This window comes from Schistocerca serialis, chromosome 3 (assembly GCF_023864345.2).
Source record: "Schistocerca serialis cubense isolate TAMUIC-IGC-003099 chromosome 3, iqSchSeri2.2, whole genome shotgun sequence".
Classification (NCBI taxonomy): Eukaryota; Metazoa; Arthropoda; class Insecta; order Orthoptera; family Acrididae; genus Schistocerca; species Schistocerca serialis.
In genome coordinates, this window is record NC_064640.1 from 1,057,337,558 (window position 1) to 1,057,481,736 (window position 144,179).

Genomic DNA, 144,179 nt, shown 5'->3' on the forward strand with positions numbered 1-144,179 from the left:
GATCAAAAAATATTGCTACTGTTTGGCGTTTCCGGAGAAAATTGTTCATGATATAAGTGGAGAGAGAAACAAGATGGTCAACTGCAGAAAGATGCTTTCGGAAACCGCATTGGGCAGGTGTTAAAAGACTGTGAGACTCCAGCCATCAAGCTAAGCGGCAATTCACCATACGCTCCAAAACCTTACATACACTACTCGTGAGAGAAATGGGGCGATAGCTGGCTGGGAGATGTTTGTCCTTTCCAGGTTTCGGAACAGGAACGACGATAGCTTCCCGCCATCGTCTGGGAAAAGTACTGTCGGTCCAAATTCGATTATAAATGACGCAGACTGTGGGTTGATAAATGCAGCAACATTTGGATGTGGATACCATCCGGTCCTGGGGCGCAGGAGCGAGAAGAAGAGAGTGCATGTTGGAATTCCCGCATGGAGAAAACAGTATTATAGCTTTCGCGATTTTGAGAGAAGAAAGCAAGAGGCTGCACTTCCGCTGCACGTTTCTTCGGGAGGAACGCTGGCGGGTAATTTGAAGAGCTCGAAATCTCAGCAAAGTGTTTACCCAAGGAGTTAGAAATTGCGACGGGGTCAACTAACGTATCACGTCCGACAGTGAGCCCAGAGACCGAGGAGAAACTAGGCGCGCCAGATAACCGTCGAATTCGACTCCAAACTTCCGAGGAGGGAGTGAAGTTGTTAAATGAGCTAGTAAAGAATTTCCAGCTTGCCTTCTTGCTATCGCGGATGATGCGACGGCATCGCGCACGGAACTGCTTACAGCGGATACAGTTGGCCAAAGTAGGACGGTGGGGGAAAATGCGAAGAGCACGTCGCCGCTCACGTATTGCATCAAGGCATGCCTCGTTCCACGAAGGAACTGGGGGGCGCCGGGGCAATGCGGAGTTGCGTGGTATTGAACGTTCCGCAGCTGTAAGAATAACGTCGATAATATGTGTGACCTCATCGTCGACGCTAGGAAAGTGACGGTCATCGAATGTCGCTAGAGACGAAAAAAAGTGTCCAATCGGCTTGGGCAAACTTCCAGCGTCGCAGGCGCATATATGGCAGTTGAGGCTGCAGTATAAGGTCACATCGATAGTGATCACTCGAGTGTGTATCATCAAGGGCGAACCATTCGAAGCGCTGAGCTAGCGGAACAGTACCGACAGAAAGGTCCAAATGAGATAAATTTGTCTTGGAGGCAGACAAAAATGTAGGGACCCCAGTGTTGAGGCAAACTAGATCCGCTTGATGGAAGACGTCTAGCAATAGTGAGCCACGTGGACAAGGATGTGGAGATTCCCAAAGCGGGTGGTGGGCATTGAAGTCCCCAACCAGCAAATAGGGAGGTGGAAGCTGACCAAGAAGATGAAGGAGATCAGCTCGTGCCATTGGTGTGGACGATGGAATGTATACAGTACAAAGAGAAAAGGTATATTCAGAAAGGGAAAGACGAACAGCGACATCTTGGAAGGAGGTGGTTAAGGGGATTGGGTGATAATGGAGAGTATCATGGAGAAGAATCATGAGTCCACCATGGGCTGGAGTGCCTTCAACAGAGGGGAGATCAAATGGGACAGACTGAAAATGTGGTAGAACAAAGCGGTCATGGGGACGCAGCTTTGTTTCATGAAGACAGAAGATGACCGGCGTGTAGGATCGTAAGAGGGTCGACAATTCATCCCGCTTGGCTCGAATGCCGCGGATATTCCAGTGGATAATGGACATAGGGTAAACAGAAAACGGAGGAATGTGACGAAGGTTACCGTCAACTCAACGACTGCTCAGAGCTTCTGACCGACAGCATGGAATAGCATTCAGCCGATGGCAGAAGATCCTGATCCATAGGTTGTTCAGGAGCAGCTCCTGCCACCAGCAATCGGCCGGTTGATCGGGTGCCAGCAGTGCGCCTCGGCGACACAGAAGACAGCCGAGGGCGATTACCACCAGGTGGTGCTGTAGATGGGACCTGCCTTGGCTGAGAAGGAGATGAACTGGGTTTCTTATTACCCTACTTGGAAATATGATGTTTAGATGAAGTAGGAACCGATGGTTGTGGAGTTGGGGTACATAAAAAATCGTCACGAGTATGCTCTTTTTTCGAAGTCTTGGGGTCTGAGTTGTGGGCTCGAGATTTAGCAGAACACGATGAAGGCTGAGCCATAGAGTGGGCAGGCGAAAGTGGTGAGGTTGAACGGGCGATCTTTGCGCTGGCCGTTCTGACGACGGTGGTACTAAAGGCGAGGTCGCAAGTCGGCGTGGCCGCCTCCTTTGTTGGCCGAGGAGAAGCAAGAACAGTGCTGTATTTTCCTGTCTGAGGCATGGCGGGCTGTCGACTGGCGAATAATTTTCGAGCAGCAAAGGTCGACATCTTTTCCTTCACTATTCTTTCCTGGATGAGCTTTTCGTCTTTAAAAATTGAGCAATCTCGAGAGGAAGCAGCGTGGTCACCCATAGAGTTGATGCAGCGAGGGGATGGAGGTGGACAAGCGCCCTCATGGGCATCCTTGCCACACCCAACACATTTGGCCGTATTGCAACAGGACTGGCTGGTGTGATTGAACTGCAGACACCGATAGCAACGCGTAGGGTTTGGATCGTAAGGGCGAACAGAAATTATCTCATAGCCTGCTTTGATTTTCGATGGGAGATGAACTTTGTCAAATGTCAAGAAGACAGTACTGGTTGGAATGATGTTCGTGTCAACCCTTTTCATAACTCTATGAACAGCCGTTACGCCCTGGTCAGAAAGGTAGTGCTGAATTTCTTCGTCAGTCAATCCATCAAGGGATAAAGTGCGGTGCGCTTCAACCCGGACAGGGAAGGTGTGGAGCAGTGAAGTACGCATCAATTTTTGTGCCTGGAGGGCACTGACTGTTTCTAACAACAAGGTGCCATTCTGTAATCTGGAACAAGACTTTACAGGACCTGCAATTGCGTCGACACCTTTCTGAATAATGAAAGGGTTGACCGTGGAGAAGTCGTGACCTTCGTCAGACCGAGAAACAACAAGGAACTGTGGCAACGATGGAAGAACTGTCTGTGGCTGAGACTCAGTGAACTTACGGTTGTGGGCGGACATAGTGGAAGGTGAGGAAACCATTGCGGAAGAATCCTCCATGATTACCGGCGTCTCCGATGGTGCGCTCCTCTCCTGTAGGGGCCCTCTCTGCGGGCACTCCCACCTTAGGTGATTGTTCACACCTCAGGTCACACCTCCTGACAAACGGACGGAGGGACCAATCGGCACTTTCGGAAGGTATCAGCTCGGGTAATCACACTTCCCTGGGCTTGGCCGTTACCAGGGGTACGTACGTGTCCTACCTGTCTATCCAGGGTGGGGAGTTACGCGTTACCTTGTCACCGGCTACGCATGGAAATGCGTGGGTCGGCCTTCAGACATGCACAGGGAGGGAAAAAGAGAAAGGGAAAGGAAAGAAGAGGGGTGTCAAACGCCACAGCGGAGAAAAGGGCAAAGAGAAGAGGTAAGGAAAGGAGGTAAGGAAAAGAGAAGGACAGAAGGACGAAGACTTGCAAGCGGAGAAAGCAAAGAATTTGTTACTGTTTTGAGCGTCCGTCTCCGGACGTAGGCACAAACCATACTCCCAGAGGGAGAGAAAGGGAAGGAAAGAGGCAGAGGAGGGGGGGGGGAGCGAAGATGGGGGATGGGGAAGGATGCGGAAAGGGGAGGTATGCAGCCCGGAAAGGAAGGAAGGCCACATTAGCTCGGGGTCCCGTGCTCGCTACGCACGTATCCACAAAAGAGTTGTGGACCCCCTGGGGAGGGGGGGGGGAGAGGAAGGTGTAGAAGTGTTATAAGAACTAGTGAATGAAATCCAGCCAGCTCTTTTGCTACCCCGAAGACCGTGATAACACTTTGCGTGCATCTGTTCATAATGAACGCAGTTTGCCAGCTTAGGGTGGTGGTTAAAAATGCGGAGAGCATGTCTACATGCATGAATTGCATCGCAGCATGCCTCAGTCCACCAAGGGACTGGGACATGAAGTGGTATAGAATAAGTGTGAGGTATGGAACGTTCTACAGCTGGGGAAATCTTGTTCTTCATAGGTCGCCAGGGAGGAGTAAAGCTGCCTGTCAGCCTTAGGAAGCTGCCATTTAGGGGTGCACACTGATGAGGTAGGAGTCAGCAAATGGATAGCACATGGGAAATGGTCACTCGAGTAGGTGTCAGAAAGACCGGAGCACTCAAGGTGATGGGCAAGATGGGCAGTGCAGAAAGATAGGTCCAAATAGGAATAGGTGTGTGAGGAGTCTGAGAGGAAAGTGGGTGCTCCGGCGTTAAGGCAGAAGAGGTTAAATTGGTCAAGAAGGTCAGCCAATAGGGCTCCTCTCTGACAGGTCCTGGGAGAACCCCAAAGGGGATGATGCACATTAAAGTCACCGAGTAGCAAAAATGGGGGAGGTAGCTGTCCAGTAAGCTGAAGGATGTCTGCCCTGGTGACAGCGGATGATGAAGGGACAAGTGTGGTACAGAGGGAAAAAGTCAGGTGGGGAAGGAAAATGTGAAATGCAACAGCTTGAAGATTGGTAGTCAGGGAGATGGGTTGACTATGAATGTCATCCTGTATGAGCTGCATAATACCTCCATCAGACGGAAAGACAACCTCAGAGGGAATCAGAAAGAAATGTGAAAGCTCATAGAGGTTGTGAGGGAGCAATTTCGTTTCCTGAAGGCTGATTACAAGAGGATGCTGTAATATTAATAGCAGCCATAAATCCTCTTTGTGGGACTGAATGTTGCAAACATTCCATTGGAGGACAGTCATGATGAGGAAAAGATGTAGGGGCATCACCTCGGCAGCTGCCGAGTAACAGCTGGGAAAGAGGCGCTACTACAGGGCACAGAAGCAGGAGGGTCCTGTTGCATGGGGTCCACAGAAGCATTGGCTTACTTGTGTGGTTGGTCTGTGGAGTCCAATGCTAAAAAATGGTTGTTGGTGCATCCTGGCGACACGGAGGCTCGCTGAGCTAAGGTATCACATGCTGACACCATCAAAGACGATATCCAAGGTGGCAAAGGAGAATACCGTTTGCCTTTGGTGGACTTCTTCAAGCCTTTCCAGTTAGATGAAGACTCGCATTGTGTTTGGCTGGAGAGACAGAGGAAGTCTTCAGGAGAGTACACTTTCTGTCCTTTCTGGCCTACCAGTTGTGTAGCTGGTGGTTTTGCCCCTTGTGGCTAGAGTTTCACGGCTTGTTGCACAGCTGGACAGGGAGATGGTGATATTACCTTGACACTGGGCGATTTCACAACCTCAGACTTGAATTGGAGGTCACATGTCTGCGTGACCACGTCTTTCATGGAGCGAGGTGTAACAAGAACAGAACTATATGTGCCACACAGGAGAATGCAGGGTTTGCGTTTAGCCAGTAACTGGATAAGGCACCTTTTCCTCTACCCAGATCTCTTGAACAGCATACTCATCAAGATACACTGGACACTCCCAAGAGGCGGCGGTGTGGCCGTCATTGTAGTTGATACAGCAGGGAGGAGGAGATGGACAATGGCCCTCGTGTGCATCTCTACCACAGGTGACACATTTGGCTGAGTGTCAACAAGACATTCTAGAGTGGTTGAAACAATGACACTGGTAGCAGCACATTGGGTTCAGAACACATGGCCGGACGGTGATAATTTCTTAGCCTGCTTTGAGTTTGGATGGAAGCACCACTCTATCAAAGGTGAGAAAGAGAGTGTGGGTGGGCACTAAGGACAATGTATCTTTTTCATTACACGATGGACAGCATTGGCACCCTGATCAGAGAGATAAGATTGGATTTTGGCTTCAGTTAGACTGTCGAGCAGCCCAGTGTAAATTACACCACGGGAAGAATTCAAAGTTCTATGGGCCTCGACACAAACAGGGTAACCGTGGAGAAGTGAGGCAGCAAGCAGCTGTTGTGCTTGGGAATCAGCAGTGATCTCCAAAATCAAAGTGCCATTCCATAAAAGAGAGCAGGATTTCAGAGGGCCAGCAATTGCATCTACACCTTTCTGAATAATAAAGAGATTTATCATGGTGAAGGACTAACAGTCTTCAGTGTTGTCCCAGGGCTGGGAATCACATGTTACCCAGTCACCTGTTACATGTAAGGAAGGAAGGAAGGAAGGAAGGAAGGAAGGAAGGAAGGAAGGAAGGAAGGTGGTCAAATTTCTGCCAAGCCTCAGTATAGGAAACAATCCAACAACTTATACTCTTATCTCCTTTTCTTTCTTGTAAGCTGGGGAATTGGGTGGGTGTGCAGACTGGTGGTCATGACAACATGCACAGCTGGTGGAACACAGGCTCCCCTTATTAGGTGGGTGTCCTCAGTCACCACTTAGAGGATGTGCTGTACATCAAGAACATGTGTGCCGAGAACACAAGCATGCAAAGGACTTCAAGGGTGGGGAATGTACGGCTTCATATCACCTATCTTATTTTATTATGATGATCTTTTGTCCCTATGTATATGGGGGTTGGCAAAACATTTTTCCATTTGTAGGAGTCAGTCAGTGATGGTAATTTCATGAAAGATGTCACTGCAATCAATAGTCTCCCTTTTTGGTTGGTATCCCAGTTCGTGTATCTTATCCATGACACACACACTGCTTTTTGTGATAATTCTCAACAAGCTGCCCTTTTCAGTTTTTCATTAGCCTCTGTCATTTCTGTCCAATAAGGGTCCCTTATTACAAAGCAATATTCCAGTAGAGAATGGACAAGTGTTGTGTAGGCAGTGTTTTTAGTCAACCTGTTGCATCTTCTCAGTGTTTGGCCAGTGAAACACAGCCTGCTTCACCTTCCCACAAAATTTCATGTCTAACAGTTACAATTTAATTTTGTTAGTAATTGTAATCCCTAAGTACCTTTTCTGAACTTTTTGTTGTTTTCATCCTGCACATCAACACATTGATTGAATAACAAGTTATCAGAATATACAGTTTGACTGTGAAAACTTTGTAACCTGCTTTGATCTCTGATGGAAGCACCACTCTACCCAAGGTGAGAAAATGAGTGCATGTGGGCACTAAAGAGACATCTACTTTTCTCGTCACCCAATGGACTGCAATGACACCCTTATCAGAGAGGTGCATTTGGATTTCTGCCTCAGTCAGTCCATTGAGCAACCAAGTGTAAATAACCACATGGGAGGAATTCCGTGTTCAATGGGCCTCGACACGAATAGGATAGCCATTGAGCAAAGCAGCAAGCAGTTCATGTGCTCGAGTATCAGAAGTAGTTTCCAAAAGCAAAATGCCACTGCATAAATGAGAGCAGGATTTCACAGGACTGGCAACTGCATTAACACCTTTCTGAATAACAAACATATTTAACGTAGCGAAGGACTGACCACCTTCAGTACACGAATCCACGAGGAACCATAGTGCATCTGGGAGGGTCTTTGAATCATTAGCCTCCTTTCATTTATGTTTCATATCCGTTGACTGTGAAGATGATTGGCTCACTGTCAGAAAATCCCCTGTGATTGCCAGCATCTCTGATGGTGCACTCTTCCTAATGGGAGCCCCTTGGGAAGGGGTTCATACCTCAGGTCACACCTCCCAAACACCGCACAGAGGGACGAATCAGCAATTTGGGAAGGTAGCAGCTCAGGCAGTCACCCCTTCCCCGGCCTGGCCTGTTCCAGGGTTACGTGCGGACCCTACCTGTCGACCTGGGGCTGTGAATTACGCGTTACCCCATCACCTGTTATGCATCAGATGCATGGGCCAGCCTTCAGGAGCACACAGGGAAGAAAAAGAAGATGAAGAAGATGAAGAAGAAGAAGAAGAAGAAGATCCTCAAATGCCGAAGTGAGGGACGGATAGGAGGTGGTCAACAAAGAAAAACAAAAGAACAAAAAACAGTGCAGAATATTCTTATTATGACTGCTGAAAATGCAGAATACATTTCTAAAACAGCCCAGACATGTCACCCAAGAGACAGAAATAAGAACTGCTAGAGGATAGATATGATACATGGAAGGTAAAAGATGCTGCAAAAGCTGGGGCCCTGTCGCAGCCAAGCACAAACCCACCAAAGAGTGGCCAGCCACCTGGGATGGATAAATGTAAAATGCAGTCAACAGCTAATGCGTCAATTGCTAAAATGGTTGATAACTCAGATGGAAAACATACATTGGAATTGAAGTGATTAAAAGAAAGGGGATTCGGTCCTAAAATGGCGAACTGTCAATGGTTGATGACAATGACAGAATGTGGTGAGGGTTCTCCAATTAACAAAAGGTGATGGCTAAAACAACAGTGCCCTACATGGAACGTAGATAAAATCATCTCTGAGAAAGGGCCAAGAGGAGGCCTGCCAAGCCACTGGGAGAGGTTTTTCCCCCTGGACCTTTTTGCCCCAAAGGGAAGATGAGAGGTGGTGCCAAAGTGATACCACCTTCTGACAGATGGCAACATGGAGATCATCAGTTTGGAAGAACTAGTGGGCCAAAGTAGGAGGACTGCAGCCTCGGCAGCAGCATCAGCAGCCTCGTTTCCGGTCAGACAACGTGACCGAGGACCCACTAATTGTCACAGTGGCTCCCTCGAGACTGAGGAACTGGAACCTTTCTTGGACCTGTTGTGCTAAAGGCTGAACTGTATACAACACACACAAGCTCGGAAGGGCACAGAGAGAACCTGAACAGATGACACAATTGAAAAGCCTGTGTCACCGGATGTACAGCTTGACCTGATACATTGCAAAGAGCTGTGCTGTAAATACTAAGCAGTGCTTTGGAAGCCAATACCAAACATCTTCAGTGACAATGATGAAGGCACACCTGAACCACAGTCAGTCTGAGAGCCATTGTGTACACAAATTTATCTTCACTAAGTTCCCAGTGATGTTCAAGAAACTTACATCAATAGATAGAATTTGGGTCAGGTTCTTTAGGAAGCCAATGAAGTCCAAGGTGAACATGGGCTGCCATACAAAGTGAAGGTAGTGAATGGTTCACACCAATCAGGAAAGTGGAGGATAGCATGAACTTAAGCTGTCAGAGCAATAGCCAAAAGTGAACTGCGGGAGGTAACAGAAGAGAGACACTCCCCAAACTGGCAGTCAAACGAGTCATTGAAGGAGGCATAGGAAGAGTGGCCGAGCACAGCAAACAAATAGCGTGTGTAGCTGCTGACTGGAAGATCATGCCAGTATGACCGCAGTAGTTTGGCAGCTTCTGCATAGGTACTTTCAACCAGGATAGTTTAAAATGTGCCAGCGACTAAACGGATTCCATGATGGTGGATTGTATTTCGATGGTGGAAGGTCACAAGTCTGCATGGACATTTCATCTGTGGTGCGAGGCATTGCAAGAATGGTACTGTAAGTGCCAGATGGTAAATCACAGGGCTTTTGACTAGCCAACAGCCTCTGAGCAACATGGTAAGGTATTTTTTCCTTCACGTGGATTTCCTGGACATTCTGCTCATCAAGAGGCACAGGACATTCTTGTGATGAGGTGTCATGGTCTCCATTACAATTTATACAATGGGGAGGAAGAGGTGGGCATTCATCCCCATGAGCATCCCTACTACAAGTAACACATTTTACAGTGTTTTTACAGGACATTAGAGTGTTATTTTAATATTGACACTAGTAGCAAAGCATCACATTTGAAATGTATGGTCAGACTGTAATAACTTCATAACCTGCTTTGATCTTTGATGGAAGCACAACTTGATAAAAAGTGTATAGGAGTAAGATGGCATTAACCATTTACGTTACCCAATGCACTGCAGTGATGACCTGATCAGAGAGGTCTGTATGGATTTCTCCCTCGGTCAGACCATAACGCATCCAAGTGTAAATAACAAAACAAAAAGAATTTTGTGTTTGATGGTCCTCAACATGAACAGTATAACTATGGTGGGGAGAAGCTTTATGTAGTTGTTGGGCTTTAAAATAATTATTGGTTTCAAAAAACAAAATCTCATTACGTAGACAAAATCAAGATTTCACTGGGTCAGCAATTACATCAACACCTTTCTGAATAATGAATGGATTAACTGTAGCAAAAGAATAACCATATTCGGTACATGATATCATGAGATACGAAATTGCAACTCTGAGTGCCTGATTCTTCAGCCTCATACCATTAATGTTTCATTGAATGAGACTGAGATGAAGGTAAGTGGCCCACTGTGAAGAAATTGCCAATGACTGCCAGGGTCTCTGATGGCAAGCTACTTCCAACCAAGCACAATAAGCCTGATGGTTCTGTGCCTGATGTCCACTTTCATGGAAGTTGCAACTAATTAATCTCGTCATTCAGATCTATTTAGAAGAAAGTCTCCTTGATTGACAAATTTTCTCATAAATTCTGACCACAGGCTGGAGGGTAGTATAGGTAAATTGAGATAAGTGAGTATAAGACTCAAATTTAGTCAGAAATGACTCAAATTTAGTCAGAAATGACTCAGTCTGTGCATCCAGTCTTAAAAACATTTTAAATGAGCTGTCAGCAAGAGGCAGCTAAGACTCTTAGGAATTTTGATAGTTACCTTAGGCTCTGATTTTACCTACTTGTGTTCCTACTTCCTTCACACATTATTAAACTGCCCTTAATATTTTCTGAGCCCAGACTCTCACCATTTTATTTTCCATTCACCAAACAGTGCAAAACATCTGTGGGAAAACAAATGTGATTGTAATATTGTTGAAATCAACAAGGCGGGATGGAATATTTTTAAATAAACCATGTAAAGCTCTTACACATTAGTACAACCCATCTAGGTCAGCATGCACTAAATGTAAGCCCCATATCCTGAAGTCCATTAACGCAGGATCCTCTGGATTACCCTAGACTTTGAGCTTGCTCTTTAACTCTCTTGGGAATGCCATTAGGGCCATCCACAGACACCTAACAACTCGTCTTTTCACTTTTACCTTAGACTAGCATTCACCTGCCTCAAATCCAACATTATTTTACTGCACTTTTTTTTCCAAAATACTGATGTGAGGCAGCTGCTCTGAATCTGGCCCAACACTAATCCAAAAATGTACAAATAGATCAAACTCAGTCACTACCATCTCACAGGCAGCAACAGTATCCTACAGTTGTTTGGTTAAAAATGGCTAAGTTTGAACACAATACTGTAATTTACTTTTGACTTAAAGCTGCATTTTGGAGGCAATGTTACTGTCTGGGAACACAATTGGTAAGAGATAAACAAGGTTCCAATGTTCCAAGAAGACAGGTGGTTCACAGCAGCTAGACACAAATGTATCTCTGCCTCCATCACAGCACCCTCTGCACATAATGTAGCATCGTCGGCCATTGGCCAAACGTTTCTGCAGTAGGTGCTCAATGTGATTGCCTCAGGGTAGAATAGTTACTAGAACACACCACAACTGTATGATACACTCCCTGCCTGCACAACAGCAATGAAAGACCTAAGTCGAAACGAAGCCCTTGGAGTAGACAACATTCCATTAGAACTACTGACAGCCTTGGGAGAGTGAGTCCTGACAAAACTCTACCATCTGGTGAGCAAAATGTATAGGACAGGTGAAATACCCTCAGACTTCAAGAACAATATAATAATACCAATCCCAAAGAAAGCAGGTGTTGACAGATGTGAAAATTACCGAACTATCAGTTTAATAAGTCATGGTAGCAAAATACTAACGCGAATTTCCTTGCCATTGCCAGTCTACATTTTATATCCTCTCTACTTCGACCATCATCAGTTATTTTACTCCCTAAATAGCAAAACTCCTTTACTACTTTAAGTGTCTCATTTCCTAATCTAATACCCTCAGCATCACCCGATTTAATTTGACTACATTCCATTATCCTCGTTTTCCTCTTGTTGATGTTCACCTTATATCTTCCTTTCAAGACACTGTCCATTCTGTTCAACTGCTCTTCCAAGTCCTTTGCTGTCTCTGACAGAATTACAATGTCATCGGCGAACCTCAAAGTTTTTACTTCTTCTCCATGAATTTTAATACCTACTCCGAATTTTTCTTTTGTTTCCTTTATTGCTTGCTCAATATACAGATTGAATAACATCGGGGAGAGGCTACAACCCTGTCTCACTCCTTTCTCAACCACTGCTTCCCTTTCATGCCCCTCGACTCTTATAACTGCCATCTGGTTTCTGTACAAATTGTAAATAGCCTTTCCCTCCCTGTATTTTACCCCTGCCACCTTCAGAATTTGAAAGAGAGTATTCCAGTTAACATTGTCAAAAGCTTTCTCTAAGTCTACAAATGCTAGAAAGGTAGGTTTGCCTTTTCTTAATCTTTCTTCTAAGATAAGTCGTAAGGTTAGTATTGCCTCACATGTTCCAACATTTCTATGGAATCCAAACAGATCTTCCCCGAGGTCCACTTCTACCAGTTTTTCCATTCGTCTGTGAAGAATTTGCGTTAGTATTTTGCAGCTGTGACTTATTAAACTGATAGTTCGGTAATTTTCACATCTGTCAACACCTGCTTTCTTTGGGATTGGAATTATTATATTCTTCTTGAAGTCTGAGGGTATTTCGCCTGTCTCGGACATCTTGCTCACCAGATGGTAGAGTTTTGTCATGACTGGCTCTCCCAAGGCCATCAGTAGTTCTAATATAATGTTGCCTACTCGCGGGGCCTTGTTTTGACTCAGGTCTTTCAGTGCTCTGTCAAACTCTTCACGCAGTATCATACCTCCCATTTCATCTTCATCTACATCCTCTTCCATTTCCATAATATTGTCCTCAAGTACATCGCCCTTGTATAAACCCCCTATATACTCCTTCCACCTTTCTGCCTTCCCTTCTTTGCTTAGAACTGGGTTGCCATCTGAGCTATTGATATTCGTACAAGTGGTTCTCTTATCTCCAAAGGTCTCTTTAATCTTCCTGTAGGCAGTATCTATCTTACCCCTAGTGAGACAAGCCTCTACATCCTTACATTTGTCCTCTAGCCATCCCTGCTTACCCATTTTGCACTTCCTCTCGATCTCATTTTTGAGACGTTTGTATTCCTTTTTGCCTGCTTCATTTACTGTATTTTTATATTTTCTCCTTTCATCAATTAATTTCAATATTTCTTCTGTTACCCAAGGATTTCTATTAGCCCTCGTCTTTTTACCTACTTGATCCTCTGCTGCCTTCACTACTTCATCCCTCAGAGCTACCCATTCTTCTTCCACTGTACTTCTTTTCCCCATTCCTGTCAATTGTTCCCTCATGCTCTCCCTGAAATTCTGTACAATCTCTGGTTCTTTCAGTTTATCCAGGTCCCATCTCCTTAAATTCCCACCTTTTTTAAGCTTCTTCAGTTTTAATACACAGTTCATAACCAATAAATTGTGGTCAGAGTCCACATCTGCCCCCTGGATGTCTTACAATTTAAAACCTGGTTCCCAAATCTCTGTCTTACCATTATATAATCTATCTGATACCTTTTAGTATCTCCAGGATTCTTCCAGGTATACAACTTTCTTTTATGATGTATGGTAGTGAAACATGGATGATAAATAGTTTGGACAAGAAGAGAATAGAAGCTTTCGAAATGTGGTGCTACAGAAGAATGCTGAAGATTAGATGGGTAGTTCACATAACTAATGAGGCGGTATTGAATAGAATTGGTTGTATTACGTACAAGGAACATTAGTGTCATACAGTACCATTCTGCAGTGTACGATATGATGCAAATATGATATTCAGTTAAGAAGAGCATGCCGCTATTACGAGGCAGCATGATTATTACGAGCCAAAGCACTTGTTTATGTATCCTGAAAATAATGTATGTTGTCGAAATAACTAAATACACAAGGTCCTATGTTGTGACACCCCCTTGTATTGAATGCGTGTACGTAGCAAATTCTCGCAAGTGTAGCATATATTGTCGGTCATTCACCGTGTTCCATAGAGCCCACAAAGGAAATATGGGTTATCGGAAACTTCCGATTCCACCCGTCTACTTTGGCCAATGACGTCACCAACATGGCGGAAACGACCATTCACAACAACTCCCATATCGCGACTATGACGTCATTACGTTAACATGTCAACAAACACAAAAATAGATCGCAAAACCATCAAACACATATTCCTTAAAAATATAGTGAAACTAACTGGACAAGCGGGGGAGGACAAACTAAAAATAAACACACGCCACTAAACCAAACGACAAAAACGATACAGTAAAATGACAACAACCTTCCCAAAATCAACTAAAAACAATATCCACTGGAATCGAACACTTCCCTTGAGTTATATAGGTCAACAGAAACTACCGAGACCAAATCATATAACCCAAAACTAAAACCACGTCCACAATCGTTACTACCTCAAAAAACACAACAAAACAATGAAAATAGAATCGAACACTTCTCTTGACCTATATAGGTCAACAACAACTACCGATATCAGACTATAAATCTCAAAACTTTAGCCACCACCACACTTAACACTATCATAATGACACCTAGAAAATCAAAATAGGATCGAACACTTCCCTTGACCTGTTATTCTTACGGCATCTCCACATATAGCCATCACTGGTCCGAGATGCTGGAACATTAGTAAGCCTCATTTCTTCACGACTTCATCCAAAAATCCGAATAGTTGAAGAAATTTTGTTAGAGACAACGCACTGTCCCCCATCATCACCGACAACCGAAAACTGTTGACGTTGTCAGTCATATGCATACCTACCAAAGCCATAAACAAAGCAACTTACCAAAATTCACACACGACGAACAGAAAGAAACCAAAATCGTTAACTCACTGAAAAATTTTCCGCTGAAAGCACAGTCACTACCGACACCACATACATGCAATACTACCACGCAACTGAACCCCATACGCCACATAACACGCTACCCATAAACACACCAACAGAGAGAACCACCGACTGCAACAATACGCCCCCTATAAACACGACAAACATGCAAACTAAACCAAAAGCATCACCTAACACACAACACATAAACACACCACCAGAGAGCACCATCGATCCCATGAAAACGACACCTACAAACACGCCGCTCTCACAAACTAAATTCCGCGCCGTCGTGACGTCACACACCACAACAGCTTTACGTCACGGGTCAAAGCCGAAGGGTGGAATCGGACGCTTCCGTGGACCCACTTCGTTAACGAAAGCTAACCGATACACAGCTGGCAATCTTTCTACTCGGCCTACCAATTCCAGAGGTCGTCCAACAAGTAACGAGTTACTGAACCGCCATGGAAACATGAATAATTCGATTTCTGTAAGAGATATCGCAAGAAAAGTATACAACACGTAACTGTTACGTCGTAGGGAGGTTTACCTTTCTATGGAAGTCTAAACAGCAACCCGGCTGGATAAATTAGAAGTGAGGAACCCGGAATTGTGCAGATTAGAAGTTTCGAACCGCACTCGCTGAATACAACCTGCTAAGTGCTAACTGAGGCGCCGCGAACCCGTGATTCGGGGATGTGACGTCACAAGAGCTGTCTAGCTAATACGGCCGCAGCTCGCCGACTTTTCAAAGCGCCCTACATGCGTATCAGCCGGCCGAGCGACAAATTGGATGCGTTTGGCGTTTAGACGGACCGAGGGATGAATTTTCTTGTCGGGATGTCGTGCGAGTAGGAGTATTCTCTGGAAAAGTGCAAAACATCCCCACCAACACCTGAGGTTTTGTGGACCTCCTACCACGCCGTGCGTCAGCGCCGGCACGGAGACCTGCCTCTGAACTAACAGAGCGCTCCATTGATTCGGGCTGAAACACGCCTCCTCTCTCTAGGACAGGTGCAGGACCCACCCGAGGCAGGCGATGAGTCGCACGGAGGTGAAGGTGTGGATGTTTTACCAAATAGACGCGCCTCCACTGACGGAACAGTTTCTGTCAACCTGCAGATTATGGGGCCCCTTATCATACAAGATATTTCCAGTCAGCGTTTGGTATAGGAAAGTCTTATGACACCTAGTATATATGTTAACAGCTCGTGTCTAAAACTACATTTGAAAACATTTCTTACATCTTTTTCATAATTTCTTGTAAGACAAAGGAAACGTTAACCTTATTTTATGAAGCAATTTTCGCACCAAACTGAAGAAAGATACTGATTGAATTCTAAATATTTTAAGAAAAGTGAGTTGGTTATGTTTAGAGCCGTTCTGGCCAAAGAGCGCTCCGAGCGCCACGGCAGATGGCGCTGAGGGGCGAGCGGTGGGGAACAGGAAATGCAAAGCGAGTCAGCAGCCGGACGCCGCTAGAGAGAGCCAGTCGCCTTGTCGCCGACTCTGCTAAATTACATTTACGTTCTGAATTAGGAACACCACTGCGTTTACGCACTTGAAAGAAAGGTGGACAAGTCACATCATTCAGTGCTAAATGGGAATTGCTCTTTGAAGGCCATGCAAACTGCTTATACACCATCGCACTATTATGTGCTGCGAAAAACGTTCATTGGAACGTCGTTACACCACCAGGCACAAAGACGACTTGATTAGGCAAAGAAGAGTTAAAAGAAAAATAGGGCAGTGACAAAATCTTTTATGGTCGACGTCACCAGTTATTTGATTTCATCAAGTCTTTTAATGCAAGGGGAGAATGATTTACATATATGGCCGACTAAATTGATGCTATAAAACAAAAGTTAATCCTGTGGAAAAATCAGCTTCTAGTTCATGACATGGAACATTTATCAAAGCTCAAGGCAGTCATTTCTGGACCAGACATGATTACCTTCGTTTCAGTAATTGAAAACTTTCGTCACCAGTTCTCAAAGAAATATCAAGACTTTGCACGTCGAAGACTGGTTTCGATTTATTTGTCAGACCGTTCATGGTTGTGGCTGCTGATGTACCTCCTCATTATCTCCCACTTGAGCTGATACGACCTCTCAGTCGACTACAGGAATTTACAAGAATCTTATACAATATTACCCCAAGAGCCATATCCTCGACTGCACAGACAATTCGGTAAAGTTAGTTCAACGTTTCGTTCAACGCAAATGTGCGAACGGTATTTATTCTGTTGTAAAACTGAGGAAGTCTCCTCAACATTCAGGTTTAGCAGATTTTAATCTCTGTGACACCACATGTTTGTATCACGAACCGCAGTTCCATCTGTATCACATACTAGCTTAGCGCCTGATACTTTTCACGCGTAGTCTGTATCGTCTGCAAAGTTTTTTTTTTGTTTTCCTTTAATCAAATTTTTATTTTGTTCACAAATTGCAACACCTTCTAAACTTTTCACGCTAACTGAGGCCATGGATGCATGGTCTTTTCCGAATGTAATTCTGACCAAAAAGCAATTCCGGTAGCTGTAGTTCAAGGATTCTGTTAATCATGCCGTTAGCGTTCTTGTGATGATATTTCCATTGAAACACATATTTCTTTATAGCTAACCTAGAAGTGAAATAGTCGTACCAATTTAGTAGGCAAAGTTTCAAAATTTTTTTAATGGAACGAAATATTTTCCCAACAATTTTACGCCATAAAGGATTGAATTTCTGTAAAGAGTAAACACATATTTTTTTTATTTCTAACAGAGAAGCCAAGTACTAATTTCCAAAGATTTAGCATTGAAAACGTTTCCATAATGAAACAATTTTATAAAACTTTTCATCCCCTATTTCACTCCCTTAAGGCATCCATTTTCATAGATTTAGCTTTAAAATGCGTTAGTTGTTCTTTAATAATGAATATTGTGCCACCTACGACTGTTTTTAAATAGTGATAATGAATTATTTCCAGAAAACGCTTACTCACTATTTTCCCCACTTAGTGGTTGAATTTCCAAAATTTCTGAAACGTGTATTTTTTTACTTCTAACTCAGAAACCAAATACCAGTTTTAGTAGTTCTAGCTTCAGAACTGCCTTCATTGCGGCATGTTTTGAAAAAGCCTTCCGTCCCCTATTTCACACCTTTATTGTCTTCAATTTCGAAGAATCCCTACTTAAACGATATCTACAGAATAAGATTCACACCCTCTCCAAATTTCAAGTTTCTATCCATAGCGGTTTCGGCTGGGCGATGATGAGTCAGTGATTCAGTCTGGCCCTCAACCTTCCTGGCAGATTAAAACTGTGTCGGACCAAGATTAGATCTCAGGACCTTTGCTTTCGCGGCAAGTGCTCTACCAACTGAGCTACCCAAGCACGACACACGACCCCTCCCCACAGCCTTAATCCCGCATGTACCTCGTCTCCTACATTCCAAACTTCACAGAAGCTCTCCTGCGAACCTTGCAGAACTTGTGGGGCACTTGCCCGCGAAAGGCAAAGGCACCGAATTCGAGTCTCGGTCCGGCACACAGTTTTAATCTCCCAGGAAGTTTCATAGCAGCACACCGCTGCAGAGTGAAAATCTCAGTTTGGCCCTACTTACCCCCCTTAGGGGTTGGTTTTCCAAAAACAGTGAAACACGTTTTTTCTTTCATTTCCAAAAAAGACGCCACGTACCAGTTTTCATAGATTTACCTTCAAAAATGCTTTCACAATGAAATATTTGCATAAAACACTTCACCGCCTATTTCACCCAACCTGCCGCCCTTGCAGAACGAGTGGTGAAGTGGAAGAGTCTACATTAGTGGTAAAAGGCAGTTACTTGGTTGTGTTCATACTTAAGCGCAGCGTAAAAGTGCAAACGATGCCTTTAGTGCGCCGTCTGACCCAATATGTGGTTGTTTTAAATTGTCAGTGACCCCTCCCATCCCCCCCCCCCCCCTCCTCCAATCCAATTCCACATTCGCCACAGGATCGAACTCCCTTATGTATAAGAGCTGGAAACGTCTGATTGCTTTACAAATCAGTTAATATGTTAAGCTAGTTGTTCACCCATCTCAATGTATATGACGTCATACGTCATATCACTTGAACTATGCGTCGTACAACGATATGCTGTTGCAGGTCCGTGTAGTGGTATATATGTGGATACTGTCTGCAAAATAAGTTGCGAATTGAGTCAGTAGTAAATAAATAATTAATTAACATGTCGTAACTGATCATGGCTCAAAATACTAACACGAATTTTTACAGAAGAATGAAAAACCTGGTAGAAGACCACCTCAGGAAAGATCAGTTTCGATTTCGGAGATATGTAGGTACACATGAGGCAATACTGACCCTATGACGTATTTTAGAATATAGTCCAATGAAAGACAAACCTACGTTTATAGCAACTATATACTTAGGGAGAGCTTTTGACAATGTCGACTGGAATATTCTCTTCGAAATTCTGAAATGGTTGGTTCAAATGGCTCTAAGCACTATGGGACTTAACATCTGAGGTCATCAATCCCCTAGACCTAGAACTAATTAAACCTAACTAGCCTAAGGACATCACACACATCCATGCCGAAGGGAGGATTCGAAACTGCGACGGCTGCAGCAGCGCGGTTCCGGACTGAAGCGCCTAGAACCGCTCTGCCACAGCGGCCGGCGGAAATTCTGAAAGTAGCAGGGATAAAATACAGTCAGTGGAGGGCTATTGATAACTTGTATAGAAACCAGACTGCAGTTTTAATAGTTGAGGGGCATGAAAGGGAAGAGGGGTTGAGAAGGGACTGAGACAAGATTGTAGCCTTTTGTATGTTCACACTTTTAGCAGGATATCTGAGAGGACGGCCGTTTACTATCGTGACAAAAAACAGAAGCACCTACAGCCGTCCATATGATTTTAATTTCTTTTGTACCGCATCAAAGACAGCCTGAAGATGACGCAATGAAGCGTTGAAACTGGTAGCGACAAAATAAATTAAAATCATAAGAACGACTGTAGATGTTTTTATATTTTGTCGCGAAGATAGTAGTCTGTCCCCTACGTTACTCAATCTGTACATTGAGCAAGCAGTAAATGAAACCAAAGAAAAATTTGGAGAAGGAGTTAAAAAGTCCAGGGAGAAGAGATAAAAACTTTAAGGCTTCCCGATGACATTGTAATTCTGTCAGAGACAGCAAATGGTTGGAAGATCAGTTGAACGGAATGGATAGCGTCTTGAAAGGAAGATATAAGATGAACATTAACGAAAATAAAAAAAGGATAATGGAAGTTAGATGAGTGGAAAATGGAAATGCCGTGTGGCTAGGGCCTCCCGTCGGGTAGACCGTTCGCCTGGTGGAAGTCTTTCGAGATGACGCCACTTTGTCGACTTACCTGTCGATGGGGATGAAATGATGATGAGGGCGACACAACACCCAGTCCTTGAGCGGAGCAAATCTCCGACCCAGCCGGGAATCGAACCCGGGCCGTTAGGTATGACATTCCGTCGCGCTAACCACTCAGCTACCACGGGCGGCCATTTAGCTGAATTAAAGGATGTGATACTGATGGAATTAGATTAGGAAAACGAGACTGAAAGTAGTGGATCAGTTTTGTTATCTAGACAGGAAAATACCTGATTATGGTCGAAGTAGAGAAGATATAAAACGTATACTGGCAATGGCAAAAAAACGTTAGTGAAGCAGAGAAATTTGCTAACATCGAATATAGACTTAAGTGTTAGGAAGTGTTTCCTGAAGTTATTTGTCTGGAGTGTAGCAAAGTATGGAAGTGAAACATGGATTATAAACAGTTTAAACAAGAAGAGAACAAAAGCTTTTGAAATGTGGTGCTACGGAAGGATGCTGACGATTAGATGGGTAGATCACGTAGCTAAAGAGGAGGTACCGAACAGAATTGGGGAGAAAAGAAATTTGTGGCATAATTTGACTAAAAGAAGGGATCGATTGATAGGACACTTTCTGGGACATCAAGTGATCACCAATTTAGTATTGGAAGGTAACTGTGGAGGCTAAAAATCGTAAAGGGAGACCAACAGATGAATACACTAAGCAGATTCAGAAAGATGTAGGTTGCAGTAGTTATTCGGACATGAAGAATCTCGCATTGGGGAGAGTAGCACGGAGAGCTGCATCAAACCAGTCTTTGGACAGAAGACTGCAACAATAAAAAACCGGATCCTAAAGCTTTAATACATGAGAAACTTTTTTTCTACTTTATGAAGGGCCATAGGGAGAATAAGTTTCACGTACGTTTGAAATTATGAGTTTGTTGGAAGTCTCAAAGTGCTCTCATTGTCAAACACAAGATGAATATAGTTTAGATAATTTCGGAGGCTCAAGACGTATACACATTTTCCAACTCTCGTTCTTGAGAAATTATGCTGAACCTTTAAGATTATACCCACAGTACATGTCGACAGCATTTTGAATTTTAGAAATCGGTTAATAATTACGTAAAATACCGAAAATGACATGACTGTAAAATAACCTGTAACTGATACCGGGTGTCCTGGGGACTATTTTCGGCTTTTACTGATGACTTAATCAGGAAATTTTTGATAAGCGGTCAATAGCCCTTTAGTGTCTGATTGTGACACTGATTTAAGTACACGCATAGAAACACGAGGGGAACAGAGCAACTTAGTACAGAGTTGACATAACCAGAACTATCTTACCTCAATTGGTGTAACAGCAGCCGTTCATTCCTTCCGTGTCGAACTTTTATGTCGTGTTGGAGCATCAAAGCATATCCACAGTACCAAGGCGGAAGGAGCAGCATACGGAAAAGAAGGCCACGGTCTTAACACAGACTCTCCTATCGTCTAGTGAAGTGCTGTGTAAAGCCGTAATATTATCATTCCATCCACTATGCCATCGAATTGATGGCCACTGTCCAGGCTAATAAGATTTTATGTCAGGCGAATGTCCGAGGATACTTTAATAACATAGTCCCAAATTCGAAATTCTGCTTTCATAACATTCCATTGAATGCTTGGTGGCCATACAGAGCTGACGGATAGCATACTACATGGGTTTCAAAAGGAGAGAGGAGCGATGGCATTCTACGCCACGTCTCGCCATTGTAAGTCTGGTCTGAAAAATCGCATAAAACTGACAATAAATTCCAGTAGCAGGACCCCGATTTAACGTCTTACAACAAAAGTTTGATTTTCAGCATTTCACATAGTTATAGACTGTGTTTAAATTGCTGTCGTAATGATCTCAGTAAGAGGTGTGACCTTACGTAACAGGTTTGGCACAACTGAAGAATTAAACTAAGGCAGCGTAACTCAAAGCATGCGAATCACCAGGCTACCCTCATTCAGTGTTTCAGAATCAGAGCGCTTTGCGAATTCCAACACAGTTTTCTCATAATTTCGAACTACTCCGATACTTTTTTCTCGCCGAAAATTCCCTCTAAGTACAGAAAGGGAAAAAAGGTGTCTCAGTTACTACGTTTTCGCTATTGGGGGAGTAACATGCATGACGTTCTAATTTATTATTTCTTTACTAATAACTGTATTCACAACCCGTTTTTCAGACACAATACAAGTATGCGACTGAACGTGCCTGCAAACTGGAATCATAGTACAAGGTAGTTTAGCAGATATCTCGTCATAAAATATTAGATGCGAGGAAAACTAGAATTCAATAAAATGGAGTGCATATTACCCAGATTATAGTGATGCATTGTTACATAACAAAAGCTCGATTATCAATTCGAAGTTCACAGCCTCCCTAAGCATACAAATCATATTCATGAAATAATTACTTTAACTTAAAACTATCAACTTACGAAGCGTGCAATGATTACCCATTCAAACAGTTCTGAACTTTCCTGTAAATAAGTAACACACCTCTGCGATTTCTAGCTATAAATACACGGTAACACAGCCCAGGCTTTTCTTATTAATCCGCTTCCCATGTGGTGTAATAACCAAACTGGCTTTCTCCTATGAGTTGAAACGTAACTTCTTCACAAATCATGTACCTTTAATCACTGTCCTCATAGGCTCAGCATGGGGAGTTCTTATCCCCTCCTAGAATGGAATGTAGACTTTTTATCATTTTTAGTATTCTCATGTATTTCTAGAAAAGATTGTCACTGATTCTAGCGTTGCTGAATCCAAGAGGAAGTACTCTGGCTGTAGCAAATCACCGGATCGTTTGGTTGTCACTATGTTAAATGGAAATTATTTTGTTTTTCGTGCCGTAGATTTATTTTGCAATCTTGGGGCACGTGAAACTCTACGGAACATTGCCAAAATTAAACACTCGATATTATCCCTGTCGTTTCCTTGTACAGCCGTAACGAATTACAGCAGTACAAATAGGGTTGCCACGCCATTCGATATATAGGGACCGTCACCGTCATGGACCTTCTTGTCCCGACATCCAGACAGGACCTAATTCTGTCCCAGTTTTGCAAAATGCTGTTACCAGCTTGCCTTAAGTTCTGGAGTAACGCCATCTGTTGGCGCAACATGTAAACGCAGCCTCAATTAGTAAATGTCAACACGTTAATTTTGGCAAGATCGTCTCACACATGTTGCTGCATGTTACGTGTCCTGTATCGACAGTGCAAGCACCTTCTATATGCAGCGCCACTGTTCGAGAAAATACCGTATATTTCCAGTGGTACGTGGCTGGAACTATTTAAGCAGAGCCACGCGAAAGAATAGGGCAGTTCTCGTATGAATAGCAATCTGATAAGACGGTTCTTTCTAAACGTAATACGAACAACGAGTGAGAGTTAGTAATGTTTGAAGTAATTACTGCGTGAAGTGAACAATAATGTGTACTTCTATGACTAAAATGCCTTAGGATGGAAATAGAAAGGGCCACTTTTCGCATGATTACACAAAAGAGCGGTCTTTTGTCAACAAAGGACGTACGGATCAGGAAGCGTTGTGCGTGATATGTAGCTGTTTCGTTTCAGTAACTCGTGGAGCTAAGGCAGATGTGAGGCATCACATTTCTACCAAGAATCATACAAATAGTTTCGACATCAAGGTATATTTCTACAGTCATGATTAAAGTGCTACGGTCGCAGGTTCGAATCCTGCCTCAGGCGTGGGTGTGTGTGATGTCCTTAGGTTAGTTAGGTTTAAGTAGTTCTAAGTTCTAGGGGACTTATGACCTAAGCTGTTGAGTCCCATAGTGCTCAGAGCCATTTGAACCATTTTTTTTATTAAAGAAGATACCCCAGAAGAATTTCTCGTTGCTGCTGCAGAACTAACAACAGCTTATAACGTTGTCAAGCATCAATCCTTCAGCACTCTCAACTGTACCGCAAAACTGATTTCCGCAGTGTATCTTGACTCCAAAATCGACGCATAAACAAAACAAAAGAAAGGTTCAAATGGCTCTGAGCACTATGGGACTTAACTTCTGAGGTCATCAGTCCCCTAGAACTTAGAACTACTTAAACCTAACTAACCTAAGGACATCACACACACCCATATCCGAGGCAGGATTCGAACCTGCGACCGTAGCGCTCACGCGGGTCCAGACTGTAGCGCCTAGAACCGCTCGGCCATCCCGGCCGGCAGCAGTCTACGGACAGGACCAAAGCTACAGCGTTTGTTGAAATCCTCGCACCGCACTCTGTGTCCGAATGCATGAAACAACTGAAATAAGTTTCATTCTACGACACAGGCACTGACGCATTGAACCGCAACGCTGAAAAGATGTTTTTTTCCTTTTCCTTTAGTTGTTCAATACTTTACTGAAACTAGTGGTTTGATTCGCTGAATATGAAACATCGGAGACAAATGCAAAGTTTTATTCTGACCTTTAAAGACAAACGCAAATTACATTAGACAAATTAATCCCTTTTTGTGGAAACAGTATCAATACCAACTTCGGAGCGTTTCATTAATCTGATGATTGACATCATCGTGTAAGCAGAACTCTTTCTACTTCTCTGTCCTTATCATGTATAATGAAAAAATATGAAATATTTCCATGACGATTATTTCCGTCAGTTAAGTCTGCAGCAACACTTGATATACACTGAAGCGCGAAAGAAACTGGCATAGGCATGCGTATTCAGATACAGAGATATATAAACAGGCAGAATACTGCGCTGCGGTCGGCAATACCTATGTAAGGCAAGTGTCTGGCGCAATTGTTAGACCGGTTACTGCTGCTACAATGGCAGATTATCAAGATTTAAGTGAGTTTGAAGGTGGTGTTATAGTCGGTGCACGAGCGATGGGACTCAGCATCTCCAAGGTAGCGATGAAGTGGAGATTTTCCCGTACGCCAATTTCACGAAGGTTTTATATATATATATATATATATATATATATATATATATATATATATATATATATATAACCTTATTTACAAATGAATAAAACTATGAACAAGAATTTGTAATTATGAAACAAATTCGATGTCTGCATCTTCTTCTTCCTGTTTCGTTTTATAAAGAGTGTCCGACGTCATTTTCTGGTACATTTCGTGTGTTGGCTCAAAAGTTATACATTTTCCGTTGTTTCCTGGTCGTTCTTTAATGCATTCAGAGGCAAGAAATGCTCCATTCAGTGTACTGGTTTGGAGTCTGTTCCTAATTTTGGTTTTCATGAGATTTACCTGAAGCTGAACATGAAACTTCAATAACTTGACAAGTATGAAATCATATTTTTAACTAGTTATTAGCTTCATTGCTTTACATACCTTAGAAAAAACTCTTTCGCAGTCTGCATTTGAATGAGGTAAACTTAAAATTGAGAGAGCGAAAACGCTCAATTCCTTAAAATCTTCAGATTCGTTATTTAATATATTCCACATTTTATCCGGTGATTGTTCCTTTTGTAGTGGGTCTGGGAGACAAGCCAAAACCAGAGGGAGACGCCTCCACTAGTCATCTGTAGTATGTGCTAAATCGAGGTCTGAGGGAGGAATTATACGTGGCAACAGTTCCATTAAAGGCATGAGTGAAGGTGTTGTATCTCGGAAACTTTGTGACAGGGCATTTGTAGGTTTGAGTGCCGCTAGTTTGGACAGCACTTTATCTTCCATATCATACCGTAATTTGATCTAGCACCAAGCTGTCTGTAATATTTGAGAATTAATAGCTCTCATTAGGTATGCCACACATAAACACACAAATGTATAGAAAACAATAAAACACAAATTACATATGATTTCAGGCAAACGAGGTGTACTCACCACAAGAAAGTTCCTGCATCGATGATAAAAGTCCTTGATAAGATGTGGGTGATTCTTTATCTCTGGTGAGCCAACGTTCTTCACAATTTTCACACCCAAATACAGTTGTGAATCTTCCAGATGATGATCTGCATTTTTTGGGTCAACATCACTGAGATTTTTTCCCACGACATAAGTGCGTTTCATGAAATACAGAAGTATTTCTGTATAGAGAGCTCTAATCTTGTCATGAAGGTCAACAATTACTACTGCTCTAGACTGGAAATACTCGCTGAAAGTAGTAAATTTTGGTAGAATCCACTCTAAGAACATATAATACATTTTTGCAAAGGAGTCATGTAAACAGTTAAAAACTTGTTCAGCACTTAGAACTCGCTCAGAAAGCCATTTTTGGTTAAAAAAACAACATTAGAGCATACCAGTTTTCCAGCACTGTCCTATCAACCGCTATCATTGACAGCCAACGTGTCTGTGAAAGATGTAGTAATTTGTGTGGTTCCATGTTTAAAAATACCTGGAATAAAACATAATGTTTAGCCTATTTCCACACGATCGGACGTAAAATAAAGTCTATGAGATATAAAATGCTACAATACCTGAAATTCTTGAACTCTGCCTGCCTCTTCTCACTGAGTTTGAAAAACCATAAATATTCCTCGCGATTTCCTCACAAGCTCATGGAAGGTTCTTGCACGCCTCGCTTGCGCATATATTCACCGAATGACAAACACACTTCATTACAAAAATTCCCGGGCAGCTGTCTCGGAATCTGTTTGCTACAGAATTACCAACTCCCATCATAGTATTGCAAACATCTGCTCCAAAGCCAATAATATTGACAAATGGAATGTTATGCTGTTGAAACGTTTTTACTGCACTATTGTAGAGATTTTCTGCAGTAGAAGCTTTCTCAACATTTAAGTCTCCATCTTCATAAACTTTATATAGCTCCCAAAACTTACTTTCAATACAACCTGTAAAAGGAGAAGTGATACAAAGTGGTAACTTAACAGGAAAATTTATTTTAGAATTAATTTGGTTATTATTTCAAAACTAGCTCTTATTATTACTCACCTGAATCTTTGTCATAAAAGCGGATCGCCACGCACGAATTTTTCACAGTTTCGATATCGGTGGACTCGTCCGTCATTATGCTAAATTTGGCGTGTTGTAGTTTTTTCGCCAACACTTCTTTGTGTGACGTCCCAATAACATTAGAAACAATGGCACGTGCTTTGTGCCGTTTAAGAGCCATTGCCCTTGCAAAATCCGTGTCTGGAAAAATCTTTCTTAACAAACCGGATAAATGGTCAGCAGCTAAAAATGCCACATTATGTTCTGCTAAGAATGCTGATAATTTGATTTCAGCTTTAGCAACCTTCCTCTTAACAGGTTTTGCGTTTGTGACAAATTGAGCAACTGAAGGCTGTCGCACGGTAGCAGACTGCACCATGTTTAGGTGCTTCTTACTTCTGGAATGGTTTTTAATATTCTGGATTTGGGAAACCATGCTGGTATTGCAATATCTGCATCGCGCCCTGGGCGGATCACTATCGCGCACCAGCCAATTACGTAAACCTGACATATCATCACGAAATTTTTGTTGTCGATGGACAGGCCGTTCTGTCTTCGAGATTTCACCTCTTTTTAGACGATTTTTCTCCCGCGTGCACGAAAGTTTCGTGCTTTTGTTTTCATATTCACTGTCACTTCCCATTTCTCAACTCACAGTAACACACAATAACCCGAAACACAAAAAGAAACTACACAGTACATGAATTCAGCTAAACGTACTCGTAATGACTATACGCGAAATAATCATTGTTAAGAGTGTCGTTTGTTGAAGACGAAATAATACCCTCTGATGAAATGTCTTTCGTTTGTACTTAACAATTCCACAGTATTGTAGGGTAATTAGGTCTACTGTTAATTGCTTTCCAATAATATTCGATTTAAGTTCCATTTAGTGCTTTGAGATTCGTTGGCCGCTCTATTTCTGAAACTTAACAATTCGAACTAAGTGAAATATGTCATGCAATTCAAAATGATTCGTTATTGTTAGCTTATTTAATTTATTTTCCAGGGCCAGGCTTTGAACTAAGCCTCATTCTCGACTTTAATCGTTTTGTCATATCGGTAGTTTGGCGCTCTTTCTCCTGCCTGAAGTTTGTTGATTGTCAGAGACTGCATGGATTCTAACAGTTTCTAATCATTTTTAAAATATAACAGATAACTTGATTATTTTCCAAACAAATGTATATAATGTATATTTGGTAAAAAATTTGGACCCGTCTCCATAGCCACACGACTTGGTGTGGTGGCACGAGCCACGAGCCCGCAACTACTAAGGTTCGAGTTCCCCCGTGGGCATGTACGAGTATGTTTCTGTGATGTCTGTAGACCAAGTTAGGATAGGATAGGGTAGAGTAAGTCGTCTGTAACGACTCCAGTTATCGATCGGATTAAACGCTAAAAAACAACAATTTGGCAAAATTCTCGTATGTTCGTGTACGATATTCACTTTTGCCTCGTACATCATACAAATGACGAAGTTCTCGTATGCGTACGAGAATTCTCGTACATATCACAAATCTGTGTCTGCATCTTAACATGTCTTCTTGACGGGAAGTAGCAACCTGTCTTTTCCTGCATTGTTGGTATTCCTACTTGGAATTTCCCATTGTTTGTTCTTAAATAAATCTTTTTTTTGGTAAACGAGTAGTTTTTATTCAGACATTTTCCACTGTTTTGAAATACTGCATTATTGTAGAAAAAGAGAAAAGTGATCAGCGCTATTTTAATAATACTGCCGACAGAAACGACCAACAAACACATGGCATAAGAAATGGTACAGCATTGCTGAGACAGTACTGTCCCTGTTTCCATGTGTCTTGGCTTAATGTAAACGTGTTTGCGTACAGTGTAGAAGACTTACCCCCACTTGGTCTATATGGTAGCTTCTCCCTGTCGTCACCCGACATCAATACTATTGGAGAATGGTACCGATCCTAGAGTCCCATCCACGAACGATGGCGGTTCGCGCAGGTCAAGGACGGGGATTGCATTGTTGCCGGTTACAAGTGGCAGTTGCCGTACTCGCATACACGTGCTTTGCATCAGATGAAAGCGTGTATCCTGCAAATTATATCTCTCGCTTGCTAGTGCAGAGTTAGTCGCCTACTACCACCATCAACCATGACAACTCGAAACAAATGGAATAAAAATTCGTTATATAACTCGCTACGATCGCATATGATCTCGCATTGCGTACAACATTCATAGCACAGCGCTCAGAACACTGCTGAAGACTCATTGGCTGCCGGAGAACGCGCGACGTAGGTGCACAGAACGAGCCTAAAGTCGAAAGCCACCGATCGTGACTACATCTATAGTCTGGAAATACTTTTGTGAAGTGACACAAGAACGAAAAACAATACTTCATTTTCTTTAGAATAATTGAAGATCTGCCTGCGATTTCTACGAAATAATAATAGAGGAACGATATTATGGCAACAGCAATAAATCAAAAACTTAACAACAATTTGTTCATAGTATACAATAAGAATAGAAAGTAGCTGATCTGCTATCTGTGTCTACATAATATACCATTATCCGCTTGTAGCCCTTGAAAAAGGACAAACCAACACGCAAAGTACGAGCTCTTCAACTTCAGTTTTCATCCTTTAGCGCTGGCTGTTTATAATGCCCAAATAGTGGTATGATCCTCGATAATAACATGATTTTTGAGCTAAGTTTCATAAAATTAGAATCAATAGGATAATACTAGCAATTTTTCGTATTATTCAACCACTTAACACTTGTCGAGAAAATCAGTGAACAATGGTCGGAATAAGTTTTCTTTTATTGCCTATTCATTATTTGGATTCTATTTATCTAGAAACTGAGGAATTCAACTTTTTTCTACATTTATTACTACTTAACTCGGTTACCTCAAAATTTGAGTGGTCAGGTGGCCGTGGCATTGACGTTGTAACAAGCCGACATAACGGAAAACCAGTTGTTTCAACGATGACCACCATCCCCAGTAGGGATGCGCGACAATAGTATCTTCTGTTAACATCTGCTCATCCGTAAATTAAGAGAAACGTTATTCGTTGTCTCTTAGCCCTTCTATGCACTCTTGCAACTCACTGCTGTGGCAAACAATTAAGCATTATTTTTGAACTGCAAAAAGAGGAGATTTCGAAAAGGTTCTTCGACAAACATCTTATCTTTACAAATTAAAACTAATTTATGCTCAAATGGTGATGTCATTAACACTACCCTCTCATCATGTGGCGCTTTAGATAAAACTGAAAATGTATTGTTATTAGAACCAACTGCTATCCCACATTCAGCTTGGTCTACTGATAGCGACCGTGAAATAGTGACAAATCCAGACCCAGGCACTTGACCTAATACGTTAACATCCTCTATGATAAATGAAACTGTACAGAAAAATTGTAAATTTTTATTATCTTTAATACGAGAAGGGAAGAAAATTTTCAATTACTTTTACGTAACAGCTTTACCCAATGGAGAAAAAAGGAATCGAAAATGGACTGTGTATTCGAAATGTACCAAAAACGTTCTTTGTTTCTGTTGTAAAAATTTTCGATCTCCTACAAACAATCTGTCAAGTGACAGACTCTGTGACTGGGTTCATTTAGGAGATCGGCTTACAGGCCATGAACAATCATTTGCCCACATACACTCTGCAAAAAGATGTATACAGTGTGAGACAGTGGAAACAAAAAAGTTGTAGTTATCGAAGTGAATTACTAGAAAGAGAGAAGGAACGTTGGTTTTCGGCTCTAAACACAATTATACGCGCCATCAGGTATCTGGCTGAGCGTAATATGGCCTTCAAAGGAGCCAGCTACAAGCTCTATCAATATAATAATGGCTATTTTCTTGGTTTAATCGAAATGATTGCAGAATTTGACCGTTTTGCAGAAAAATTTAATCGCGGTAAAAAGCTTAAGAAATTCCTGACCGTTCTTGTGTGCAAAAGCATTCAACATTAACTCTTAAATTTCCTTGCACTCAAATTACAAAACAACACTGTTAATTTTCTAGAAGAAAGTAAATATTTTTCAGTCATCCCTCGTTGTACTCCTAATACAAACAACAATGAATAAATGACATTGATTGTCAAGAACATACAATGACTGTAGACTTTATGGATGTCTATTCAACAACAGGAGAAAGTTTGCCTAAAACCCGTTTATCGAAAGTAGACCAATTAGGTCTCAATATTCGCGGCTGCGGAGGCCAAAGTTACGAAAATGGTACAAATATAGACGGTAATTGAAGTGGTGTTCAAACCAGAATCCCGATGTAATCCAAGAGCATTTTATTTGACATGTGCTAGCTGGAATATTAATCTTGTTTTATCAGATGCGGCAAAACCTACAACAAAAGCAGTCACATTTTTTCGTGTAATTCAAAGACTATACTTTGTTTTCGGTGCATCCTCCCAGAGAGCGGAAATCATATTGAACAGAGTACCAAAATTAACAGTGAAGAAGCTTTCAGAACCTCGATGGGAAAGCTGGGTGGAGAGTGTCGAAACTATGACGTACCAATCAAGAGAAGTCACAGATGCCCTTCTTGGGGTGAGCAATAGCATTGATGAATTGAAAACAAAAAGCGAAGAACACTTACTTGCTGTGAACGAATTAGATAACTTCTAGTTTATTGACGGTGTTGTCATACGGTATGAGCTTCTCTTTGCCCTTAAAGCAGCAAGTAAGGCCCTTCAGGCAGAAAACATGGACGTAAAATTGGCAAACAAATCGCTCGAAAGTTAAATAAATTTTAAGTGAGAAATTCCTTGAGGAAGGTTTTTTTAACTACGAAAGTGATAGCTGAAACTTTACAGATCGGGTAAAATTTGAACAAAAGAGAACTGGCACGAAAAGAAACCAATTTGATTGTAAAAGTGACGATGTACTTCGCAGGGCACAGCTTCCAGAGGAGAAGACGAAACTGATTTTTTCTACCCTGTCGTCGACACAGTATTAATAAGTTTGAAACAAAAGTTTGGGCAACTGGCTAAGTATTCCGAAATATTCAGTTATTTTCACCAAATAGTTTAAGACACTTATAGGATGAAAAACTGAAAACGCTATGAAATAAACGTGTCAGAGAGCTAAGTATAAAAGGTAAATGGTGAATAAACAAAAGACATTGTTGCGTCAGAACTTTTGACAGAAATCAAAGTGTTCAGAGAAAAAGTGAACAAGAATATGAGAACTTCAGTGCTAATATTGAAATACTTAAATGAAATTGGAAACCCATAACCCAACAATTATTGCTAACCATGCCAGTGACTGTCGCTTCCACTGGGAGAAGCTTTTCACATTCGAAGCTGATCAAGAATTACGAGGGGCGTCCTGAAAGTAATGCAAAAACATTTTTCTCCGAAAGCAGGTGGGTTTTATTTAGGATTTCAGTACACCATATTATACCCCACACTTCTGGCTGCAAGAGGCTGATTTAACTGTAGGATCTTGGAAAAACATTTCCTATTGTGCTTATTAAACGGGACACTTTTTGCCTTGCTTCGTGAAACTTTATTAGGACTGTAAGCCCACTTTCGAGTACAGAACCGTTTCCGAAGATGAAAACCATGTGCAGGTAAATGCATGTCAACTTCTTAATCTATAAAATCTCGTCTTAAACTATAAATGTCTATTTTGACGTTTGTATTTGCATCGAACAACTTTATGATATTTAATAGGACAGTGTTTATTCCAGCTATGAATAAGCGAACTGGTGTAGATCTGTGTGCAGAGGAATGAATATTTCTGTGATTATTTATTTATGAAAGATGGTACAAAGGTTCCCCCTCTAGTTGCAACATTTTCTAAAATCGGTGAATAACTGATGTAAGTCGACTGCTGGAAACAAGTGAATTCCAAGCGAACGGACCTCGAACGAACGTTGTGAAGATTGGCGAAGCGTCGCACCTGATCTCGTACACCGCCCGTACAATTGTTGGCCAGATGGTACTCCTGCATTCCTTGTTGAGTATGTTGTAACTGAGACATGCGGTAAAATTTTAGATACATAATAAAAATGTAGTAAATCATTACTGGAATCACTGGATAAGATACCTGCTATAAAATAACGACATGAGTAAAAGTCTGTTTGTTCTTCTGCACTCCACGATTTAAGAAGGAAAAATACGTCTTCCGACTTCATACACAGAGTTGTTTCCATCGTTTCCTGGGCCTTCCCGAATCTCTTCTTGGTTGTGGCTTATTAGCCCTATGCGTTTTGGCAATCTGTCTTCATTTATTCTGTTAATAACTTCTTTCGATCTTCTTCTGTTAACCGTCCACTCTAATTTTCTAAACATTAAGTTCTGTTCTTCCGTGTCCGTTACGTATTGGGTCTAATCTATTGCACATCCTCTAACATTTCTTGAAATCCTCATTTCCGCCTTTTCGGTCTTACTGACGTCCTTCTGTCTCACTCCCATTCATTAAAACTGGTGATACCTTTATTTACTTTTATTCTCATGCCCTTTCCTGTCTTTTCACTCACCGTCACCACAAATGTGTTCAAAAACGTTGAAACGTAGTTCCAATTTATCAGCCTTGTCACTTATTTCGGCAACCAGATAGGAGAAATAAGGGGTTTGTTCTATAGCATTTGTGTTGATAATTGTCTTTGAACAGAATGGGAATATTCTCTGAAATGCCATTACTCTAGTTTTAGGTAGGGAGAGTGTTGTACCTAGCGGATAGTAGCTAAGAACACGTGTTTTGCTTTTGGTCGGTACTTCAGTCACATGACAAATCTTAGACTCACATGAAGAAATCCTTATTGGAGAACGCCATAAGCATTTTCTGCCATTTTCTGTAGTTTTTAGCACTGATAGAAGGTTATGTTTCGTGCAGCAGTCTTAAATATTTCGCATTGTACACATTTCAGTTGCTGTATGATATACAAGGTGACTCAGCTGCCCCTACGGATGTTGTTTTATGCAGCCCGCAGTGTTACAGCTGGCCTTCCAAGACCATGCGGGAGATTTTCATATTCTCTCGCTCGTCACGCGCAAACTACAAATCCTGGAGAAACAATTAACAGGACAGTTTTGTAGGAATAATTTTACACTGGGGTACGTGTTCGCTAGAGGCCGTAGTTTTCGAGTTACTCAAGAAAAACGTACAAAAGTGACCTTCAAATCCATCCTCACTCCCACACTCAGCCCCTACCAGTCGGGATTTCTAGTACGTTGTTCACGGCACTCGTTCCTACTATTCAACAAAAATTTGTGACTGCACGAATTATTTCTCACATTCAATCTGTCTTTGGTCTTCACTTATCTTCCAGTGGTTTCCATCTTCGGAAACAGTTCTGTGCTCGAAAATGGGCTTACAAGCCTAATAAAGTTTATTCCTATATTCCACCACTGGATTAGTTGAGCACTTAACAACTGCGTAAATTGTACCTAACAATTTAGTGAATTCTAACAGTACAAAATAAACAAAACAGTTACATCGTTGACTGCGTGCGGCTTTCAGACTACGAATGTACTGTGCTTGCAAGGGTTAAGTTTGGATCGAAATGTCAGCGTAGTTAGTTTAAGCGTAACATCTACAAAAGTCGTTTTTCTTTCATTACCCTTGTGGACAGGATAATAATGTTAAGGGTATAGACGACTATGCTGGTGGTGTGATACACCAATCAATAGAGACCAAGAAAGGTCGAAAATAATTTTCCTACTGAATTTTATTACATATTCTATATCCGAATGTGTTCAATAGCATCGTTCATTTGCTCCAGGGGCATTCACCACACATTGTGTTCCATAAAGGTCTCGTTTCATGCGTTTTGTCTATCACTTGCAATAATGCTGTTTTATTTTTCGTATATTCGATGTAAACCTATTACGATTAATCTTACACTCCATGCAGTCTTCCGGCCTGTGATTGGCTGAACAAGTAATTCTTGAACATCTCGGTTAAACTACGGTGTTCTGTGTGTAGCTCCGCCTCCCATTACATTTACTGTTTTCGTACCTAAAGCTTCTCGTGCTGTATCTTGTATACGAAAAAATTGTATTGAGATCTCTACACATTATGTTGAGCTCATTGAAACAGATCGTGAAAGCTTTATCGAAAGATGATGAATGCGAGACATTTCCTCGTCTCCAGAGGCGTCTTCGGCCTGGAATCTGACTGACTGGAGTAGCCATCCTGGGCTTACATTTCAGCAAGATAATGCTCGCTGTCACACGGCGAGAGTTTCTACTGTTTGTCTTCGTACATGCCAAAACTTACTTTGGCCAACGAGGTTGCTGGATCACTCCACAATTTAGAAAGTTTGCAGCTATGTGGGCAGGGCTCCCCAAGCAGCCAAGGATTTTCACGATGTAACGCGCCAGTTGGACAGAGTTTGGCGCGGGGGACATCCAGCAACTCGATCAACCAATGCCAACGAGTAGCTGCTTGCGTATGGGCCCGAGGTGGACCAACACGTTACTGCCTTGCTCAATTTGTGAAGCTCTTTCTCTTATATGAATAACCCAGATTTTCTAAAGTTGAAATCATTTGTCTGTACCAGTACGTCATACTGCCGACTTCCGTCTCAATCGCATAATTTCTACGGGTTCCACCTTCCCTTCCGCTTCTGACGCTACAGATCGGTAATAAACAAAGATGAACCTTGCCCAACGTACTTGCGAAACCGTCTTTGTCCTATCAGGTGAAATGTAACTGCTCACAGGTTACTTACGTTAATAACTGGTCACTTACCATTTGCTATACTTCAGTTCACACATTGCTCTCGGCATCTTTTCGGTGGGTCGCGAGACACGACGCCTCCCTGCATCCGCGTGCTTACCTCACAAACTCACGCCGAGTCTCCAATATCGGTTGCTCATTCTCGTCTGCCGTATAAGCTCTCATAGCAAGGATTACATATTCAATCACTGAAAAATCTGTGACCGAAGAGATACATTTGTAATTGATAAGAAAGATTGTACTGTCGAGTTCACTACTATGACATAAAACGATGTAAAAAAGTGTTTATGGTAGATACCTGTAGAAGAGTCGTTAAAAAGCCGACTACACTTAGATAAATTCAAATATCAGACAGATTGGCTGGCAAACGTTCTTTCCGACGTTCTAGGGAAAGCTGAGTATAGGAATAAAAAAAGGACAGAGTCACACGATAACCAGCCACTGCACTTTGCCTCAGATAGGGGCACCTTGTTCCTACTATAACAAATCTCGTCACATCCGTTTCTTCGACTATAACCGCGTCTAGACAACTGCTCAGAATATCTGTTTCATCACCTGTTTAGCTATCAAGGTGTGTCACCCAATTTTGTAGGAGGAACAGGGAATAAAACAATAAGACTTACAAAACTCATAAAACTACTGTAATGTGTCAGGTTTCCTCTGCATGTTGGTTTGCTTTCAGCTGCTGAGTCGACTTATTAATTCTTTTTTATGGTGAAATGGCGTGTGCTTCGTGTTCTGCAGCTTGTAAGTATTTGTTAAAAGTCATTTTGCTCTACACCAAGAGCAGAATGAAAGGTACTTAACTGTCGGACCGCCATTCGGGCCCGACAGTACATCATCAGTGGCGTCCGGTATACATGACAAACAAACGATGTATACAATGTTATGAAAAGGATAGTTGCTACTCACGATATAGCGTGTGGAGAGGAAAATTGCTACTCACCATACAGCAGATAAGCTGAGTCGCATATAGGCACAGCAAGAAGACTGCAAGGCGAACTTTCGACAAAACACACACACACACACACACACACACTCACACATTACCACAGTCCTTGGCGGTGTGTGGGTGTGTGTTTTTTTTTTTTTTTTTTTGACGAAGGGCTGGTTGGCCGAAAGCTCAGTTTCTGACACTCTTTTTCTTGTGCCTATACGTGGCACAGCATTTGCGCTGTATGGCGAGTAGCAAGTACCCTTTTCATATGAGAATTACATTCCATCCAGGATTTTCCATTGTTTAAAGAATGTATACATGTCGATATATACAAAGCATTAACATTTAGCATACATAAAAAAACAGGCCAAAGGTTACTTATATATTGTGCACGTCCATATGAAATAACATGCGTGTCAGTTATAAACTCTCTAAGATGTCGAAACTGGTGGGGTCAGGTAAAGAATAAACCCAGAGAACATGTGAAGTGTAATTTTAACGATGTCTATGGGTCAGGATAGCGTCCAGGATCTGTTGTACCCGTGCAGTACCCATGTCGCCGGACATACACGTCACAGCCATGAAACACCGAACGATCACACTTCCTGGTCACAGTGGACACTGCTGCCACGGAACAAAGACATGGAAGCTCTGGTTGGGACAAAGAGTCCATATTACGGATGTCCTGCAACCCCACTTATATTAAGAAGACCTGTGCACTGCCTGCGAACAACATGAAGGGCGTACCTAGAGTAGTTATAACAACAGAAAACGACTAGTGTTTTGTAACTTTGGGCTGAGCTTAGGAATACGTGAATGTTGCACAATTTTTAATGTTATTTACGTGAAGCATATTTCAAATTTGTGTCGGTAAATGTAAAGGAAATTATGGAACAGGATCGAAAAAAAGTTTTTTCATTTCCAAATGAAGAGCAATAACCAGAAAAAAATGCAAATGGGCTATCCCAAAGCAAAGTTCAACTATCAGCAAAATAACAAAGTTTCCTTTATGATTATACTGTAGTATGAAGTTAACAACGTGAAGCACAGTCTTATATCTACACTCACTGCGTTACTGTTTTGGCAGTATTGTGTTGTTATCCTTATCATTATTAACATGTCTTAAATTTTGCAATGGGAGATTAAAACTGAACACTAAGCTCGAAGAGTGTCCACTGCTCAAGATAAATTATGTATGAGGAATTAAACTCTTTGGGTTCGCAACGATTCAGTACCCGTTGAATTCATAAAAGTTGCAGGACACTAAACGCTAATTTCTTATTGGGTTATGCATGTGGAAATGAAATGAGCGTACGGCATTGTGGGCCGGGAGTCTTCCGCTCATGAAGTTCGGCCGCCGAGAAAAAGTAATTATTGCATTCGGCATTGGGTGGCTTGCGCGTCGGAGATGGGGATGAAATGATGATGAGGACAACACGACACCCAGTCCCTGAGCGGAGAAAATCTCCTACCCCAGCCGCAAAATCGAATCCAGCCACTTGGCGTGGCATTCCGCATCTCTGACCACTCAGGTAACAGGGGCGGACGGTTATGCACGTAATGTTGCGGCATAAAGTCGATCGCCGGCACGCCAGTCGGGAACAATAAAACAGAGGGGGCTGTGAAAGGACATCAGCCAATCGTACGCTGACTGACCCTTCCCCAGGACGACAACGCTACAGCAGCGGCCTCTATGTGAAGAGAACATAAGCGCCATGCCCGACTGATCGAGCTCTAGTCGAAGAGTAGTTTCAAGGTTAGTGACATCTATAGCAACATTGACACTAGTTACTTTGCTTGTACAATCTATATAACTTGGCATTGGGAATTGTTATACTGAAGAGATTTCTTATTTTGTCTGTCGCTCTTTGCTCGCAACACATCTGTTTAACACAGAGTTATTTATTATATTTGTTCCTTTTGGAAATAAATTTCATTAACACAATTTGTTTGAATATTGTTTAGCAATCCGAGAAAGCAGGTTTTCTAGACACCCCATATTCGACGACTAGGCTGGATTTAACATATAACATTTACCTACGAATTTTGTCTTACAACGTGTTATGATCACCTGTTTCATTTTGGTTGTTTTCTTGCCGTGAAAGTGTAGTCTGACATGGAGCAAAAGCGTATCGCCATGTGCTTTGGCGTGTTTCACATAACGTGTTAAGCGAAGTTCGTTGTACTTATTTTTTTCTCTTGATTTAGAGCACTACATGTGCGGAGGTTATTTCTATACCAGCGGGGCCGCTCGTAGAAATTTAATAAGGCAAAGTGTTTAGCAGGTACTGCATTAGTGGTTCAGTAGACTTATGGCAAGGTTCTCGAATTTCAGTTGAAAGGAAGGCAAAACGAGTAGATGTTTCCATCTTGTCACTAGGTTATCTGAGAAATGGTTCTATTTGCCTGTTTCAGGGTAACAACCCTGCTTTTTGAACAACACGGCTTGGGGAATAACAGGTGGTGTAATGTAAATGGCCGGACACCGAGATTGTTAAGATAAATAGCAGTTCACAAGTATCTACTAGAAATAATTATAAAATGTATTACCCAACATTTACAAAAATGAAAGTTTGTAAGAAAAAGCTGTTGTAGTCTAGTACCTCATTATTAAGACGATGGTAATCGCTTCTGCATTATTGCGATGTGGATTATTGGTTGTAGGTGTGTGAACAGCATTTTCGACCTCATTAAATTATAAGAACATCTCAGGATAGGCGACAGTGATGTATGCCACTAGATATATAATATTTAGTCAGAAGAAAGCGCTCCTCGGAATCCGTACCAGCGGAAACTGCGCTAGGGGGCTGAGCTGTGCATGGCTTGTGTTCATGTCATTCGACATCCTGTTTTTACTGTACTTCCAACTCGTTATGTTAATTTCAATTACTGGTATCACTGAGTTGCCGTCTTGCCTGCCCGTGAGTGGCAGCAGCGGCACTTACCAATATAAGCCCTGGAGTGTTATCTTTGCTGACTGCTATGACTTTCAGGTCGTCGTGTGTCGTAATCTCAGTTAGAATGTGCCAGTAGTTAGTTCGGTCCTGGCAGTGTTTGAGTTGGCATGTAGCAGAAGTTCAGTTGGGGTGTGGCAGCAGTGTCGTCCGTACTGCCATGACTCGCCCGATGGTTGCTGACACACATGATTGGAGTGGGGGTGACTTTGGTTGGTTGTCGGTCGGTCGTCTTGCCGGACGATGTGTATTTGGCCGACGATCACTTATTGGCTGGCTGTGTGTGCCGACTAGTGATTCCTTCCTGTTATTGTACAGTCACTGCCGTTAGCATTCTCTGGTTCATGCAATTGTTCGTGACACTGTGTGTAGTTTGTGTGATTTTGACTGGCAAGTTATTTTAAATGTTGTCGGTGTACTGGGTTTGAGGAGTCTGTCGGCTGGTGTGCATCAGCCAGGAAGTCTCCACGCACCGCAGTGGGCTGGGCCTGCTGGCGGTCTTTATACGGTGTCAGAGCCTGTGGGAGCTGTTCTGATTGCTACGAGGTTCATAGCTCACCGACCCAGGACATCAAAGTAGAGTGGTGATTTAATTGCCGAAGCCAGTCTGTTGACATTGTACCGTTGGTTTTCATGGTTTGAAGTCCAAGCGCACCAGCAGAATTTTCTGCCTTGTGGCCGTTAGCGTTGTTACCTGCCCTGGCCATTGACGTAAAATTCAGGCAGTGTCCTTTCCTCAATATGTTGTCGCTGTCCAACACGTGTGTGTTGTTTTGACAGCTTATGCGTACTTGGTTGTGGATGGCTATACCTTTTACATTTTGGCTTTGGAGTTCCTCGTGTACTGGTCGGGTGGAAAGCAAGTCGTCTTGTCAGTGGGTCTGTTGCCTGTCTCTTGGATGGGTTGCCAGCAGATCGGATATAGTTTGGCTGACTACTTGTCTCCCCCAAGCGAACGTTAATATTTCAAGTGCAGACCGACCTCTGGAAACTTCTGATCGCCGCTGGCTTTACTGCCTTTTCTCATTGGTGTTTGATTGTGTATTTTAATGGCCCATAGTCGATGGTTTGAATCTGTATGCTTTTAGTTGGGTTTTAAATAATGGGCCTTCAGCCGTTTTAAAATTGGAAGTTCCTTACTTGTCAAGCCTTGCACTGTTTGGGCCTTCAGCCTCATTAAAAAAAATTTTTTTTTGATAAAACTTTGGGCCTTCTGCCTGTTGAAAATTTACTGTAGTTGTGTTTTTCAATCATGGGCCTTCAGCAGTCTTTAAATTAAAATTCCTTACTTGTTAAGTCTTAGATTGTTTGGGCCTTCAGCCTCATTTTAAATTTCTTTTCCTGGATAAAGCTTTGGGCCTTCTGCCTTTTGAGAATTTATTGTAGTTGTGTTTCTTAATCATGGGCCTTCGGCTGTCTTAAAATTTAAATGCCTCACTTGTTAAATCTTTATTTAAGGATAATGCCTTGGGCTTTCTGCTTATAAAAATTTGTTGTAGTTGTTTTTTGAATCATGGGCCTTCAGCCGTTTTAAAAATTAAAGAGGTTGTGCCCTTAAGACATAAGATTGTGTTACATATTCTGTCGATATTTAAGCTCGGAAAATTGCGCTGTAATGTTTGGGAAACTAAATAAAGTTATATGTGTTTGAGTGTAATTCACAGCAGTTCATTTTTGGCCACCTTTCCACCATTCCAACTACTGTTCTCTCCTGCGGATTAACCAGGCGTTTCAGGGGCATTAGACTTGTATGACTCCTTTTAGTAGGTGGTTTGCTCAGCCCACAGGCCACCTTCAACTAAGTGGTGCTGCCTACTGTTTGTCTCTGAGATTGCCTAAACACCCCTGTGACGTTCACTCACTATATCATGCTTGGACAAGTAATATACAATGGTAAAATATGGTATTTAAGAGCATGTGTTTAGGAATCACTGGTAGCCACCTCCTTCCAAACGGATCAAGTTTATCTTGCAAAGTAATCCATTATCTACCTTAAATTGTCCTTTCACATCTCCTGACCGATTTGAGACAAGCATAATTTGAGATATCCTGGAGTGCAGCGAGACAGTCACTACCTTCATTAAAGTCTTGGTGGTCTTGCACAAGGTTTCTTGAGAGACAGTCGGCATCTTGGTGTTTTCTTCCACTTTTGTACACTAGGGTAATTTCATAGTCTTGAAGACGTAGTGCCCAACTGGCGAGTCGTCCTGTAGGATCCTTAAGACCTGTCAACCAACAAAGTTAGTGATGGTCTGTAACAACTGTGAATGGCCTTCCATAAAGATAGTATCGAAATCTGCACATGGCCCATATCACAGCTAGACATTCTCTTTCTGTAGTCGAGTAGTTTCTCTCTGCTTTTGTAAGTGTCCTAGAAGCATGGGCTGTAACCTCCTTTTTCCATCAGAAATTTGCACCCGAACAGCACTGATCCCATACCCACTGGCATCTGTGTGTAGTTCTGTAGGTGCTCTCTCATCATACAGACAAAGTACAGGGTCAGTCGTCAGAGCTTTTCGCAGCACATCGAAAGAATCTTGTTGAGCACCACCGCAGATAAATTTAGCATCGGCTTTTAACAACTCTTGGGCTGGCCTGGCTTTGATACAAAAGTCTTTGATAAAACGATGGTAATAAAAACATAATCCAAGGAAGCTTGTCACACCCTAATACTTTTAGAGATAGGAAATATCGTTACAGATCTCACATTTTCTGGGTCTCGCAGCACACCTTCGTTTGATACAAGGTGCCCAAGTATTTTGATTTCTTTTGCTCCAAAGAGACACTTTCTTGTATTATGTTTCAGTCCGCCTTGTTGGAGACAGTTAAGAACGGCCCTCAGTCGTTCTATGGGTTCATAAAATGTCTCTGAGAACACTATAATGTCATCTAAATAACAATGGCACGTCGTCCGCTTCAGATGACTTAAAATAGACTGACACATAGTCACGAGGTCAATTCTACGCCATGATGTGTTGTCTGGTGACAACAGAGTTAGACAGCCAGTTATACTCCACAGGTTAATCTGCAAGCTCTTGCACGTGCTTGTGAACTTTGTCTTTGAACAGGGCTTCGAGAAAGAATTTCTATTGAACTCTCCTTCCAGTTGTAACAAAAGAGACAGTCAATTTCAACACAGTTACAACACAGAAGAAGTTGTATAACGAAAGATAAGTCTGCATTTTGACTACCGGTGTATTTCAATTTTTAAATTTTCCATGTGTAGTAATCATGTCAATTATCATCTCTTTTGGAACCCAATTCATTTGTAACAACCCATCAGAACTTACATCCAGCTCTATGCTCCAGGCATTCACAGATGTGATAATACATCTTGCCAAAAGAATACTGCTTGCAGCTGCATAATACACTTAAATGAGATTATTATGCAGGAACATGAGATGTTCATTTTGAAAACGTCAATATAGATTATATTTTATCAAGCTTTTTCTCGAAAAGTAAGTGATTCGAATCACTTTCCGATTTTAATTTTTGTCATTGTGAATACCACGATAAGTTATTATCTGATTATATGCCAGTGGAAATGAGGATATGAAGTGGGTCATTGTGTAACTGTTCATGGCAAAGTGTTTTACACCCAGCGATATTCTGCACCTACATACATACTTCAGAAACCATCATATGATGCATGGAGGAGGGTGCCTTGTGGACTAGACACAGCGCTCGGACCCAGCATCTTTGTCAACTCCCGTTTCTGGCAAGAAATCTGCACCCTGGAGGTTTCTGCTCTTTATCGTCGCAGGGTAGACTGTTATGCACCTCGCCAGTACTTAGCTTGTTTGTATTCTACGCAAATAATAACCATTCTGTTTACAGACTCAATGCTAGCAGGCACCACCAACTACCGCTACCATCGTACATATGAAGCGTGCACACAGACAGCAGTTCTGCCATCAGGGACTGTCTGTGGGTCACGTGGTCCTCAAGAGTCTGAGGATATTTCACCGCCGCAGCGTACTTAAGGCATAGAGCGAACTCCAATAGCCAGTTGCTGATGCAGCTCCTCTCCAGGTCCCCTGCAGTTTCCCATCTCTTACAGCTTCAGCAGTCACTGTGCCACGCTGTAGCGCACCACCACATCACGTCATGATCACTACACAGTGTTACAGTGTAGTTCTTCACCAGTGATTATTGCATCAACTTTGTAAAGATGGGCTATTGTCACGACCTACATCAAGCGATGACAGTCTCTTCGCACTGGCAGATCATATAAATCAAGGAAGGTCATTTCTGTGACTATTGTATTTCATGGAAGTTTAAATCTTATGTGATGACGTTAAAATAAACTTATATTGTCAAAACTAACTGCAGAAACATCCATCATTTGCGTGAAAATATTCCACTAGTGACATAAAAGAGATGACGGCGATTGTTAGTTTTGTGTTGTTTTCCACAATGCCGACTCACAGCTTATTGGAGTCCCCTCTGCTTTGTGCGTTCTTTGGACTTTAGCCAGTATTCTGCACATTCTACAGCTGCCCTCCGATGTCTCGGCGCCATCGTTCCCGTTCTACACCATGCAGCACATTACTGCACTCTTCTTGCAGTGGTCTGCCCATCTAGCAAAGGCCTTGTCAGGAAAGCCAACACCACAGCTCACAGCTGTCCTTCTCCAGCAGCACCACACTCCCTCGGCTGTTTCCCTTTCTCCAAAATCGACGAAACAGCGCCAATCGTTCCAGATTTTCGAAAGCACCTCGGAGCCATGGTCCCCTTTCCTCAACTAGCTGGAACATTTTTCGGTATCCTTCGCCATAACTGAGAACTGTCACAAATGGGCCCCTCAATGGTCTAGCATTGCTCAATACACAGTCCCCAGTGGATCTCCTGCTCTTGCACAACCTCTCATTTTTGGGTCTCCTTTCGTGTCGTATTTGGACCCCTGACTGGATCCTCCACCTGTTCTTTCTCTCTGAATTCGTCATCCACTCAGTCACCCGAGACACCATTGTAGCAGACTTCGCCACCTACTGCAGCTCGGATGAACCCGGCGCCTACTATTCTGGCACTGTCGGTCCCGGTGCTCCTACTCTGGCACCGTTGGTTTCTGTGCCTCAGTCTCGCCGTTTGCTGTGCCATTATCTCTGCCAGTTCCTGCGCAACAGACGCAGTTGCCCACGCTCCAGTGCTCGCAACAACCGGCTGCTGCACTATTCGCTCTGGCGCTCCAGCGTCCCTGGCCTGTCCACTGCTAGCCCACCCAGTGCTGTCCTCTCAGACACTGACACGTCACTCTCATCGCCTGTGGCTGGAGCGGCCTCCACGCTTACCACACCAGGGCCACCAGCCCGTCGACCAGTCGTTCTGGCTCTAAGCCCAATGCTGCTCCCATCCTCGTGCGCTCTCACCTCAGGAATGCAGCCGTTTCCGGCCTCCCCCACAGTAGTGATGCGCGATGTCTTTCGGTATCCATTGTCTTTCTCCCTCTTCCACTTTTGGTATGTTGTAACGATATTTTAAAGTTTAGTAATAATAATAATTTCCACATACGTTTCACACATTTAGGAAGATATAATGTCCATGGAGGACACTTCTGAGTGCTCGCTAGAAATTATGCAACTGTTAGGATACATGACCAGTGTTTGATAAAAGTTCTTTTAAAATATTTTGATGTTGTTATATTCAACAGCAGGTTGCATCCCATACTTAGGAGCTGGTTTTACACACCAGTTCGCTCTCTACAGATAGAGGGCGTTTTCAGTGCTGTTTGTGTTTCACCAATCAGGTTTCATAAAAAATAATTATAAATCCGCAAGAGACTAGTGTGTGGCAAGTTATGACAGTGGACTTTCAGTTCCACATTCGAAAAGTGGTAAGTTGCACAGCTGTTGTAACTAATTTCTTAAGCAATTTTAAGCTTTCTAAACATAAATCATAGATATTTGTAATTTGAGCCAAATGGAATGGAAATTTTCTGTAATAGATCTGAAGACGGGCAGCTGGCCCGAGACCAGTCATGTGGAAACAAAGAAAATTCTCTGTAGGCTGAATGTGGACAGGTGACAGATTTGTATAGCTAACTGCAGGCACATGCTGATGAAGAATACGTCTAGTCTTAATAAATGAATCCCAACCACTGCCAGAAAAATGTAGGTTGCTAAATATTTTAGATGATATAGAGAGTTTCACATATGTAATGAAACAAAGTGATACTATTTTGAAAGAAATGATCGATCTAAAAACGGAAAAATTTACTAAAAATTACATCAATGTCCTTGTAAATGTTTATTGTCGAAATATATTTCTTTATTTAGATATTCCATTTTACCACAGATATTACAATTATCTATCTATAACTTCTGCTACAGACAACTCGCTATGATCTTTGGATATAAAGCACACCGCCGTTGGCATTTAAATAACATCCTAAACTATAGTTCATTACCACTGGCATATAATAATGCGATAACTTGTAGGTTATCGGAAAACCGTTTTTAATATGAGCTGCGAAAACAGAATACTGAATGTAAATAAATTACATTACATGAGAAATGGTAGGGACTTTGACTAAAATAAAATAATATACGCTGGAGACAAATTTATTTTGAAAGGCACTTTGTCTTTTGTAGTGCAGCTGCTGCAAGCTGCATAACACTACTCATGGTCTTGTAAGCCGAAAATCACTTCACTAAATAAATTAATGCTGTAGGATATCATTGTGCTTTTCATTTCTAGTATTTATAGTAATTAATGAACGTGATACGGTCACTTCAGTCCTTTTAATTGCGTTAAAACTACCGAAGCTTGCGTAACCTAACACGCAACAATTTATGACAAATTCGAGTTATCTAAGTTTTTAGCGTCGGCGCTGTGGAGATATGGAGCAGCACTACAGTATGGACATTTTTTGTCTTGTTTTAAGTGGTTACATATTTCTATTGATTTGAACTCTCGAAAAATAATGATTGTGGCTGCGTTTATTTTTTATGCCTATGGTTACTCCATTACTGTATTACTCTCATAATGGTTTGTGAAAATGTGTGTTAAGAAAAACGCATTTGACATGGAAGTGCTACTTCATGGCTGAGTTTACTCTGTTAATGAGTTACATGTTGAGAGTTTCAGATTAATTCTGTTTTTCAAGCAATCTTTCTGCTTACTATAACTGAGGAATCTCTTTCATCACACATAGTGAACGTTCCTCAAACGGTATCCAAAGTTGAAATGACGAATAGAAAAGACCTAGTAAGTTCAGTATCCCGACACGACGCCATCTGCAAGGTGTTTGGACTAACACCGTGTACAGTGGACACTAAGAGGTGTCAACTAAGGAGGACACGTGCTGGTACATGCTATGCAGCCGTCGTTTTCTTCATGATCCTGGCAACATCAGCGCTTGTGGTAAACTGGCTGCAAATTTTGAACGTGCGAAAGAAGGATTCCTTTAGCTTTGTCTGGCTGATTGATTATGTAGTGACAAACTGTATCCTTATTGTACTACTTTATCGGGACAGCGCTATGCTGGAGTCTCACCTTTTCTCCAGCTCAGTGGTAGGGATCTGCTGCTCTCGCTACGCCTAGCTGCTGTGATGCTGGAACATTTGACGAACGGTGTGAAATGGACATTTACTTTCGTATTTCTCACAATAGGTATTGTACCAACAGCTGTGTCCCGGTATGTGCGGATCGTTCTCCTGGTGAGGGTGACCTGCGACAAACAAACCAACGTCCCAGAGCGGCAGCATAGGTGAGACACCAGCGGGGACCTCCAGCAGTCAGGCACTGGACGCTGACGACCGTCTACTTGATGTGTGCCGAGTACCCCGGAGGTACTTTCGGTCCACGAGATGTTTCCAGTTTCACTTAAGGTGACACCAATGTGTGGTGTTTCTTGGAGTGTAGTTGCCGCAGTCTTATTACAGCAGCATAAAGGGCAGTCATAACGGCTGTTGACGATAGCAGTGGACACACAAGTGCGATGACAACGGCTCCTGTCCTGCTGGGTTCGACTCTCAGCAGCACAGAGACGGTGGAGCTACGCCGTTTCTCGTAGCTGGTACGAAGCCAGAGGACCGCTCATCAGCTATGTGGCATCACGCGCTTCGATCTACTGACGTTGGTGACATCCTTCGATCCTCACCGCAACTTGTACCGTGTTTCTGTTGACTTTCTGGGCAGTGTTCTGAGAAACCACTTCTGTTAAAAATTATAGTAGGGCTATTGCCTAACATGGGTTTTTCTGTACTCACTATTGTGCTGCTATGACTTCAAGTTTGTAGAACACATTTCCAGTTATATTAATTTGTATTTAAGCACAGGTCACTATTTAATGTCTCTAATATACTAACGATTCTGCTGTGAGGGCATATTAATCTTTTGGCCATGTCTCCTTACTTAATATTGCACAGCATACCTAAGGGGTACGAAGACAGATGTGTTCGAGTCTTTTGCGCAGCACACCCAGGAGCCGTGGGGTTAGCTTCACTCGAGGCTCGCTTGTTTTAGAAACCATAGGACGCCAATTCAAATTGTGGGACTCCCTTTACTACGTTAAACTCTGCGCTACTAGTAATTATAAATGGAAAGACTAAAGTGATTTTCTTTTAAATTACAGTGATAGTTGCACGCTTTTGGTATTACCTTGAATCACAAGAGAAATTAATCCACTGAAATGAAAGAGACATGAACAGGAACCGCAATAAGGATGTTTATGATGTGGACAGAGCGGTGTCAGAGTCGCTGGGGAGGACGTGTTTGCCAGAAGGTCGCCAGAGGGGGCGAAGATCGACTCTGAGTTACGGGAACCGTCAGCGGTGCGCCGATCCACTGGAGCAACAGAAGGTGGGCAAACACACACACACACACACACACACACACACACACACATACACACAGCAGCCGAAGTGAGTGAGCTTTCCCACAGGCTGTCTTCTATACGACGACCACTCAACGTACGAAATACTGTAACCCGAAATACCTACTTCTACGACAATTAGATCTGTATTAGTCTCGAAAGTAGAGATGAATGCCATTTGATTCGTTTGATATGGGAATGCAGCACCACCAATTTAAAAAACTGACCAAACAGATTTTCTTCGCTCTGGAGCCTCACGTTACAGAACGTAAATGCTTCACAGAACGGCACTTCTGTACAGTATTTTATTTTCTGCTGTTCGCCAGTTTCGACCACACTGTGATATTCACACTGTCGTTGGACATGTCAAAGAAGCTTTTAAAACATGGACATTCTCAGATAATAAGTTAAAGATTTCTACCAAAAAACTGAAAGGGAAATCACATGATGAAATGATTAGTGACTTATTATTTCGTCATTATAAGTAAAAACCGTTGTAGCTGACGTTTGGTTCGTTATTTACAAAGTTGAGAAACGTCTCAATCAAAATCGGGAGCCGTGTCGAGCTGCATGTACTCCATGTAATTACGTAGTAAACCCGTTGTATTAGTAAGTGTATACCCAACACTTGCAATAAATTTCAGTCTGTTCATAAATCACTTCGAAACGGGGAAGTAAGAATTTACTGCATTCCGTAACATTATTATTCTACATGGTCTATATTTTAAGCTTTCCAATCAGGTTAGCGTTTGTCCAAAAACAGCCATTGATAATCGCTTTAGGGACATGTCTAATAAACAAGACGTATACTACAAAACCAACAGTCAATGGCCCCTCAGGGTTGCAGTTCCTTCTGTTAAATGAGATTACCTATCAGGATACAAAATCTTAATTCAAAAGGATAGCTAGTCACGCAAAATTACGTTATTTCAGAAACTCCTCAAAGGAATCAGCTGGAAGGTGTATGCACGAATGACAGATATGGTACTTTTACTGATAAAATTATTAATTTTTTTTTAAATCATGTTTCCGCAAAAGTAATCCAGATTAGTGCAAAGTCTACAAAAATCCACAGATTTCTCAGGGAATAAAGGTATCTTGAAAAACAAAAAAAAAACAATATTTCTCAGTCATAAACGGGTCTCAAGTTATTGAGAAGATAGTAATACAGAAAATTACACAAAGGTATTATGAGAAAGACATGGAGACATAAGATAGCATAATGAAGGCAGTATTCCACACAGTGAAGGAGAAAACTGGTAGAGTTACTAATGAAGAACACTGATGCTATAAAGATGGAACATTGGACGATGCATGCAGTGTTCAAAACATTGTAACAAGCATTTCATCACTGTTACTGAAGCGATGGTGTTGTCGAGTCCAGTAGTGCTAACATGGAATGTCTTAGACCGTCACTACAAATAGCTCGTGTAGTATGAACATGATCCTGACCATGAAAGCTGAAATAATATCCGTGACAAAAGCCTTAAAAAAAAATATCTACCTGCTATGGTAAAATATCTTCAAAGTTATCTAAAGAGTGTTTATCTGAGTTTAGTAACATACTAAGCCATACCTGTAGTCAGACAGTTATCAGTGAAATGTTCCTAATTTGTTGAAATATACTGAAGCTAGGCCTTTGTATAAGAACTGATTAAATGGTTCTTAAACAATTGACACAGATAAAATATTGGTTGTTTGGTTGGTTTTGGGGAAGGAGACCAGACAGCGTGGTCATCGGTCTCATCGGGTTAGGGAAGGATGGGGAAGGAAGTCGGCCGTGCCCTTTCAGAGGAACCATCCCGGCATTTGCCTGGAGTGATTTAGGGAAATCACGGAAAACCTAAATCAGGATGGCCGGACGCGGGATTGAACCGTCGTCCTCCCGAATGTGAGTCCAGTGTCTAACCACGGCGCCACCTCTCTCGGTAGATAAAATATTCTCAAAGTCACTGTCAGGGTATCGGCTGCATTGTGGTACTATGAGTTCTATTTATGCGTACAGTGGGAATGTACACAACTCATTATATATATATATATATATATATATATATATATATATATATATATATATATATATATATCAACGGCATTTTATTGTTAAATGACTATACTTTATGTTAAATAGAACATTATGGCGTAAGAGGAAATGCTGCAAAGTAGTTCAAACCGTATCCCTCTGAATAGAAACATGGGGTGTCAATGATGAAGTGTCCTTTTTTAAGCTATCATGCATCATCCAACTGAGAACTATTTACATGTAGAGTCCCACAAGATTCGATTTACGACCCTTAGTTTTCCTAGTGGACATTAATGACCTCTCATCAGTAACAGATGATATGACCATTGCAATAAACAGAAAATAAATATAATTTACAAAGATCGGTTAACGAAAGTAACGAGGACATTAATAAAGTACTTCTAGGCTATTTTTTTATCATGAAACTTTGAGAAAACGCTTTGTGTTCATTTTGGAATTTGCAAAATGTGCCACCACAGTATACCCCTAAAAGACGACGAAAGACAGACATCAGTGTTTGGTGGTGTGAAATTATAGGCATAATAAGTTCATCTGGGTGGAGTGTACCACATTAACTACTGGAACCTGTTATTGGTGGCTAATTTCTTCTGCTATTTTCTTGGTAAAATGGAGAGCTGTGCATGTATTATTAATATCTAATATTTCCAGTGCAGTGATGTGATCAATGTAAATAAATGTTGAAATCTGATTTTTGTCTTTGATGATGTGTGGTGACAACGACCTAAGAATTGTCGTATGCACCCTTCAGTACTATATACTTACAGGTTTTGTGGGAGTTTTTTTTATTATCCTTTAAATCAAAATATGTTTAGGTGTCTTCGATTTAATCCACATGCGCGATGACTGTATCGATTTGGATATGTGGAAAGGTTATTAACTTTTCTTCATTGTAAATGTGTACTGTGCATTCTTGTTTCCCAGAGACAATCTATATCCTTGAGGATAGACTGGATAGGGATCTGGGAATGAAAAGTACACCTAATGCTATCTAACGTATAGATTCAAGAAGGATGAATATTAAAGAATCCCTGTAAGAGTACAAAATAAGAGAGTACATCGATTGCCACTTGTGAGGTATCTGGAACAAGACAGTACAAGGATGAGAAGTTGTCAGTTGCTCTCTGATGTAATGATTGGCCACTCTACTTGGTGGCCACAGCTTTAATAAAATGTGTCATTGTTTCACAGATATCGAGTAATAAGATGTATCTTGAAGTACTGTGAGAAATCCTCATAGTAAATTAACAGTCATTACCTTGCCTCAGAACTCTTTCACATAAAAATACTATTCAATGTTTTATCCATTCTATGAACTTCGCGGATGTAACTGGCCATTTTGATGAACATTTGACAGCTGACAGGAAAGCAATGGTCAAATTCAGACCAGTGTCCTAACCATACTTTCATGAGTAGATTTGTACAATTTTTATCAGATCATAGTGTCGCACAAAACTAGCCCTTAATTTTCCTAACAATTTTGTTGTCAGCTTATAACCTTTTATTATTAATCTTAATAGGAATGCTATTGCGAAAATACAAATAGAGAATTTTGGTTTAGCGCGTTAAACAGACTTCTCCAAATTTTCTAAATTCATTAAGGTTCATATGTCGGTAAACTGTCACTTTCAGTCGAAATGATCAAACATAAGATTGTGTACAGCTGAAAGTTGAATCTTATCATTCAAGTGATATTCTTCCTGTAGTCATTAGACCATTTCACTATCATGCAAAACTGTGGAACAAGCACTACATAATTTCTGAACTTATGAAAGTTTATCACTCTCAAAATGTAAAATGATATTAGAAAGGGAAGTTTCTACCTACGCAATTAACTTTGAGACTGGCGAGGTTATTTTGAAAAATACCATTCTTTATTTATAATATTACTTGAAAATACAGGTCTTCGGTTGCACAGGTAAAAAATTTTTCAACTTTACCTAGGTTTCAACTGCTCTAAGGCAGTCTTCATCAGAAGTAAAAAAATTTTACATTACCTATAACAGAATTTTGGAATAATATAAAAAAATCATTCAATTAAACATATGATATAAAATTACGTCATAGCTAACTGCTACGGTACAGTAGACAAAGAAAGCATACTTACACATAGTAAATAGTTATGAAATGGTTTAGAGCAACAGTGCTCACGTTAAAGATAAAAATATATTTGTACATTATAAAATTTTCCTAGGAATGCACAACTTGATTAAGACGCGCCGCTAAGGGTCGCGTGTGCTGGCGGCACTGTAGCAGCATCAGACTGACAGGCGCGCGCGCCGTCGATGTTAGCAAGTTGGCACCTTGTATCGCGCCATCTAGTATTGAATGCTTTTAATTTACAGTGACAACAGCTGTCAGAAGCATTGGAACAGGAGTGCACGTAATGTGCTGATTACATCATGTCATATAGTATGTAACAGATCGAAAGTTGAACAAAATATTACACTGTAAAACAGGGAGAGAGAGAACAATATTTCAGGCTACAGTACGGGAAGCATAATAGCAATATTCCGCGTTAAGTGATTTTAAGCAAGGGCTTTACACCATCAAAGAAATTTTTATCACGTAATTGTAATTGCTCATTGAGGATTAAATGGTCGTTACGGGAAAAATGTTTGAAAATTTCCAACTGTTCAACAATATGAAGTCTGAAGCCTTTCTTTTCCGTATGTAAGATACTAATATCATGAACATCTTTAGGTTTGTGTCCTGTGATAAGAAGGTGGTCAGCGAATGACGAATTATGTACGTTCGTACCTTTTTTCCCTAATAGATGCTCTTTATATCTAATCGAAAAAGCTCGTCCAGTCTGTCCTGTAGAATAAGCTGAGCAAGTGTCACAGGTGATTTTATAAACGCCTGAGTTTTGCAGAGGCGACCGTCTTGGTTTTAAATTATGGATAAGATTATTTTTGAGAAAGTTGTTGGTAGAGAAAACTATGCTGCAGCCATATTTATTTTTAAGGAGACGTTGCAATCTGTAGGTTAGTGGCCCTACATACGGTAAAAAGAAGTATTTCTTCAAATCGCTAGGCTCGTCAATAGTGGTCCCAAGCGGGGTAATTCTGTTATTGGCTTTCTGTCTGAAGACATCATCTACTATATTTGGTTCGTAACCATTATTAACTGGAATGGTTTTAATTAGATTCAATTCGGTTTTTAAATTTTCAGAGGACAGAGGGGTGGAGATTGCTCTGTCAACAGCAGAGTGAAAAAATGCTTTTTTGTGAGATCGTGGGTGTGTGGAACAGGCTTTCTTTGTCTACTGTACCGTAGCAGTTAGCTATGATGTAATTTTATTACATACGTTTAATTTAATAATTTTTATATTATTCCAAAACTCTGTTACAGGTAAAACAAAATTTTTTTACTCCTGATGAAGGCTGTCTTAGAGCAGCTGAAACCTAGGTAAAGTTGAAAAATTTTTTTACCTGTGCAACGGAAGAGCTGTCTTTTCAAGTAATATTATAAATTTCGTCTACGGTTGCTGCATTATCGGCCACGTTCAAAATTGTACCATTCATTATTTTATCAGTTCACTACAATCATCATAAAGCCTACCCTTTGCGTCTGTAATTCATAAGAAGCAAAATTTGGCCTCTGGACCTCTACGCATTACTCACAAATTCCAACGGATCACCAATAACCCTCACTGAAGATATTTCCCCAGAAATTTTTTCTAGAAATTGTTAGACTTGTAGTTAAGTAACAATGTATCTAAGAAATCATTAAATGCTTTCGTTCTCGAATTAATTAGTTCAGTTAGCTTACAACGAAAAGTGGAAGAGGCGTGTTCCTTGCACCGTCGGACAGGTGAAGGGAGACTGGTTTTATCCTCTCTTGACGAGTTGTTATTGTTGTTTATTTTTCGGAATGGTCTACATTAATGCAAGATTATTTTAACTATAGTAAGAGCTAACAATATGAAAAAAAGAATGAAAGACACTTTTAAATGTTTACACAGAAGCTGCTCTTTATTTATTGGCTAACTAGTTTTGGGTTTCACCCATTCTCACAAGCTATGCGTTTTGTCTCTAGGGTATGTTATCATACGTAAGAGTAGCTCAGAGCTTCATTATTCAGGATGATCTTGTCCACGTGATAACAATATTTAATGTATAAGAGGAATATGTTCTCACTGGAGTACACTGTGTGTCACATAGGCTTATTTGTCAGTACGAAATGGCAACATATTCTCTATTTTATATTAAACGAGGTAGTCATGTGGATCACATCATGCTGAATAATAAATATCTGAGCTGCATGTAAGTATCATGACATCAGTACAGCTGCACACAACAAGCATTCCCCACGTACAAAATACATGGCTTGTGAAAATGCGCAAAATCCGAAACTAGTTATTCAATAAATAATTAGCAGCTTGGGTGCAAACAGTTAAAAATTTTTTCCCTTGAAGATTCGAGAGCTGCAAGACGTGATGTACTGAAAACCATTAATATGAAAAAAAATATATTTTCCATCATCTCTGTTTGCAGGGAAGGTATATAGCATATAGTGTATTTCGGGGACATATGGTGTTTGAGAACAAAGATGTGCGAAAACGACAAGACACGGAGAAGGAAGATACACATCGCTACAAGTTTGTAACTCACGCTACAGGTTCTCTGTGTGGGTGCGGCTCGTGTCGCGACACATGTCTGTACGTGTGAGCAGTTCATTCTGACGAATTGTCCAGGAAAGTGTGATCGCTAACCGTTTAGCAAATACGTTCATTAGGGTGCCAATCTGCAGGCACCAACTGAAGCCATGCAACAATGTGGAGCAGAGCGTTTACAACGAAACTTAAGAGAGCGCAACCTTGAGGCGGAATCTCTAATTTTAAGAATTCTGCAAACCATTAGTAGGCTTCTCTTCAACAATTGGTCATTAATACGTAACAACGACATGGGGCAAATACTCACTGGTTCTATGATAACCTATCATGGAACACAAACGTCTCAACGATAGCGAACTGGTTAAGAAACCAAACGTTTCCTCTATATTTCAACCACAGAAACTCAATGGTAGATATCAGTTTCACAGCAAGAATTTCCAAAAATGGTTCAAATGGCTCTGACCACTATGGGACTTAACATCACAGGTCATCACTCCCCTAGAACTTAGAACTACGTAAACCTAACTAACCTAAGGACATTACACACATCCATGCCCGAGGAAGGATTCGAAGTTGCGATCGTAGTGGCAGCGCGGTTCCAGACTAAAGCGCTTAGAACCGCTCGGCCAGAACGGCCGGCAAATATTTCCAAATAATGTTGGTGTTGTTGTCTTCAGTCATGAGACTGGTTTGATGCAGCTCTCCATGCTACTCTATCCTGTGCAAGCTTCTTCATCTCCCAGTACCTACTGCAACCTACATCCTTCTGAATCTGCTTAGTGTATTCATCTCTTGGTCTCCCTCTACGATTTTTACCCTCCACGCTGCCCTCCATTCCTAAATTTGTGATCCCTTGATGCCTCATAACATGTCCTACCAACCGATCCCTTCTTCTTGTCAAGTTGTGCCACAAACTCCTCTTCTCCCCAATTCTGTTCAATACCTCCTCATTAGTTACGTGCTCTACCCATCTAATCTTCAGCATTCTCCTATAGCACCACTTTTCAAAAGCTTCTATTCTCTTCTTGTCTAAACTATTTATCGTCCATGCTTCACTTCCATACATGGCTACACTCCATACAAATACTTTCAGAAACGACTTCCTGACACTTAAATCTGTACTCGATGTTAACAAATTTCTCATCTTCAGAAACGCTTTCCTTGTCATTGCCAGTCTACATTTTATATACTATCTACTTCGACAATCAATAGTTATTTTGCTTCCCAAATAGCAAAACTCCTTTACTACTTTAAGTGTCTCATTTCCTAATCTAATTCCCTAAGCATCACCCGACTTAATTCGACTACATTCCATTATCCTCATTTTACTTTTGTTGATGTTCATCTTATATCCTCCTTTCAAGACACTGTCCATTCCGTTCAACCGCTCTTCCAAGTCCTTTGCTGTCTCTGACAGAATTACAATGTCATCGGCGAACCTCAACATTTTTATTTCTTCTCCATGGATTTTAATACCTACTCCGAACTTTTCTTTTGTTTCCTTTACTGCTTGCTCAATATACAGATTGAACAACATTGGGAACAGCCTAGAACCCTGTCTCACTCCCTTCCCAACCGCTGCTTCCCTTTCATGCCCCTCGACTCTTATATCTGCCATCTGGTTTCTGTACAAATTGTAAATAGCCTTTGGCTCCCTGTATTTTACCCCTGCCACCTTCCGAATTTGAAAGAGAGTAATCCAGTCAACATTGTCAAAAGCTTTCTCTAAGTCTCCAAATGCTAGAAACGTAGGTTTGCCTTTCCTTAATCTATTTTCTAAGATAAGTCGTAGGGTCAATATTGCCTGACGTGTTCCCACATTTCTGCGGAATCCAAACTGATCTTCCCCGAGGTCGGCTTCTACCAGTTTTTCCATTCGTCTGTAAAGAATTCGCGATAGTATGTTGCAGGAGTGACTTATTAAACTGATAGTTCGATAATTTTCATATCTGTCAAAACCTGCTTTCTTTGGGATTGGAATTATTATATTCTTCTTGAAGTCTGAGGGTATTTCACCTGTGTGATACATCTTGCTCACCAGATGGTGGAGTTTTGTCAGGACTGGCTCTCCCAAGGTCGTCAGTAGTTCCAATGGAATGTTGTCTACTCCTGGGGTCTTGTTTCGACTCAGGTCTTTCAGTGCTCTGTCAAACTCTTCACGCAGTATCGTGTCTCCCACTTCATCTTCATCCACATCCTCTTCCATTTCCATAATATTGTCCTCAAGTACATCACCCTTGTATAGACCCTCTATATACTGCTTCCACCTTTCTGCTTTCCCTTCTTTGCTTAGAACTGGGTTTCCATCTGAGCTATTGATTTTCATACAAGTGGCTCTCTTCTTTCCAAAGGTCTCTTTAATTTTCCTGTAGGCAGTATCTATCTTATCCCTAGTGAGATAAGCCGCTACACCCTTACATTTGTCCTCTAGCCATCCCTGCTTAGCCATTTTGCACTTCCTGTCAATCTCATTTTTGAGACGTTTGTGTTCCTTTTTGCCTGCTTTAATTACTGCATTTTTATATTATCTCCTTTCATCAATTAAATTCAGTATTTCTTCTGTAACCCAAGGATTTCTACTAGTCCTTGTCTTTTTACCTACTTGATCCTCTGCCGCCTTCACTACTTCATCCCTCAGAGCTACCCATTCTTCTTCTACTGTATTTATTTCCCCCATTCCTGTCAATTGTTCTCTTATCCTCTCACTGAAACTCTGTACAACCTTTGGTTTAGTCAGTTTATCCAGGTCCCATCTCCTTAAATTCCCACCTTCTTGCAGTTTCTTCCAAATAAAGTGCCAATAATTTACACGCATTTCGCCGTCGCCGTTGCCGTTCGGGAACATGGCAGAGGGGTCATGACTCAGTTCCTATACCGCCTGAACAGCTTCCATGAAACCGTACAGTTGACGACAGAGCTAGAACGTAAGGGATGTCTTCCAGTTTTGGACATTCTAATAAGATGAAATGAAGACGGCACGCTAGGATATGCAATCTATAAAAAGGACTCGCTTAGATATGTACTTGCAACACCATAGAACTGTATGTAGAAAAAAAAAAAAAAGGAGAGAGAGAGAAGCGCAGACTGACGTGCATCGAAAAAAGCGAATGATACAGCCATCAGGAAATAAGATGTACCGAAAGATGAACAGAGCCTCACCTAAGCCTGAACTGCAAGAATCTTTCTACAGAGATAACATCAGAGTCACCTTCCGATCACTACGAAAAACGAATAATGTATTTGGTTCGGGTATATATGACATTCCTTGCGAGTGCGGCTCCCAACAGATCCAGCAAATGTGGCACAGCATCCCGCAACGCTGGATGGAACACATTAGATGCGTACATTTTGGAAATAAAGACAAATCAGCACTGGCGAAACACAGCCTCAACGAGGGGCATATGTTAAAATTTGAGAAAGCGAATTTTATGTGCCGAGCGAGTGGATTTTGGGACAGTATAATCAAAGAATTTAGTGAGATAAGGCTCCATGATAATCTCGTAAGCAGAGATGACAGCTATCACCTGAGTTCGGCAAGAGATCCTTTACGCCAAGCGTGCACTCAGCAGTTGACTCCTTGCGAATCTGGGCACTGAATGCACCGAGAGTCGAACAGAGGTCCACAACCCCCACCACACGCCGCGCCTGGGGAGAGTCGGCCACCGTTCAGGTATACACAGGATGAAATGGCTGTTAAGTGCCGATATTTGTACTGTTGACTGAGGACGGCGCGGCGATCGACATTACAACAGTATTATAGCTGTTACAACACATATGTTTGTAGGTTGCTTGGTATCTCCAAGTAGGTGTGGCAAGGGTGAGCCGTTGATGCTTCTACTCCCCTGGGCAAATGGTCAGGGATTGAAGTGTGAACACGTGCACAGAAAACGGTTAGTCTATAACGAAAAGCGACGTCTGCTTAGTGGTGTACTCACGACTGTGCAGAAAACATTATGTCGAAAATTCGTGACATGTTTGCGAGAAGACAGTTCGACGCAGAGAAACAACCAAAACAGTGATAAGCGTAAATATTTAGGTACCACATACAAAAATATCTGCACCTAAGGGCGTTAGATTTTCTATATGGGTCACCCACACAACCTCGACATTTCGCTAGAAGATGATGGAAGTGGCATTCATCGAAACGTCGCGGAATTTCGACGAAGCCACACAGATAGAAACTGGAGCAGACTTTATCAGTGCCAGTAACGTACATGCAAGAGCACGGCACATTTAGAAGGTCAAGAGAGAAAAAGGGCAAGTAAGTATTTTTATTTTCAGACAGATCTTTGACATCAAAATGTTATTCTGTAATATAAAGAGATTTACTAAATACACAGGAAAGTTAAAATTGTTTTGAATCTGCCAAAAAACTGTAAAAAAATGTGACTTTAAAATAGGTCGGCATCAACGAGATGTTAAATTTCTCACTACAGCTATGAAATTCAGTGTGATGTAGAATTCTAAATAGTACCTGTGGTGTAGAAATGGGGAGGGTGCTGTAGAGCGTTAGCACGTAGTGTGCTTCCTGAGTTCTGGATCTGAAAAATTACGTGTCAGAAGAGCAATCCATACTAAGTAAACTACTTCATTTCCATTACAAGTAATTTTACTTTACAAATGAGTTACTGCTTGACTTACTCTGCTAAACATTTAATGTAACAATACTCATATCCCCAGTATAATGTGGTAGCATTTTAAACTGCTTACATATGTCAGTAATTGTATTAAACGTTGCTAATCGATTTTTGTTACCATTGGAGGCCTTTGGATAGACACACTGCAACTATGGCCAAGAGACCTTTTGCTGTTTTGTAATAAGGATGGGTACAAAAATGAATACATTTTACACTGTATCTTAATACATTACATGTTATATGAGAATTTTCACATGTAATGTATGTTGTATTTTAGAGCTAATATAGGGTGAATCAAAAAGAATACCACAACTTTAGGAATTTAAAACTCTGCAACGACAAAAGGCAGAGCTAAGCACTATCTGTCGGCGAATTAAGGGAGCTATAAAGTTTCATTTAGTTGTACATTTGTTCGCTTGAGGCGCTGTTGACTAGGCGTCAGCGTCAGTTGATGCTAAGATGGCGACCGCTCAACAGAAAGCTTTTTATGTTATTAAGTACGGCAGAAGTGAATCGACGACAGTTGTTCAGCGTGCATTTCGAACGAAGTATGGTGTTAAACCTCCTGATAGGTGGTGTATTAAACGTTGGTATAAACAGTTTACAGAGAATGGGTGTTTGTGCAAAGGGAAAAGTTCTGGACGGCCGAGAACGAGTGATGAAAATGTAGCACGCATCCAGCAAGCATTTGTTCGCAGCCCAGGAAAATCGACTCGCAGAGCTAACAGAGAGCTGCAAATTCCACAATCAACTGTGTGGAGAGTCCTACGAAAAAGGTTGGTTATGAAACCTTATCGTCTGAAATTGGTTCAAGTACTGGCTACAGCTGATAAGATTAAAAGAATCGATTTCTGTGATTTTATCCTTGCTCAAATGAAAACAGATGAATCTTTCGTTTCAAAGATTGTGTTTAGTGATGAAGCAACTTTCCACACTAACGGGAAAGTCAACCGTCACAATGTCTGTATATGGGGCACTGAGAATCCGCGGGAAACAACTCAGTATGAACGTGACTCTCGCCTATGGTGAACGTTTTCTGTGCCATTTCAGCCAATAAAGTTTTTGGTCCCTTTTTCTTCGAAGGTGCTACTGTAACTGGACTACAGTATCTGGAGATGTTAGAGAATTGGCTTTTCCCTCAGCTCGAACAAGAAGCACAACAATTCATATTTCAGCAGGATGGAGCGCCACCTCATTGGCACTTATCTGTCCGTAACTACCTGAACGTCAACTATCCGAGGCGATGGATCGGCCGCCAGGCAGCCCGTGACAGAACACTTCATCACTGGCCTCCAAGAAGCCCTGATCTTACCCCCTGCGATTTTTTCTTATGGGGGTATGTTAAGGATATGGTGTTTCAGCCACCTCTCCCAGCCACCATTGATGATTTGAAACGAGAAATAACAGCAGCTATCCAAACTGTTACGCCTGATATGCTACAGAGAGTGTGGAACGAGTTGGAGTATCGGGTTGATATTGCTCGAGTGTCTGGAGGGGGCCATATTGAACATCTCTGAACTTGTTTTTGAGTGAAAAAAAACCTTTTTAAATACTCTTTTTAATGATGTATAACAGAAGGTTATATTATGTTTCTTTCATTAAATACACATTTTTAAAGTTGTGGTGTTCTTTTTGAATCACCCTGTTTAATTGACTAAAAATAGCCAGCAAATAAATAATAACAAAATAAGTGTCGTAACAATCATCGCTGTGTCCCATTAAGAGGTTTTCATTGCATGCAGTGAAAATGCAAACTCCCAGCCTGTTAGTTCGTTGCCAATTGTGTTTCTCCCGTGACGTGAGTATGAGCAATTGTGGTGCTACATAATCGTTAGATAATTAATTCCGATAGCATGAAACACGGTAAAATATGACACTGAAAGCAAAGGGATTAAGAAAATGCACAATATCGATTTAGACAAACAAAGAATTTTTGGAGCAGAGAAAGCGACTGGCTTTTATCCTTCTGTATTGATTCGACAGTCCTTGCAATGTCCATTAAAATAACACCCACCTTAAAGAAATATTACTTCCCTCCTACATCATGTCGATTTCAGACCAGTTCCTTATCCACATTTTTCTCACTTTCTCGCTCATCATGAGCGTACAGTTGAGAGATAGCCCTAACCTTCTGCGTCGTTCCTCGTAGACACAACATACAGACCTGTCACCTCCCAGTTGTTACTTCAGCGATTGCAACTGTCGAGGAAGGCGCAGTAACAATTCTTAGACGTAATTGCCAAGGTAAAGAAGCTACGTGCTCCTGGTAAAGAGTTTAGTGCTTAAGTCTATAATATTCAATGACGAATAACTGCTACTTTCGTAATTTGTAATTTAACAGGGAAGAAACAAATGTACATAACTGCCATTACAAATTTCAGGATCTTGTCCAGCAAGAGGGCATGCAACAAATGGCAAATTGGCTCAAGTGCACTACATGTTTTTATATGCAGATGGTTAGCGTACCAGCGCAAATGCAAAATTTTTGATAAACAGATCATGTAGTTTTAGAACATTGTCGCGAGTTAGAGGATTTCCGAACTTGCAATAGTACTAGCAAGTCGTACAATCTCAGAGTAGTATATTTTCGTGAGTTTGTATGCGTTTTGAAGTGGTAATAATACTCGCAAGTAGCACAGATTTACCATAGAATATTTCCACGAGTAAGCGAGTGTTTGGAGTTGCAAGTATTTCCATGTTGAACAATCTTAGCGTGAGCTGGACATAGAATAATTTCACGAAGTTTAGCTATTATGGAACTTTGAGCTTGAACACAGGTGACTGGTCTTAAAAGAAGCTTTGGTACTTTTCTGGGAATACATGCTAGATAATGTGGTGCACCGTTTTAGTAATAAATTCGAGAAGCTTTGGCCCTATTGTTGCGACAACTCAACCTCAAAGGGAAATCAATAAATGTAATTGAGTTAAACGAAACCTAAAGTGAGTTGAGAATATTGTTTGGATTTTGGCCTCATATGTTTAAATACTGCCTGCAATCTATGAAACTGATACTAACAAGATTAAAAGACCATTGTGGCAAATGTCTTGGTTGTTCCATAGATGAGCAACCAAGTGTAAAAAAGAAGAAAACAACCAGTACGTAGAAGCTACTTACCGAACAGTCGCACAGTACATGGTTGGACATTAGAAGTGGGACTTTCTGTACTCGAAATTCAATTATGACGCGGAGAGTTCTGAATGTTTAACGAGATCGACCAAACATTCTTCGCCATGTAATAACGGTATTGTGTCTTACTTGTTTCTGTTGTAGCTTCACTGTGGAATAGTTATTATTAACAATGTTAGCAGCGAGTCACATAACGAACATCATTACTTTACACGAAATTCTATCCTCTTTTTTGAAATTTTGTTCTACTCCACAAGTTTTGTGCTGACGTAACTTTTCCCATTGCCAGTTTCTTGACGTTACTACGCCAGTGCAGTTGATGCTGTGTTGCATATTTATGTGCTGCTAGCTTCAGTCAGTGTCAGATAATTTTATTACACTATTTAATACCAAAATTCAATTTTTGTGCTTGTGAATACCAGAATCTGAATTGCAGCAACTGATTATCAGTAAACAGTAGTTGTAGAGTTCTGAATTGGCAGTGATGACAGAAACATCGAGGTGGGAATATCATTACGATTTTAACTAACTTTTATTGTACAAAGTAAGGAATCATGCCGACAGAAACCGGATTTTTATCTTACGAGTATATACAGCTAAGGACAGACTTAATGTGAAACGTTCATTTGATAATAAGAGATAATTTTGAGGTCAAAAAAGTACCCATTATCGGTGGACCTCTGTATCAAGGCACTGGATTTATCAGTTTTCCAGTTTTCTGTCCTTGCAGCGTAATTCATAGAATTGTACCTCATTCACATTTAGCACTTAAAATGCTTTTCATAGCCACAAAATATGTTAGATGTAGAAATTGGTTGATATCGGCAGCGACAAATCTACCGACCAGAAAGCGTTTTCCATCAATTTACACTTAAGATTCTTTTATTTTTATGTTGCTTAAACAGCTTTCAGTGTACGTGCGTTACTCAAAAGGAAGAAATTCTTCACATCCATTTTTCATCTAGTTATTCCAGTTATTTGCGTAATGAATGAAGTTGCTGATTATGGGGACTGCTGGTAGCTACAGGTAAGGAATCATGATCAGGACAGAATTGGAAATAAAGTTAGAAGAAAAAGATTTCTGATATCTGTGAGGCAGGAACTAAATATCAGTGTGTAAGAACTTGGGTTGTACAGGAAGAGAATAATTTGCAGCCTTTAGTGGTGATATGACTACCGTGCTACATTTAAATTTAACAAATGGGTAGGTTTCTGGGACTATTTTATGTACATACTATGACATGGTGATTGTAAAAACTGAACTGGCAAAAGAATGGTTTGCATTGGGTTACGTAACGTATGGAGCATCTGGGCTGGTGACAGACTGGAGCTGACTGGCATAAACAGTAGGGAATCTCTTTATTTACTCTTTGCTGGGATAGTAAGGAGCGCAACTGTCCATCATTAGCGCTACTGGCATTACAGAATAGAACATATCTTTTGAAAAAGATTTGAGTGATTAGCGTTTCTTGTTAATTAACATATGGCTGTATTTTCTTCCAGGTTACATAAACTGACTTTGTAGCATATGTCAGAGACATTTTAAAGTAAGTTATATAACTACACTCCTGGAAATGGAAAAAAGAACACATTGACACCGGTGTGTCAGACCCACCATACTTGCTCCGGACACTGCGAGAGGGCTGTACAAGCAATGATCACACGCACGGCACAGCGGACACACCAGGAACCGCGGTGTTGGCCGTCGAATGGCGCTAGCTGCGCAGCATTTGTGCACCGCCGCCGTCAGTGTCAGCCAGTTTGCCGTGGCATACGGACCTCCATCGCAGTCTTTAACACTGGTAGCATGCCGCGACAGCGTGGACGTGAACCGTATGTGCAGTTGACGGACTTTGAGCGAGGGCGTATAGTGGGCATGCGGGAGGTCGGGTGGACGTACCGCCGAATTGCTCAACACGTGGGGCGTGAGGTCTCCACAGTACATCGATGTTGTCGCCAGTGGTCGGCGGAAGGTGCACGTGCTCGTCGACCTGGGACCGGACCGCAGCGACGCACGGATGCACGCCAAGACCGTAGGATCCTACGCAGTGCCGTAGGGGACCGCACCGCCACTTCCCAGCAAATTAGGGACACTGTTGCTCCTGGGGTATCGGCGAGGACCATTCGCAACCGTCTCCATGAAGCTGGGCTACGGTCCCGCACACCGTTAGGCCGTCTTCCGCTCACGCCCCAACATCGTGCAGCCCGTCTCCAGTGGTGTCGCGACAGGCGTGAATGGAGGGACGAATGGAGACGTGTCGTCTTCAGCGATGAGAGTCGCTTCTGCCTTGGTGCCAGTGATGGTCGTATGCGTGTTTGGCGCCGTGCAGGTGAGCGCCACAATCAGGACTGCATACGACCGAGGCACACAGGGCCAACACCCGGCATCATGGTGTGGGGAGCGATCTCCTACACTGGCCGTACACCACTAGTGATAGTCGAGGGGACACTGAATAGTGCACGGTACATCCAAACCGTCATCGAACCCATCGTTCTACCATTCCTAGACCGGCAAGGGAACTTGCTGTTCCAACAGGAATGCACGTCCGCATGTATCCCGTGCCACCCAACGTGCTCTAGAAGGTGTAAGTCAACTACCGTGGCCAGCAAGATCTCCGGATCTGTCCCCCATTGAGCATGTTTGGGACTGGATGAAGCGACGTCTCACGCGGTCTGCACGTCCAGCACGAACGCTGGTCCAACTGAGGCGCCAGGTGGAAACGGCATGGCAAGCCGTTCCACAGGACTACATCCAGCATCTCTACGATCGTCTCCATGGGAGAATAGCAGCCTGCATTGCTGCGAAAGGTGGATATACACTGTACTAGTGCCGACATTGTGCATGCTCTGTTGCCTGTGTCTATGTACCTGTGGGTCTGTCAGTGTGATCATATGATGTATCTGACCCCAGGAATGTGTCAATAAAGTTTCCCCTTCCTGGGACAATGAATTCACGGTGTTCTTATTTCAATTTCCAGGAGTGTATATTCTGATATGCCAGTGCAATCAGCATATAAATTTGGTTATTGCGTAGTTTTCAGTGGCAGTGAGCTTTACATCCGAAGATAATGATTAATTTGACTATAACACAGATTACATAACTTCACCTGTAAATAATTTCATCAATGGTACCACATTATCTGAAGAAAGGAATGTACTTATAAAAATTAAACATTTAGATTAACATTGGTGAAATCTTCAATGGTTCTTTTTGTAGTTCCATCTGTTCATTCAAAATAATGTCTCAACGTTTCATAACATATGTTGCGGCCAAATGTAGTAAGCGTTGCTTCATGCAGTGGATAATGGCAAAACATAGGCACGCCGGTGACTGAGGCGTTGCGAAGTAGGCAGGCACAGATAGCGTAGCTGACAGCAGCAGTCTACCAACAGGTTGACGCAAGGACGCACACAGACTGAGCGCCGAGCGAAGCCTGGAGAGTGCTGAGTAAGGGGAAGTGAGGCCAGCATGCTAAGTTACGCTGCAATATACTGCGGGAGTAATAACAAAAAGCAACCACCGAGGGTAATAAACGTCCTCCTGCCGGATTTAAATAGTGAAGCGCAGGCAGCTACAGACAGAAGCCATTAGGAAGCAGTTCGGATCTGAAGACGGACGTGGTCAGTGTCCGAATGTTCAATCTTCGTAAGTGACGATTCCGGAAGTCTGTTCCAGCTTGCAGGAGTCATCCGTTCGCCGCCAGATGTCGACTTCAGCTCTGGGGGTCGGCCCGAGTTCGGCCGGCACCTTGGCTGACGAATTACAGCGAGAACTTCCAGCAGGACCGGCCGCAGCGCGGTCTTGGTCCCGGGCGCTGCCAGTGACTGACGCCTGGACTTCACGGCAATCTGTCCCCACGGCGCGTGGTCCGTCCATGATGGGACCTCGCGGACATCGCGACTGATGGCTTTCCAGCAGGCTCCGTGGGCGTGCCCGTACTGGGGCGCCGAGTGGCGACGAGTTCATCTCAGCCACAGGGCATCCTGTCTTCAGCGGAGCACTTGTGGCCTGAGGCTCCCGAGTGCCATCAGCGGCACGCGTTGCGCGCGTTCTCGGAGAATCTGCACAGCAGCAGCCAGGCGGAGGGATCCGCAGGGCTGGGAAGCGACGACGAGGGAGAAATTGTAAAGAAACTTCAATAAATAATTGTAAAACCCCACGCCGTCTCAGCCTTTGGCGCAGCCACTGTGTCTGCTGCTAACAAGTGGTGCAGAAGCGTAACAAGTGGTGTCAGGCACACCCACACCATGACATCGACTAGCACCGTGCGGAGCAACCGAGAAACACCAAATAGGGTGAGTCCAGCAACTGCCTTCTCTCTAAATTTTTTTATGTGTAGCTAGATATGTTGAGGGCAACGTTAATGGATTTGAGAGTGTCATTTGAAAGGCCCAGCAGGCCTGTAGACTTATCACAGTTTGGTGGGAATGATAGTCATGTTAACTTAATACCATCTAAATGTGTAGTGTGTGGATTAACAGGCCATGTCAGTCCTTGCGATAAATTTGTACCAAGCATTTATTATGTGTGTGGCTTCTATGGTCATGTAACGAGGCAATGTGGTATGTCTAGATAGCTTGCCATTAGACATGCTAGGAATTAACTTGCTTCTGTGTAATACAACTTTATTTTTGTGAGGTGAAGTACACCACACGGAAAATGCCACAGACACGTGCAACCAGCACAAGTGACGCTGTAGTCGCATTCACAGAGCAAGTTATGAAACTGGTTGAAGAAAATAAGTTGCAAAAGCAGCAAATGCAGAGGATGGAGCAACAATTGTTGCAAAATACTCAGTCAGGTTAGGGAAGCGATAGTGTAGAATGCAAGGGTATTGTCTTTCCCGGTGTGGCAGATAGTTCAGCGTTTAAGGAACCATTTGTACTCGAGCACACACGATATTTAATTTACTGAACTTAAATTATATGCATCGATTTTTTAAGACAAGATAAAGCAAAACAAAGGAATTAACACTGCTCTCTTGTTTGCAAATGGCGAGCTTAATGTTAGTTGGTGACGCAAAGACTTATGCGACATACCACGAAGGCTTAGGGATTTTACTAAGTTCACAGAGTTGGCTGAGGGATTATTGCAAAGGTTTAGGAAACAAAACAGTGCCAGACCTTTTAGAGAAAAATTGGGGAGGATGATGCAAGAAAACGGGTGAAACGGTAGAAGAATTTTCAGACAGAATTAGGAGAACGAATGCGCACATGTAAGAGTTAACGCAAGATGCGAGTGCAAATGAACTTATATTTAAAGAAGCAGAGAATGGAGCTTTAGACGCATTTTTGCGACGGGTCTCGGCGGATACGGATGGAAAATCCTAGTGACTTAGCAGCAGCATTGTGCGTAGCTACACATTTGCAGAAAGTGGATAGCGCCACTAGAAGTCGCAATGACAAGAAAATTTTTTCGTCCTCCAAAGAGTGTTACCGTTGTGGGAAGCAAGGTTATTTTAAGGGACAATGTCGGGAACCACAGTGTTTCAATTGTCAGAAAATAGGGCATAAGGCATAGCAGTGTAAAGCCAAGAAACAGGTTAATGATACAGCAGGTAAAAACTGTTAAACGAAAAAGGGAGTGCTCCTGTCGTCGGGAGGCATTCCCAGTAAAAAGAGGTACTCAGAGTGCGTGCACGAAGAGGCGGATTGTAGTTGGATGGATTAGATAAAAGATAAGTGGCGAAGAGTTTTAGTGGATACTGGAGCGCCTGTATCAGTTGTCAGTGTGGACCTTGAGGGCAATAAATCATAGGAAGCTCCGAGATACAGATTGTGCGCAGTAGGTGATAAAAATTAGATGCGCCAGGGACAGCAGAGCTCAAGTTTAAGATAGGGAATGTGTCGTTCCGGGAGAAAATGAAGGTGTTGTCAACTGTGGGACAGGGATTTTCAGCGATACTTGGGCTGGACTTTCTGATTAAACACCACGCCAAAATTGACCTTTCGCAACATACGCTGGCACTCGATGGGAACTTGTTCTCAATGGGTACAGCCATTGCAAATGTTTCAGAGTCGCAAGGTGCACCGATAGCTAAGGTGATACCAGCTAAACTGCGTACAAGTGCATTAAAGGTGATTTCGTGTGACAAAGTACGAACAGGTACAGGGAAGTTGATCTGGGTACCGGTGGATGTCGATGTGCCACAGCAGGGGTTATTCTTGGTAGAGCCACTACCAAATAATGAGGTTTTAGACAAAGCATTGCTTTATTTGTAGGAGTGTATCATGGGTAACGGAAATAAATGGGCAGTTTATGGTTCCGGTGAGTTAGGATAACTTCGGACGCGATGATGTCGATCTGCCGAAGGGATTAGTAATAGCCACAGTAGAGTTAATGGATGAAGAGGACATCGATAGTTCGAGGCTAGACTATGATGTAAAGCAAACTGTCAGCACATTTGCACTTTGTGACAAGGTAAATCATTTGAGAGGAAATGATTGTTCGGGTATGGAAACATTATTACTATAGTATAAAGCTTTGTTTGAAGCACAGGGTACGTTACCTGCTACACCGATAACGCAGCATCGTATTCCGACAGGGAATCACGCTCCGGTGTATTGTAAACCGTATAGACTACTGAAACAATTACAACCAGTGCTAGAGCAATTAATAGAGCAACAACTGGAAGATCGGATAATCCAGCACAGTAATAGTCCTTGTTCTAGTAGCGTGGTCCTAGTTCTGAAGATGACAACGGACGGGTCGAAAAAATTTCGCTTTTGTTGCGATTACAGACATTGGAATGAACGGACAGTGTCGGACGTGTATCCGATTCCGAATATCGCAGAAACGTTAGACAACCTAGGGCAGTGTAAATTTTCGTCCACTATGGATTTGCAAAGCTGTTATCACCAGATTGAAGTATGTCCAGAGGACAGGCCAAAAACAGCATTATGGCGGATTGTGGTCACTTCGAGTTTAAAAGAATGCCGTTTGGGCTAAAAAACGCTCCAGCAACATTTCAGAGGTTGTTGGATGTAGTCCTTCACGGGTTGAAACCGAAAAAATGCGCGGTGTATCTGGATGACATAGTTTTTTCAAGAGAGATAGAGCAGCATGTGGAACAGTTAGAGGAGGTGTTTAAAAGATTAGAGGCAGCACGGCTAACATTAAGTTTCGACAAATGCCATTTTGCGCAAGTACAAGTAAATTATCTCGGGTATGTTATTAGTCAGGACGGGGTAAAGACAGATCCTCGTCTCACTTCTGCAGTACGAGATTTTCCGTTTCCACAAACGGTTAAACAATTACAATTGTATATTGGTCTTGCGAGCTATTATTAAAAATTCGTACAGGGGTTCGCAGAAATAGCGAGGCCTCTTACTAAGTTGCTAAGAAAAGGTGTTACCTTCCAGTGGACGTCAGAGTGCGAGAAAGCGTTTCAAGAGTTGAAATGTATACTGACATCAGATCCAGTTTTGAAGTTTCCAGACTTTTCGAAGGAGTTTATACTACAATGTGACACGTCTAATCACGCTCTTGGGGTTGTACTTGGGCAAGAAATTGATGGCAAAGAACATCCGATTGCGTTCATGTCTCGTCAACTTAACAAGGCGGAACAAAATTACTCCACGATGGAGAAGGAATTGTTAGCGGTAATATACGGGATTTCGTACTTTCGATGTTGTCTGTACAGTAGAAGGTTTAAGGTTGTGACGGATCATTCAGCTCTGAAATGGTTATTAGGTCTGAAAGACCCAGCGAGTAGGCTAGTGAGATGGGCGCTGAAACTCATTGAGTTCGATTATGAGGTAATACGCAGGCCAGGTGTGAAACATACAAATGCTGACGCATTGAGCAGGAAAGTGGCAGTATTACAAGTAACAGAGGTGACTGAAGATGAGTGGAAAAGGGCACAAGCCGTAGGTAGTGATTGTCAATTGTTCAGAAAGTAAACGCAGTTCCTAGTACAGGACGGGTTACTTTGCAGGTCGACGAAATGCGGCCCGCGCGTCGTCGTACCAGCAGCGTTAAGATCTGAAGTTTTGCAATAGGTGCATGACCATTTTCTTTCAGGACATGGCGGGAGAAGAGCTACGGATAGGCGGATAGCGGAGAAGTTTTGGTGGAGGACACGACGTCAAGACGTAGACGAGTATGTCAGGAACTGTGTGCCATGCGCACAGTGTGCGGACTTGAGCCATCAAAAGATTCAGCTTCAAAGATTACCAGAGGCAGACAGACCTTTCCAACAAATCGGAATTGATGTATTAGACCCATTTAATAGGACTGCAGCAGGGAATAAGAATGTGTTAACAGTGATTGACCACTTTTCTAGCTATTTAGTCATGGTCGCATTACCAGATCAGAAAGCAAGTACGGTGGCACAAGCTTTAGTTAATAATTGCTTACTCAGGTATGGGATACCTCAGTCCTTAATCTCGGATCAAGGTATTAATTTCACGTTGATCTGATGAAGCAGTTGTGTAAGTTACTGAAGGTAAAGAAACTACGGACTAGTCCATTCCATCCACAAGCAAACGGATGGATGGAGAGAGTGCATCGCATGATTGCTAAGATGTTGAGTCACTATGTAAATAGTCAACACACCGACTGGGATGTGTACTTTCAATTCGTAACCAGTGCATATAATAGTAAGGCACATACGTCGACAGGACTGTCCCTGTACGAAGTGGTGTATGGGATGAAGATGCCATCACCTTTTGACATGCTTCGTCCAAGGCTGGGAGCGGAGGGCGAGCATGTAAGGCAATTTGCGAAAACCATTAAGGAGGTATGGCAGAGAGTTAGACGAGCTAACATGAAAGCGTTGGAACGACAAGAACGGATGAGAGGTACAATGAGGAAGTTGCCACAGTACAGAGTAGGCCAATGGGTGCTACTAGGTAATCCGTATGCTCCAAAAGGGAGAACCAAGAAATTCACAAACAAGTTCCAGGGACCGTACCAGGTGGTGGAAATGACATCACCTGTCAATGTAAAATTACAATTGCCTACTAAGACAACAGTGGTTCACGTTAGTACCGTTAAGCCGGTCCAGGGGGTAGTAGATCCATGTATATGTACTTCTGGCAGGAAGCGAAAAGAAGCGCCAGAAGCAGACAGTAAACTGGGTATTAAGTATATGTTGCGTTCGAGGGATGTGTAGTTAGCAATAATTATCATGTGTGTATTATTTTTGTGCACGGACTAGGGTTATTTTATTGGTATTAAAGAGTAGATATGGGAGTTTTTTCCTTCTCTCTCCATTCTGTAGGTGACGCAGGATGGGTAAAGTGGATAGTATGGGGCGTAGTCCTCTGGCAGCTGACACAAGCTGGCCAGGTACAGAATATGCTGTTGCAAAGTGAGGTGTTGTTCGGGAAAGAACTGGATGTGGTCTTCACGAATCACGAGTGGACGCTTCAGCTGGCACTAAACATCCTGCAGGTAAGGAAAGAGATGCGGCAGCTACAGGATCTGGTATCGAGTGTGGAAATGGTTGCATCTAAGAACAGAATATTACGGGACGTGCAAGAAGAGTACGAGGCTTTGGATAGGTCACGTAAGGAAATAAGGGAACAACTGTGTCAAGTCGTGAGCATGATTCCAGGGAGGAGAAAGAGAGTAAGAGGGGGTTGGTTGAATGCAGGTGGGAAGTTGCTGAAAACAATTTTTGGAACAGCGGTTAGAGACGATATTGAGGGTTTGAACAATTCTTTAACAGTTATTCGCGACAGGGAGGAAAGCATAGGGAAATTGGTGGATATACACACAACGGAGATACGGGTATTAGGTACAGAGTTGTTGAATGTGACACTTGTGGGGTGTGGGATGGCTAGATGGCTACAGGGTTACTAGCATATATGGAACAAACACAGAAATTATTGAATACAGATCTGGAAGAGGTACAAACGCAATTGGATATAGTGGAAAGGAAGCTGGAAATGGCTAAATTGCTTCGGGAACTGGTTAACAGCGTTGGTGATGCACGAGTGAGGATGGATGAATTGCAAGAGGCAGTACATCATGCATTGGACGGGCAGGTGAGTGTGACGCTGTCACCAGAAAAATTCAGACAGAGCCTGAAGCAGGCAGAGGGAGAGTTTCCAGAGGAGGTAGAGCACATAGTGCTGATAATTGAAGCGAGTATGTCACTTTATCATATGTCTAGGATTAAGGTAACAACGGATCGAGTTAAGATGTATATAGAGATAAGATTTCCAGTAACTAGTGTGGAGAGACAGTATCACTGTTACACAGTGCATCCTTATCCGATCAGATGGGAGCGCATGGGGAAGGGCGTATAGCTCAGGACACAGGAGGTTTTATTGATTTCTAAGGAGGGGGATACTCATGCTACTATGTCGAGTTTAGAGTTGAGTAGATGTCTAACGGAGTCAGTTTTCATTTGTCCATCATGAGTTTTTTCCTGGGCAAGGAGTCGTGTGAGATCCACTTATTTAGGGCAGAAGCAGAAGCTTCAGAGTGTCGGAGAATAATAGTGAAGCCTACGCCACATTTTCAGCAAGTTTGGAGGCATTGGCTGTTTTCAGTATTCGCTACGGAGAGAATATCTGCCAAGTGTTATGACAATGGCAATTGGACAGCAACCACAGAGATGGAATCACGGGACAGTGGTTTGCTAATCAACAGGGCAAATTGTGACATAGTAGGGGATCGTTTCAGCTTACCAGCGACAGTCACGGGAGTCACCAAGGTTACAGATACTCATCTGACGTTGTACTGGCCAGATGGGTCATTCAGCATCACTCCAGGAGAAAATTTGACGTATATTAACAACACCTTGGATGCTATAGTATTGCAAACGATAGATAAACTAATTGATTTGGAGAGAGGTCAAATTTCAATGCAGCAATTATTAAGGCATGTAGAGGAGTATGATACCAGGTGGAAACGTAGCATAGTGACCATTGGTATTTCAACCAGTACTATTACCGTGTTGATTGTATTTATCAGTGTGGTATATGTCTTATTAAAACGGAGGATTCAGCATGTTAATGCAAGACCGCTCCACGAGATTCCTGTAGAATGGATTACCAGTAGGACATGAGTCAGGGCAACCTGGATGTACATAGGGAAGAAGTAGTATACAGGATAGAACTAAAGTTAATGTATAGGGTAAATTAGGGGACGAATTTAATTTTTAGGAGGAGGCAGTGTTGCGGGCACATGTAGTAAGCGTTGCTTCACACAGAAGAGAATGGCAAAACAGACGCACGCCGGCGACCGAGGCGTTGCGAAGTAGGCAGGCACAAATAGCCTTGCTGACAAGAGTAGTGTACCAACAGGTTGACACAAGGATACATACCGAGCGCCGAGCGAAGCCTGGAGAGTGCTGAGTAAGGGGAAGTGAGGCCAGCACGCTAAGTTATGCTGCAATATACTGCGGGAGTAATAACAAAAAGCTACCACTGAGGTTAAAAAACGTCCTCCTTCTGGATATAAATAGTGGAGCGCAGGCAGCAACAGACAGAAGCCATTAGGAAGCAGTTCGGATCTGAGGACGGACGTGGTCAGTGACCAAATGTTCAATCTTCGTAGGTGACAATTTCAGAAGTGTGTTCCAGCTCGCAGGAGTCATCTGTTAGCTGCCAGATGTCTACTTCAGCTCTGGACGTCGGCCCGAGTTCGGTCGGCACCCTGGCTGACTAACTACAGCGAAAACTTCCAGCAGGACCGGCCGCAGCGCGGTGTCGGTCACAGGCGCCGCCGGGGGATTGATGGCTGTAGTTCGCGGCAACCCGGTTCCACGGCGCGTGGTCCACCTATGACGGGACCTCGAGGACATCGCGACTGATGGTTTCCCAGCCACCGATGCAGCAGGCGTCGGCAGCTCACCTCACGGCGACGCGGCTCCTTGGGCGTGCCCGTACTGGGGCGCCGAGTGGCGACGAGTTCATCTCAACCACAGGGCATCCTGGCTTCAGCGGAACACTGGTGGCCTGAGGCTCCCGATTGCGATCAGCGGCGCGCGTTGCGTACATTGTTGGACAATCTACGCAGCAGCAGCCAGGTGGAGGGATCCGTAGGGCTGGGCAGGGACGACGAGGGAGATATTGCAAAGAAAGTTCAATAAATAATTGAACAACTCCACGCCGTCTCAGCCTTTGGCGCAGCCACTGTGTCTGCTGATAACAAGTGGTGCAGAAGTCGTAACACGTATGTAACTTTTAATTTCTTGTAAAATGTTTAGCATATATCCTTTTCCACTGGTGGGTGGATTTGGCAGCCATTATGTAATGTCGCTAAACTTGTTCTAACTGTGAGAAAATGAAGATAATTTCATGCCAGTGAAATTCAGATGTGGTTTAAATATTGTTTTGAAAATTTCTTCTGCCTGCTCGAATATACACTCCTGGAAATTGAAATAAGAACACCGTGAATTCATTGTCCCAGGAAGGGGAAACTTTATTGACACATTCCTGGGGTCAGATACATCACATGATCACACTGACAGAACCACAGGCACATAGACACAGGCAACAGAGCATGCACATTGTCGGCACTAGTACAGTGTATATCCACCTTTCGCAGCAATGCAGGCTGCTATTCTCCCATGGAGACGATCGTAGAGATGCTGGATGTAGTCCTGTGGAACGGCTTGCCATGCCATTTCCACCTGGCGCCTCAGTTGGACCAGCGTTCGTGCTGGACGTGCAGACCGCGTGAGACGACGCTTCATCCAGTCCCAAACATGTTCAATGGGGGACAGATCCGGAGATCTTGCTGGCCAGGGTAGTTGACTTACACCTTCTAGAGCACGTTGGGTGGCACGGGATACATGCGGACGTGCATTGTCCTGTTGGAACAGCAAGTTCCCTTGCCGGTCTGGGAATGGTAAAACGATGGGTTCGATGACGGTCTGGATGTACCGTGCACTATTCAGTGTCCCCTCGACGATCACCAGTGGTGTACGGCCAGTGTAGGAGATCGCTCCCCACACCATGATGCCGGGTGTTGGCCCTGTGCTCCTCGGTCGTATGCAGTCCTGATTGTGGCGCTCACCTGCACGGCGCCAAACACGCATACGACCATCATTGGCACCAAGGCAGAAGCGACTCTCATCGCTGAAGACGACACGTCTCCATTCGTCCCTCCATTCACGCCTGTCGCGACACCACTGGAGGCGGGCTGCACGATGTTGGGGCGTGAGCGGAAGACGGCCTAACGGTGTGCGGGACCGTAGCCCAGCTTCATGGAGACGGTTCCGAATGGTCCTCGCCGATACCCTAGGAGCAACAGTGTCCCTAATTTGCTGGGAAGTGGCGGTGAGGTCCCCTACGGCACTGCGTAGGATCCTACGGTCTTGGCGTGCATCCGTGCGTCGCTGCGGTCCTGTCCCAGGTCGACGGGCACGTGCACCTTCCGCCGACCACTGGCGACGACATCGATGTACTGTGGAGACCTCACGCCCCACGTGTTGAGCAATTCGGCGGTACGTCCACCCGGCCTCCCGCATGCCCACTATACGCCCTCGCTCAAAGTCCGTAAACTGCACATATGGTTCACGTCCACGCTGTCGCGGCATGCTACCAGTGTTAAAGACTGCGATGGAGCTCCGTATGCCACGGCAAACTGGCTGACACTGACGGCGGCGGTGCACAAATGCTGCGCAGCTAGCGCCATTCGACGGCCAACACCGCGGTTCCTGGTGTGTCGGCTGTGCCGTGCGTGTGATCATTGCTTGTACAGCCCTCTCGCAGTGCCCGGAGCAAGTATGGTGGGTCTGACACACCGGTGTCAATGTGTTCTTTTTTCCATTTCCAGGAGTGTATATTTCCTCTCACATGCCACATTTCAACGTATTAGCACCTGATAGAGTAAATGTATGGGATTCAGCTAGAGAATGATAAATTTGTGATCATATTAGGTCCTGTATTCTCTTGCATTTTCTCACATTAGTTTTTGGCGCGCAAAGAAGTGAGGAATCTGACTATCGTGACTAAAAGTTTAATTTTTAACGCGAGAATGAAGTTATCTCCATACGATCGCCGCTACTGTAAACTAAACAGAACAAGTGCTGAGTATTAGGATAAGAAGCCGGCAAAGCGGCCTCCCGTAGTCAGTCAAGTAAGTCTCAGTGTCTATAATAACAACAAAGAGTGTGAACCTTTGCAATGGAATCAACAGAACGGAAGGCCAGCCACTCGCCACATGGTCACGTGATCTAGCACGAAAACAAAGCCCGTTTCACAAGGGTTGCAATTCAAAGAATCTTAATTCAACGCCCATATCACAAAGAAACGGAGAAGAAAAGCCCTAATACGAACAACAACCGATTTCTCACGTTTAACGGACGCAGGTCGGGTACAAAACACAGAATGATAAAGAAATGCTTAGATATGGGGACGTAGCATCGGAAAAAATAATTATGAGCGTGCTTAAATGATCGATTTTCTAAGTCGCTCACGATATTGTAACCAATGAAGCTGGAGTTCAAAAAGAACACTCACGGTTACCGATACGGGACCTCGTCGTCGGATCTCCAGCCATAAGCAGCAGCAGACTAGCACTGACCGACGATTCCTTTCTCCGGAGGGGCACTAGGGGTGTCAGGTAGCCGACACTGGCGTCCTCCAACACTGGCCAATCAGGGGGCCCAGTGAGCTAGAAGAGAAATTTCAGAATTGATACGACAGCTTGAGAGACTAAGAAGAGGAACAACATTGTTCATCACCTAGCATTCAAACTGGTCCCACGTGCTCCCCATAGAACAACGATAGAGGCGGGAAAAGTGGCGCCATTGTGGCTACAATGAAGCTGCTGAACTGACTGCACAAATAAAGAAGAGTACCCTGCACTCATCCTCTCTCACTAGTTAGCGTGATACACTATGCGATCGAAAGTATCCGGACACCTGCCTTGTCATGCTGGACCATCTCCCTCACTTCAACCCCCCGACCCCCCGTTTCTTAGGGTCATGTTCTAACGCCATCAGAGCGAGTAAGAAAAACGAGGTTCACTTTTTGTACTTGTAAAACATCCTGTTTCTCATCTTTTGTTAATAAAGATGCAATACTAGTATCAATTTACTTTTATTTCAATCACTTGAAATTCCCCCCCACCCCCCTCACATAGGAATAGTTTGCAAGTCACCTGTAAAATCATTGTGATTAGCAAGGTAATTAATTAATGCATTATGTCGGCGGTCTTTGTAAGGACGGAAGGATTTTACATCCTTTCATGTTACGGCTGGGTTGGTTTATGCAAATCCGGTACTGGCGTTGCTCTTGGGGTACCGCTAATAGCCTAATCTGGACTCTTCCCACTTAGAGCAAGAGAGAGGTCATGAATAAAATTTCCCTCGACGTGGTAAAAGTACGGTGCCTTATCCTGAATACGTGGTAATGAGTATTAGGGTTATCGAGTTGGGAACATTTTTATAGACGCATACGACGAAAATGCTAAACCGAAAAAAACCTTCCGCATTTGGTTAGTCTATTACAAGATTTCTCATCATTTCACATATCATCGAGAAAGATTAGGCACCGCTTTTAACGTCTTGTCTGCTAAATTAAGGCCGGATGAGGGAAGTTTGTAGGAATGTACAGAAGGCAAACACGAAGGTGCTAGAACGACAGGAACAGGTGAACAGAGGCATAGACAAGCTGTCTTAGTACTGCGTTTGACAATGGGTAAGTTACAAATCCCTGTATACCAGACACTAATATAAAGAAATTTTTAGCTAAGTACTAAGGACCTTACTAGATTGTAGAAACGACGTCACTGGTCAATGTGAAGGTCCAGTTTACACAAAAACGTCTGTTATACACGTGTGCCGCATGACGCCATTTAAAGGAATGCTAAAGGGGATACTGCACGTATCGACAACCAACCGGGAGAAGAAAGCTACAATAGGTAATAAGCAGGAACCTGGAATTGGTGAGACACATATGATACATGATGCCATATAGGTCGAGGTCACGTGTTTATGGTGAGTGTATAAGAGTGTACACCGATCAGCCAGGACATTATGACCAGTGACCTGCTATACTTATAAACTCATCCAGATGACAGTAGCATCACCTGTCGAGAAATGACTGTTAGTCAGACACACGCATGAGGAATGTAGTTTCAGTGAGCTTGCTATCTGTGTGCAGGATGGAGAATGCGCGTCATCTACCCAGTTTGACTGAGGACAGATTGTGGTGGCCTTGAGGTTAGGCATAAGCAGTTCGGAAACTACACGACTTGGCAGGTGTTCGAGGAGAGCTGTGATGAATGTCTACAGCAGGTGGTGGGCCCAAGGTGAGACCACGTGCAGACGTTGGTGAGCTGGGCGGCCGCCCCTCATTACAGATGTCGGACATCATAGGCTGCGCAGACAGTTAAAACAGGACAGGTGGCGAACTCTGGCGGAACTGACATAAGTTTTTAATGCTGGGCAGATTGCAAGCATGTCTGAACACACAGTGCATTGAACACTCCTAACAATGGGCCTCTGCAGCGTTGACCCGTGATTGTGCCAAATACGACTGAAACGGCATTGCGACCATCAGCACTGGATGTTGGAGCAGTAGCAGAGAGTTACATGACCTGATGAATAGCGATAACTTCTTCATCACGCCGATGGAAGGGTGCGAATCCTCCATCTTCCAATAGAACACCTCCTTGACACCTGTACTGCAAGAGGAGACAAGCTCGCAGTGGCTCCATTGTGGTCTGGGGAACATTCACATCGGTATCCATGGGTCCAGTAGAGCTCGTAAAAGACACCATGATGCCGAAAAAGTATCGTACACTGGTCGCAGGCCATGTGCACCACTTCATGACGATCACGTTTCCTGATGGCAGTGGCATTTTTCAACAAAATGTGCCACATCACAGGGCCAGAAGTGTGATGGAATGGTTTGAGGAGCACAGTGGCGCCTCCCAATTGATGTGCTAGACCCAGGACGAAAAGTTAGAATTACTGCAGGCCACTGTCCTATCCCAAGGTCAGTCAGCCCTCATGTACCAAAGCTAAGGCACAAAGGCCAGAACTAGAAAATGCGAGCAGGTTTTGCAGGCTACTCAGTCATCCCATCTCTACCATGCAGAAATGACTTTGTACACGCCAAACAAGAAACCTGACAAAAAAACAACATATGTGACACAACCACACAGGCCAATCTCAAGAGTCGCCAACTGACTCTCAACAATCTCATCCACCTCAACATTCTCAGTCCGACTACCAGCCAAGTACTCATTGTCAAACAAACGATTCTGAAGTTTGATGTGAACATTCAACCTAGAATTGTTATCATTAAAAATCTGGACCCCAAGGAAACTACTAAGTCTTTTCATGTCTTCACTGAAACAGTTCAACCTAGCGTAATTTGTGACTGACACTAATTTTAGAATGAACCACGTCAGACTCAGCACTTGCGAAACTGATTTTGAAATCAAACTAAAGAAAACAACTCGGACCACATACAGACTGGGAGCAACTATCAAGTGTATGAACTCACGCATTAAATCGCAACCTGAATGGAAACCACGTTGACCCTTCCTAAGTGGCCTCATTAGTACTGTCGATCATGATATCACCAAACAGGAAGTCGAAGAGTAACTAAAGATGCGGGGATACTCATTCAAAAAAAGCAACCCGCATCTACTCACGACTCACCAAACGACCCAGCAAAAAATTACATGTCATCTATGATTACAAGGAAACCTTAGAGAAACTGCTTTCATAGCATTTCAGGATGCACTGCGTACTACATAAGTTTCAACTATACAATCCACTCCATTCGCAATCCAAACAATTCAAAGAATGCAACAATTTTCAACAGGCCTTCGAAAAATGACGCAACGAATCCAAATGTGGGAAGTGGAGTGGATCTCAGCTGATTTTCAGTGCAAATTTTATTCTAAAAACCTGACTGCAGCAATTGTAATGATACTCACCTCGCTAACGATCTAAATTGCTCAAAATGCCAGGACCAACCCATATCCACTGTGAACCGTGATTTATTTTCAAAGAATATTCTTAAAGATTTATTTTATTTACTAGCTATTCATCAAGAAAATTAACACATTTAATCACACTATGTAAGAATGTAAGTAGTTGCCAGGGAGTAACTGCTGAAATCATAACCAAATTCCTTTCAACAAATGGGAATTTTATTCACTTTAATAGTGCCTAAAAGCATTTTTATGAAAGAAACATATTTAAAATTATAATCAGAAAGCACCATCTAAACATCAAAGTTACAATTTATTCATAGGTAGAAAGAAACAGGTTTTGACTGTATAAGCTTTCGGGCAGAGAACCTTGCTGCTCCCTTTTGACTCAGCCGTAGTTACGACCGCTCAAAACAGACTTTGAAAGACTACACTGGTGCAAATCTGCAACACACCAGATTACTTTAAACTAAGAGTTTTAACAATTTACACAAGGACACAAACTATGCACCCCCTGTACGAGGGATGAAAATGGTACAAAACACTAACAATTAAATTATTAACCTTGCCACTGACGGTGCAACTTGATTTTAACTTCTAAGAAAAGTCTTACGGTGAAATGTGTCGACATTATATACTAAAATGGTCATTTAAATAAAAGGCCATGAAATGCAATCTTATGTAAAATTCTACAAGGTTGGCCAGACAATAGTTAAGATGCTCCACCGTACACAGATACCGCCTCTCAAGATCATAGGCAACAATATCAAAATTTCCCAAGATCAAAACATATTTCAGGTATTAGGTTGTTACTCTCCAAGCAATAAATTCGTTAACACACCAAATCCGACACATATGACAGAGGCAGCTACTAACGTACGGTAGATTGATAGGGAGATTGCCGAACAACCCGAACAGCAGGTTCCGGTAACCCGCCCCTATTCCACAAGGGAAACCTGACCACCCAATTTATAAACAAACGGAAAAGAATGGTGGGACGACACCAAAACAAAACTGCCGGCGACCTCACCAAGAAAACCAATAGAATTTAACAAGAGTAAATCATACAACATATCACCAATCACTTAACTTCTAATAAACTGCGATTTCTCGAGAGGACCTGGCGCAGAACCCCCAAATAGCTCTCCCGAACCGTCTCCTGCCAGCCGCTTCAACGGACGCAGGAAGACGCGCCGATCTCCCCTCTCACGGCGTCGCAGCTCGCACCGGCCAGACTGATGTCGTGGGTTGACTCCTGTTGCTCTCGTGTCGACCGCGAAGTCACTACCCCTCGCTATACGCCGTGGCCCACTGGACTCACGTGACGACCTCACATGCGCCGACGCTTAAGACGGACAAGTCATCTGGTGTCTTAATGCGCGACCGACCAACCCATCGATCCAACCACCAATGACCATTGCCTGAGCAAACTCGAGCAGACTGGCGGCCTAACGTGCAGACTCAGATGCAGGAACTAAGCCCCGACCGGGTGACCACTCGCTGAGTTCTCTTACTGGCGGAGTGGAAAGACTCTCATCTTGCCGGCTTTAAGGGTTGATCCGAACGACAGACATACTAGCCCCCCGAACAACAGACAGACACTAGCTGCCTAACAAATGCGGACGAGAGACATACTAACAAGCTGGGGACGAGAGACTGACCCAGACTCCGACTGGCGAGCTCATAGCGCCCCTTAAATACACGTGAACAGGCAACCTTTCCCCTTTCCCATCAAAAGGAGACACCAAAGCTGTGATTGCCACAGCGGCGTTACCGCCAGGAACTGAGAGCGACTGCTTCACATTACGCGCTGCGGCGCGCTCTTCAAAACAACAATTTTTACCACGGCTCACACTGACAGAAGAGATAAGATCAAGTGCACTGAAGAACCACCTTACCCCACGCTGAATGCTTACAAACTGAAAACTTTCTGCGTGTGTTCGCCGCTGCACTACTCAACATTCTACCGGAACGTAGATCCCTCATTACTGAAATGATAAAAACAATTTGCAGAAAGTTTCTGCGAAAATACAACATCAAAAAAAGGTTTGCATCACCCCAGTTCCTAGAACTCCTGAAGATAGGCGTTGACTGTGGATATTGTATCACACAGTCCTTTTGACTGTTCAGAAATGTCACTAAACTCGCCCAAAATGTAAAGAATCATGCATGAGCAGCGCCTATTAGCCCAGTCATTCCACCAGGAAGGAGGTACACGGCTCTTGTTGTCTGTAGTTCAGCCAAGCCTAGACAGTCAATACAGCTGTTCGATTGCGTCGGCATTGTTACAAGAAGGACTCTCAACAATGGAAGGGTCCAGGCGTCTCGGAGACATTAGACATTAAGGAGATACAGAGAGACAGGAACTGTCGATGACATGCCTCGCTTAGGCCGCGCAGGGGCTACAACCGCAGTGGGTGACCGTTACCTACGGATTATGGCTCGGAGGAACCCTGACAGCAACGCCACCATGTTGAATAATGTTTTTCGTGCAGCTACAGGACGTCGTTTTACGACTCAAACTGTGCGCTACTTCACTCCCGACGTCCATGGGGAGGACCCTCTTTGCAACCACGACACCATGCAGCGTCGTACAAATGGGCTCAGCAATATGCCGAATGGATTGCTTAGGATTGGCATCACGTTCTCTTCACCGTTGAGTGCCGCATATGCCTTCAATCAGACAATTGTCAGAGACGTGTTTGGAGACACACTGTCCAGCGAGTACAGCAAGGTGGAGGTTCCCTGCTGTTTTGGGGTGGCATTACGTGCGGGCGACGTAGGCCGCTGGTCGTCATGGAAGGCCCCGTACCGGCTGTACGATACGTGAATGCTATCCTCCTACCGACAGTGCAACCATATCGGCAGGATATTGACGTGGCATTTGTCTTCATGGACGACAATTCGCAGCCCCATCGTGCCGAACTTGTGAATGAATTCCTTCAGGATAACGACGTCGCTCGACTAGAGTGGCCAACATGTTCTCCATACATGAACCGTATCGAACATGACTGGGATAGATTGAAAAGGGCTTTTTAGGGACGATGTGACTCATTAAACACTCTGAGGGGTCTAAGCCGAATCGCGGTTGAGGTGTGGGACAATCTGTACCAACAGTGCCTTGATGAACTTGTGGTGGTATGCCACGACGAATAAAGGCATGCATCAGTTCAAGAGGTGGTGGTGGATTTGAAGTTTAAAGAGACCAAACTGCATGGTCATTGGTCCCTTGTTCCATTAAAACGGAAAACGTACCAGACACCAGAGGAGTTCGAGAGGGACAAATAGAAAAAAAAAAAAAAAAACACAAAGCTGAACACACCAGGGACAAGAGAAGACAAGAAGACCACAGACAAATAATAAACAGGCAGAAGAGCTTAAAACAGTAAAGCACATGACCCGGGCTGGCTGATCACGAGGCTATAAAATGATGAGCCAGCCACTCTGCAACACATTAAAATCTCTAAACCAAAAGGACTAGGATAGAAAGCACAGGGAGACAAAAAAACAGGAAATAAAACTTAAACTGAAGAATAAAAACCAGCATCACTTATAAAATATAAAACCAAGTTAGCCGTGGAGGCATCGTCGCCTAAAATAGAAGGAAGGGAGTCAGGGAGATTAAAATTCCGTCTTAGAGCGGTGAGATATGGACAGTGCACCAAAAGGTGGGCCACTGTCAAACCTGAGCCGCAGTGACAACATGGTGGGGCCTCACGCCCGAGAAGATGGCCATGCGTCAGCCAAGTGTGGCTGATGCAAAGGCGGCAGAGGACCACAGAGCCCCTATGAGAAACCCGCAGAGAAGACTTCCACTCATTTGTGCTCTCCTTGATGGCGCAGAATTTGTTGGGCATAGCTAAGCTGCGCCATTTAGCACCCCAAATCCTGAGAACTTTGCAGCGTAACACAAATAGGAGGTCAGGTTCGGGTATGTCAATCTCCAGAAGCGGCTTACCAGTGGCCTGTTTGGCCAGGCTGTCAACAAGCTCGTTTCCCGGGATTCCGATATGCCCCAGGGTCCATACAAAGATTACTGATCGACCAGATCGTTCGAGGGCATAAACTGACTCCTGGATGGAAACTACCAGAGGATGGCGTGGGTAGCAGTGATCAATGGCCTGTAAACCACTCAGCGAATCGCTGCATACCATGTAGGACACACCGGGACAGGAGCGAATATGCTCAAGGGCATGAGAGATGGCTACCAGCTTGGCAGTGAAGACACTGCAGCCATCCGGCAAGGAGCGCTTTTCGACATGGGCCGAGTGAGCATAGGCAAAACTGAAGCGACCATCAACCAGCGAGCCATCAGCATAGATGACTTGAGAACCCTGGTATTCGTCAACGATGGATAAGAAGTGAATGTGGAATGCCTCAGGAGGAACAGAGTCCTTGCAAAAGCGTGATAGGTCCAGCCGTACTTTTGGCCAAGACATAAACATGGAGGCATTTGTGTATGGACCCGCATGAGACGCTGGAAAGGTAAGGACTCGAGTTCCAACAGTAGGGAACGAACACGCACAGCGATCATTATCCCTGACTGGGGCCGCCATTCTGGGAGATACAGTGCATATTCGCTCCTGTCCCGGTGTGTCCTACATGGTATGCAGCGATTCGCTGAGTGGTTTACAGGCCATTGATCACTGCTACCCACGCCATCCTCTGGTAGTTTCCATCCAGGAGTCAGTTTATGCCCTCGAACGATCTGGTCGATCAGTAATCTTTGTATGGAGATACAGTGCTCGGATACTGAGGAGAGCTATGGACGTGCGCTACATAGTGGGCGAGCAGTTGGCGGCGTCTGATGTGCAGTGGAGGGACTCCAGCCTCCGCTATGAGACTGGCCAGTGGACTCGTTCGAAAAGCGCCCGTCCTAGACGGACCCTGCAGTGGTGGATCAAGCAGCTTTAAGGCCGAGGGGCTGATGAAACATACACTACACTCCCGTAGTTGAGTCGTGACTGAAGTAGGGCTGTGTAGAGCCGCAGCAATGTAGAATGATCTGCCCTCCAAGTGGTGTTGCTCAGGCAGCGGAAGGCGTTTAGATGCCGCCAGCACTTTCGCTTAAGCTGACGAATGTGGGGGAGCCATGTTAGTTGGGTGTCGAAAACCAGTCCTAAAAAGCAATACGTTTCGACTACCCATAGTAGATGGCCATCAAGAAAAAGGACAGAGTCAGGGTGGATTGTCCATCGTCGACAGAAGTGCAAAACGCAGGTCTTGTCGGCAGAGAAGTGAAACCCATGGTCGAGAGCCCATGACTGCGCTTTCTGAATGGCTCCCTGTAGTTGGCATTCAGCAACACCAATGGTTGAGGAACTGAAATAAAGGCAGAAATCGTCAGAGTATAAGGAGGGTGACATTCACGGCCCTACAGCTGCTGCTAGGCCATTTATAGCGACCAAAAACAGTGGAACGCTCAATTCAGAGCCCTGTGGGACCCCATTCTCTTGGATATGGGAAGAGCTAAAGGAGCCTCCTACTTGAACACGGAAGGTACGGAGGGAGAGAAAGTTCCATATAAAAATCGAGAGCGAGCCACGGAGGCCCCACTCATGCAGCGTGGCAAGGATGTGGTGGCAGCTGGTCGTGTCGTAGGTCTTCCGTAAATCAAAAAAGATGGCAACCAGATGTGTGCGCCTGGAAAATGCCGTGCGGACGGCAGGCTCAAGACACACCAAATAATTTGTCTTTGAGTGACCTCAGCGGAAATACCCTGAGATGGAGCCAGAAGGCCCCGAGACTCCAGGAGCCAACACAACCTCTGGCTCACCATACATTCAAATAGTTTGCAGAGAACGTTGGTGAGGGTGATGTGGCAGTAGCTGTCCACCCGCAGTGGGTTCTTCCCAAGTTTCAAAATGGGGATTACGATGCTTTCCTGCCATTGCAGTGGGGAACTCACCCTCAATCCAGATACGGTTTTAAAGGTCTAGGAGGCGTTGCTGGCAGTCCACTGAGAGGTGTTTGAGCATCTGACTGTGGATGCGATCGGGCCCGGGAGCCATATCAGGGCAAGCGGCTACAACACTTTGGAATTCCCAGTCACTGAACGGAACATTGTACAGTTCGGGGTGGCGCATGTGAAATGAAAGGCTCTGATCTTCCAACCACTCTTTCACGCAGCAGAAGGCCAGTGGGTAATTCGCAGAAGCGGAACTCAGCGCAAAAGCGGTTTGTAATTGTGTCGTAGTCAGTACAGACTGCTCCAATCAGTGAAAGCGCAGGTACACTGACAGGGGTCCGATAGCCAAGAGGTGCCTAATCTTGGCCCAAACCTGCGATGGAGAGGTACAGAGGCCAATAGTGGAGATATACCTTTCCCACCACTACTGCTTGTGTTAGCGATTGATGCAGTGGGCCCACGCACGGAGCCATTTAAAGGCGATGAAGTGTTCCATTGCGGGTTGCCGCCTGTGATGCTGGAGCATCCAACTGCGATCTTTAATCGCCTCAGCTATCTCTGGCGACCACAGAGGCATAGTCCTCTGCCGAGGGGACCCAGAAGAACAGGGAATGGCAGATTCTGCGGCAGTAACGATGCCGGTGGTGACCGAGTGAACCACCGCATCAATGGCGTCATTAGAAAGAGGCTCAATAGTGACAATGAAAGAGAACAAGTCTGTCAGCATTATTCCTAGCCCATCTGCAGGGGCGCCCAGAAGAGCGACGCTGTGGCAGTGACAGAAAGATCAGAAAGTGATCACTACCACACAAGTCGTCATGCACACTCCATTGGACAGACACTAAGAGGCTAGGGCTGCAGATCGAAAGGTCGATGGCTGAGTAAATGCCATGTGCTGCACTGAAATGGGTGAAGGCACCATCATTTAAAAGGGAAAGGTCGAGCTGTGCCAATACTTGCTCAACGATGCTGCCTTGGCCTGTTGCCACTGATCCACCGCACAGAGGGTTATGGGCGTTGAAGTAGCCCAGTAACAGGGGACGGCAATTGGGCTATCAGCGCAGCCAGGCCATGCTGTGGACATCACCATCCTGTGGAAGATACAGACTGCAGACGGTAATAGGCATCCACACCCGAACAGCAACAGCCTCTGAAGGCGTTTGTAGAGGAACAGACTCGCAGTGAAGGGAGTGGAGGACATGGATGCAGATGCCACCAGATACCCTTTCATAAGATGCCCAGTTCCTATAATAACCCCGATAGCCATGGAGGGCAGGGGTTTGCATTGCCATAAACCAAGTTTCTTGAAGAGGAATTCAGAGGAAAGGGTGAAGGCTGAGAAGTTGTCAGAGCTCAGCTAGATGGTGGAAGAAACCGCTGCAGTTCCACTGAAGGATGACATTGTCCATGGCCGAGAAAGGCGTGAAGGGACTGGGGAGGCAGATTACGCTGCTGGGTCACCTGCTGCAACCGACTGAGCACCTGTGCGAGTGCTGTTCATTGTGTCTGAGGGACTGGCGAGATCTAGGTCCACAGCAGAAGCCAGAATCTCCACCTCATCCTCTCACGTATAGTTTGAAGGTTGCAGTGGGGTGGGTTCCACAGCAAGTTCTTTGGCCTTAGAGGTCTTCCCCTTGGACTTCTATCGCTGATCCTTGAGTTTCACTGGCTGGGAGGGCTTCACCGATTCAGTCTCCAGGACGGAGGTGGATCACAAAGCCCTACGACCAGCTGCTTGTGGGCGTTTATGCCACTGTCGGGCGTCATCCTTCCTGCTTGTGGAAACCTGGGAAGGGAGGCACCCAAGGGACCCCTTGCAAGCGAGAGGAGCCGAAGACGTTGGACGCTTCTCTGGCTTAGTAGCAGGGACGGACATCCCAGATGGGTGGGGTGGGGGGAGGTATCGCTCCTGAGGTAGGTGACTCATGAGCAACACGGTGGGTAATGCCCCCCCATGGGCAAGGGAGCATGTGGAGTTGTACAGCTCGGTGATCCGGCTGGAATTCTCTGGACTGATTGGGCTAGCACGATTGTTGTAGCAGCGGCATATGAAGAAGTCATTCGCACAGGATGTAGTCAGTCATGTTTCCTCTTAGCCTCAGTATAGGTCAATTGGTCCAGGGTCTTATATTCCATGATTTTTCGCTCTGTCTGTAAGATCCTCCAGTCTGGCGAGCAATGTGAATGATGCTCTCTGCAGTTGACACAGATGGAGGTGGGGCACATGGAGTATTGGGACGTGATGGGCGTCCGCAATCCCGACATGTGAGGCTGGAAGTACAACGGGAAGACATATGGCCGAACTTCCAGCACTTAATGCATCGCATCGGGGGAGGGATATAGGGCTTGACATCACAGCGATACACCATCACCTTGACCTTCTCCGGTTATTTATCGCCCTCGAAGGCCAAGCTGGAGGGACTGATAGAAATCTGATTATCCTTTGGACCCCGATGAATACGCCGGACGAAATGAACACCTCAACGCTCTAAATTGACGTGCAGCTCGTCATCAGACTGCAAAAGAAGGTCCCTATGTAATATAATACCCTGGACCATATTTAAACTCTTATGGGGCGTGATGGTAACGGAAACATCCCCCAACTTGTCACAAGCAAGTAACCTTCATGACTGGGCAGAGGATGCCATTTTTATCATTACTGACCCAGAGCGCATTTTGGACAAACCCTCCACCTCCCCAATTTTGTCCTGTAAATGCTCTACGAAGAACTGAGGCTTTGTGGATATGAAAGACTCCGCATCAGCTCTCGTACAAACTAGGAACTGGGGCGAATAACTGTCACTGCCATCCTGAGACTTACGCTCCTGCCACAGTGTGGCCAGGGAGGGGAACGTTTTGAGATCGTATTTCTGAGCGTTAAATTGAGCCTGAGAACACTTAGAGACTGCCGGCGGCTGGCCACCAGCGAGAGATGATGTACCTAGTCCGCAGCTCGTAGTCGTGCGGTAGCGTTCTCGCTTGCTGCGCCCGGGTTCCCGGGTTCGATCCCCGGCGGGGTCAGGGATTTTCTCTGCCTCGTGATGACTGGGTGCTGTGTGATGTCCTTAGGTTAGTTAGGTTTAAGTAGTTCTAAGTTCTAGGGGACTGATGACCATAGATGTTAAGTCCCACAGTGCTCAGAGCCATTTGAACCATTTTTTAGATGAAGTACCACGCTTCATTGCGGGTCATCCGCCCTGATGCCACTCACTCCAACCAAGGGACCTCCCCATGGTCGCCACCCAGCCTCAGCAAGGGCCACCTGGCAGGATCGCCATTGCCGAGAGTCCCAATGCCCCATGGAGATAGGCATCTACTCCTTGGCGTACGTGGGGATTTAACGGCGCTGGCATCAGCAGAGCGGTCCCTGTGTTGTCAGAGGGCTACAACCAACGGGGTACATGGTGGCTACCGTACTGGATATTAGGTGCCAGGAAGTCCATGGTCGTCGTCTCCGCAAAAAGCAACACTGCACAGTGCATTGTGGAAATCGCACCCAAGAGATGGAGAATGAGCGGGACAGCAATGAGACGACGAGAAAGCTGGCGAAAGGTCTCAATGCACGATGGCCACAATGCACCACGTAAGACGCCCTTCCCCAATTGGTTCGCTCTTCGGAAGAATTTGGAAATATGGTTGTCAAACCCGATAGGGGACCATCACAAACAGGTCGAAACGTTTGAGGCTCCTTTGAGTCGCCTCTTACGACAGGCAGGAATAGCACGGGACTATTCTAACCCCTGAACCCGCAGGGGGTTCAGTTCAAGAGGTCGTGCTACTCGGTATTAGAGGTACCCGTGTGTACAGCAATCTGGACCACCACCTCTGAAGGTCACGCTGTATGGTGGTACAACATGCAATATGTGGTTTTAATGAGCAGTAAAAAGGGCGGAAATGATGTTTATAAGGATCTCTATTCCAATTTTCTGTGCAGGTTCCTGAACTCTCGGAACCGAGGTGATGCAAAACGTTTTTGATGCGTGTAGGTGAAAATTACGCAGGTGTGGAGCAACATACACATCTACATCTGCAACACGTCAGACTCATCTGCCCAAGTCTAACCTATTGCTACAATCTAAAAATTTGGTAATCTTTTCACATTCACTTTCAGAAAAGACAGCGATAATATATGCTTTGTTCACGAGAATGGTTTTTGTGTTAAAGATGAGCTCCTAGAAAAATTAATTCTGGAATGAAACATTACATTTATTGGAATTACTGAAACCAAATGCATCACCAAAGACATAAGTCTTCCCGATTACATATGCCACGGGTCACAATCCCAAAACAGGCAGAGGAAGATGTACACAAGGAAGAGCCACCTTCTTTCATACAAAAGAACTGGCTATTATAAGACGTCATATACCGGAAAACATGAAGACACAACTAGCTATTGTCGTAAAAAGTAGGAAAACATAGGCAACCAATCTTCGTGGAAACCGTATATGTACCATCCACTAGGGATCTACCAATATATCTCTGATTACATTTCTATACTTGGCCCAGAAATCATCACAGGAGAGCTTAATACCAGATCCACTGTTGCTGGCGAAGGAACCAACAACAAAAACTGCGATTTCCCCACTGCACCTCTAAACAACAGTGTAATCCACTTCGATAATAGTTCAACTGCTTTCGTCAATTACGCTGGAACCTCCATAGTAGATAACATTATTTGCACAAGGAAAATGGCTAGTCACTGTAATGACGTTGAAATAGCTGATAGCATTACCACATACCACCTCCTCATGATAAAAAAAAAAGACATCAATTATCCATGTCAAAAATGACAACCACAACTGGAAAACTATCATCGTCTCCAAAAACCTTAATACAGAAAACACTAGAACAAAATTTTTAAGCAAGAAATACAAGACGACAGCAATTAAACCCTTGTCAGCTGTAACCAGCTTTTATTAATAAGGCACCAAAGAAAACCATCAAAGAACTTGAGGACAGGCTGAGGGGTGGTGGAATGCCACTTTCACACTTTAACAACACTGTCAGTCAGATTGACGTTCATGTTTTAGGTCATGACCTCTGTGTTCCCCAGTACTACATTTACTATGTGTGGTTTATGACTTTTTCTGCTCGGGGATATTGTGGGCACAGTGTTCTTATCATTGCATGTGTAACCTGAAGAGAACTTGTACCCAAGCAGCCACAGTGGAGGTGACGGAGAACAGGGGAGAGGTGAATTTAGGACCAAAATGCTGAGTGCAGTGACCTGTCTTTGTGAGTGATTTTGGGAAGCAGCGCCAGTGAGTCGTACTTGCAGAGAGATTTCTGACCGAAGCCCTCTCCTCCTCCTACTTAGGACCAGACTGAAGGGCGCCGGTTCATAAAACACTTGTCTTCGGCCAAGTGACGGCGACCAGCTAGCAGAAAGTGGGTGGAGGAAGCCATGTAAGAAAGACTGCTGTATACTGAGCTATTGTGTAAACAGTGTGAAGGTCATAAAGGTCTGTGCATTCTCACGTTAGATCCTGGGACGATACGGACAGAACAGCTGGTGTACCTGTCTACAGGAGGAAAGACTGTAGGTCCCCCTGACGCCAGGAGCTCGCCATGTTCATTTAGCCAGCGCCAGAAACATATTTGATGGGCACGGCTATTTGGGAAGCTTAACACCATTCTTTCAGAAATTGGAAAGGGTTAGCGTGGAAAGATTAGATCTCCCCGGAAATGAGGGATACGACCTCGTGTAGGCAGATGCTTTTTCGCCAAAACATGGCCATGCTTACCCTGATAACGACACCTCCCTAGTCTGAAATCATCTTCTTTCGGACAAGGGAAATTTGGAGTCGATGATTGGCTCCCCTCGTCATGTACAAAATGGAGGCTTGCTCAGCAAGCGCGGGAACACCCTAGCTATGTGTGGCTTGGTTATCAGGCCAATAGGAGAGTCAAGAGGGAAGATTCAATGAACAGTGGATAGTTCGCTTGGTTTCTGCAATGTGAGGCGGTTTGGTTTTTGCTGATTCAGCTCCCGTACCGGGGCTTCGCGGAAATTGATTGTGATTCTTTGCCTTCGTCATCGTCCGATCTTTCCCTAGTGGAGAACTTCGGGCCTTTCCATAGTGGGTGAGACCTGTTGTCTGTATCTTGTGGTGGACTAAGAGTCAGTGTCAGTTTCCAGCTGTACTGACAGTGGAACTGCAAATCACATTGCACATATCGTGCGTCATGAGGGCGAACGCATTCGTCCTGAGTCGGTCGTCTGACGTTTGATAATTCCAGTACACACCGTGGCGCCTGTGAGTCAGATTGATTTGGCCAGAACAGTGAACGGGTGCACCTCACACTGAAATCTGCCGGGGTTCAGTGGTCTGAAAGGGAAGTTTCCCGCGTTCTGATAATCAGAACGCCAGACCGCTCACTTAGCATATTTTCACGGACACGTCAGAACACTACAGCTGCCGAGCGAACCGCTCCTCGCCCACAGCGCGCCGTTTCCTGCTGCCGCCTGAATCAAAGTCAAAGGGCGAAACACTGCTGCGCCGGTGGAAGTTTGTTAAATGGTATTCACAGCTTCCCGTTATCAGGTGAACCACAGTTTGTGGTATACTTGGTCGCAGTTTATTCCATTTGAATAAAGTTGGGTTCAAAATGGCTCTGAGCACTATGGGACTTAACATCTGTGGTCATCAGTCTCCTAGAACTTAGAACTACTTAAACCTAACGAACCTAAGGACATCACACAACACCCAGTCATCACGAGGCAGAGAAAATCGCTGACCCCGCCGGGAATCGAACCCGGGCGCGGGAAGCGAGAACGCTACCGCACGACCACGAGCTGCGGACCAATATAAAGTTGGGCCCCACAGTGCATTCATATCAACGAAGTCATACTGAGTTGTAAAAGGATTGATTCAAGGGAGTCTTTGTATAGCTTCCGTCCCAATGTACGCTTTGCCAAACAAACATTATTCCCTTTTCTGATCTGTGTTTGTCATTTTTGTTTAAGCTCCATCAGATAGTTGTACTTACAAAAGGATTAATAAAATTTGTCACTATTTTGTAAACTTAAATATGCCACTGTTCTCATTCATACTTCCTCAACTCTTCACTGCTTTTAGTTTATAGTGCTGGTACATGGGTACACAAGCAATTGAAGGCTAAGTCTTCTTACATTAATTAATTTGATTATTAGTTTGCGTTGTGAACGTGTCCAGGAGTCTTAGGCAACAAAACTGCTATGAGTACATTCACTAATTTCATATACAAAATTATGGATGAGCTCACGATTTGGAGGTTATTGAGAAGATAATACATTTCTTTGCGTGAAGATAATAAGATTTAGCATCACTCATGAGTATATTTATGATTAAAGCAAGCGACTACATGCACAGGCTTCCTACACGTATTCTTAACCTAATCAAAGAAAAAAGAAAATTATGTAGCCAAATTAAATTGCACCCTAATGAAATGGCTAAACAGCAATGGAACCCTCTTAACAATCTAGTTAGATCAGAGATTTGTCGAATCGAGGCAAACAGATGGGAACATCAGTTGACCCACGTAACCCCACTCTGTTTTGGAATACATTCAAGAGAATCAAGGGCAAAACCGTCACCGAAGAACCGGATTTACAATTCGATGAGGACATCACGGTGGACGAAAGGGAGACGGGCGAAATATTCCTCTATTTACTCGAAAAAATACACGACCATCCACAGACCACCAAATTTGACGACAACCACGAGGAAATTATTAGTAGGGAACTTCATTCACTTCTATACAAAAATACCACACCAGCCGATCATCCACTACTGACCGAAATAACAGAATATACTAAGTGGCAAAAATACAGCCCCTGGAAGTGATGCGATTGGACGATTACACCTTAAACTACTTCTACCGCAGAGACTTGTTCGAGAACTAAAACTTATATTTAATTCAGCCTTAACTCAAAAGAACTGTACCATTCCAGTGGAAACGTACACATATTATCATGATTCCGAAATGTGGACAACGCAAGAACAATCCTTACTCATAGATACTTACCACGTTACTTCCAATAATGTGCAAGACCTTGAAAGAAATAATTAATAAAGGACTACAACAGTTTGCAGAAGACAACAGCGTTATACCACAAGAACAAGCTGGTTTCAGAAAGAGTGACAGTACCGTTGATCGATTATTAAGACTATCAATATAGCAGAAACCAGCAATTTAACAAATGCAACTGATATCCTCTTTCTGGACACAGAACGTACCTTTGATAAGATATAAAATGCGCGTTGTCACAAAATGCTAAAGTGAAACTGGCCACCTGAATTGGTCCAATTTTTAGCTAACCTCATCAAAAACAGAAGAATAGGAGTTGGTGTCAAAAATCGTCCTTCTCCACAGCCAAGGCGGGAGTCCCTCAGGGTGCCCTCATGTCCACTTTATGTACGATATATACAGCGGACATCCCAATACCTAGGTGACAGAATAAAGACATGGTCCCGTACGCTGATGACACCATTTATTGGTGTCATGCATCCACCTGGGATGCAATTAATGAACGAGCCAACAGCTGCATCAACAAACTTAAAACCTGGCTCAATAAATGAAGAATCCGACCTAATCCAACCAAAAGTTAGCTTTTCGTATTAAGACATAGCAATATCATTAATCGCCAAAAACAGGATACTCACAAACTCCGTTTTGGACGCTGGGAACAAGAAATTACTCCACAACTAAACTTCAGATATCTTGGAATCTATCTAGATGACCTCAAATCAGCAGGGAAACACGACTAGAAATATGAAATAAGTTGAAAATCGACTTCATTTAGTGCGTTTCGTGAAATACCGAACACGTGGAGTGGAGCAACCAATTCCTTTATTACATACAAAATATTTGTCCTACGCATTCTGTAATATGGATCGCAAGCATGGATTATGTAGTCTGTGGTATCGATAACAACGATGTCACGGCATAGGTTCATAAGTTGGCACTACGAGTCACCGACGACAGCGCACTCTAGCCGGAGCGGGAGAGCTCTACGAACTCCGCTCCACTTTCAGCCCATTTGATCATGAGCAGACGGCCGGGCCACTTCGCTTCAGCTTCGCCCCTCAGGGCAAAGTTATGTGTTACTCTTGTTGCTAAAGTAAAGGTTATTTTAATCCACACTGCAGTACCGAGAGATTTTCACCTTTTTCTGCTCCTACATACGCGCCGCCTTCCAGGCAGGATACAAAATTTGGCCACGAGGTGTCCCTTTTTTTTCTTCTATCAATTCCTTTTTTGTTCGGTACTGCTTTCTTTTCGTGCTAGCCTCAGTATAATACTTTAATTTGTGTAAACCATGGCTTCGCCACAGGAACAGACTTCGCTGTCCGATCTTGAACGTTTTCAGGCTCAGCAACTGACGCAGCTGCTTGCTGCCATGAATGGACTGGTCACGCTACAAACTGCAGCTACTTCGGCGCCTCCGACGCCACCGCCTGTACCGACGCAGTCGCCGACGGCGCCTCCATTTCGTGCCTTCAGTCCTGACGTTGAACGCTGGCCAGAATACGTCGCCCAGCTCGAGGCACACTTCGCAGCATACAACATACCGTCACAGTCTACTCATTGAGACGTCTACTTTTATGTTAACAGTTTAACCCAGTAAGACAAGTAATATATTTAACAACCGCGGGTTTTTATTAAGGTACCTTGACTGACAGCACGTAAATACGCGTAATGTTTTTGATATAGTATTTAAGAAAGAGAGCACTGAGCGACTTCCAACGAACCTTATTCGTGATTTCAAATAACATTAAACAAAAGCAAGGTTTCCTATAACTAATTCTCGGTCCCCTCAGTTACTCCCACATAATTTCTGTCTCACTGACCTCTAACAGAATGATAACCGCAGAGCTCTCGATGATCACCTCCTATTTCTATACCATTATTGCTTCATCTTTCATCAGTTACGTCTGAAATCTGCATAATAACCGACAATTGGATGAATGTTACGTTTTATCGACTTCAGCTGAGCGTACCCCTTCACACATTAAAAAAAAACCCTAAATGTAAGCATACATTGGAACAATCGGTTTAATGACCAACTTTCCTGATAATAATGTAACATGTAGCAGAATGAGGCAATAATGCACAGTTAGTAAACAATAATTTTTAATTATGAAAGGAATAAATCCAAACACGTTTCTCACGGGTCATGGGAAATGATAATCGAGTTGATGTGTCTCACCCATTTTCTTAAGTACATTTAATTTTGCTTGCCGTTCTTCACTGTTGAGTACACTACACTCGTCTTTGTGATGTGTATTGTAGTGTCTTTCAATTGAAAACTTACGCTGGTCGCCTATTATTCGGCGGCATAGCAAACACTGTGAGTTTTTACCAACGGCTACAAAAAAGAATTGCAGTTCCCAGTAATTTTTAAACGACTGAGAACATAGATCTCCCGTCCTTTGCTTTTCCACAGTACTTGCCTTTTCTCAGTACTTCTCTGTTAAGGTTAGAGTTACCAGGGGTAAACGAGACTGGGTATGTTGCGCTCTTGCTTGTACCACATAAACAGGGAAGTGGAGCCGCCGCCGTTCATTTAGGACCATGTCTAATAACAGATGTCGCTGTCGCTCGCTGTCGCACACGTGCGCACATGTGCAGCACTTCCGCACGTCTGCACACTGTGCAGCGTTTGGCCGGCCCTGCCTTAATCAGTCGAATAAATCTTGGTTAGCGGACTTTCCGGGACTAACTTCTGATTGTGACTTTAATTGCTCGTGTGGACGCTCATATGCAGATATGATTAGAGACGCTGTTGCGCAGAACGTGGCGGATCACCGCATCCGCGAGCAAATCCTCAAATTTAAAAACCCGTCTTTGCAGAAAGTAGTGGACTTGCTAGACAGACAAGACACATTAGACATGGCTACTTCCGCGTTCGACTTGACACTGGGTGTGTGTACTGCTAGCGCGGCACAACACGTGCCCTCCAAGCCAGCCACGCCGCCCCGTTCGCGCGCATGTAAACATGGTTCAAACCAGGCACCCACTAAGAAAGTCAAATCATGTCCGAACTGCTTTCGTGCCCACACACGGGACAGTTGCCCATCCCGTCAAGCACAATGTTATTTTTGTAATAAGAAAGGACATGTGCAAACTGTGTGTAGTAAGAGAAGCTCTAATTCCCAACTTGTCTCCCGTTCGCGTGAATCGTGTGGGCGTCACTGCAACGGCAACCGCCGTGATTCACATCAGCCTATGGACGTTAATGCCATTTATTCAAAGCCTTTTAGTTCATGTGCTTAGACAGCTTGTCATGTGAATCAAGTTTTGCCGGACACTTCGTCTTGCATTCACCGCGATGCGAGGAAACTTATTGTGACTTTGAACATTTGTGGACGTTCTGTTCGCCTGCAGCTGGACACTGGTGCATCAGTTTCTTTACTGAACAGATCGACGTATACTTGCTTGGTTCGACCACACTTCGCCGTTCACATTCCACGCTGACTGCATTTACTGGACAGAAAATCTGTGCTCATCGTGTGTAGTTTACAAGCCACAAACGGTGCAACGACCAGGACAGTGTCTTTCCATGTGTTCCGCTCTAGTGATGCTACGAAAAAGCTCAAATCTGCTTTCCACAAGCTCAAATCTGCTTTCCACAAGCTCAAATCTGGTTTCCACAAGCTCAAATCTGCTTTCCACAAGCTCAAATCTGCTTTCCACAAGCTCAAATCTACTTTGTTGAGTGATCGCTGTTTGATTCCTTTCGATCCCTCCAAACCAGTTGTTTTTGCTGTCTACACATCTTCTTACGGCATCAGAGCAGTTCTCTAGCACCGCATTAATTCTGTCGATCGCCCGATCGCTTTTGCGTCTAAGTTGCTCAGTTCTGCCCAGCAAAACTATTCTCAAATCGAAGAAGCTTGAGCTATTGTATATTGAGTGCCAAAAGTTTCATGATTTTTTTGTATGGTCGTAAGTTCTATTTGGTCACCAACCATAAGCCTTTGACGTCGTTGTTCCACCCGTCAAAGTCAGTTTCGGCCCGTACGGCACAAAAGTTGCAACGTTGGTCTTTTTTCTTGTCTAACTACAATTACGAAATTTTGTTTCGGCCTACGGCCCAGCATGGCAATGCTGATGCTTTGTCTCGTCTGCCCATCAGTCCTACAAAGTGTTTAATTCTTCTGAACTGTCCTGCATGTTTATTGATTAGCAAGATAAGGAATTAGCTGATTGTTTTCCAGTGGATTTTCGCCACGTTGCTTCCGTGACAGCTGCCGACGCTTCTTTGCAGATTCTTTTGCTGTATTTTCGTACTCAATGGCCTCAATCCGCAACGCAGATCTGTGATCCACTTGTTCGACGTTACTTTGCGCAACATCACAACTTGTCTGTACACCACGGTGTTATCTTCTTACGAACTGACAATGATCAGTCTCGTGTGGTTGTACCTCGTTCGTTGCAGTGGGAAATCCTCAGATTGCTGCACGCTGGTCATTAGGGTGTCCTGCGGACGAAGCAAATAGCGCGTCGGAATTGATAAACACATTGAGAATTTGCTTGCTAATTGTCGCTCTTGTGTGGAGCATCAATCTGCTTCCAGCCAGCGCTTCATTACGTGGCAGACTCCTACTGCGCCTTGGCAGCGCATTTATGTTAATTTTGCGGGTCCTTTCTGGGACACCCTCCGGTTGATAGTTATTGATGCGTACAGTTACTTCCCTTCTGTTGTACCTATGTCTTCTACTACATCTGTTCGCGTACTGTTCGCGCTTTGACGTCTATTTTTTTTAATTTAGGCCTTCCTGAAGTTATTGTCTCCAACAATAGTCCCCAGTTCGTGTCCTCAGAGTTTGAAGCGTTCTGTGCTGCTACTGGCATTCGCTATTTGATCTCAACCCCGTTTCCACCCCCAGTCGAATAGCGAGGCTGAACGTTTTGTGCGTACATATGTCGCAGATGACCAATCTGGTACCGCGCGCTGCGCAATCTGAATCCGCGCCAGAAGTCATGGACTTCGAAGAAGCGTAGAGGTCTCTGCGCCATCGCACCGTAAGCTGTGGCGGCGCGCGCCTCCTCGCCCGCTTTTAGTGTGGGGGCGCCACAGTAGAACACGTGGTCCCAGCGGCCAATAGCGGCGCCCCCGATAGCATACTTAAGCGCCCGCCTCGCACTCAGCCAGCCCTCCCACCGCCCCTCCTATGTTACCATCCATAATGCCAATTCCCACACCTTCTACCCCTCTGCAGGTGTGCCCCAGGGCTCTGTCCTCTCCCCTCTCCTTTACCTCCTGAACACGGCAGATATGCCACAACCCCCCCCCCCCCCTCCAGTACACCTCTTGCAATATGCTGATGACACCGCATTCCTCGCCCTCGCTCCTACCCTCCAACGGTCCCAACGCCTTCTCCAGAATCACCTTGACCCTCTTGCTGCATGGTGTAACCAGTGGCTCCTGAAACTCAACCCTTCCAAGACCAGGCAATCATCGTAGGTCGTACCACTCGCTCCTTCCGGCTCCTGGATTTCTCCCTTACTGTCTGTGCTCGTCCTGTCCGCCTCACCCCCACCCTCACCTACCTTGGCCTCACCATTGACCGTCACCTCACCTGGATCCATCATCTCCACTCCATCCAATCCAAAGCCCACAACCGCCTCCGTTTCCTCAAACTCCTCTCCGGCCCGACATGGGGGTTGCACCCCTCTACCATCCTCCACACCTACAAATCCTTAATCTGTCCCATCCTCTGTTATGCCAGTCCTGCCAGGATATCTGCCCCCCCCCCCAAATTCTATAAGTCCCTCCAGATCCTTGAGCGTCATGCACTCTGCCTCGCCTTCCGTATACGCCTCCCGTCCCCCACGCGGATCCTCTATGATCTCATTCCTTTCCCCCATATGCTCCTATTCCTCGAAATATATCCACATCCTCTACACCTCCCGCCGTCTTGAACCCCCTCACCCCCTGGTTGCTCCTCTCCTCTCCAATCCCCGCCCCCTGCCACGTCTTCACCGTTGTGTCCCCCCTACCCTCCATCCCTACACCCTACATCTCCTTTCCCAAGGTGGCTTCCATCAACTCCCAGATGATGCCCTCTCTCCCTCCATTTATCCCTCCTATCAACTCTGATCCTCACTCCCCCTCCTTTCCTCTGTCCTTTTCCCGGGCTCCCTCTCCCCCCTTCCATCCTCTTTCTTCCACATCTCCCCTCTCTTTGCCCCCTTCTCTCCCCCAAGTCCTTTTACATTTCCCTCCTCTGCCCCCTCTCATTCCCTCTCGCGTCTGCCCTTCTCCTCCTTTTATTAGTCCTCTCCCTCCTTGGTCCGCCCCCTTTTTCGTTTTTTCCTCTCCTCCCTCCTTGTTTTTCCCCCTACTTCAGGTCCCCCCCCCCCCTTCTGCCTTGGATCGGGAGTGCCATTTTTGTGCCGCCATTTTCGTGCAGTGTTTTACGGTGTGGTTTTCCAGTGAGTGCTCTGTGTTGTGTCTTTTGGAAAGTGTAGCGAACAGCCATCATACTGTCGCTGAGTGTGCTCTTTTTATCTCTTGCGAACAGAAACCAGACTGTCGCCATGTTTTTTAATTGTGTGTCTACTATGTTACTTGTCTGATTCCTGTGTACTTTAACAACATTGCCAACCCCATTTGCTTTCTGTTTTAACTTTCCGCATTTTTACGCCATTTTACACTTTAAGTCACCATTTTATCGCCTGTTTTTTCATGTTTCTTTCTTCTTCCTTTTTTTTAAAAAAAGTCTGTAGGCTGTAGAGCAGCGTAGTAAGCTGCTGCCAGCCCGCCCTCTTTGGGGGGAATTGAAAATCAATAAAGAAAAAAAAAAAACTCAGCCAGCCAGTCTAATCTCGCGTACGTCGGTTTACACCTAGCTTCGCGCTGGACAGCTTACTTCCTCGTTCTGTGTAAGAGTGGACGTGTTTGTATCCTTGTGACTGTGTTGTTCGATCTTGTTGCAGTCGTTCTGTGCTTCGTTGGTCGTGTCCGTACTCTCCCACTGTGTTGTTCGCGGGCCTCTCCGAGGGTCCCGCCGTGTTTTCCATTACATCAACCAAGTTGCTCGCCACGCACTCTCGCGAGCGCGCGCACTGCACTTTCCTTGCTTAATATCGCTCCCAGCCGCGCGGCACCCGTTCCCCAGCGGAACTGCAACATGGCCGCGCCCATCGGTCACTCCTGCAGCTATTGCACCCGCCGCCGCGCGCTCCCGCTGCTTCGCCTCGTTCTGGCTTTGCACTGCACGATTTGGTGTTCTATCGCGTTTTCTCTGGCAGGCAGCGCCGGGAGCAGGGGCGCATTCTTCGCCAGCTTGGCCGCGCCTTATTTTTCTGGTCCCTCCGGCAATTTCGAGCAACACCAGATCCAGTCGTGCCGTCCACGGTTTTCTGCCGCTGGTTGTTTGGCGGCGGGATTGTAGGCCACTGCCGGTCTGGTCCCTGCACCGGACGGACGCCTCTCACTGCGGCCACAGCCCCAACTCCGGCCATCGTCGCCACCGCCCAGGAATCGTTAGCGCCAGGATTTCACCCGGAACTAGTCCCACCCACTCACCCCCGGTTTTCCCGGTCTTTGTTCCGCGCCTCGGCATCATTTCAGTTGACCCACGTGGTTTACCGCGTTCGGCTGCACTCGGACTGAATGTTAAATTAATATCTTGCTAGGTCTTAAATTTTACCAGATAATTAAAAGACACGTTACAAAAAACGTGCAGTTGGCCTCAGCTGTGCCAGGTACGGTACTTCCACAGCAAACATAAGAGAAAACAATTAAGCACTGAATTCTTTAAATACGAGAACTCAGTATTCAGATAAATAGCCTGTGCAGAAACATACTTCTGTGTGAGAAACAGCACCCGAAGCTAAAACGGGGATAACCTACCCTCAAAGAATAATTTGCTCGGAGAAAGAAGAACTGACAGTATATGCGAAACAAGCACCAGTGTTCATTATAATTCCAGAGGGCATCAAAATTACTCTGTTCTTGCTAGATCGATCCAGGCTGTTTTTGCGTGTTATTCATTGAATAGTTTTGCTGAAAAGTTTTAGGGGTGGAAGAAGAGCTAGCACAACATGAAGGACGTTTTAAAGCCATGAAACACTGCAGCATTTATTTCCTCCATAACTGCTCTGTGACAAACATGCACATCATTACCATTTTTTAAAATGGTTTGATTGACATTTATGACATTATTAAATCTTTTTGTTAAAAATAGTCAGGACAAATAATAACAGATTATTTTCCCGCAACGTTTGCTACAGCATATAGGACATTAATCACACAGAAACAGCCACAAATCTTTATAACCTCGTTTGTAATGCACAGGTATAGTATTGGAAGAATTTACAAGTTAAAATTCACTGAATGCAAATACTAACGAAATATGTCATATAAGAAAATACCTTACTGCTTTCATTAGGAATTTCTACTTTATGGCATTCTTATATTCTTTTATTTTCGTGAGTTACTATGAGGACCTACATAAACAAAACGACTTTCACTTATTTCTATATAACGTTGATTTCAGACAAGAGTTAGTCGACTGCATCCGTGGCTTTACTACCAACATGACAGATTGAAGACCATTGTTTTAGCATTGTATGTTTGCTCTGTTTCCCTCAAATAAACGTATTGTAATAAGTGAATTAGTTAATGAAAATTTGTCCTCATTGCCCTTAAATAACATCACGTTATTTTTTTGTTTTCTATTGCTGGCGATGGTTTCAGTTCTCTGTAAATATTTTTATTTCTTTAATAATGCGAATTCATGTTATATTACTACCCAGAAAAACTTAAATTTCTTATCATTACTGTATTTCATCACAGTGTAACATGTGTTGGACTGTGATGATAACAACTTTGATGTAGCTTCCAGTTTGCGGAACTGGCGACTGTTCAGGAGAGGGCCTTACACAATGGATAGGCGTGGAGGCGGGTGAATGGGTGGGACTTGTTCCGGGTGATATCCTAGCGCTAAGGGCACGTCCACAGCGCCGCCACCGCTGTGTTCCTCTGCAGTGACAGAACCGATGGGCTGACGTCACGCCTCCGTCGTCATCTTCGCCCATGGAGGTAGTTGCTCTGTCTCCTCATCTGAGCATACCCAGTGCCGGTGCGCGGCCTGGGCAGGTTCTCCATGAGTCGTTTCCCTCGCCCCCTCGCGAGCAATTCGGGGTCGCGGGTGGACAGCGCGCCCCGGCATTTCCACTGTCCGGCCCCTCAGCTGCGCCGCCGGCCACCCGGCGTCGGAAGCCATGCTCAACGACGGTGCGTCGTTTCAGGTTATGTGGTATAAATAGCAACATTGCCACGGCATAGGTTCATAAGTTGGCGCTACGAGTCACCGACGACAGGGCACTCTGGCCGGAGCGGGAGAGCTCTAGGAGCTCTGCTCCAGTTTCAGCCCATTTGATCAAGAGCAGACGGCTGGGACACTTCGCTTCAGCTTCGCACCTCAGGGCAAAGTTATTTATTACTCTTGTTACTAAAGTACAGGTGATTTTAATTCACACTGCAGTACTGAGGGATTTTCACCTTTTCCTGCTCCTACCCATGCACCGATTTACTAAAAATTTGAAACCAAGATAAAACTAACGGAATAAAAGAACAAATCACCAGATTCAGGTTTAACATCACTACATAACAACAAACTTACAAAAACACTCTTCCAGTACGATCCTACAACGTTTAATTTTCCGAAACTGAAGTATGCTTTTCCTCCCTACATTACTCTCGAAGCAGTATCGAATGCACCCCAACATAGTCCTTTGGAAAACGAAGAAATCAGTGAAATTGTCCACAAATGAAGAACGTGTACAAGGATTTGGAATGATGTAGCAACCTGATATAGAAAGAACAAACTACTCAGTAAAGTTACTTCGATGAACACCCACAGAAAGAGAATAGTCTCTACATCGACTAGATTTCAAAGTTTCTCATCTTCTACAGAATTACACATAAATTTTCTGCATCAACAATTCCAAGATCACGCTATGGTATCAAGACCACTGAGATAATATGAAGATACCTGACGAACAGGCAACTAATCCTTACTGCTATTTCATCGACCCAGACCTTTTTCGTTCAGCCATAAGGAAAATGCTGGGATTCGGTATGAAGGAAACTTAATGAACATCATCTTCTTCTCAGCCATCCATCTACTTGCAGTTAAAAGTCCTGCAAAATTAAATAAGCAACCAGTTACCTAAATAGTCACAGGAGCACAAACAACTATTGGCTGGGAAGGTCTATGCTTCCCTCCTGCCACCGTCTCCTTCAGGTGGAATGAAAGATATAAGAATAAATAAATAAGTTCGTCAGAGCAACTGACGACGGGACATGTCTGGAAACTGTTGTCTTGTGCCCATTGGACACTACGCACCGGCAGTACACCCATGGATTGTTTGATCAACTAATACGCCTGGAGAAATTAAGGAATCACAAAATTAGCTTTGTTTTCTAAACGCACTATTTGTGTGACGCTGACATACATTTAAAATGTGTATTTGCAGACAGGAATGTGTGTATGTTGTTTTCCCCCCCTATTCTGATTGTATGAAGTACTGGTACGTGGATTGCTGTTGGAAATACATAACGCACTGATTATTTTTTCTCATATAATGAAAAATTGCAGCATGACAATCAGTATTTTTATTTTAAATCACTGATGATTGGTTTGTGTGGCGCTCAACTGCGCGTTCTTCAGCGTCTGTACAAAGTCCCAATTTTTACACAATCCATTTTCTTTTCACACTCAAATTTAGTCTCTCTCACAAATCATAATGATGAAATGATGACGACAAAAACACCCAGTCACCGGGCAGAGAAAACTCCTAACCCGGCTGGGAATCGAACCCAGGACCCCATGATTCACAGGCAGCAACGCTACTCCTTTTTACTATATTTTTTCACGCGACCACAACTCCATGATCTACATCCGTAAATATCAGACTCCCTTTAGTGTTAGGTTTATTACCATTTTTCTAAATGTTTTTCTTCCAGGTAAGTACCACTTTTTGTGATAAAACAACACAAACAAATGAAGCTAGTAAAAGGAGGTTCTAACTGTTGTGTAAGAGTACTGCGGACATAAATGGAGAAATCAAGCTCTTGAGTGGGAATTTCCAAATTATGCATCAGGAGAAATAGCAGTTTTATCAAGGAAGATTTCGAATGAAAACAGATTACTATACTATGATAACCTTTTTACTTCTATTGTAACACATGAAATACTTAAAGTGTACGAAAATTGGGCAAGATTGTTGCACAATAAGGATCCACAGAAAATAGTTCTCATCATGCTTGTGTTGACTAAGGAAATGAAAATGGATGACTTTGATTATAGGCTGGCATCCACTACAGCAGTGGTATTTTTGTGAAAATACAAAATATTGGTTCCAATTACAACGAAACATAAATAGCTTGTTTGTCCAGAAAGCAGAAGAATGGTACCAAGTTCAACTCTGTATCCATCTGTGGGAAACGATTACAGCTGTACTAATTTAGTGTAGAGCTAGCATCTTTGACTTCCGGCATAAGAAGTGTACAGTGGGGGCCGTTGCTGAATGGGTTTACTAGTATAAAAATTTGATTTTTACTTTTCACTTTCTGTTTGTCAGTGCCTTCCGCCTGGCAGTAAGTTGCAGTGTCACAGTCACGTTGCCCAAAACGGGATAGAACCACTCTAATACTCAAGTGTCACACCATCAGCAGCTAATCTCACGTGTTGCTGCCGAGGTAACGCTACCGAACTGCGCGTCTTACGAACTGACCCACCAGTAGGGAGGCTTTGAGGTGGTCAAGTTGGGGTGGAACCCCGGCCTGCTGCCGGGAGAGGAGGCGCCGTCCGCTCTCACCTGCTGGCAGCTTCCAAACCGACCAGACGCCCTCCTCCCCTCCCCTCCTCTCTGCCCATTCAGTCCCGGCTGCTTCTCTAGGCCTGCCTGTTTACGGCATTAAACATTCGTGGATATAAAAATGTTTTCTTCACGAGTGCAGCTCTCCCCTCCTTGCTAATCCTGACGCATTAACAGAGGTCACCCTTATTCTACAAACGGCCTTGTCAAAGAGGGAGGAGAAGCGGGCAGAGGTTCAGAACAATCTCTTGCCTTTGGGGTGGGAAACTGCACCTAAAGACGGGAGAATCAGTAATGATCAACGGTATGAGGATGCAAAAAGCAATGGAAACCACTGCATGAAAGACACATAACGTGTGTCAACGGGGCATGTGGCCTGTAATTGAAAAAGAATAATTATGAGCGCTCTACTGGCAAAAGATTCCAGAATAGTCCTACATTCGGATCTCCGGGAGGGGACTGCCAAGGGGAAGATGACCATGAGAAAAAGATCGAATAACCAACGAAAGGATAATATTCTACGAGTCGGGTCGTGGAATGTCAGGAGCTTGAATGTGGTAGGGAAGCTAGAAAAACTGGAAATCGAAATTCAAAGGCTCAATCTAGATGTAGTGTGGGCCACTGAAGTGAAATGGAAATAAGACAGCGATTTATGGTCAGATGAGTGTAGGGTTATATCAACAGAAGCAGAAAATGGTTAAACGGCAGTAGGATTAGCTATGAATAGAAAAGTAGGACAGAGAGTGTGTTAATGTGAACAGTTCAGTGATTGCGTTGTTCTTATCAGAATCGACATCACACCAACACCAACAACGATAGTTCAGGTATACATGCCATCACAAATGGCTCTGAGCACTATGTGACTTAACTTTTGAGGTCATCAGTCGCCTAGAACCTATAACTAATTATACCTAACTAACCTAAGGACATCACACACATCCATGCCCGAGGCAGGATTCGAACCTGCGAACGTAGCGGTCACACGGCTCCAGACTGTAGCGCCTAGAACTGTACGGCCACTCTGGCCGGCCCGACATCACAAGCTGAAGATGAAAATATAGAGAAAGTATATGAGGATATTGAAAGGGTAATACAGTAGGTAAAGGGAGATGAAAATCTAATAGTGATGGGGGATTGGAACACAGTTGTAGGGAAAGGAGAAGAAGAAAATGTTGCGGGAGAGTATGGGAGAGGAGAAAGACTAATTGAGGTCCGTAATATGAGAGAGGAGAAAGAACATTTTGGTTCCGTAATATATTTCAGCTATTTATTATCAATACTCTGTTCAAGAACCGCAAGAAGAGGAGGAAACTTGGGAAAGGTCGGGTGATAAGGGATGATTTCAGTTAGATTACTTCATGGTCACAGTGATTCCGAAATCAGATTTTGGATTGTAAGGCGTACCCAGGAGCAGGTGTAGACTCAGATCACAATGCAGTAGTGATGAAGAGCAGGCAGAAGCTTAAGAGATTAGTCAGGAAGGATCAATATGCAAAGAAGTGGGATACATAAATATTAAGGAATGATGAGATATACTTGAAATTCTCTAAGGCTATAAATACAGCAGTAAGGAATAGCTCAGTAAGCAGTAGAGTTGGAAAAGACTTACGTGTCTAAACAGGGAAATTACAGAAGTTGTAAAAGAAAACATAGGTACAAAGAAGGTAGCTGCGAAGAAACAATGGGCAACAGAAGAAATACTTCAGGTGATTGATGAAAGAAGTAAGCATACACATGTTCAAAGAAACTCAGGAATGCAGAAATACAAGAAACTTAGAAATGAAATAAACAGGAAGTGCAGCGAAACTAAGACGAAATGGCTGCATGAAAAATGTGAAGAAATCGGAAAAGGAATGATTGTCGGAAGGACTGACTCAGCATATAGGAAAGTCAAAACAACATTCGGTGAAATTAAAAGCAAGGTTGATAACTTTAAGAGTGCAACGGCAATTGCAGTGTTAAATACTGAGGAGAGATCAGATAGGTGGAAAGAGTACAGTGGAGGCCCCCGTGAGGGGGAAGATTTGTCTCACGTGATAGAAGAAGAAACAGGAGTCGATCTAGAAGAGATGGGGGATCCAGTTCAAGAATCGAAATTTAAAAGAGCTTTGGAGGACTTAATATCAAATAAGGCGGAAGGGATGGATAAAATTCATCAGAATTTTTAAAATCATTGGGGAACAGTTCACGTTGGTTTGTAGAATCTATGAATCTGGCCACATACCACCTGACTTTCGGAAAAAACCATCCACACAATTCCGAAGACGGCAAGCTGACAAGTGCGAGAATTATCACACAGTCAGCTTCATAGCTCATGCATGAAATTTGCTGACGAAAATGATATGCAGAAGAATGGAAAAAAAAATTGAGGTATGTTAGATGACGATCAGTTGGGCTTTACCAAATGTAAAGGCGCCGGACAGACAATTCTGACATTGCGGTTGATAAGGATAGCAAAACTAAAGGAAAATGAAGACACATTCATAGGATTTGTCCACCAGGAGAAAGCGTTAGACAGCGTAAAATGGGCCAATATGTTCGAAATTCTGATAAAAATAAAGTTAAACTGCAGGGAGAGAAGGGTAGTATACAACATATATAAGAGCCAAGAGGGAATAGAGTGGACGACCAAGAACGAAGTGCTCGGGTTAAAGAGGGTGTAAGACAGGTGTGTCGTCTTTCACCCCTGCTGTTCAATCTGTACATCGACAAAGTAATGACGGAAATAAAAGAAACGCACAGGAGTGGGATTGAAATTCGAGGTGATATATCAATGATACGATTCGCTGACAACATTGCTATCCTCAGTGAAAGTGAAGAAGTATGACAGTAAAATGAGTACGGAATATGGACTGAGAGTAAATCATAGAAAAGTGAAAGTAATGAGAAGTAGCAGAAATGAGAACAGAGAGAAAACATCAGGACTGATGGTCACGAAGTAGATGAAGTTAACGAATACTGATACCTAGGTAGCAAAGTAACCGATGACGGGCGAAGCAAGGAGGACAGCAAAAGCAGACTAGAACTGGCAAAAGGGGAATTCCTGACAAAGAGAAGTCTGCTAGTTTCAAACATAGGTCTTAATGTGAGCAAGAAATTTCTCAGAATTATTGACTTCCTTTTAACTGTACGGTATATGTTATATTGCATTTAGGAACTTTCGGGTAATTGAACATGTCTCAATAATTATGGATTTCTGTAGTTGTATATCTAAGTTTGGATGTAGCTGTATTGGTGGATATTGTGTGGTATGACTCCTGTAGTTGATAGTATAATTGGTATAATGTCAACTTCATCCTGATGCCGCATATCCTTGACTTCCTCAGCCAGTTGGATGTATTTTTCAATTTTCTCTCCTGTTTTCTTTTGTATATTTGTTGTATTGGGTATGGATATTTCGATTAGTTGTGTTAATTTCTACTTTTTATTGGTGAGTATGATGTTAGGTTGGTTATGTGGTGTTGTTTTATCTGTTATAATGGTTCTGTTCCAGTGTAATTTGTATTCATCATTCTCCAGTACATTTTGTGGTGCATACTTGTATGTGGGAACGTGTTGTTTTATAAGTTTATGTTGTAAGGCAAGCTGATGATGTACTATTTTTGCTACATTGTCATGTCTTCTGGGGTATTCTGTATTTGCTAGTATTGTAGATCCGTTTGTGATGTGATCTACTGTTTTAATTTGTTGTTTGCAAAGTCTGCATTTATCTGTTGTGGTATTGGGATCTTTAATAATATGCTTGCTGTAATATCTGGTGTTTATTGTTTGATCCTGTATTGCAATCACGAATCCTTCTGTCTCACTGTATATGTTGCCTTTTCTTAGCCATGTGGTGGATGCGTCTTGATCGATGTGTGGCTGTGTTAGATGATACGAGTGCTTACCATGTAGTGTTTTCTTTTTCCAATTTACTTTCTTCGTGTCTCTTGATGTTATGTGATCTAAAGGGTTGTAGAGGTGGTTATGAAATTGTAGTGGTGTAGCCGATGTATTTGTATGAGTGATTGCTTTGTGTATTTTGCTAATTTCTGCTCGTTCTATAAAGAATTTTCTTAAGTTGTCTACCTGTCCATAATGTATGTTTTTTATGTCGATAAATCCCCTTCCTCCGTCCTTTATGCTTAATGTGAATCTTTCTGTTGCTGAATGTATGTGATGTATTCTATATTTGTGGCATTGTGATCGTGTAAGTGTTTTGAGTGCTTCTAGGTCTGTGTTACTCCATTTCACTACTCCAAATGAGTAGGTCAATTTTGGTATAGGATAAGTATTTATAGTTTTTGTCTTGTTTCTTGCTGTCAATTCTGTTTTCAGTATTTTTGATAGTCTTTGTCTATATTTTTATTTTAGTTCTTCTTTAATATTTGTATTATCTATTCCTATTTTTTGTCTGTATCCTGGATATTTATAGACATCTGTTTTTTCCATAGCTTCTATGCAGTCGCTGTGGTTATCCAATATGTAATCTTCTTGTTTAGTGCGTTTTCCCTGGACTATGCTATTTTTCTTACATTTGTCTGTTCCAAAAGCCATATTTAAATCATTGCTGAATACTTCTGTTATCTTTAGTAATTGGTTGAGTTGTTGATTTGTTGCTGCCAGTAGTTTTAGATCATCAATGTATAGCAAATGTGTGATTTTGTGTGGGTATGTTCCAGTAATATTGTATCCATAATTTGTATTATTTAGCATGTTGGATAGAGGGTTCAGGGCAAGGCAGAACCAGAAAGGACTTAATGAGTCTCCTCGGTATAATCCACGCTTAATCTGTATTGGCTGTGATGTGATATCTGAATTTGTTTGGATATTAAGTGTGGTTTTCCAATTTTTCATTACTATGTTTAGGAACTGTATCAATTTAGGATCTACTTTGTATATTTCCAATATTTGTAGTAACCATGAGTGGGGTACACTATCAAAAGCTTTCTGGTAATCAATGTATGCGTAGTGTAGCGACCTTTCTTTAGTTTTTGCTCGATATGTCACCTCTGCATCTATTATCAGTTGCTCTTTACATCCTCTTGCTCCTTTGCAACAGTTTTTTTGTTCTTCATTTATAATTTTGTTCCGTGTTGTATGTGTCATTAATTTCTGTGTCATGACTGAAGTTAATATTTTGTATATTGTTGGTAGGCATGTTGTTGTTGTTGTTGTGGTCTTCAGTCCTGAGACTGGTTTGATGCAGCTCTCCATGCTACTCTATCCTGTGCAAGCTTTTTCATCTCCCAGTACCTACTGCAACCTACATCCTCCTGAATCTGCTTAGTGTATTCATCTCTTGGTCTCCCTCTACGATTTTTACCCTCCACGCTGCCCTCCAATACTAAATTGGTGATCCCTTGATGCCTCAGAACATGTCCTACCAACCGATCCCTTCTTCTGGTCAAGTTGAGCCACAAACTTCTCTTCTCCCCAATCCTATTCAATACTTCCTCATTAGTTATGTGATCTACCCATCTAATCTTCAGCATTCTTCTGTAGCACCACATTTCGAAAGCTTCTATTCTCTTCTTGTCCAAACTATTTATCGTTCATGTTTCACTTCCATACATGGCTACACTCCATACAAATACTTTCAGAAATGACTTCCTGACACTTAAATCAATACTGGATGTTAACAAATTTCTCTTCTTCAGAAACGCTTTCCTTGCCATTGCCAGCCTACATTTTATATCCTCTCTACTTCGACCATCATCAGTTATTTTGCTCCCCAAATAGCAAAACTCCTTTACTACTTTAAGTGTCTCATTTCCTAATCTAATTCCCTCAGCATCACCCGACTTAATTAGACTACATTCCATTATCCTTGTTTTGCTTTTGTTGATGTTCATCTTATATCCTCCTTTCAAGACACTGTCCATTCCATTCAACTGCTCTTCCAAGTCCTTTGCTGTCTCTGACAGAATTACAATGTCATCGGCGAACCTCAAAGTTTTTATTTCTTCTCCATGAATTTTAATACCTACTCCGAATTTTTCTTTTGTTTCCTTTACTGCTTGCTCAATATACAGATTGAACAACATCGGGGAGAGGCTACAACCCTGTCTTACTCCCTTCCCAACCACTGCTTCCCTTTCATGTCCCTCGACTCTTATAACTGCCATCTGGTTTCTGTACAAATTGTAAATAGCCTTTCGCTGCCTGTATTTTACCCCTGCCACCTTTAGAATTTGAAAGAGAGTATTCCAGTCAACATTGTCAAAAGCTTTCTCTAAGTCTACAAATGCTAGAAACGTAGGTTTGACTTTCCTTAATCTTTCTTCTAAGATAAGTCGTAAGGTCAGTATTGCCTCACGTGTTCCAGTGTTTCTACGGAATCCAAACTGATCTTCCCCGAGGTTAGCTTCTACTAGTTTTTCCATTCGTCTGTAAAGAATTCGTGTTAGTATTTTGCAGCTGTGACTTATTAAGCTGATAGTTCGGTAATTTTCACATCTGTCAACACCTGCTTTCTTTGGGATTGGAATTATTATATTCTTCTTGAAGTCTGAGGGTATTTCGCCTGTCTCATACATCTTCCTCACCAGATGGTAGAGTTTTTTCAGGACTGGCTCTCCCACGGCCGTCAGTAGTTCCAATGGAATATTGTCTACTCCGGGGGCTTTGTTTCGACTCAGGTCTTTCAGTGCTCTGTCAAACTCTTCACGCAGTATCATATCTCCCATTTCATCTTCATCTACATCCTCTTCCATTTCCATAATATTGTCCTCAAGTACATCGCCCTTGTATAAACCCTCTATATACTCCTTCCACCTTTCTGCTTTCCCTTCTTTGCTTAGAACTGGGTTTCCATCTAAGCTCTTGATATTCATACAAGTCGTTCTCTTATCTCCAAAGGTCTCTTTAATTTTCCTGTAGGCGGTATCTATCTTACCCCTAGTGAGATAGGCCTCTACATCCTTACATTTGTCCTCTAGCCATCCCTGCTTAGCCATTTTGCACTTCCTGTCGATTTCATTTTTGAGACGTTTGTATTCCTTTTTGCCTGTTTCACTTACTGCATTTTTATATTTTCTCCTTTCATCAATTAAATTCAATATTTCTTCTGTTACCCAAGGATTTCTACTAGCCCTCGTCTTTTTACCTACGTGATCCTCTGCTGCCTTCACTACTTCTTCCCTCAAAGCTACCCATTCTTCTTCTACTGTATTTATTTCCCCCATTCCTGTCAATTGCTCCCTTAGGCATGTTATGGGGCGATATTTAGCTGGGTTTGCTGTGTCTGCTTGATCTTTATGTTTCATATAAGTTATTCCTTGTGTAAGTGTATCAGGGAATGTGTATGTGTCTGCAATGTAACTGTTAAATAATTTAGTTAGATGTGAATGTGGTGAGGTGAACTTCTTTAGCCAGAAATTTGCTATTTTATCTTTTCCAGGGGATTTCCAATTGTGAGTAGAATTAATTGCTTGGGTGACTTCATGTTGCAAAATTATCACTTCAGGCATTTGTGGTATCATCTTGTATGTGTCTGTTTCTGCTTGTATCCACCGTGCATGTCTGTTATGTTGTACTGGGTTTGACCATGTGTTGCTCCAGAAGTGTTCCATGTCTGTTATGTTTGGTGGATTGTCTATTTTAATGTGTGTCTTATCTATTGTCTGGTAAAATTTCTTTTGGTTTGTGTTGAATGTTTGGTTTTGTTTCCTTCTATTTTCACTTTTTTTGTATCTTCTAAGTCGTTTGGCCAATGCTTGTAATTTCTGCTTCTTTTCATCTAATTGCCCTATCGCTTCTTGTTGTGAGATTTTATCTAACCTTTTTCGTTTTTTTCTGACGTTTCATTTCTTATAAATTGTGTTAGCTGTCCAATGTCTTTTCTGTTTTCTATTCTGATCTGTAGCCTGTGTTGCCATGCTGGTTTTGTGGGTTTCTTCTGTGTGTTGGTTGGTTCTGATCTCTGCCTAGTGTGTATATTTAGTGTAGTGAGTGCTCCTATATAAACCAGTAGTTGTAACTCTTTCATAGTTGTGTTTTCATTTATTTTGTTGTGTATGATTGTGTTGATAGTTTTTACTGTTGTTCGACTTGTGGGTTATTTGGCGGTCTATGCAAGAATGGTCTAATGTCTGTACTTGTGTCTTTGTATTCTCTATATGTGTCAACTGAAATTTTTCTTCTATATCTAACATGTGTGTCACTTCGTGTTCTATGTGCTTGTTCTGGTGGCTGTCTTAAGATTTCGTTTTCCTCTGATTGTTTAATTGATGCGTGTTGTTCTTTGTTTGTTTGCTCTGGGACGTTTGAGTCCATTACTGTATTTTCTTTCTCTTCTGATTGCACATTATTTTGTTCCAGTATTTGTTGTACTTGTTGTTTGATGTTTTCTAATTCTGACTGGGGTATCCTGTTATTTTTGATTATTACATGGATCTGATCAGCTAGTCGTTGTTCTGTTAAAAATTTTAATTCTGGGTATCTGGTAATAAATGTTGTGTATACTTGTGATCTGTATCCAGTTGTGTTGGTTCCTAGGATTGTTGCTTGGTTAACAGAACATGAGGTGTTGAGTAACTTCATCTGACCATCTCATCCTCTGTCTTTGTTTTCCTTCTAGGGTGGTTGCAGGAAGCATATCCTGCAAAACACCTCTATTTGGATTTAAATCATTTTCCAATTGGCTAGCAGTGTGGTTACCATTGTGGGCGGGCATAGGGTTCAAGCGTCATCCCCGACCATGACGGCGCTTGTCCGAGGCTTCTTTAGTTTTGTCCTGAACCAACTCATCACACTAAAAGGGGGGTTAGCCCTATTAGTGGTTTGTTCTTTTCGACGCCTTTTACGACTGGCAGAACATACCGGAGGCCTATTCTTTTCCCGGGCCTCCACGGGGTTTATTATTATTATTATGAGCTTGTAGACAAATTTATTATATTTGCTGTTTTCGGCGAAGTTGCGTATTGAAATCTTGTTTAAACGGTTTCCAGGTAAGTTTCAATTTTAATATCATTTTAACTGTTTTTAGATATTACAGTTAATAGAGTAGTTTACATTATTTTATTGATGTCTAAACCGTCAGGTAGATTATTTGGCAGTTGTTACTGGTGTTTATAATAGCCCATGTTTATGCTAATATGAATAATTCCGAAAGTGAGTCAGTGAAGAAGATGAACAGCAGTTGGTGTAAAAAACGATAGAGAGAATATAGAACAGAGGAGATGAAACTGAAAATGACTCAAGCTGAAGCATACTTCACTAGAAAACGTGTGATAAATGTCATTTGCAGATATCAGTTCCTGAAGATGAAAACAAATATAAGTAGACGTGGAACATAATTATATTTAAGCAGAGCCGAATGTAAACGAAATTCGATGAAAGTCTATAAAGAATTATCAAAGTGTAGATGTTTATGCTATTACAGTTGATTTGTAAATGGCCCTGGCAGTTCCAAAGTTAACGTGTTTAGTACTATATTACAAATGTAGTTTTTATTGTTATAGTTTTGGCTGTCACGAACTTAGGACTAATTTTTTTTCATGTTTGTATGGGACAAAACTATAGCATCGAGAGGAAGGCAGAAAATTTCATAATGTGTACTGAAACACGTAAAAGAAATGGTTAGTACAAGAAAACACAATGATGTACAGTTATGCCAGAATTGGTCAAAATAGAAATTTTAAAATTACACTTTCCTGTTTGAAACTTTTGACAGATCAACTACTTCAAATGGACAGTCCTGGTCCTATTTTTAATACAAGGCATACTCTTATCTGGCAATCGATGTTGATTTTGGCTCTGTGGAACTCCCAGAAAAACGAAAAACTATCTACACACCGTCAGACTGGTACAAAATAATTGCTCAAACGCGAAGAAAGAAGCCATTTAAAGTAGTACAGATGAAGCTACAAGAATCTGTATCAACGGTGGGTTTCGAGAAGGCAGTAGTTAACCGCCAAAGTAATAAATTAATATTGTCCAGTATCTTGGCTACAGCTGCAGTGCGTGCAGTAGAGAAGATCTGAATTTACAAAGATGCGTTACAAGGCAACTTTTCAGTACTGATATGGAGTTTTTCACATTGGACATACAAAAAGAAAAGAAGGAACGTCTAGTCCAGCTCAACAGCATAGAACAGTAACGACTGTAAGATAAAATACAGTTTGTCAGTAATTTGAAGAAAAAGGATATTTCAGATTTTTGAGCATGTATCCTCCTGTTCACCACACCTGTTTCATTCTCCTTTGAAAACAAAGATGACTACGTATTTTTGTGTTAATTCACAATGAAAGTTATTCAATTTATACACAATTACGATGATTTTATTAATTTTACTACTCATATTTCCTAAAGTATTGTTAATGAAAACAGAAACTGTTAATTCAAAGTGAAATTCATGGAACTAATAGTTATGGTCATAATATTCGTATTAATGCACTGAATGTGTGTTTCCGTGTTAATACTGCCCATTATTAGACACAGTATCCCCATACATTCTTCTATTAGACTTTCCTGTATTTTGTACAAAGTTTCACAAAACGATCAATAGCTTATAATGAATACATCTGACTTACATCGTCATGCCATAAACCCATTCATACGCGAGCCATGTAATGTGATCTACATGCAATGAAAATAGGGAGCCTTCTACGTTATGTTGAACCTAAATTCAATTTTATGATTATTACATCCACTCTACATTCTCGCTATTTTAAGAAAAAAGCAATAATTTTGTAATTTTTTCCTAATTCTTGATTCCCAGAAGTGCTATTATTCTTTATTTACTTGTAACTGAAGATGCAACACTAACGAAAGGGCTATCAAATGACCAAACATCAGTTTGTGGCTTATTTTTCAAGACATCGTCAAATAACAGTCTTAAGGAGAAGAGACAGCGCTAGATTTCAGCTTCTGAGCACAGTTCTCAACAGCCACTTGCAGTGCAGTAAAGGACAATTGAAAAAAGCGCCAAAAAAAGGTCAAGTGAATGCAGATAGCTTGGTGAGGAATTATTTACACCCTAGTCCTTGCGTCCCCACACATAGCAGGCCCTCACCATGGCCACAATTGCCACAGTAATAGTACAGCATAGCCCAAACAATCATAGTACAAGAACATAAAGAAATTAAGCCCACTGTCTGAAAGCACTTACAATAAACCCTGACACACTTCGTTAATGACAACCTGACGCTCAACATACATTACATGTGGTGGATCCACATCGATTAGAATACATAGATCTAACAAGGACAGTCAAGGTATAATGAACAGAAGTAAGTTTCACCAACAATCTCACATACACTGTATCCACTGCATGTCCACTTTCACACCTCAGCTGGGCAGTGCCGTAGGTTTAAATCATTGCCGTCGGAACATCCATTGACCGGTATACCATCCGTCAGCCATCTCCTTAAGCTCATCTCATATGGAGTAAGCTTCACTGTAAGTTTGTTGGATAACATGCTGAACATCAAAGTATTTGATTCAGCGTGGAATCTAGCTGGCTGACTTGACTCTGTGAACGGCAAGGCCCACAAGCTGATTGATCTGGAATCACTCAAACGATTCTAAAGAATCTATTCTGCAAAACACAAAAAAAAAGTTTCACACACATCTGACAACTTCATTCACTAACTTCATCATGAACTGCAAATCATTTTGTTAATGGCCATAGTTGTGACACCTCAGGATTAAGTAAACTAATGCAAGAATTTAAGAAAGTTTGTATATAAAACTATAAGTCACTATGAATTTGCGTTCGGTGTAGATTAGTCCATATGTTTCTATGTGTGAAATGCAACTAACATATTGTATTACTCTTCAAACTTGGAGGAATGTTGCTGTTTATCACCAACATCAAGAAAATAGATTATACGTGGAGCGGTTCGTCCCAAACACACGTGGCCAGGGAAACAGCTAGAATGAAATATTAACAAAATTTCTCTAGCTCAAGCTTTCAAAAAACCGAAACAAGATTTGGCAAATGCTAATCTGCAAAGAGTAGAGTATTTTGCTGTATGATTAGTACCTGAAACTTCCTTATCTAGTGTGGTATTCAAGCGACTACAGACCTATTCAGTGTTATAATGTAATATTTTAAACGCCATTGATAGCTGGAGAAACAAAAATTGCTGTGTGTTTGGACCAATATATGGGAGGAAATTATAGTTTCTTTTTATAAAGATAATAAGCATTTTCATAAACCATTAAGCTGTCTTTCCATTATTTGCTATTTAATAATTCTGTCACAATTTCAGACGATCTTAATGAGATGAATATTTGTAAACTCTGCTGTGTTTTGGCAAAGAAAGCAGATTTCAACCTGGTAATAGAGGAACTTACGATCACTCATAACTCATCACTGACAACTTTTCTCTGAATCCTACACCCCAGTGTGTTTTTAATAATGAATTATGTTGAATGAAACAATCCAAATATTTTTATTTCTGTATCTCAATGATCTGATACATTTGAAACCATTTAAATTTGCAGAATAGCACGAGAAGTAATACATACAAGTGCCAGATGTCTGTGATGTACCGCTGTGCCACAAAAATTATCTCGAACACAACCAAACATGATTTAGAGTCATATCTATACCATGGTACCAGGACAAATATAACTGTGCCTCTCCAACACATTGCAAGAATGGTACTATCACCAGGTTGTTGCCATAGACTCCGGCGGTGGTAATTCATGGCAGTGCAGAGCTGCAGTTCATCGTTGGACACAATTCGACGCCATTCATGCTTCCTGGTCACAGCACCTCTCCTAATGTAGCCGTCTCTTTCGTGGTATTAAAAGTAGCCTGCACGTGGTACTGTAGTTTCCGAGTTCTGCTGCTCTAATCTCTGACCAACGATGAGAGATAAAAAATGGAAAAACAAATCAGAGTAGAATCTCAAACAGCAATCATTCAATTCTGAAATTATGCACATATTACTAGTTTTGCCAAGAATATGGATTTACAGCAATGAATAGCAGTTTCGCCAAGAAAATGATTATTGGATTCGAAATGACTAAGTACCAGATATGACGTTTCATGAATTTAAAAACAAATCCTTACAGTCAATTTTGATCTAAACAGAAACATGACCATATGTGACTTGAGTTTGTAGTCGCACAAATGTCAAATCTTCACAGAAAAAATGCTTTGAAATAGTAGTGCGTGAACTGTGTTGTAAATTAGTACTTAAAAAAAAAGGAAGTCATAACCTGAACCTCTATTGAAATACATAAAGTAGCAAGACATTTCTAAAAGATTTGTTGGGAAGCACAAACAAAACATCGGAGGCATCCAGTTAAATTTCAGGATTAGGATAGTAGGACAGAACCACATGATCATAGATTCTTTCGAAATGTTAATGTACCTGAAAGAAATGAGGGAAACCGAAATCACATAAAAGTTGTGAGACGACATGGTAGAGGTAATTATTCAGATCAGGAGTGCTGTAATTACACAGGCCAACGAAATTCTTTTTTTGAAAAACTTTTTTACTTTGATAGCTGATGTTTAGAGATTTTTGTGAGCTGAATCCAAATCAAGCCTTAGTTTTTTGTATCACCCATAGTTTTCGAGCAAAATGCTTTTTAGTATGTAGTATAAAAATCCTGTGCTATACAGTAAATGGGGAAATCAATGAAATGCCTTGTTACAACATAAACATCACTTGTATTTACATTAAGCTAATTAAAACAATGACATATGTTAATAAAGGTCAGCTGGAATTGGTTTGTATTGTCTTTCTCTTTTTTTCTTTGAATCTTTTTCTGTAGCTTTTTCAACGATGAGACACTTGCTCGAGTTGTCGGTGAAGTGACCAACGGTAGTTCCCCATCATGTTGATGTTCCAGCGGCCTTGGTATCATTTTCCCAACACTTTAATGTCCTGGTGAAAACGCTCTCCTTACTCCTCACTGACATCTCCCATACTGTATGGTAGGTAATGAATGTGACTTTTCAATAAGTGAACTTGCAGGCTCATCAAACATCCTGAAGTTTTAAACTTCTTTAACATTGTAGCTGTAATAGAAACATATCTGGGTCTTTTTCATATGCTAAGAACATTTTAACAACTTGCTTGAATGACACCCATGCTTCTTTCTCATTTAAGGTCATTATGGATTCAAAGTTGACATTAAACATCAATTTTCTAATGTCAGGTCTGATAAAGACGCCTTTTTTTAGTTTAGCTTCTGAAAGGTGTGGAAACTTTTGGCAGAGATACTTAAAGCATGGTCCATTACCAGATTTTACAAACTGTTTCATCAGGCCTAAAGTTATATGTAGAGGTGGTAGGAGTAGGTTTTTTGATCTACAATGTTTTTGAGTGGAATATTCTTCTCAGCATGTTTTAAAAATTCCCTCACAGGCTAGTATTTCAGCACCCTTGTTGATCCCTAACCCTATTGTCCCATTCACACAAGAAATATGGAAATCTGGTAAAACCACCTTGACCAAGGAACATGCATGTTACTATTAGATGGCCACATATCATTCAACCATGAGCAGAATAGCCTATTTTATTTAGCACTGTTTCTAAGTTTTCGTAGCTTTCTTTCATATGTACAGAATGTCCAACAGGTATAGATGCAAACATGTTATGGTTGTGTAATAAAACGGCCTTTAAATTAGTTTTCGATGAATCAATAAACAGCCTCCAGTCTTCGTTTTTGTGTTCAATACCAAACTCATTCATTAAAGTGGGAATGTCTGAGCAGTACACGAAATCATCTTCTTTGTGGAAAAACTTGAAAAAATTGCTGCTCTCTCTATACATGATATGCTGGTTCCAACTGTCAATAAATTCTTTTCTTTTAATCTAGAGCCAAGAAATTCAGCTTTTTCTTTCGTTAAGCCCAGATGTCTAACCAAATCGCAAAGCTTGGTATGAGTAAATGTCTATTGTGTATTACAATGGAATTCATCATCATCTGGTTCATCTAAATCACATTGTATATTAGAAGATAATTCTCCTGGAATAGAATTTAAATGATCTGGTGGTTCAGTAACGGGCAAATATACACCATGCCCTACTGGTTGGATGGCGGATAGAAGGTTAGAGTAGCTTATTACCTAATTGTTTTTCAAATTATGACCAGTAATATCAACACTGCAAAAGTAGCAACCATCGGAACGATTTCTTGGCTCCCTCCATATCATAGGAACAGCAAATCTAATGGCTTTTTTCTCCTTTTTCGACCATTTTCTCAGATCTTCAACACACACATAACATGCCTTATATGGCGCCCAAGATTTATCTTGATCACCAGGTTTAGATCCAAAGTATGATAGATAAAACTTTTTCACAGGAGGGGGTGGGTTAGTGGATGTAGCACAGCTGACCTATTTTGCTTCCAAAATTTGAACATCCCGCCATGACATCCATCTTGGATTCGGTACCTTGAATAAATCTGTCAACAAAGCAGAGTGGGCTGACGCTCTCTCTGCCCTACTACTCACCACTGTATGTCAATACCACAATAAGAAACTCTTTGTAAGCCACCAGCAGCAAGAAGGGCCTCTATCCCCACCTAAGATGAGGAGAGAGAGACGGAGGTAAGACTGCCTCGTGGTTGATTTGTTTATGAGCACCCATCAAGGAGAACATACATTCAACTACTGCCCCCTCTGCAGCTTTATGGGGCGATGATTTTCCCCAGTACATGCGTTGCATTATCACCCATTCATTACGAGTGCAGGTTTTCTCACGACAATATCGAAGTGTAATTGGAACAGTGATGCATTTTTTCCATCATTGTGGTAGTGTGTGTTGACTTCGATTAGCTAGGCTGCAGGGTGATTGTCGAGCATACTTCTGTAGTGAAATCTGACGTCAAAGAACAATAGATACTGTCCTGAGCTGTATGCTTACAGGTAATACAGTTATTAAACTCCTCTCTGTCAAACACTAGCATCTCGTAAGTTGCATACATTTCCCCCCAAAAAGAGTATAGTATCTTACTCATCTGTCTTTTTCCCGTCAGTTTGTAGGTGAAGGGTAGAGTTAGAGTGTGTCTGTCGCTAGTTTGGAGTGGTATTGTGAAATTTTTCCCATACCGGTTGTAAGGTATCTCCATTTTTTTAACTGTATTGCGATTTTAGGCAGTCCTTGTGTAGCAGTAAGCATATAGTAATGTAAATAGGCCCATTCTTTATGGTTACGTAATTAGGACTGATTTTTATTTCATTTTCTCAACCAAAATAAATAACTTAAACTAATCTAACCTGCCTCTCCTGGGTCTGGACAGTTTCCATGTGTTGGAGGGAGCACTTGAGCTTACCATCCACAGGGCGCTAAGAGGTCACCACCATTTTTAAATTCCCGCCGATTCCACGACCCTCTGATGGTTCAAAATGGTTCAAATGGCTCTGAGCACTATGGGAATTAACATCTGTGGTCATAAGTCCCCTAGAACTTAGAACTACTTAAACCTAACTAACCTAAGGACATCACACACATAAATGCCCGAGGCAGGATTCGAACCTGCGACCCTCACAGGAGGGGGTGGGTTAGTGGATGTAGCACAGCTGACCTATTTTGCTTCCAAAATTTGAACATCCCGCCATGACATCCATCTTGGATTCGGTACCTTGAATAAATCTGTCAACAAAGCAGAGTGGGCTGACGCTCTCTCTGCCCTACTACTCACCACTGTATGTCAATACCACAATAAGAAACTCTTTGTAAGCCACCAGCAGCAAGAAGGGCCTCTATCCCCACCTAAGATGAGGAGAGAGAGACGGAGGTAAGACTGCCTCGTGGTTGATTTGTTTATGAGCACCCATCAAGGAGAACATACATTCAACTACTGCCCCCTCTGCAGCTTTATGGGGCGATGATTTTCCCCAGTACATGCGTTGCATTATCACCCATTCATTACGAGTGCAGGTTTTCTCACGACAATATCGAAGTGTAATTGGAACAGTGATGCATTTTTTCCATCATTGTGGTAGTGTGTGTTGACTTCGATTAGCTAGGCTGCAGGGTGATTGTCGAGCATACTTCTGTAGTGAAATCTGACGTCAAAGAACAATAGATACTGTCCTGAGCTGTATGCTTACAGGTAATACAGTTATTAAACTCCTCTCTGTCAAACACTAGCATCTCGTAAGTTGCATACATTTCCCCCCAAAAAGAGTATAGTATCTTACTCATCTGTCTTTTTCCCGTCAGTTTGTAGGTGAAGGGTAGAGTTAGAGTGTGTCTGTCGCTAGTTTGGAGTGGTATTGTGAAATTTTTCCCATACCGGTTGTAAGGTATCTCCATTTCTTTAACTGTATTGCGATTTTAGGCAGTCCTTGTGTAGCAGTAAGCATATAGTAATGTAAATAGGCCCATTCTTTATGGTTACGTAATTAGGACTGATTTTTATTTCATTTTCTCAACCAAAATAAATAACTTAAACTAATCTAACCTGCCTCTCCTGGGTCTGGACAGTTTCCATGTGTTGGAGGGAGCACTTGAGCTTACCATCCACAGGGCGCTAAGAGGTCACCACCATTTTTAAATTCCCGCCGATTCCACGACCCTCTGATGGTTCAAAATGGTTCAAATGGCTCTGAGCACTATGGGAATTAACATCTGTGGTCATAAGTCCCCTAGAACTTAGAACTACTTAAACCTAACTAACCTAAGGACATCACACACATAAATGCCCGAGGCAGGATTCGAACCTGCGACCGCAGCAGTCGCGCGGTTCCGGACTGAGCGCCTAGAACCGCGAGACCACCGCGGCCGGCCTCTGATGGTAGAATTGTGTTAGAGGGTGCGCTTGGGCTTTCCATCAACAGGGACAAGCGTTGGATTCTGGGAAGGGGTAGCCAGTTCCCGGATGGGGGTGGTGTGGGCGTCCTCACAGCCCTGGGACAAAGAAATTTTCCGCCAAAATTCGAAACAGTCGCCATAATGCGACATTCCCACCAATATGGTAGGCGGGGAGCGGAGGGGGCGGGGGTCCCACGTAGAGGCTGACGAAAACACAGGGCGTCGTCTGGGAATGGTGTTGGCCGTGGTCCGCGGTGTAAATAATTGATGAACTAATTTGAACAACAATTTGCTATCAAAATTGTGGTGCTGCCTGCTACTGCTGTCGTTGGGTGAACAAGTCGGTACGTAGGGGTGTTCTGTTTTGGAGCTTCATGTTCCCCTATGTAAGATGATCGCTGTGCTCCGAGACAATTGCACATGCATCAGCATTGTTCTCTTTTGGCAGAGATCCAACGGATCACCATCTATCGTACTTTACAGGGTAGACAAGCCTCCGAACCCCACGTTCTGTGAAGAGTCGGGGAGAACGAACTAAATAGCACCTGGTGTTGGTTTCACAATCTTTCTACCTCTTTCCGGGAATACTCACGACAGTAACAATTGAACATTCGACTAATTTCGCCGTTTTCAAGATACTCGTCCACATGTTCTGCATAATAATATACTGCCCTTTGTCAAAGTGGTTTATCTCAATGGATTTCCCATTAGGTAGCCCATTCTTGGGTAGCGAGTTGCTCCGTCCATGTCTGCTCCCCACACATACATTTGTTCGCGCGCCACATGCACGCCACGCGGCATCCACCGTCGCGTTGGGCACTGGTCATAATGTTTCGTTTTATCAGTGTAAACAGGTAGATGATTTAAAGTGGCTGCCAAAAGTCACTACAGATCTCCTATCAAAATACTTATAATTAAATAATTTTGTTTATGTTGTAGACAATTGTTGACGTCTAGAGAAACAAATATGATAGACACAAATAAAACATTTAGTTGCAAAAGACAGAGTTTTTTATGAATATTATGAAGCATAACTGTAGTAGCAATGCTAACGGTATACTGGAAGAAATACCAAACTAAAAATACTGAAAACGCTAATTCTTCCTATGTACCTGAAATCAATATTAACTACTTTGATAAATGTGTTTCGTCATTTTTCAGATGACGGCAACAAATGGGCACGAGTTTCAAGCGCCGCAGCTCACTAAGAACTTACTTCTGGTGTGCAAACCATTCCACTTCACATGCAAGCTCTTTGGGCTCACGCCGTTAACTATAGATGTGATGACCACGCCACTCAAGCAGTCCAGATTTTGTCATCCTAATACTTGCTAGTACCCTCCAGCTGATATCTGGTTTCATATTTTTAAACTCTTTTTGTCGTTTTATAAACATATTACCTCCAGTAAATTCTGTTGTAGTTATCGGTGCTTTACAATATCCTATCTTAACTTCTACTGCAATAGTTACAGATATTTCGCGCAAGACACACAAATATGTGAAAATATTGCAGTTAGTAACGTTGTGTGACAGAATTTTGATGGATTTTTGGACAATATGGTTGTGGAGAGAAGCAGCGATTAGTATGATAAATCAATAATTCAAGAACAGTCTTAATCGCATTTATTATTGTTATAATACCGCCAACCGGTTTGAACCCGACGTAGGGGTCATCTTCTGGGCGTTTACACCATTGGTCGACTGCTGGTGGTCACTCCTGTCTACATAACGGCACGACGTAATCTAATCGTATCGTTCTGCCCTGTCATCGGTTCATCGGTGTCTTTCGATAGTATGTCAGTAAAACACAGCTTTCGACATGTCATGGTGGCATATTTGTCACATAAAGTTCTCAAAACCTTGAGGATGAGCATTAGTACATAATATAAAGCGGTTCTGCTCAGACAATGCTACACACTGGATTTATTTTGGTGTAGCACAGCACAAATCTCTGTTATACAGAATTTAATGTCTTCAGGAGATATGTGTGTTTGCTTCTAGAGGTAAAGGATGCGCAGCCCCTTACTCAGACATAGTCATACTTCGCTCATACAAATCGAGGTCACAGCACCCAGAGAGTGATATTGTTGTCAGAATCAGGTGAAGAGCAGATCGGTTACTGCAAAGGCGTAGCACGATCAGGCATATCGTATTGCTGAGTATCGCGAGCGAGTGTGCGCCTCTGCTAACTCTCTCTCTCTCTCTCTCTCTACCATCACCACCGCCTCAGTAAAACCTAAGAACTGCACCGACTAATGATAAAGTTCAAATTATTACGAGAGAGAAAGTGATTATAAAGATGGATTGCTGATATTATGCATTGCGATCCATCACATCGCCCACTAGACTGCATCATCTTTGCAGATTATTGTAACAGCGTTTGTCAGTATTTCGATGTATTTGTTATACTGAGATTAGACATGAACAGATATGTATGATAAAGATACTGACTATCTCGTATTGTGTTTGATGATAAAATGTTACCTTACTTACTGCAAACTTACATGAACTTGGTTATGGCAAACCTGCATTCCTTGAATACAATATTACTGACCAGCCTAAATCCGACTGAAACAGCTCCCGTGGCAGTTGAAACTGATCAACTCTTATCCATTAGGTAACAGTCATTAAAATAAAAGGTTAGGCCCCTACAATATTCAATCTCTAACAATAAAAATTTTAATCAAGGGTGTTTCAAAAACTCTCGTTTTAATTTTCTCCGCACATAAAAATACAGAGCTATTGATCTGGTGAAACTGCTGGTCATTTTGTGTTTCTCAAATGACTGATCGAACGATCTCCAAACGTTTTGCTAAGAATGTCTGTCATTATCTGCGCTGAATGATCAGAACATCAGTCGTGTTGATACCATGTAGGCTGAATTATGTCCAGCAGAATGCCTTCCAATAATTACAGCAGCAGATCTCTTTGTATCTGTATATAGTAGTGAATATTTAGAGTTCCATCCTTAAAACAGGAATCACTGATGGGGTTCTTGGAAAACCCGTCCTGCACATAGACAAATTAAGGTTGTATTCTATCCACTTCTCTATGCCAGCATGGATTTGTAAGTTGCCAGTAGTGCACAGCCGCGAAAATTGATGTGCATGGTTTGTAAAAGATGCTTCAACTCTAAACAAAATCTAGCGCGCAAATATCCACTCACCTCCAGTCTCTGCAGACATAGACTGTAACCGATTCTGAAAGTCTTCTCCAGGAATTTATAAATGAAGCAAAATATGGAAAGAACGAAATGCATTGAATTATGATGTTTGCAGGACACCCCAGTGACTTACCCCTCTCACACATTCACGTAGCTTCGAAACAAGCTGTAGATGTTGTGATACCTCCACTAAACATTTAGTTGCATTTCTTTCATCAGCTGATGTTTCTTTTCGTGGGAGTATTTTATTTTCCACACACTCATTTTCTTTAATTTTTTGATAGAGTTTGCAAAGCCAGGTTGTGAGGGCTTGGCACGAGCGGGCTATCTTCTCAATTACAGCTGCACAGCTCCTCTGAACGTTTGGCGACACTCACTGTAAACAAAAACCATACCCACTTTTTCAACTGTTGGACGCATTGTAAAAGTCTGAGTATCTTCAAGATCGGATCACAGACTGGTGAGTTTCGGTGGACAGGCAAATACACGAAGTGATCCTGAGTTAAATAGTTGGTTACAATTTGATGCAATAGGGTGATGTCCAAGGGACCTCTATTCCTGAAGGCGGATGGTTTGCGGTGTTGCTGTCTTCTTACTGTTTCATCAAGTTTCGTACATGTTATGTCGCTAAAGTCCTCTTCGCAGTCCCTTGCTAATGCTACAGGAGAAAGGTATATAATTTCCTTTAAAAGAAGCCAGTGTGATAATTCTACGACTATAAACGTTAAAAAATGTTAAAAAGTTGTCTACATTTTCCGCCGTAGTTCAGCAAAAAGAGCAGGTCTACAAAGCACTCATACCAGATATGTTTTGAGTGACTTGACTCCAGTGCCCCACACATTGCACTGTTTGACTAAAGGTCACTGATCCTAGATTTCTGGGGTGAAATTACGGTAGTGCCCATGAAAATGGAACCGATACAGGAACATAATGAAGAGTAAATCTACATGTTTCAAGGCATGGTATTTGGGAATACACGTGGTGAGCAGTGGCACAAGCTTCTTTATGCTCTCCTCGGAGAACCCGCCCGCCATCTCCTTCCTCCACTTCAGAACTTTCATGTGCACCTGCTCATAGGTTTGGAATTTAATTCCACTGATATGTGCTCAAAACATTTCTAACAACTGGGTTCAGTAGCGCCATAGTGGCTGAAGCAGTGTTAGGTCGGGCGTTGTCATGCAGCAAGTACACTCTTTTCGCCAGCATTCACTTCATTTTGTTTTAAATGCTCCTTCTGTTTTCTTTAAGGTCCCACAATATCATTGTGGCATTCAAGTGGCTGAAGAAAATCTCTGATACTACCGACCCCCTTTTGCTTGTGCTACTCTGTCAGTTCTTTTCGGACACACCTTGTGCACCATTTCTGGTATCCCGAGGTATCTATGAATATCTCACACAAGAGAATTCTGGAGAGTTATGGAAACATCGCAGAAATGTCATCCATTGCCAACTGGCGGTCTTCACGAACAGATTCCTCGATTTGTTGCACCAACTCATCAGTCAAAATGGAAGGTCTCCCACTCCTCTATTTGTCATGAAAATTTGTTCTGCGTCCACTAATCTCCCTTCACCAAATAAAAACACTTCTTCTGTTCATAAAATTATTTATGGAAAGTAAATAATTTTCATTCGTGAAGAAATTTCGATAAGTGTTATTCTTTTCGATATTAGGAAGCGAATCAGAGCACATGGCTCGCAATTCGTGGTGTGATTTCTTAAAATATTTCACGCAACACGACACTACAACGTTGGTTTACTTGCTACCGTGCTTCTGTGATGCTGGCTCTGGTCAGGGAACCTCCCTTTAGCACACAATGTTGCCAGCCCTCAAGAAACAAGAACCCACAGCACGATATGGTACCAGTAACTTTCTTTCTGAATATGTATCTACAGTTCTGGTTATATATCGCACAATTGTCAGCTGTGTTCGATGGAGTGGTTCATTCGGCTTATACGTATCGAGGATGAAGCTGTAGTCCGCTCTTGCAGCCTGTAAGAGAGGCAACACTTTACAGTGGAAATCTCAATGAGGAATGAATGAAAGGCTCTCTGGTGTACTACGAGATGCTTGTGGTAAACATGCGTCATAGTTTGACCACGGAGCTGACGTCATGAGATGCGGTGACTGTTTCCTGGAGACACGAAGGCAGTCTGGATGCTGTGTTTAAAAGATTGAATTCCTTATAGGCCTTCCGCCTTGCCCACATTAAAATTGAAAAATATAAATAATACTGGCTTCACGACTGTCTTCGCTCTCTTGCTTTGGCTATTTTTTACTTTTAGACAACCTTGATTATTATAATTTTAAATAATTTCAAACACTTTAAGTTTTATCTGTGTTTCGTCACATAATGTTTTTCTCATTTTCTCCTCTTTTCCGGCTAAGCTTAAATGAATTAATGTGTTGTTCTCCTGCGTCCAACTTTCATGTCAGGTGCGCACATCGTCAGGCCATTCTGGTTGAGGCCAGTCTGTGAAAGCTTTCCTACAGGAATAGTTCAGATCGCGTGAAACAGTCGCTCAAAAGTTCGCTAGCAATCCCAGGTCCCACTTCAGACTGCAGTTGTTGGCGTGAAAGAGTCTCTGATAGTGGCTAGAGGTGGCATTACCTCATACCACTGTCACCCACTGCAGTGTTGGACACTGCAGTTCGTGGACGACGGGTTCAGGGGGGGACACGTATCCCTGACCATCTTGTGGCCTTCGGCTTCAGCTGGTCATACGTGTCTGTGTCGGATGCCAGGTCAACCTCACTCTCAGATATAACGGCAATTTCGTCCAGCAAACAGGAGTCATTCGTTGGATATCGGCTGGTAGTAGTCGCCTACACACGGTAATCACCTGTATATTGTTGCACTGAATTAAAGGTGCCCTATTTGTCGTCTAAAAATTCGGAGTTTCACACTCCGCCTGGAGGCAGCGGTACAGGTGATGGGCGAGTAAAGTATCTCACCGTCAATGCAGGATTAGAGGTGCACTTGCTCTACCAATGGAAAGTGTAAAATTTATGTAGCTGCGGCTCCAGTAAGTTGTCCTCTGGAATTATAGCTAGAACTGAATACGCTGTAGACAAGCCACCCTAACGTCAAAATGACGCAGCTCTTCAACAGCATAGTGCACAAGACCTTGAGGAGCATAGCAGCATAGTAGCAAAATATGCGGCAGTACGGTAACGCGGATCCACGTCACCCACATCAGAAGCCAGCATAACGAAAAAAAAAAGAAAAAAAGAGAGATTACACACTTCTCTCGCTCTCGCAAGGGATTTTCCCATGGCCGAACTCCATCTAATCTCATGAGATAAAATTCTTAAAGAAACGCCAATTTCCCCATTAAAAGGCTACATGATTTACAATCAGATGTATACACAGGCTAGGTAACAGTATACATAGAAATATAGCCACTACACTGTTCTTAAAGTCGTTATGATTGTATGTGTTTTTGCATGTTCAGAGCCATGAGAAACTGATAACGACAATACCTGGATGCAGTAAAAAAATGTTAGGACTCTGCGACGGTTTTGGAAAACAGTCAAAATAGGCAAGAGAGAGGTAAAAAACACTTCGAGGAGTGTTATACGTGTTTTAAAAAGACAAAAACTAATAGGACAGACTTGTATTTGCCAAAACAGTGACCATAAAGGCACTACCTACCTGAGTAACACATCTTCGTGCAATGAGCATCGGACCAACGTATGATATGCTCTGAAAAATTTTGGTCAGTTCTCTATCCCAGAGTGGACCTCATTCGTGCCTCACATTTGTTCCACAATTTGATGTATTAATGTTTAAAATTTTCAGTGGCTCAAATAAATAAAGTTCTTTGGAGCAGGTGATTAGTTGTAAATTACGTTCACTAACAAAAGCATCGTCGCATTTGTGGGATACACACATCTCCCACAAAACAGTAATTGTCAGGTTCTTCAAAACACTCCATTGACAGGACGATGACTTCCTCGTTTGAGCGGAATTCGTTATCTGAAACCATTTCATTTTGCGAACAAGAAGGCATCTTAGGGAGTTATATTTGGTGAACAAAGCGGTATGTAGCAGCCTACAATTCATTTCATGCAGTTTTGCGGTGATAGTTCGATATGAATATGTTGGTGCAGTGCAGTGCCTTCGTCAAATGCGCCACGTTTCGTTCTGATTCATGCGGGAGCTGAGAAATATCTAACTGTAGTAGTTTACAGCGATTGTTTTTCCTTTTGTAAGAAGTCTGACACACGTCGCATCACAAGAAATCGTTCCCACAAATTTCTGGCACTTATCTTTGGTGGAGATTCAGTGGAGACAATCGATTATTTTTATTACGGTCTGATTTCCTTGGCTTTTATTATGATCTCATCGATGGTGACAACTCGACACAGAAAGTTCTTCTGATCTCGTTTCATTGCTCCCAATTACTTTTAAGTCGAAAATCACACCCAGTTCTTGCCAGAAACCACGGCAGCCATAGAACTGCCAACAGTTTTATCATAAAGTTGTCATGTGAAATACACTCCTGGAAATGGAAAAAAGAACACATTGACACCGGTGTGTCAGACCCACCATACTTGCTCCGGACACTGCGAGAGGGCTGTACAAGCAATGATCACACGCACGGCACAGTGGACACACCAGGAACCGCGGTGTTGGCCGTCGAATGGCGCTAGCTGCGCAGCATTTGTGCACAGCCGCCGTCAGTGTCAGCCAGTTTGCCGTGGCATACGGACCTCCATCGCAGTCTTTAACACTGGTAGCATGCCGCGACAGCGTGGACGTGAACCGTATGTGCAGTTGATGGACTTTGAGCGAGGGCGTATAGTGGGCATGCGGTAGCCCGGGTGGACGTACCGCCGAATTGCTCAACACGTGGGGCGTGAGGTCTCCACAGTACATCGATGTTGTCGCCAGTGGTCGGCGGAAGGTGCACGTGCCCGTCGACCTGGGACAGGACCGCAGCGACGGACGGATGCACGCCAAGACCGTAGGATCCTACGCAGTGCCGTAGGGGACCGCACCGCCACTTCCCAGCAAATTAGGGACACTGTTGCTCCTGGGGTATCGGCGAGGACCATTCGCAACCGTCTCCATGAAGCTGGGCTACGGTCCCGCACACCGTTAGGCCGTCTTCCGCTCACGCCCCAACATCGTGCAGCCCGTCTCCAGTGGTGTCGCGACAGGCGTGAATGGAGGGACGAATGGAGACGTGTCGTCTTCAGCGATGAGAGTCGCTTCTGCCTTGGTGCCAATGATGGTCGTATGCCTGTTTGGCGCCGTGCAGGTGAGCGCCACAATCAGGACTGCATACGACCGAGGCACACAGGGCCAACACCCGGCATCATGGTGTGGGGAGCGATCTCCTTCACTGGCCGTACACCACTGGTGATTGTCGAGGGGACACTGAATAGTGCACGGTACATCCAAACCGTCATCGAACCCATCGTTCTACCATTCCTAGACCGGCAAGGGAACTTGCTGTTCCAACAGGAATGCACGTCCGCATGTATCCCGTGCCACCCAACGTGCTCTAGAAGGTGTAAGTCAACTACCCTGGCCAGCAAGATTTCCGGATCTGTCCCCCATTGAGCATGTATGGGACTGGATGAAGCGTCGTCTCACGCGGTCTGCACGTCCAGCACGAACGCTGGTCCAACTGAGGCGCCAGGTGGAAATGGCATGGCAAGCCGTTCCACAGGACTACATCCAGCATCTCTACGATCGTCTCCATGGGAGAATAGCAGCCTGCATTGCTGCGAAAGGTGGATATACACTGTACTAGTGCCGACATTGTGCATGCTCTGTTGCCTGTGTCTATGTGCCTGTGGTTCTGTCAGTGTGATCATGTGATGTATCTGACCCCAGGAATGTGTCAATAAAGTTTCCCCTTCCTGGGACAATGAATTCACGGTGTTCTTATTTCAATTTCCAGGAGTGTATTATTTGTCATTTCCATCAACATAGTTAACAGACTCCTACCTCTCAAACGTTCGTTCTACGACAGAGAAAATCCTATCAGCTTTTCAGTTACTTCTTTGGTAACAACATTTGCGAACAAATGGAGTAATCGTCATGGAAGACAGATTTTCGATCACTTTCATCCAATATATAACTGTAACGCCCCGTGAACCATGGACCTTGCCGTTGGTGGGGAGGCTTGCGTGCCTCAACGATACAGATAGCCGTACCGTACGTGCAACCACAATGGAGGGGTATCTGTTGAGAGGCCAGACAAACGTGTGGTTCCTGAAGAGGGGCAGCAGCCTTTTCAGTAGTTGCAGGGGCAACAGTCTGGATGATTGACTGACCTGGCCTTGTAACACTAACCAAAACGGCCTTGCTGTGCTGCTACTGCAAACGGCTGAAAGGAAGGGGAAACTACAGCCGTAATTTTTCCTGAGGGCATGAAGCTTTACTGTATGATGATGGGGTCCTCTTGGGTAAAATACAGAAGAATGCTGAAGATTAGATGGGTAGATCACATAATGAGCAGGTATTCAATAGACGGGGAGGAGTTTGTGGTACAACTTGACAAGAAGAAGGGATCGGTTGGTAGGACATGTTCTGAGGCATCAAGGTATCACCAGTTTAGTACTGGAGGGCAGCGTGGAGGGTAAAAATCGTAGAGGGAGACCAAGAGATGAATAAACTAAGCAGATTAAGAAGGATGTAGGCTGCAGTAGGTACTGGGAGATGAAGAAGCTTGCACAGTATTGAGTTGCATGGAGAGCTGTATCAAACCAGTCTCATGACTGAAGACCACAACACCAACAACAATAACTGTCACCGTTGATTACGTAAAACGTACCCAAATTTTCTTTTTTTCTTTGTCAATTGTACTTTAAACAAACTTCAAAAAGCGAATTACTGAATGATAATGCATTTTCTTCCATCTCAGTGAAAACCACGTAGCACAAATTACCGAAATTACTGGCAAGTGCAAACTAAGCAATGGATCGGAGTCATTTCAGTTTTAGCGTCGTCTAACAGTTGACGGCTATGATGGTAACGCCAAGCTGCGTTTTTAGTGCCATCTGTCTTCAAACGAGGATTCTAGTCGAACCTCCCTCTGAGGAGAAATTTGTATTTCCAAGTTTTCAAAGTGATATCTTGCAGCAGGTAATGGTACAGCATCAATTAGCCCTCTCCTAGATTTCCCTCTGTTATTTTGTTCCATTTGAATCAACTTCTAGTAATCATACCTCTTACATGGGAAACCTTTCGTCTTCATAATCGGCCAACATGCGACAGCGTACGCTAGTCAGTATGTTCCAAAACACCGCGTATGAAAACAGGCTTTTTCCGTGTCTCATATCTCGGGTTCTGTTAGCGATAGAAATATTGGGTCAAGTGTTTTGGACAGCTCATGGGCTATGGGCCATTTGAATATCCAGCAGAATTATCGTCTCACTATAGCTTAATCAGATGGAGCAAGTCGTTTGGGTCTTCTTGCGTTAGATGTGCTCTACGGTGCATCTCGTGGGGCGGTTCATACGAAAACTCAAGAAACATGGTTTTCGGGTACCAAAAGCGAGTCGCGGATTTCAAGACGGCTATATACAGCAAATGGCTATAGTTTTTATGATATATTCCTAAAATCCCAACCTCGAATAACCTTGAAAATTTTCATGACATCTATATCTTTTCCCGATAAACGGAGGTTCAAAATTACCCTAGTTTTACATATAAAATATGCACGTAAGGTGAGAACATAGTTTATAAAGTGACGTAGCACAGAGAAATGTGCTGCAAAGTGTCTCACTTACCATGAAAATGGTTCTGGGAACCCCACGTTGTTGTAGTCCTGAAGAAATGCACAATTTTTGTGCACACCAAATCCGACCTGAGGTGTAAAATTAAACAGCTTTTCTTTTCTTTAATTTCACATAAGTAAACTATCAATTTTACTGATTTGTGATTGTTTAAAATGACTAAGAAACCTTGACGTAGCAGGGAAAAGAAGGGAAACAGCGGAAAAACGTTCCTATCGGACCACGAAAGAGGCAAACACACTGCTGTCCTTTAAAAGTCTCAGAAAAATGGAGTTCCAGCTGCCTGATTGTACCGTCCTCAGCTTATATACAAAATTTCGCTAAAATTTTGACTTGTGAACATATTCGTGCTTTTTCATGCCGAGAGCAAGGAAGCCAGTGGTAGAAGGAAAGAGACCGAAAAGTAGCGATTTCCAAAAGATGATAGACATTGGTTATAGTATAGGAAGAGCGAAGGAGACAATGGCAGTGTTGGAGAAAGGCAGGGACACAATGGCAGTTGAACAAAGCTAACAGTGACAGAGCAGTAATAAGAAAACAGTGAAGGTGACAGTGGCAATGGGAGACGAATAAAGAGAAGGAGAAAGTGGATGTGGCTGAGAACCATTGATAATGAGAGACAGAGTCTATGAAAATGACAATTAGGAGGAGAAAGATAGTGACAGAGGAGGCAGCAGCAGTGGAAAGGAACGAATGAGATAGATGAAGTAAGAGTAAAGGGGAGACAATGAGAGTGAGAAAGTGGGAAAGAACGAAGGAAACAGTGGCTGTGAGATATGAGGCAGTGCCAGAGAGACACAAGGACATAATGGCAAAGAGTTGGGCTGAATGAGTGAGTAAGAACGGGCACTTCGGGGTGGCTGGGCGTGAGAGACTTAGAATGGATGTGATCCAGTTACGGAGCTTGTCGGAGTCTGAGGTGAGTTGCACGTTAAAAAGAGCATGCACATATTCAGATGCCAAAACTTTAGGAAAAATTTTGGAAGGTGCTGAGCAAGGGCAAGGTAGAGTGCGGCAGTTGGTTCCCTACTTTCAAGACATTGCCTTTTCATCAAGAGGAGCATATTCGTCGTTTCGCGCTTCGCCATGATCATTTTTTCGCTGCTGATATTATACAGCCCAGAAATAACGACAATGCGTAAACTGACTTCTGTTATGCATCTTCCATGTGAAGTTCCATATTCATTAACATTCAGTATAACTTGCTGTCCTGTTATGATTTTAATATTGGCTTATAGCAGAAAATGCTAGTCTTATCTGCATCTCTTCATTGTAGTCTTCCATATCCAAAACACCCATCACTGTAAAATGCCTACACTTCAGATAAAAGTTCCCAGTCCAAGGATTCACTGAGTATACTATTTCCTCAGGCACAGTTATTATTTTTCTGGTATCTTTACTCTCAAAACAGAATTTGACACATTCAATTTCACAATCAAATGTCACAAGGATAATTTCACCAGAAACCACATAACATTTTATAATAAACCTCTCGAAACCGATTATGTGAATTAACGAACACATAAATCGTAACAATGGTTGTAAAGGGATTTATTCAACTATTTCAGCTGTGGAACCTGAAATACCACTTCAAGGCAAACAAAACCTTGCAACTGTTATCTCTGTGAATGAGTGTAAATTGGTAAGTATCCAGAGAACCACGAAGAAAAATATAATACATATATAAGAAAAACAAACATATTCTTTTGTTCCTTGTTCAATTCGTGACTCAAATGGCTGCCAAGGATGAGAAGTGAGTCAACATGTCAGATGTGTTTTCGTTTAAAAGTTATTGCCAAATTTGTCACGAACATGTAAATTTACATGCTCTGAAGTGCATAAGATAATGCTGATTTCTCCGTAACGATCGTATGGACATGAGTGTACGTGACGTGACAGATACAATTTTCCGACGTAATCTGATATTACACTCGCGTAGCTTCTGTGTTCTCAACGGTATTTCAGTGTACCCCTGTTGCTCCCTTCCGCTGTCTACGTCTCCCGCTCCCCTTCACCATTCCCCATTCTGAATCCCCTCACCTCCGACTACCATTCTTAACAGTTCTTCAGGGTCAGATCAGCAGTAGGTGTTCGTGGTGGAAAAATGTGCCATCGATATTTCACACCTGTTGTTTCCTTCAGATAATTAAGATGAATATCAGTGCTGTTCTTTAAAAAAGACAGTACTGGCCTAGTCGTCGATAGGTTATTAAACCCCAGTTTTTGTTATTCCTTCTGCTGAGAGTACGTAGTGCCTTCCAAAAGTACACAGTGCAATAGTAAGCTTCTTGCCCTTGCTCTTCATTGCTGATTAAATCTGTGTACCGGATTGAAGCACCTACCCAGAACCGTACCTCTGATGACAGGTGGTGATTCCTGCTTGGACAAGGAAGGATTAAGCTTGATTTCACTAAAAGTACATGTATGTTAAGAAAATGAATACTTTCTGGTGACTACAACGCAGTAAATCATTTAGACAATTCCTTGCGTTATTTGTTGATTAATTTTAATATTAATTTTTTATTCAGTATGCTCTAAGAGCAGATCACATCTTGCGAAATATCAGCAAGTAAGTAAATAGGATACACCACACCAGACACAACCAAACAGCGAAAAAACATGCAGCTGACACATACAGACGTATCCTCAGTGCGCATTAACCCTCATTTGTGTCTCAAAACCCATAAACTGTTTTGGCAAAGAACACACGTCGTCTTTGAAGTAGCTGGTGTGAAGAGATTTATTTATCATAATGTTCTGTAACACAGGTTGGCTACACCGAAATGTTCCATTTTTGGAGCAGTGCATAAGCAATGACCACCTCAAATACTACCACCTTCACGTTGGTGGGGAGGATTGCGTGTCTGATTGATCCATTAAGCTATGCTGGTGGGAGCTATGCTCCTGGTAGGATCACCCATGCCAGACACGTCAGTTGGTGAGATTCCAGACAAAGAGTAGTCCCCCATGGAGGTTCCAACCTTAGGAGTTTGTGAGTGGCAATCCCATGGGTCCTTAGCTAAGTCTGACATTATTTCCACTTACTTGTGTCAGGCTTCTTCTGTTTTCTTTCCTATCGGCCTCCCTTGACCAACTCTTACTTTTTCGACCCCAGCGGTATTAGCTTTCGAGGCTCGAGGATGTCTTTCATATTTCTTTTCTATCTCCAACGAAGAAGGCAGGGAAGGATCTAGAGGCGGAGTGAAGCCAGCTCTCCTAAGGGAGTACACCCTGAAAAGAAATCCTGCCAGCACAGGTCAGAACAGTGGCAACCCCACTACTCAGCTAACCCTGCACATCGCCCGTAACGCAGCCAGGGGACATTTTATCCCCACAAAAAGCTCACAAATGTGCTTTGGAATAAGATGGAACACCATAAGTCGAAAATGGGTAGGTACACTCGTTTACGAGCTGGCAAGTGGATTATTTAAAGTTTGTATAGACTAAGAGCTGTTAACTATAAGAGTATAAAATGGACGTTACTGCATTGCAAGAAACAAGATGGCTTCGGGAAGGGATATTAGGTTAGAATAAATAAGGAATATTTATGGTGGTCGTGAAGAAAATGGAAAGCATGAACATGGAATGGGATTTGTGGTGAGTTAGCTGAGGATACGTTTACTGAGGCACTTCAATGCAGTCAGCAGTAGGATGTCATGTCCAACTAATAGTCATAGGTGTGGCGATCTCACCCTTGTAATTCCATATGCATCAACAAACGTAAATGACGAAGAGGAGAAGAGTGAATTATGTGAAGAATTAGAAAGAACAGTGGAGAGCAATAGCAACATAAATCTTAAGATTCTTCTGGAAGACATTAATGCCAAAGTGGGACAAGAAGAAATGTATAGACCAACAATTGGAAAAGAGAGTTTACATGCAAAAGCAAATGAAAATGGCCTGTTGTTAACCAGTTTTGCGTTAAGTCAGAATCTTGTGGTGAGCTCAACATCTTTCCCCCACAAACAGATCCACAAAAACCACCTGGATTTCCCGGGATGGCAGCACTGTCAATCAGATAGATCACCTGCTAGTAGATGAGAGGCACGAGAAGTATCATATCCTAATTACTGGTACAGCTGTGCTACAAAACGAAAAAGGTAACAACTAAGAATAAATTGTTCAATGAGACTTGTGAACAAGCTGTGGAGGCCAGAAAGAGAGCGAGGGACGTGCCCATGCTGGACAGACAATGTGCGGAATAACAGGAAGCACTCAAGACCGTAAGAAGATGAACAAATAGAATTATGAGAATAGAAAAAGAAAGTTCATGAACAATGTGATTGATGAAATCGAAAAGGCAAATACAATATCAGACAGCAGGAAAATGTTTCAGATTTTGAAACATATGAGGAACGGTCACAGAAACGAAGCTTTAATTATTAATCATAAGAATGGAAATGTGTTAACAGACAAGGAAACAATATTTTGAAGAGTTATTAAATGCTGAAGATCCAGAGAGTGTCTTTCCGCACTAGAATAATACAGAGAGTGAAGGAGAAATCGCAGTCATTCAAGTGACTCAACAAGATGTAGAAAGAGCAATGAGGAAACAAAAGAATAAATCTAAAAAAAGCATGGGAACAAGAGGAAATCCCAGAAGAATGAAAACCAGGCGTAACTATCCCACAGCATAAAAAGAACAGTAATAGAAATAACAGAGGCGTTTCTGTCGTAAGTGTACCTTATAAAGTGCTATCTTTAATAATACTTGAAAAACTGAAGCCATTTGCAAAAGATATTGTGGGAGAGTACCAGGCAGGTGTCGATAAAGGACCATCGACCATCGATCAAATTTTCACCATGAGGCAAATCTTGTCAAGGCTCTGGGAATTCAACCATCAGTTTCCGGTGACGTTCGAGGATTTCTCAAAGGCTTATGACAGTATCCACAGATTAAGTATATACAACATCCTGAGAGAGCTTGATATACGAATGAAGTTAATAAATATGGTCAAGGTATGCACAGCGGAGACAAAAGTCAAACACCTAAGGCCGCGCGGGATTAGCAGAGCGGTCTGAGGTGCTGCAGTCATGGACTGTGCGGATGCTCCCGGTGGAGGTTCGAGTCCTCCCTCCGGCATGGATGTGTGTGTTCATCCTTAGGATAATTTAGGTTAAGTAGTGTGTAAGCTTAGGGGCTGATGACCTTAGCAGTTAAGTCCCAAAAGATTTCACACACATTTGAACATTTGAACAAACACCAAGGGGAGCTGTCCAAGGAATTCCGTATCAGAACGGGTGTGAGACAAGGTGATGTTATTTCACCACTGTTATTTAATCTGGTCCTAAAGAAAGTAATCCAAGAAATGAAAAGGGAAAACAAATGGGTGATGCCGAATGGTAGGACAGATTTTTTTTTGGGTAATACAGACGACATGCACTTCTAGCAGAATCAGGGGAAGAAATGGCAGAAACTGTAGAGGACCTAGCGTAAAATGCAAGTAAGATCGGGTTATGGATTAATGTAGAAAGGACTGAGGTAATGGAGGTATCAAGAGAAACCCCTAATGACATCCTATTACAGGTAGCAATATGGAAATTTGCTAAAAGTGGAAAATTTTAAATACCTTGGTACATGGTTCGAGAGGCAAAATAACTTAAAACAGGAAATAAACCAACATACTGTGAATGGGTCTAAAACTTATTTCAGTCTAAAGCAGATAATGTCATCCAAGAATCCGTCAATTAAGACCAAACTTAAAGCATACAATGCCATGATAATGCCAGTATTGTTCTATGGGAACACAAAGCATAACAAAGAAGATTGAAGGAATCTGGGTGGTCTTCGAAAGAAAAATTATGAGAAGTAACTTTGGGCCTGTCCAGGATGAGAGCTCGTGGAGACATAGAAAAAAACCAAGAATTGTATTAGCTGATGAGGCAGCCGAACATCGCTGAAAAACTGAAAGCGTGGAGAATAATCTTGGCAGGCCACATTCCTAGGAGATCAGACACCTAATGGGCAAAAGCAGTACTTATTGGAAGACTTGATGGTATCCGTGCAACCGGAAGACCCAGAAAGCGATGGGAGTATCAACTACAGAAAGACCTTTACCAGCTAGGGGTTCTGACAACTGGATCCAAAGTGCACAAGATCGCCATCTGTAGAGGAGCATTGTGAGGTCAGCGCAATATCTACAAGCTCCTCGATAGCCGATTCATTGTTGATATAAATAATGTATCTTTCTTTGATTCACGTCTATTATTTGTGTGCATAATGACATTAGGTTTCTGCCTGATTTTTTCAGCGTTGGGAGCTTTGTCATTCTTTCGTCATTGTTCGTCGAAGTGAAAATGGTGTCATTTGAGGAGAAGGGACACATCGTGCTTTGGTACGTGGAGTTTAATCTATTGTTATGGTGAAAAGGCCGATTCATTCTGTTTCCAAGAATGTGGCACCAGACACCAAGAGGATTAAAGAATGGCTAAGGTAGCTTCCGGAAATTGGCAGCATTCTGAAGTGCCATGCAATGGGTCGTTGTGTCTCTTAAAAGCAAGTTGACTATGTCCCCCACAAACAAGTCCATGCAGATCATGTAGTCAAGTTTCGCAGGAACTTCACATATCACTAGAGGATCCATCCCGACACCACATCGAGCGAGTAACGTGCCTACGATCAACATATGGAACACATCCTGGGAGTCATATAGCTTTTTTCCAATGCACCAATGACAGGTTACTGTAACCCGCGCGACTCTCACGTTGACGATTTAACACAGAAATGGCGTCGCTATTCAATACTAGAGGATCCATGCCGACATCTCCCTGAGGGAGTAGCGTGAATACGGTCAACGTATGGAACGCCTCCTGGTAGTCATGTAGCTTTTTCCGATGCACCACTGCCAGTTTACTGTAACCCTACCACCCTCAGATGGACGATTTAACACAGAAATTGCGTTGCTATTCGATACTCATTGATCCATGCCGACCTCTCGCCTAGCGAGTAACGCTCCTACGGTCAACATGTGGAACACCTCCTGGGAGTCATGTATCTTTTTCCGATGCAACACTGCCTGTTTACTGTAACCCCCACACAGTCACATTGACGATTTAACACACAAATTGCGTCACTATTCAACACTAAATGATCCATGCCGACTTATCCCCGAGCGAGTAACGCGCCCACGGTCAACGTGTGGAACATCTCCTGGGAGTCATGTAGTTTTATTCCGATGAACAATTGCCAGTTTCAGGAAGTGGGAAGTAGAAGGGAGGCAGGAAGACATGTAGAGTGAGGGGGGACAAGATGAGAAGGGGGATACAAGGTCAGGTAGGGGGAAGGAGGAGGGGATAGACAATGAGAGGGGACAGAGGAGATGGACAGTGACAGGAGGAAAGAAGAGTAGGGGGAGTGTCCACTTCCATTGCACGATCACATTGACGATTTAACACAGAAATAGCGTCGCAATTCAATACTAAAGAATCCATGCCGACTTCTCCACAAGCGAGCAAAGTGACTACCGTAAACGTATGGAACTTCTCTTGAGGGTCATGTAGAATTTTCCGATCCCACACTGCCAGTTTATTGTAACCCGCGCACCCTCAATTTGACGATTTTACACAGAAATTCCGTCGCTTTTCAATACTAAAGGATCCATCCTGACTTCTCCCCGAGCGAGTAACACGCCTACGGTCAACGTATGGAAGTTGTCCTGAGAGACATGTAGCTTTTCTCCGATGCACCACTGCCAGTTTATTGTAACCCTCGGACGTCATATTGACGATTTAACACAGAAGTTGCGTCGCTTTTCAGTATTGATAGATCCATGCCGACTTCTCACGGAGCGAGTAATGCGGCTACTGTCAACGTATGGAAACTTCCTGGGAGTCATGAAGCTTTTTTCCGATGCAGCACTACCATTTTACAGTAACCCTTGCACCCTCACACTGACTATTTAACACTGCAATTGCCTAGCAAATTAGTACTGAATGTTCCATGTGACTTCTTCCCGAGCGAATAACGCGCCTAAGGTAACTGTATGGAACTTCCCTGGGAATCCTGTAGCTTCGTTCCGATGAACCGCGGACAGGTTACTGTAACCCTCGCACTCGCACAGTGACGATTAACACAGAAATTGCGTCGCTATTCAATACTAAATGTTCCATGCGACTTCTGCCGGAGCGAGTAATGCGCCAACTGTCAACTTACATACTACCTCCTGGGAGTCATGTAGATATTTTCGGATGCATCAGTGCCAGTTTACTGTAACAGTATTACCCTCACATTCACGATAGGACGCAGAAATTGCGTCACAATTCAAAACTGAAGGATCGATGCTGACTTCATTCCGAGCGAGTAACGCGCTTACTTTCAAGTTTTGAAACACATACTGGGAGTCATTTAGCTTTCTATTCGTTGCACCACTTCCAGTTTACTGTATCACACCCACCCTCACATTGACTAATTAACACATAAATTGCGTCGCTCTTCAATACTAAAGGATACATAACGACTTCTCCCCGAGCGAATAGCGCGCCTAAGGTCAACGTGTGGAACTCCTCCTGGGAGGCATGTAGCTTTTTTTTTTTATGATGCTCTACTGTCAGGTACCTGCAACCCTCGCACCCCTACATTAACGATTTTACACTGAAATAGCGTTGCTATTCAATACTAAGGGATCCATGCCGAATTATCGCCGAGAGAGGATTTCGCCTACGTCCAATGTATGGAATTTCTCCTGGGAGTCATGTATGTTTTTTCCGGTGCACCAATGTCACATTGCTGCAACTCTCGCACCCTTACACTGATGATTTGAAACATAAATTGCGTCGCTATTCAGTGTTAAAGGATCCATGCCGACTTCCAGCCAAGCGAGTAACGCGAATGCGCTCAACGTATGAAACTTCTAATGGGAGTCATGTAGCTTTATTGCGATGCACCACTCTCCAGTTTACTGTATCTCTGTCACCCTCATATTGGCGATTTAACATTGTAATTGGATCGCTATTCAATAGCTAAGAATCCATGTCTGCTTCGCAAGGAGTGAGTAATACGTCTGAGGTAAACGTTTGGAACTCTCCTCGGAATCATTTAGCTTTTTTCCGATGCATCACTGCCAGTTTACTGAATCCCTCGCACCCTCAAATAGACAACTTAACGCAGAAATTGAGTCGCTATTCAATATTTAAAGATCCAAGTCGACCTGTCCCGGAGTGAGTAACGCGCCTATGGTCAA